General features: G+C 45.7%; 2 protein-coding genes and 1 non-coding gene across 6 annotated transcripts; 1 reads left to right on the top strand and 2 right to left on the bottom strand.

Annotated features, from left to right (window-relative positions):
* Positions 1-16,080: 16,080 nt before the first annotated feature.
* On the bottom strand, positions 16,081-69,119 carry FAM91A1 (family with sequence similarity 91 member A1). 4 transcript variants are annotated; one of them, XM_029064102.1, is made up of 25 exons: positions 49,119-49,207; positions 46,041-46,305; positions 43,808-43,892; positions 42,104-42,255; positions 41,664-41,721; positions 37,457-37,524; positions 35,790-35,903; positions 35,106-35,196; positions 34,452-34,514; positions 33,211-33,317; positions 32,254-32,292; positions 31,984-32,096; positions 31,228-31,343; positions 29,655-29,767; positions 29,368-29,454; positions 28,981-29,113; positions 27,319-27,467; positions 26,070-26,204; positions 25,829-25,942; positions 24,734-24,806; positions 23,143-23,292; positions 21,347-21,454; positions 20,828-20,951; positions 20,219-20,288; positions 16,081-18,965 (listed from the first exon to the last, which is right to left on the bottom strand). In XM_029064102.1, the coding sequence occupies exons 4-25, from the start codon at positions 42,185-42,187 to the stop codon at positions 18,780-18,782; spliced, it is 2,295 nt and encodes a 764-aa protein (XP_028919935.1). In that variant the 5' UTR covers positions 42,188-42,255; positions 43,808-43,892; positions 46,041-46,305; positions 49,119-49,207; the 3' UTR covers positions 16,081-18,779. The 4 variants fall into 4 exon arrangements, with proteins under 4 accessions (XP_028919935.1, XP_028919933.1, XP_007659542.2 ...); XM_029064100.2 differs by lacking the exon at positions 49,119-49,207 and adding an exon at positions 46,900-47,050; XM_007661352.4 differs by lacking the exons at positions 46,041-46,305; positions 49,119-49,207 and adding an exon at positions 69,100-69,119.
* On the top strand, positions 54,939-92,467 carry ANXA13 (annexin A13). Its single transcript, XM_039911885.1, has 12 exons — positions 54,939-55,019; positions 57,235-57,360; positions 69,119-69,194; positions 73,366-73,460; positions 74,418-74,588; positions 76,503-76,536; positions 76,633-76,712; positions 78,938-79,006; positions 80,159-80,260; positions 82,685-82,760; positions 88,571-88,683; positions 92,254-92,467. Exons 1-12 carry the CDS (start codon positions 54,939-54,941, stop codon positions 92,371-92,373), a joined length of 1,143 nt encoding a protein of 380 aa, XP_039767819.1. The 3' UTR covers positions 92,374-92,467.
* On the bottom strand, positions 70,927-71,064 carry LOC114811424. The gene has a single exon (XR_003759128.1). It is a non-coding gene; the product is annotated as a small nucleolar RNA SNORA7 (small nucleolar RNA).
* Positions 92,468-101,155: the final 8,688 nt, after the last annotated feature.

The raw sequence follows: 101,155 nt of genomic DNA, 5'->3' as shown, positions 1-101,155 counted from the left end.
GTTACCCTTATCGAGTCCAGCTGGCAATACATCCCTGATACTTTAGCCAAGGGGTTCTGTCATCGAGTCCTCTAGAGTGTAAGCTCACTGTGGGCAGGGAATATGTCTGTTATGTTATATTGCACTCTCCCAAGTGCTTAGCACAGCGCTCTGCACACAGTAAGCACTCAATAAATATGACCGACTGACAGGAGGAAAATGAAGTTGGGAAAAACTAACCTGCCCAACACTGCTTAATGAGGACAGTGATCAGGTCTCCTAACTCTACCGCACCCTCCCAAGCATTTAGTACAGTGCTCCACAAAGAGTAAGTATTCAAATTCTGTTGATTTATTTTTTGATGGCATTGGTTAAACGCTTACTATGTTCCAAGCGCTGTACTGAGCGTGGGGTAGATACAAGCTAATCAGGTTGGATACCATCCCTGTTCCTCATGGGGCTCACAGTCTTGATCCACATTTTACAGATGCGATATCCGAGGCAAAGAGAAGTTAAGTGGCTTGCACTCAGGGTCACACAGCAGACGAGTGGAGGAGCCAGGATTAGGACCCAGGTCCTTCTAACGACCAGTCCCGTGCTCTAACCACTAGGCCATGTTGATTCAATCAATCGATCTGCTTGATTAATGGGCACCTCCTCAAAAACGACAGTTTTCTCGGCTCTCCTGGCAGATGGCACTTCTTACTGACTCTGAGGAGGCCAGCTCAAGAGTTTCATGGGAGTAGCTCTATTCCATGTGCCTATCATGTTCCCTTATATCATAGGCTCAGAGAGTTGCTGAAAATCTCCTTTTGGGTGAGCTCATCACTCCTGGGACAGAGTTTCTGAAATGACTTTGAGAGTGATAGTCGGAAGAGGGTTAATTAGGAACTTCATCAGAATCTAAATGGGAGCCCACGGCCTCGGAGGTCTCGCAAGCGGCAGTTTGCTCGACCTAGTTATGTGGACCTTCCATTTCTGGAGTGGTCACACATTCACTGGAAATCCCACCGGCAACTTCTCAATTCTCTTCTAAACGGCAGGAGGAAATTTTAATTCCCTTGTTAAGCCAAACATTCTTTTTGAAGTCTCCTGACCTGCTGCAACTCCCATCTCTCTCCTCTTATCTTTTCTGGTATTGAGGAGGAAGTTTGGTAGCAAGCCCAGCCCAGAGAGGGACTGCAATCAACTGTACACAAGTCCCTATAGGAGCAGAAATCAATGATATTTATTGAGCGCTAACCATGGGCAGAGCAGAGTTCTAAGGACACGGGTGAGAACAATACAATACAGTTAGTTGGTAGACATGAACTTAAAATCTAGTGGGGGAGATAGACACGAAAATAAATTGCAGGTCAATAATATTTAATGAGTGCTTATTGTGTGCAGAACATGGTCCTAAGTGCTTGGGAGAGTACAATATAAGAGTGGGTAGTCCCGTTCCCTGCTCACAATCTCGAGCTTGAGAGGGTGAGGCTGACATTGATATAAATTACAGCTATGTACATAAGTGCTGTGGGGCAGATGGAGGGATGAATAAAGGGCGCAAATCCAAATGCATGGGTGGCACAAATGGGAGTGGGAGAAGAGGAAATGAGGGCCTAGTAGTGAGGGAAGGCCTCTTGGAGGAGAACGTGCCTTCAGTAAGGCTTCGAAGGTGGGGAGGATGAGCGTCTGTCGGATATGAACGGGGGTGGCGTTCCAGTTGGGGGTAGAATGGGTTTGCCCAGAGAGATTCTTTTTGACTTCCCCCAGGGTCTTTTTCTGCTAGGAAATCTCTCAAACTCCCTTGACTTATTTTGGACTTGACTTTCTTCGCAGCTACAAAGCATCTCTGCAGGGACCCCGCTTATCTTCCATCTTCACCATAGCCATAAAATGAGTGTGAGCAAATTCACCCTATTGTGTGACTCTGTGGGACATGAATCATGAAATTATAGAGTTAGACTGCGAGAGGTCAACTGGTCAATTTTCCCACCTCTAGAGAGATGAGCATTACTACACCACTGAAAATCACTACTCACTGAGCACTTAAAGAAGTTGAGACACTGTGCTAGGCAAATAGGAAAGTCCAGCCAAAGTAAAGCACACATCCCCTATCCACAAAGAGATGACAGTGGGATGGGGGAGACTGACAAAAACTTATTTTCAAAGAGTGGGAGCAGGAGGGAGAAAAGGATAAAATTGGCAGTGTGAATGATAGGATGATATATCAGAATTATTGAATGCACAAATACACAAAAATGGATCAATACTGAAGTTGGGTATAAATACACAGGTGTTATGGGGTTGAAACAACAGTCACAATGCAAAGCAAAGCGGGCGCCCAGAATAGATTTGCCTAATAGTTCGATAATTCAGTACACCTAGTGTGTAGGCTCCATTCATCGCCAATATTCACTTAACAATAATAATAATAATGTTGGTATTTGTTAAGCGCTTACTATGTGCAGAGCACTGTTCTAAGAGCTGGGGTAGACACAGGGGAATCAGGTTGTCCCACGTGGGGCTCACAGTCTTCATCCCCATTTTACAGATGAGGGAACTGAGGCACAGAGAAGTTAAGTGACTTGCCCACAGTCACACTTAGCTCCTAGTGTGTGCAGAGCCCTGTTATGTACTTGGGAGAGTCCCGTAGATGAGAAAGATAAGGTTCCTGTCCTCCAGAACCCTTGAATGAAGATGAACTGGTTGGCTTCAAGGATCCGGGCAAGGAATGGATTCGACTGAACTCCTACAGACCTGGAGGATGATTATATGTGTTTAGTGAGGGTTACTTGTTCCTTGTTTTTAGGTCAACTGGGTTTGAGTTGAAGTGCCTGTTTAAAGATGCAACAGGAACCGTGATGTGTCATGTTTGGGTAGGGATGCTCCTGGACTCTCTATGAAGAGAGGTGGGGTTGGAGAAGACCGGTACGTGGAGAAGCCAAAGTAAAATAAAGCTAGGAAGGAAAGCTAGAAAGCTAGAAATAAAATAGAGCCAGCTAGCTGGCTCTGGGGCAGCTGAGGTTTCTATCCTTCTAATGGCTTGAGAAAACCAACTGTGTGAGACTCCTCACCTCCTCACTGTGGAGAACCTATTAGAATGTCAAAGGTGTTCCCTGAATCCAAACTGCCCCAGGCTTCCTTCTCTCTTTCCAGACCAATCACTCCAGGCCTTTCAGTTTTCCCCCCAAAGGGATCTAGTTTTCCAGTTTTGTAATCATTCCTGCCCCTCTGAAATTCAGTGCTCTTTCTTATACACTGATGCTTAGGGTAATTTGGGATCAGTTTAGGGAATCTTAGACTGAGACAGAAATCTCAGTAGGACTTCCTGGATAGCTCTTAGTGGCAAGGTCAAACTAATTTTCATTCTTCCAAATTTTGCTTTTCAGTGGAAGGGTAACAACTGCCCACTTCTACCCTGCCAGACCCAAATCAAAGAGCACATCTACAGGATAATGGGCCATCTCGAGGGATTGTGTGGAGCCTTTGACTTCATGGTTAGAAAATTCCTCAAGAACAGTAGCAGACACCACCATCAAAATGTTCGAGTGGCAATCTTAGACCCTGTGTGCCAGTGCTTTTTACTGGCATATGTTCAGCACTTACTATGTTTCAAGCACTGTTCTAAGCGCTGGGATAGATACAAGTTAATCAGGCTGAATACAGTCCCTATCCCACATGGGACTCACAGTCTAAGTAAGAGGGAGAACAGATAGTGAATCCCCATTTTGCAGTTGAGGAAACTGAGGCAGAGAGAAGTGAAGTGAACTCTGTTCCTCTGACTCTCAGGCCCGTGCTGTATCCGGTGGGCCATGATTCTTCTCTAACATACTCAAACTTCAATAAGTGTCCCCTGGAAGAAAACCCTCTCTTGACTATCTCAAAATAATTTAGAACATGGGTAGTCCAACTCGTTCTCTGCCTCTATATAAACTAGACTGGTGAATATGGAATGACAAATATTTGGTAAATACCAGAACACCATTCAACCTCGGGTCACCTTTCAGTAAGGATGCCTCATCTGGGACAAGGACTCTGTCCGATCTACTTACACCGTGTCTACGAGAAGCAGCTTGGCTCAGTGGAAAGAGCATGGGCTTAGGAGTCAAAGGGCATGGGTTCTAATCCCCGCTCCGCTACCCATCAGCTGTGTGACTTTGGGCAAGTCACTTGACTTCTCCGTGCCTCAGTTACCTCATCTGTAAAATGGGGATTAGAGACTGTGAGCCCCAAGTGGGACAATCTGATTATCCTGTATCTACCCCAGCGCTTAGGACAGTTCTCTGCACATAGTAAGTGCTTAACAAATATCAACTTTTTTTTTACCACAGCACTTAGTACAGTGGTTGGCCCGTAGTAAGTGCTTAGATACACGAATATTAAGGATGTAAACCTTTTCATTTCCATTTTGTTCAGCTAAAGGGATCATTGTGTTCAGATGAAAAGCTTGTTGAACATTCCCACAATAGTCCTTTTTCCTCGTAAATATTATAATTAATAATAATAATAATAATAATGTTGGTATTTGTTAAGCGCTTACTATGTGCAGAGCACTGTTCTAAGCGCTGGGGTAAACACAGGGGAATCAGGTTGTCCCACGTGGGGCTCACAGTCTTAATCCCCATTTTACAGATGAGGGAACTGAGGCACAGAGAAGTTAAGTGACTTGCCCACAGTCACACAGCTGACAAGTGGCAGAGCTGGGATTCGAACTCATGAGCCCTGACTCCAAAGCCCGTGCTCTTTCCACTGCGCCACGCTGCTTCTCATGAAAGAGGACAAGGGACTCGAATTTGCCTTTATAAAGGAAGATTTTCAGATGTGTTTTATTTGTTTTCACAGAACTGCTAGCCAATTTGTCTCTAGCAAATAAACACATCTGTCCCTAGCTCTTATCTCCGGTGATGGAATCCGCCATGTTAGGACAACATGTTATTAATAATTACTGCTAGAAATAGATTCTACCCTCAGGTTTTTTCATCTAAAATTCAAGTATCTCTGAGCTTGTTTGTTTTAACTTGAGCAGAACTAAAATATCAGCAGAAACTCTCTGTGGGGCCGCTTAGTACGGGGCCGGGTGATATTAGCTGTCACCCGCCAGCACGGGGAACAAGCTGAATCTAGTTAACGTAGTGGGTTTGGGGGCAGACGGTCACCTTGGCAGCACCGAAAGAGAGATGCGAAGTCTCAACTCTCGCCTACGACTTGTTGACCAGTTTTTCGTTCACGCTAGGCAATCGGGAGACATCGGCCCAAGGCTTTCACGACGTTTATTTACTGCGGCAGGCGGCTGCCGTCTCTTCTTCTGCAGCAGACAGCCATTTCCAGGATTGAACGCCACCACGACCCCCAGATTAAAGAAAATTGGGAATGTTATAGTTGGGTCATTTATTGAAGGCCCGCTGCACGCAGTGCCCTCTGCTAAGGGAAGGAGAAGCAGCATGCCCTAGGGGTTAAAGCCAAAACCTGGGAGCCAGGGGACCTGTGAATCCCAGCTCCACCATTTGTGTGCTTTGTGTGACCTGGAGCAAGTCACTTCACTACTTTGTGCCTCAGTTTCCTCAACTGCAAAATGGGGGTTCAATATCTGTTCTCCCTCTTAGACTGTGAGCCTCATGTGGGACAGGGTGATTCAGCCCAACTTGTATTTAATAATAATAATGTTGGTATTTGTTAAGAACTTACTATGTTCAGAGCACTGTTCTAAGCGCTGGGGCAGATACAGCAGCGTGGCTCAGTGGAAAAAGCACGGGCTTTGGAGTCAGGGCTCATGAGTTCGAATCCCAGCTCTGCCACTTGTCGGCTGTGTGACTGTGGGCAAGTCACTTAACTTCTCTGTGCCTCAGTTCCCTCATCTGTAAAATGGGGATTAAGACTGTGAGCCCCACGTGGGACAACCTGATTCCCCTATGTCTACCCCAGCGCTTAGAACAGTGCTCGGCACATAGTAAGCGCTTAACAAATACCAACATTATTATTATTATTACAGGTAATCAGGTTGTCCCACGTGGGGCTCACAGTTAATCCCCATTTGACAGATGAGGTAACTGAGGCGCCGAGAAGTAAAGTGACTTGCCCACAGTCACCTAGCTGACAAGTGGCAGAGGCGGGATTCAAACCCATGACCTCTGACTCCCAAGCCCGGGCTCTTTCCATTAAGCCATGTTATTCCAGCGCTTAGAACAGTGCTTGTCACAGAGTAAGCGCTGAACAAATGCCATAAAAAAAAAATGCCGGTACGCAGTATGCCCAGTACTCTTTGCATGCTCACCACCGTTCCTTCAAACCAGTTTATCGTACACTGCTCTGCACATAGCGCAAAAGAAGTACCATTATCGTTACTGGGTCCGGTCAGGGTCACGTTATAGGAAGAACAATTCCCAATTCTGTTCAAGGAAAACCAAAAGAAAAAGCTACCTTCTCAGGAAGTCAACACTATGAGGCTCAAGGACCTTAGAATGCTGGAAAGTCTCTGCTGTTCTGTTACTTCAGACTGAGGGCTGGAGCAGCCAGAAACTAGTTGTTGTATTCATCCCAGTGCTTAGTGCAGTGTTAAGCACACACTAAGAGCTCAATAAATATGATCGATTGAGTGATCGATCGATTGAAGACTGGCCCTTCCAAAGACAATTTTTCTACTTATTTCATGCTCTTGGTTTCTGATGGTTGTATTTTTAATTAATCCCATTGCCGGTCATTTATTCTTGTTTTCTAGGCGCCTGTCTTCCCCCCCTCCCCCCCTACATTTAGATCTGAGCTCTGTGGGACAGGGATAGTGTCTGTCAGAACTATTTATTATGTATTCACCTTGGCTCAGCGCTCAGCTCAAACTAAGGGCTTGACAAAAACAGTTAACACTCAGCGACTACCACTGATTGAGTGATTGAGCTCAAATTCCAACCCTATTATACCAAAAAAGGAGCATGGCCTAGTGGAAAGGGCACGGCCCCGGGAGTCAGAGGACCTGGGCTCTAACCCCAGCTCTGCCATGTGCCTGCTTTGTGACCCTGGGCAACTCACAGCTTCTCTGGGCCTTTGCTTCCTCATCTGTAAAATACCTAATCTTGGTGTGTCATGTGTTTGAATCCCAGCTCTGCCACTTGTCAGCTGTGTGACTGTGGGCAAGTCTCTTAACTTCTCTGTGCCTCAGTTACCTCATCTGGAAAATGGGGATTAACTGTGAACCTCACGTGGGCCAACCTGATGACCCTGGATCTCCCCCAGTGCTTAGAACAGTGCTCTGCACATAGTAAGCGCTTAACAAATACCAACATTATTATTATTATTATTAATCTTCAGTACCTAATCTTCGTCCTACTTAGACTGAGAGCCCCACGTAGGACAGGGACTGAGTCGATCAGTCGATCGTATTTATGGAGCACTGGGTGCACAACGTTGTACGAAGCCCGCGGGAGAGGACAACGTGACTTTCCCTGCCCACAGCAAGCTTACGGGCTACGTTTATCGAATGCTGGCTACGTGAAGAGGACCTAAGTGCGTGGGAGAGAACAGTACAAGAGAGTAGACTGATGTGATTCCTGTCCTCAAGCAGCTTAAAATCTGCCAGCACCAACACCCGCTTTCTACTGAGAAAACGAGCTGCCTCGACCTCATTAAATCCCTTGTCCGAACGACTTTCGACAGTCGAGCCCAAGGAGGCGTCCACAGAGCAGCAGCATCCGCATTAACAATAAATCAAGTCCCTGCGGTTCTCTGGAACAAATCCCAGAGCTATTTTTAAACCAAGCAGCTGCAACGGTCTCATCAGACTTACTTCCAAGGCATCTTTCGACATTACAAATAGCATCCTAATGGCTGACGATTCGATTTAAGGATTGAAAGGCAGATCTGAGCCTCTTCTAGATGGTCATCTCATTAAAATTGCTATTTAATGAGGTTTTTTTTAATACCACGGGGCAGTCTACCGGCCGGAGGAGGGACTGGGAGTTAGGAACTGATGGTGGGGATGAGGCTTCGGGCTAATCCTGGAACCTTCCTGAGCCTTGAAGGTGGTGAAGGAGAATTTGTGGTGGTCGACTCAGCTAAGAGATCGAAGCATGGTGTGAGTCCAGATTTGACTCGTAGTCGTACCCGGAGCAAAGGTATTTATTGAGTGCTTTCAGGATGTAATGTACTGGACGTAGCTCGCTCCCGACACGTTCTCCTCATGCTGGGCTGTGAGGGATTCAAAAAGCAGGAATAGTGGGAAGTTTGGTCGTGCCTGGATGTTAGATAGCCCTGTAAGTCCCCTTTCCCACCAAACTGGTTGGACTCAAACTTTGTCTTTTATATTGATTTTAAATTTATTATCTCATCTTTCCTATCGTGTATTCGCCAAACGCTTTCCCATCTGATTTTTCAGATTATGGGTTCCTGGAAGGCCAGGGTGGGTGTCTAGCTCTCACCCACCAGTGCTTAGTACAGTACTCTGCACACAGAAAGTGCTTCATAAATGCTATTTCTACCATGAAGATTTTGGAAAAAAAGAGAAAAGAGGCATTCAACATGTTCCCAGCCCAAGGGGAACTTACCCTCTAATGGATGCATCCAATGTCTCCTTCCCTTATTGAACTTTAAGTCAGTTGTTTATATTAGTCTCTGTCTCCCCCACTAGATTGAAAGCTCTTTGTGGGTAGGGAACATGTCTGCCAACTCTGTTGCATTCTACTCTCCCTGGCACTTGTTGCAGTGTTTTGCGCACAGGAGTCTTGGACACTATATTCGATAATAATAATAGCAGCAATAATTATAATTTTGGAATTTGAGCACTTAGTATATGCAAAGCACGGTACTAAATTCTGGGATAGACACAGGATAACCAGGTTGGACATAGTCCCTGTCCTACACAGAGCTCACAGTCCAGTAGAAAGGAGAAGAGATTGAATGAAAGTGAGGAAATTGAGGCACAGAAAAGTTTAGTGATTGCTCCAGTGTAACACAACAGGCAGTAGCAGAGCTGGGATTAGAACCCAAATTCCCTGACCTTGTGTGCTCTTTCTACTAGACCACATTGCTTCCTTTTTAGGCACGAAGCAAGTTAGCAGCAAGGATTGCAGTCTTCGGGTTAATTTCGTGAGTTAGCAGCTCAGACTTAATACCGGAAAACAGAATTTACACCTGGCAGCATTTGTGGATTTTCATACTCTTTCTCCCATCAACAAGTTTTCAGTTGGAGATTAAAAACCTAAGGGCCATCACCTGCAGGACAAGGACCAGGTGCAGCGGTAGCCCTTGGAAACCACTGTCTATTGACCTTTTCATCAGCTGGGGTGTCCACAGCATCCCGGGGCCTTTAATGACAAGCCATCGGTCAGTGATATTTCTTGAATGCTCACTGTGTTCAGAGCATTAAGCTAAGCAATTGGGAAAGCACAATATAACAGAGTTGCTAGACACTTCATTCAATAGTATTTACTGAGTGCTTATTGTGTGCAGAGCACTGAGCAAGAGCTTGGGAGAGCACAATATGAGAAAAAACACATAGACTATGTTAGATTGTAATAGACACATTAGCCTCCATTAGATTGCAAGCCCAGTGAGGGGAGGAAAGATGCAATTTGGTAGTATTCTAGTTGCTCAATAAATGCCACTGATTGATGAAACGCAGTGGGGAGGGGAAAGGAGTAATGGGAAGAGAGAGATGGGTAGAAGGAGTGAGGAGGAGGCAAAAAAAACCCAGAATAAACTGGACTAGGGGAGTTTTCCCCCCCGATTAGACCGTAAGCCCGTCAAAGGGCAGGGACTGTCTCTGTTGCCGATTTGTACATTCCAAGCGCTTAGTACAGTGCTCTGCACATAGTAAGCGCTCAATACTATTGAACGAAAAACCCTTACCCTGTGCAAGAGTTTCTGATATCAACAATAATGATCTTATCTATTAAGTGCTTACTAGGTGGCAAGCGCCGTGGATCAGATTTACAAAGAACTGATTTAAAGAAAGATGAACGTGAAGCCAGATTTCCCGGGGAAAGGATCCGCAAGCCTTTCATCGTTAGCATCTCTCCCAGCGCCTGATTTACATTTACATTCTTCACCACACCAGCACTAACCAACCAAAGAAATTGGATCAACACAATTGATTCGGAGGCTTGTTTTTCCTTAATGGGACCAGGGAGAGAGCAAGCAAAGCTCCTGAAAGACCAGGAAAAGCCAAACAAGCCTATGGCTTTTGCCCAAGTCAAAACCGCAATCGATTTTTACATCTTTTACAAAACCTGCTCCCTCTCTGATCGGTGTCGCCCACGCTGCCCTGGACATATTCTAGTGTCTCTACCAAACTGACATGACCCAGCTGAACTCAGGTCTCTACTAAGGATCTGCTCCGCACTGGGTGGAGAGGAAGAATGATATGCTGGATCCTGCATATCCCACTCCTTTTTATATATGGCTGTGCCTCCTTGATGTTTAATTTTTTGACCTTTCTGCCCTTCCCTCCTGGCTCATATGTTGCTTCTGCTAACAATAATCATCATAACATCATTTGTTAGGTGCTTACTAGGTACCGAGCCCTGTACTAAGTGCCGGGGCAAATATAAGATATCCAGAATATCTAGATATCCCTTTTCCACCCAGGATATTTAGGAGAGGAAACTAGGCCAGGTATTTAACTCCCCTTTTATAGATGAGGAAACTAAGGCACAGGAAAATTCAGTGTTTTTGCCCCTGGTCACCCAGCAGGCAAGTGATGGGACTGGGATTAGAACCCAGATCCTTTAAATCCCAGGTACGAGCTCTCTTCCTCTCATTTTCTCCTCAGCTGCTTTTGTCCCTCGGTATCCTTATCTTGCATTGCCCTAACTAAATTTCACACTGTTCTGGAAAAGCCATTTCAGACGATGGCTGTGTCGGATCTGATTTTCTTGAACCTGCCCCAGATTTTAAACGGTCTGTATGGCACAAGAGTTAGCACTTAAGTACCATGAGAAGCAGTGTTGCCCAGTGAATAGAGCACAAGACTAGAGTCAGGAGACCTGGGTTCTAAACCCCGTTCTGCCACGTCTGCTGTGTGACTTTGGTCAAGTCATTTTGAGCCTGGACTTGGGAGTCAGGGGTCATGGGTTCGAATCCTGGCTCTGCCACTTGGCAGCTGTGCCACTGTGGGCAAGTCACTTCGCTTCTCTGTGCCTCAGTTCCCTCATCTGTAAAATGGGGATTAACTGTGAGCCTTATGTGGGACAACTTGATTACCCTGTATCTACCCCAGCGCTTAGAACAGTGCTCTGCACATAGTAAGCGCTTAACAAATATCAACATCATTATTATTACTCACTTCCCTGGGTCTCAGTTTCCTCATCTGCAAAAAAGGATTCAATTCCTGTTCTTTCTCCCTCTTTGGCTGTGAGCCCCATGTGAAACAAGGACTATATCCAACCCGATTATTCTGTATCTACCCCAGTGCTTAGCACAGAGAAAGCACTTAACAAATACCACAGTAATTGATATTATCAGCACAATTATTATTTTCACTTTGACCAGAGCAGTTTGAATTCTAACCCTGGCTTTCAAAGTATCAGGATTGCGTTATCAGAATTCTCCCCATCTGCATATAACGAGCACAGTCTCATTTCTTTCACCCAGGCCTGAATAAAGATATTAAGTAGAATCAATTCCAGGACTAATTCCTGGAAAATGCCCCTCAATATATTTCCTCTCTCCTCCCTTCTACCTTACCAAACCCTTCCCCTCCTCCACGTTCTCATCAGCTCACACTATACACCTGTGCATCCACTCAAATTGATGAAGACCAGTTTCTTCTTAGTTCAGCAAACTCCCCCCACCAGCTGACCCTAAATAGGGTGCACTAATTTCAAGTAGCTTGATGAAGACCATACTTTTTGTAGCTTAACAATGAGGTTATCAAACAATGAGGCGTTAGATTTTGGGCTCTTCAATATATCATAAAACTGACCTAACTCTCACAAAGTCACCTGGATTATATTGACAATCAGGGTTAATTCTGGAGGAACCACAGAAACATATGCCATTTTGCAAGTTTTGCTGGAACTCCTGACACAGAAATTTCATTTTAAGACCCAGTGACAAGTTCAATCCAAATTCATATTCACTAGATTCCAAGAGCCACATATTCAATGAAACTGACATATCAGCTTTATTGTGCCCAACCACAGTTTTTTGGCTTTGACTCACATTTATTCGAAGAGTGCTGACTGCAGGCTGGAGCAAGAATGGGAGAGAGAGAGAGAGAGAGCCCACCTCCTCTGAATTTAAAAGCTCTGTTGCATTGCCTGATTGGTTGAACTCCTCCTGGTCCTAATTGGATGGACTCATCTATTCTCAGGAGGTTCTACTCTCCAGGAGGATTTGGGGAAATGCAGTCCATGGAAATCTCAGACCGTTAAAAATATATCATTTCTGGCTCAGACTAAGGTCTATCTGGCCCTGTAGTCTGCATTTTTATGTTTATGGCATCTGAAGTGTTTTGTTTCTTCTCTCCTTTTATATCTGTCGTGAGTCCCCTTTCCCTCTTTTTTTATTTTGAGATGGTGAGCTCCCCCACTCCTCATAATGACAGGAACTAGGTCTAATTCTCACGTGTGTAGTATTTCCCAATGCTTAGTACAGTGATCTGCATGCTGTGGATGTTCGTGACTATTTTCCACATTAGCCATGGGATGCTTTGAAAACCCGTGTATTGGATGCCCTCCTAGAGAAGCAGCGTGGCTCAGTGGAAAGAGCATGGGCTTGGGAGTCAGAGGTCATGCGTTCGATTCCTGACTCTGCCACTTGTCAGCTGTGTGACTATGGGCAAGTCACTTCACTTCTCTGTGCCTCAGTTACCTCAACTGTAAAATGGGGATTAAGACCGTGAGCCTCACATGGGACAACCTGATGACCCTGTATCTCCCCCAGCGCTTAGAACAGTGCTCTGCACATAGTGAGCACTTAACAAATACCAACATTATTATTATTATATTTCTCCCAAAGACTAGAAATGTAGCAGGGGCCCAGGACTTTCACCGATCTGTTGTACTTACGTCTACCTCAGTGTTGAGCAGGTTTGTAGTACGTGCTGAATAAATCCCTCCTACTTAGACTACGAGCCCCATGGAGGTCACAAGCTGTATCCAAACTGATCACCTTTATTTTCTCCACCACTCAGTACAGTTTGGGGGACAAAGTAAGGGCTTAACCAATGCCACAATTACATTATTATTATTAATAATTAATAATAATTATGGTATATAAACACTTAGTATGTGCCAGACACTCTTCCAAGTGCTGGGGTGGATACAACCAAATCAGATGAATACGGTAACAAACATTCCTCACTTTTCTCTAAATATCCCTGTTCCTTTCCACTACTGCATTCTGAACAACTTGCCCATGAATTTCAGATTACAGATATTTTCAGCCTATATATCTATGGAAACAAGTTCTGTATATATATTTAATATATATATATACATATTCCGGCTGTATCAATGAATGACTTGATCAATGGTACTTATTGAACACTTACGATATGCAGAGCACTATACTGTTTGGAGGAGTACACTGCAATAGAGTTGGTAGAACTGATCCTTGCCTACAAGTAGCTAGAAGGGCTTCCTTTGCCTTGCTGAGAAGCAGCATGGCCTACTGGCTAGAGCACAGGCCCGGGAGTTAGTAGGACCTGGGTTCTAATCCCAGCACCACCACTTGTCTGCTGTGTGACCTTCGGCACGTCCCGTCACTTCTCTGTGCCTCAGTTACCTCAGCTGTAAAATGGGGTTTGAGACTGTGAGCCCCACATGGGTCATGGACTCTGTCCAACCCGATTAGTTTGTATCTTCCCCAGTGCTTAGTACAGTGCCTGGCACACAATAAGTGCTTAAATACCATTAAGGAAAAAAAGGTCCATTTTCTTGAAGGGTAGGGACCTCGGATAGAGCCCAAGATGGCTTCAGGAAGTCGGAGTGGCGTTAGTTGGGGTGGGTCACGTGGAAAGCCCCGGTGACACCCCACACGCCCCTTGACAGACGTCAGGCTGTCTTGAGGTCAGATAGCCCCAAAGACACCGAGTCCACATCCTCAGTATAGTACCTGGCCCATAGTAAGCGCTTAATAAATACTGTTTTTTAACCTCAGGTTACGTGAAGTTCCCTGAAAGGGGAAGGTTACAGGGAGAAGCCTTCTACTTCTCAATCATATTTACTGAGTGCTTACCGTGCACAGGACACGGAAATAAATACGTGGGAGAGTGCGACAATATAACAGACGTGTTCCCGACTCACAGTGAGCTTTCTCCTCCTGCCTCCTTTGGAGGATCTCCAGAACCACCTCTGACAATGAACCCAATCAGCGGCTTTTCCAGTCTAAATCCATCTGCGTGAATGGAACTTTCGCCCTTTTTCAGACGTCAGGTGCTTCTCCCAACCTCCGGGAATCCCCAATAAAAGAGCCACCTGCTTAAATGTCATATGATGGGTTAAGTTGCTTAGAAAAACTAAGTCTCTACCTATTCAGAGTACCCATTACCAGTGCGGCAATAACAGGCGCAAGTGTCAAGCCGGCGGGCTATCACTGCACGGTCAAGGTCACTCGTGCTTCTATTTGTGGCCAAGATGGCTCCAGCAGAAGGGCTTGAAGACTAGGCCATAGAGTGCTTTTAAGGTCTCCAGTACACGCTAGATGAACTGAATGTTCGGAAAGACACACTCCACTGCCTTTACCGTGCTAGATTGTAAACTCCTTGGGGGCCAGGATTATGTCTACTAATTCTAGTGCACTCTTCCCCGTGCTTAGTTTAGTCTTGAACACCGTAGGATTTAAAAAAAGCATTTCCTTCTGACTCTGCCCCAGCCCTAAACTTCATTCTCGGGGGCTCAGCTCTTCTGCCTCTGACCTGCTTTTTGACCCCAGGGACCTAACTCTGTGTCATTAGGAAGAGGTTTGCCCTAGTATCTGCAATGAGATGCAAAAAATACTTCCCAATTGTTTAGTACAGTGCATTGCATCCAAAAGGCACCCAGTAAATATTGCTACAAATACCCAGCCATTACTAACACAAATACATGTATTTTGTTCACCTGAGAACTAAATTATCGTATCACACAATTGGCTAACTGAGGTCTCCTAGTCTTCTACGTTTAGCTTGGGGATTAGAAAATTTCCTCTGGATAGCATTTTTTATCATACCTGTTAAACGTTTACTCTGTGCCAGGAACTGAATTAAAGGCTGGGGTAGATCAATCGGGTGAGACGGCCCCTGTCCCACACAGGGCTCACCGTCTTAATCCCCATTTTACAGATGAGGGAACCGACGCACAGAGAAGTGAAGCGACTAGCTCAAGGTCACGCAGCAGACGAGCGGCGGAGCCAGCATTAGAACCCAGGTCCTTCTGACTCCCGGGCTCGTAATCTATCCGCTCTCCCTAATGCTGCAAATTGTATTCTTTTTTAATGGTATCTGTTAAGTACTTACTGCACGTCTTAAAGTGCGGTAGGTAAAATTGAATTAGGTCTGCTGAATTTCTATCCCCTTTCCCAATATTCCTCCCTTCTGTGAAACTTCTTGTAGTAATCGTATCTATCCAGTGTTTGCAGTGGGCAAAGCACTCTACTAAGCACTGGGGAAAAAACAATACAGGTGGGAATCAGACCTGGACCCTGTCCCTCGAGCGAGGGGCAAGGATCCCTTTAGAGTCTTTCAAAGACCGGCACCACTCCGCGTACGGCGGGGTACTCTTTCCCAGAGCTCAGTACAGTACTTGGCACTGAGTAGGCACCTAATAAATACGACTGCTACCTCCTGAAGAACCCACTTCCAGTCGGGGATAGAAATACTATTGCCGGAAACACAGGACTGTCGTCGCTTCTCCACGCTAACTTAAAAGCGATCCTCCGAACCGGGATTTTAAATGACGTAAAGTTTCTTAACGCCTCGGTCACCTGCCTCAAAATCTGGCTGGGCAGGAGCGCCTACTCTAAAAAATGATGAACAAATAAATCATCAAATGGTGCTGTAGGTCAAGTGATCCTAAAGCCAGAACTTCTCTGATGATTCAAAACCACAACGCAGAGATGGAATCCCTTTTCTAGCTCCATGGTTCACCAGACTACTAGTGAGCCGAGCCGAACTGGCAATTCAAAGCAAACATTTAAAAGTGAAACCAATTTCGCACAACGCCTTGATCAGGACTCAGTTTATTTGTAAACATTTATGTTACATGTGCCGATAATCAAAGTGATCACAAGATTTTATACATTTCATTGTTCACTATTAACAATGTCATACCAGAAGACGATCAACTGTTCTGTTACAGTTTTGGTACTTTAAAACCTTTAAATACAAACCATGTTTGAAACACTGAACAGGGGGAAAGAAAAGAGAACAATGACAAAGAGAATAGAAACCGGGAGGTAACAGAAACCAATACAAAAACTTCTTAAACTGGCCCTATATGTCACCAATGATTTCAGCTAAAAAAATACAGAGATCGTTGGCTGTACTAGCCCCCATGAAAAACAAAGAACAAGCGATCTGAAAAATATAACAACAAAGAAATTAAGGAAAGCGTACGATCGAACGTATCCTGTATCAAAACTTGAATTTCACAATCGGGGCTCGTATCATGGGGGAGATTACACTCAATTTTTCACAACAGGTACTTTTATTAGATTCTTTTCCTCTGCTGGCAAAGGAGTCTTGGCCTGCTGAAGCCGGACTTGAGATAGAACAAGGCCAAGTAGACTAGTAAGAGTTAGGTTGGCCCCTCTTTGGTAATCCCGTCAAACAGGTCACAAAGCCTCTATCTTTGCGTTGCTTCGACTGAACGGTGGAACAATTTTAAGTGTTCAGAAGAGAAATATCTGTTACACTTGTAAGAAGAGACACAACAGTCCTGAAATAAAAGCTCAGTTCCTAAAGCACGATCCGAGGACAGCAGTGTTCTGAATTCTCCTGATGCCGGCAGACTTCCTACCCTCTTCCTTTTTGATCTGAAGTAAACGTGACCGCACCGAGCCACGTTTTTTCCTCATTTTTCAAAATCGGGATGGATTGGGTTCAATTCCATCTCTTCCATTCTTTATTAATATGCTCGCATCATAGCGGGAGGTCCACATCTGTACTACGTACAGATAAATTCAACTACTGTAGTTAAACTTAAACTGATGAGAAAAATATCAAAAGGCAGCACTGATCACTGGAAGTCCTTGTGACTTTTAGTTGAGAAACTGTAAAGGTTTTACACATTGAGAACAACAGGAATGTACACCAACGGTTATGAGAAAAATAAACACGTGATTCACAGTTCTACTTTAATTTTTTTTACCACCAGGACGCATTATTATTTCTTTTGAGACAGACATCGTAACAAACACTGGGTTCCCACTTGGTGCAGAACGCAGCGGAAAATGGAACGCCACCACGTTTAGCATAAACACTGCCCAGCACTACCTGTGCCTTAAGGTTCTTGGTCCAAAGTGTTCCAAGTCTGGGGAAATCGCGGTAGGGAAAGCACGGTTACGTTTACAGTTTTCGGAAATGCATAGATTCCCAGATTATACTCACAAATAACAGTTCTATAAAGAACAGAAGAGTGTCAGCAGAAATCTTTAGGCTATTCCATCCCATATTTTTCTAAATTCTTGAAATACAGTCCACGCAGGCTGTTTCTCCAGCGTCTTAGTTTGGTTCAGTCAAGCTGGTTAATGTCTATTTTATAGAATGAGTCAAACTAAACTAAAACACGGCATAAACTCTCCCTAAGGACGGTAACTTGATAGATCTAGAAGCGCTCAATTCAATCACCCCAATTAACCTCGTTTAACATTTCTGTTGTACAAAAAGAACCGAAGCCTCAAGAAAAACACTGAAATCCTTTGGAAATAATTTCACTCCTCAGTGGCCCCTCTCCCCACTTGCCCCTGAATGGAAATAGGGTCCTGATTAGGTAAGACTTTGCCGTTCCGCATGCTTAATTTGAATCTGAAATCCCAAACTTTGGTTTGAGAATTCAGTTCCACACCACTCACTTGGGAAGCTAAACAAAGAATACTACGCTCAGGGGATAAGCACGGGGCAGCAATAGCCTCCAAACATAAGTCTGGGGTGGGGGAAATCTGCTTTTACAGAAGTGACTTAATGGAAATTAAAAAAAAAAACAACAACAAAAAACACAGCTTACAGATTGTTTACAATCAGAATGTGTTTCAAAGTTTCTCATGAGAGATCAGTAAATCGATGCTCACAAGCAAAGTCCTTGTAAATCAAGGTTAAATAATATATAACTATTCTGATATATATACCATCAGTATTGCCCAACTAATATACATCATTTACACACATCTGCAGCGAGTCTTAGAGCCTGCTGCACCTCCACTCATCCTTGGATTTTAATTTCCCTACCTAAGTCCCACAGAGTCTATTCACAAGGATGACTCCTTGATTTACACCTCTCTTCGTTTTCCTGAAAAGTACAGTAAATACAATACAAAATTAAACCAATTTTATGTTCGGATAACTACCATAGAAAATTGCTATCGTAATCACTTCTGGTGAGAGCTTATAAATTTCACAATCGTCGTAGAGCCTAGAAAGGGTGTCTGAAGATTTATAAAAGAAATGCAGATTGTCTCAAGGTAAAAACACAGTGCTGACTTCTAAAAAGCTCTCTGTTGCAGCAGGCTATCCCGTAACGACTAAGCCTCCAGACAGTATGCTTCCTCAGATCTGAAACACCACGCAATTTTAGCACCGCTCGAGCGGGCATTACGCTGCAGCAGTAGTTTACCTCTTAGTGGCTGGCACTACAAATGAACTGTAATAAAGGAAAAAAAAGGCCGTTAAGTGTGAGCAACGAAGAAGCGGATTACTGCAAGTGGGCACTTGCAATCAGCACTGCGGAAGGCGACCGTCCGTTCCACTCGGATAAAATGCCGTTTTTGAATATCAGGTTCTTGGCGGGGAGTGGAACGCCCGTCTCGGTACAAGTAGGCTGGGAGAGCAACGTGGAGAAATTGGCCTCTGTGTGCAGATCGAACGAGGAAGTGTCTTCCTGCAAACGGGAAGCAGAAAAAGGTGTTACTGATGGTTAAGGTCACCCTCGGCTTTTCAGATAAGTCCTCAAAAAGTCCCTGCGGTGCAGGAGGGGTGAATGCAGGATGCTCGCCACTTGTTACTGAGCACGCTTTGCCCATTCCAGGAGGAGAGCCGACCGAGACAAACCCGTTCCTCCCCAGACACCCGCAACTCACAGATCAGCGATAGTCCGATTGACGGTTGCTCGGTTTGAACTTCTGAGGCCTTGGGGTAGGATACTTCCCCTGGGAAGTCGTTGCTGGTCAAATTGTCTTCCCCTCCAGATTAGAACTGATTCGTCTTCCCCTCTGTCTCCTCCTCCCTCTTATAAGAGTCCGTGCTACCTCAAAATTGCTACGAAACTGAGTTCTAAATTCAAAACAGTGCACTAGCCTACTGAAATAATAACCAGCAACGAAACACTGCTAAAATGACCGACAACAGAAGCCAGGACAGAGGAGCCGGAGTATGTCGGAGACGCCACTGGAAAACCCTTCTGGTCCTCGGCACTGGTCAGGTGCTAAGCGTATCCGAGTGACGAAAGGGTTCCGAGAAGAATCTTAGGGCTAACCCCGCCGGCGCGAGGACCCCGACAGCCGACTGAGCCGGGACCCCGGCCTCGTTCGCCTCAGGTTGCAGACAGGACTTGGGAGTCCTCAACTTGGGCCCCCCAAATCCAAAATGGGGTGGACCTTTCCCATGAGCCTTTGGAGGTTTGGTTCCTCTCAGGCCCTACTCTGCAAAGATGTCTGCCTCTTCGTTCCTCAACTTGGAATGGAAAGCACCTACGCTTAAAAGGTAACACTGGAACGATGACAGGTAATGGGAGGGGAGAAAGCTGAAGGGAGAGACCAATAGCCTTCCAGTATGTGACGTGGGCCTCCTTCTGTCTAAACAGAAAATATGTTCCAAGTGGGTATGAGACTGTATCTAGTGATGCCTTCTACGGAGGACCCCACTGATGGTCCAAATCCAAGAGGGACAGAGAGTGTGCCTAGAAAAACTTCACTGGGACCGAAACCCCAGAAAGACTTTCTGGGTTGGAGAATTCATAGAATAGTGTTCTCCTACTTTTCTTTCCGCTACGGTTGAAAAGAGGAAGGAACTTAAACTGCAACATAAAGAAGAGACTGCACTAGACAGAAATTTGATTGCTTCGCGTTTAACTTATGTCCATCAGATTAAACATGCATTTGCACTTTGTTTCTTTCATTTTTTTTTTTTTTTTACCTGGAATGAATGAACGAAGTTCAGGACCTGAAGTGAGAGTTTTCTACTGGAATGTAAGAGTTTCTGAAGACTGAAAAAGAAATAGAGTTTTAGAAAAATGACCGAAGCTTAAACAGAAAGCGCAATTAACATACACCTGATATCGCCTTAGTATAACATACTGTATTGATTTTTACTGGGTTAAAAGACTAAATTCAGCAAACAGCCCCTGCAAACCCTGGTCCAAGAAAACATAACGGGGCTTCTTGTCACACAGGCCTCTTTCCAACTAAATGAAAAAATATGTTCTAAGTGTGTATGGAAATAGGTGCAGCTATCGCTTTCACAAAGGACACCACTTCTGGTCCCAACCCATGTGTGAGAATGTAACTGACCAACAACCCTAGAAGACTCTGGCCTGGGCTGCCAATTTTAACATCGGTATCATCTACTTTTAGCTAAATGGATTCGGGCAGTCTTTTGGAAAAACTCAGCACCCTGTGGGTACGCAATAAAGACGAAGTATCGTTACTGACTGACTCACCGGAAACAGGCAACTTCTGCTCTGACAAGCAAGGCTGAACTCGGGCAGATGAGAAATCGAAGTTGAGGATCACGGTTAGCACTCACCTTTCTTTCCTACAAAGTCCATGCGTAGCAATCTTCCTACAAACTTTCTGATTTAAATCTGAACTAAACAGTGGGATTCCAAAGCACAGCTCCAAAGGAACCCATTCCGATTCTGTTGTAAAACCTACAAAATGAGATTTTTTTTTTTTAAAAAAAAGACTATAAATATGAATCACCGATATGGAATCAACAATATAACCAAACGTTCATCTACGCTTCTTATTCCAGAGGAGTTATAAGATGCATGTACGGTCAAAACACGAAAGGTGTCACTTGGGAAAAGTATTTGTGACTAAGCTTAATTTTGAATATTTTACGGTTCTATCTAATGTAGAATTTTCTCATTTTTCAGGCCAGTAGTCCCTATAATTAACCGTTATTGTCCTTAATCCATTAAACTGCATTTTTAAGATTTAAGAAGATTAACGATTATAGTTAATCGCAAATAATTGACCTAACAGAGAAAATATAGATGGAGTTTTGAAGCCTAACACGAAACATTTAAAAGACTAATTATACCTTCAAAGTTCGGCTTTGCTGCTGAATCAACGGTTGTCTCCTCAATGACCATTTCAAATGATTCTGTGCTCCCGTGTACATCTGATCCTGAAGCCAAATCAGGCTCCCCTAAGGAAAGAAAATTGATCACAGAGAGTGTAATGGAATGGCATTACGACTCCAGAATGGATTTCACCCTAGAGAGCTTTAGTTAACAATAATGTACTATTTGTTAAGTGCTTACGAAGCGTCAAGCACTCTCTTAAGCATTGGGGTAAGTTACAAGATAATCAGGTCCCACACAGGACTCACAGTCTACGTAGGAGGGACGACAGGTATTGAATCCCCATTTTGCAGATGAGGGAACTGAGGCCCCGAGACGTTAAGTGACTGCCCCAAGGTCGCCCATCGGGTGAGTGGCGGAGTTAGGATTAGAACCCGATTCCTCTGACTCCTAAGTCCATGCTCTTTCCACTAGGCCACGCTGCTTCTTAATAGTCATTACTGTCATTCGCTGCCACACACTTAAAAGTATCATTATTCCCAAAAACACTGACGAAGCCCCTACTAGGTGCAGAGCACTGAACTAACTACATGTCGAACCTACAGTCGAAGCATCCGTTGTGGGTCCTGCCCTCAAGGAGTTTAAAATCTAGCGGAGGAGATAAAGGACACAAATTGCCAAATACACAATACATGAAAGAGTCAGGGAATGAATACAAGGAGTAAGATTCGTGCAAATAAAAATCAAACAAGCAGATAATGTAGGCATTCTCCACCTTAACACTCTGAAAAAGCTTTTTCATCACTGGGCTCTTGCATTTTAGTGGCAGGATTTCTTAGAGCCGTCGGAATAGCACTGCCGTTTGTTGCACGTGTGCTCGGAGCTGCTAGTATGTGTTGTGGGTGGCTGATTTAAACTGCTGAGCACCAACACAAGCTAGTGGGGCGAGGGATAATAATAATAATAATAATGGCATTTGTTAAGCACTTATTGTGCCAAACACGGTTCTAAGCGCTGGAGAAAGTATGTCCATGATAATAAAAACCCTTCCTTATTCTTGCTGGATAGTAATTAACTACCCCGACCTCTGATGTGAACAGAGAGTACGGGTGGGTTAATAACACAAAGAAATAAAGATGTGATAGTCTAGAAAGCATAAGAGGGCACTCTGGGGACTGTGTTACTAGATCCCCAGGGACAATCCGATCGCATTTCAGGGAGGAATAAAGAATGTACACCTCTCCTTTTTACCTCACTACATGAAAGGGTTTGGGGGAAATGGTGTTGTCATTTATGATTTGGTGATTATACTAATAATGATGGCATTTGTTAAGCCTTACTATGTGCAAAGCACTGTTCTAAGTGCCGTAAAGGGCTAGGATTTGGTGATCGTGGCTTCTGTCCCCAGATTCACCACTTGGACAAAAATGATACCAAAGGTCACAGTCAACATCTAAAAGACCGTGGCTATTTATCTCCTTTCGGTTTCAGAGGCAGGATCCTAAAATCAGGGAAGATCCTGATAAAATGTTTCACTATCCTCCAGAGGAAGTTTTCAAATATTAAGTATCTAAGCATTCCATAGAAGGTCCTGCCTAGAAATAGTAATATTATTCAGCACTTACAGTGTGCAAAGCACTCGACTAAGCGCTGGGAGAGAATACACAGGTGGGAATTTACACAGGGAACACTTGGTCCCTCTTCCTCAGGGGGCTCACAATCTAAGACATCCTTCTTGGTTTTTTAAAGGTAATACTGAGTACCAACACAAAGCCCAGCATGGAAGCACAAAGGAATTTGACTAGTAGCTAACCTTTTTCATCTGAAGCATCACTGAGCTTTCTGTTTGCATGACGACTTGAAGAATTTAACATAGTGACATAGCCACAGAAATGCTGCAAGTCCACTTTGTCTCTTAAGATTTGCAAGGCCTTATGAACTCCCATGTTCGTGCGAGTGAAGTCTAAGAACAAAAATACGAAAAGATGACAGAACATCAAACAGGTGAATGCCTATATTCAATTCCTTAATATTGTCACCGACTTTCTTTTTAGTTACATAAATAAAGAAATGCTTTGAGAGCCATCCCCATCCATAGTGGAACTCTGATGCCCTCCTGTCAGTTGATTCACCCTCATTTCTGTGGAAAGGTGACAGTCAGACTTACCTAACTACCGGGCTTCACTAGCTAATTATAATAATGATAATAATTGTGGCTTTAAATACTTACCATGTGCCAAACTCTGTACTAAGTGCTGAAATAGACACAAGATAATCAGGTCCCACATGGGGTTCACATTTAAAAGTAGGAGAAGAACAGGTATTGAATTCCCCACTGTGCAGATGAGGGAAGTGAGGCACAGAGAGGTGAGTGAAGGCCCCAGGCTACCCAGCAGGAAAGTGGAGGATTCAGGATTAGAACCCAGGTCCTCTCGACTCCCAGGCCTTTGCTCTTTCCATTAGCCAACACTGCTTGAATACATTACGTTTTAGACGCCACAGGTGAAATGGGATGCCTCAGCGGCAAAATGGCCAATTATTCCTTCAACTTCAGTCCCAACTAATATGGAATATAAAAAGCAAATGGTCCTTCCCACCTCAAAAGTGTGACCAAAAGAATAAAATTAAGGGATGATGAAATTGTTTAAATCTAATAAACATTCCAAAAGGACATTAATAAATTTGGGATGAGAAATAAAAGCTAAATTGAATATCATGTTTGGAGGGGAATTTAAGGCAGGGAGCATTTACTCTAAACCTCTTTATATGTAGGACACTTTTGTTTCTTCAGTCAACTTAATAGAAAGCCTAAATTAGCACATCATGTAAAACTGCACATGACAGAGACAAAATGAAAAGAAAGTGATATTCAGTGGCACAGGACTGAAGCCAAATTGAAATTCTAACCCTCTTTAGCACCTATATCATAGACCTCAGTTCCTTCCTGGACAAAGATTCTCCAGAATCCAAAAACCACCCCATTCAAGCTGAATGACGATGATGATAGTATTTGTTAAGCGCTTACTATGTGTGAAGCACTGTTCTAAGTGGTGGGGGGAGATATAAGGTGATCAGATTGTCCCATGTGGGGCTCACGGCCTTAATCCCCATTTTACAGATGAGGTAACTGAGGCACAGAGAAGTTAAGTAACTTGCCCAAAACCACACAGCTGACAAGTGCCAGAGCCAGGATTAGAACTCAGGTCCTCTGACCCCCAAGCCCGTGCTCTTTCCACTGAGCCACCTGCCCTACCTAAACACTACAATTTTCTATTTTCCAAATAATGGTGCCCGAAGACTTGAAAACAAATATCTTTGGTGGTAGGCTTGCTACAGGATATTCACCTTAGCGTGGGATTAAGAAATCTATTGAAGCATTTTCAAAATAGAAGACATTTAATTACCTCCTTGTAGTTCCATCTCATCAAATGGGAATGGCATATGCAGAGTTTCACCCATCCCATACATACCATGCCCCTGGAAATCAAGAAATAAATATAAAAAGGCATTTAATGGCATAGAAAAGAGTTTGTGCTGGAACTAAGGCTATGCCACCTGCTAGAAGGCGACTACATTAAAGTATCATTAAGGCCTTTAATATAGCTGTACGTATATATAGCTACAGATAAATGCATCTCTATATGTACACACACACACCTTGCTAAAAAAAGTCAAAGACAAACAATCCGGTACAAATGAACTAACCACTCATACCCGAAGTCATCTTACATCAGATATAAATGATCTCAAAGAAATACTAAAAAGAAAACTTTCTATTCCATACAAGTATTTAAATCTGGATTTTTCACATGGTCCATTTAGTAAAGATATAATAATAATAATAATGTTGGTATTTGTTAAGCGCTTACTATGTGCCGAGCACTGTTCTAAGCGCTGGGGTAGACACAGGGGAATCAGGTTGTCCCACATGGGGCTCACAGTCTTAATCCCCATTTTACAGATGAGGGAACTGAGGCACCGAGAAGTTAAGTGACTTGCCCAAAGTCACACAGCTGGCAAGTGGCAGAGCCGGGGTTCGAACCCATGACCTCTGACTCCAAAGCCCGTGCTCTTTTCCAGTGAGCCACGCTGCTTCTCCGTGTCTAACTCTAGTGATTAAGTGGCTTTAGCCACAACCAAATGAAATGAGATGTAAATTTATGGAGCAATTATTTGGGGATGTCATATAATAAACACAGAGACTTTAAAATGTGTACTATATTTCCTGTGGACATTTACTCAAGACAAAGAAACTTCAGTTTAAGAATTTTTTTTTGTGGTAAAAATAACTGCAGTGCACTAATTTAAGCCATAACAAAAGCAGTTCTTCCCTGAAGGAAGTTAGAGTGAGCCCAACAGGTTTAACTCTGAGTTGTATCCCTTCTTGTTTCTTAGTATTTCATTTTCTGTTATTAGAGAATTGAGTACTATACTAAAGTGAGAATTGGGGCAGATACCTTAAAATCTGAAGTAAGTTTATCACATCAAGGCTACTGTACCTGAATTAAAACCGCAGAATGGGTTAAAGCATCGTTTAACATTGTGAGCACATTCGAAGTCGGGACTACTCCAGGATCATGACCCCAAGAGGTTATTAGTAAGCGATCAAATCCCTGGGGAGAGACATTAATGGCAGTGAATAAATGAGTTGTCCTACTAAACACGAAAGGCCAATTTTAAGAGAATGTGATTAAGCTGAGAGTGATATTGAAGAAAAAGCCCCTGGCAACAAAAGTGTACCTGAAATATTTCTGGGAGCTTTCTCAGCCTTGTTCCTTTGGACAGTAAGAGAGACGGTGGTCCTTGGCCAGTAACGTGGTAAACGTACAATTTAAACCACACAGAACTGACTTCTGGAATGGCTGGTCCGATATGCTACGATGAACAACAACGAAGACGAAGCTGGCGTCAATGAAAGGGTCAACTTGAAAGGGGGAAGAAACAGCCCACGGCCTAAGTCCAGCACCTAGCCGGTTTCCAGCAGGGGTGGGTAGAAGAAGGTGGAGCGTTACCCTCCGCGGCTGGTCCACATTTTCATGGAACGCCTGGTTTTGAAGTCATTTACCTCAACCACATCACAAACTAAAACAGCTCAACTCGGCATGGATATTAGCTCCAAGACAGCATTACTATCGACCCGATTTATTTTTCAGAATAGTTCAGTAAACCCTCCTGTGAATCTCCTCCGATGTGACCCTGGTGCCAGAACACTAGCCTGAAAAATCTAAAAAATTTACCTATGTACTTACACAACATGTTTTGATGTTTATTTTAGCTAAAACCAATCAAATGTACCAATGCCTCTGCCATGGTCCCTGGACAAAATTTCCATGTTTTTTTAAACTGGGGATTACAGCTATCAGTCACCTACAATAGAAACTCTTGAAATGGCATTTTCAATCTTTGAGGCTTATGTTGAAAATGTAACTGCTGACATTTCCTTGCAAAGGGTGTAAAATGTGGCTTATCACATCTGACACACCTGGCCATCTCTTCCAAATGTATAGTTTTTATTTTGTAGGACTACCGCGAGGAACATTATCCAGTGTGTAGGGGTCCTGCTAGTATTTTCAAATGATTTATCCACGACTCACTATTCATCTAATGTGCCTTAGTTGGAAAACCCGTTCCCACCGTCGAGATTTAATTTACAAATTGTTCTACAATAAGCTTTTTTTTTACAAGCTCCCACCAGACGCAAAAGGTATGTTTTAACTTGGTAATGGAGCGCCGAGATATTACGCCCCCAACTGCCAAGTGTCACTCCAAGCTAAGTGCGACTCCTTTATTTCCCGTATATTTGTAAACTGTGCATTTGTGGAGCTGTTGTGTAAAAATTGCTCGCTGAGTGCTTTGTTTCTTTCCAGCTATCTTTAGGAATGAATTTAACTGTATTGAAAATAGGAATGGGATGACCAACCTCCCCTGCCTCCTTTAATGTTAAAATTTTGAGCAGTGAAGACCCAGGTGAGAGAGGGGATGGATTTACCTGAGGAGTACAGCTGCTGATGGGCCGGATCTCATTGGTGAGGGGCGCCATGGAAACGAGCAGGGAATAGTTTTTGTTTAGAACTCTGCTGCAGGTAGCAGGATCCAAACCGAGCAGGCTTTCACAACGTAAGAGATCCAGAGGAAAACCTGCATCGTTTTCAAGCACACACAACGCAACAGTAAAGTGAAACGACAAGGTAAAACTGCCGGCCATTCTTCCCGCTAATTTAAAATGGTTCAAATTCCAAGCCACAGGCAAAGTTCATGACGAGGACCAAAGCGGAAGCCCTACCGAGGACACAGGGATACCAAAGTGAAATTTTAACTAGAAGTCTCTACAAATTCGGAATATAAAGGAGAAATTTTAATTTAACACAATTGTACGTGGCCCATCCACATTCTCCTCGTGCTTAAACACGTGACAGTCTTTCACCTGAATCCCTCACCTGTACCTGCCTCTCAATCAATGGCATTTATTGAGCGCTTACTGCGTGCAGAGCACCGTACTGAGCGTTTGGGAGAATACAACAGAGTTGGAAGCCACATTCTCTGGCCGCTCTCAAGTTACCTGAATTTCACTTAAGAGGAAAACAGAGAGGGCTAACCCTCGCTGAGATCTGAGCCAGGCAAGGTCTATTCCAAGTGCTGCCTGTGACTACAACAGCCAGAAGCCTTTGTTTGATCTGGCCAGTTTCCTCCTCCTCTTCACCTCACTCTCATGAGGATGAGGGTGGTTGCACTAAGGCGACAGACCTGACCTACCACTCCCGGAGGCCCCGCAGAAGGCTGTCCCACGGCTGAGTTTGGCACATTTCTCTTAATATACACCCGTATTAGGCTTGCGGTTTTAGAAGCAGCGTGACCTAGCGGAAAGAAGACGGGCTTGGAAGTCAGAGGACGTGGGCTCTAATCCCGGCTCCACTGTGGCTCAGTGGAAAGAGCCTGGGCTTTGGAGTCAGAGGTCATGAGTTCAAATCCCGACTCTGCCACTTGTCAGCTGTGTGACTGTGGGCAAGTCACTTCACTTCTCTGAGCCTCAGTTCCCTCATCTGTAAAATGGGGATTAAGACTGGGACATGGGACAACCTGATTCCCGTCTCTACCCCAGCGCTTAGAACAGTGCTCTGCACGTAGTAAGCGCTTAACAAATACCGACATCATTATTATTATTACCTCTTCTCTGCTGTGTCAATTTGGGCAAGTCACTTCACTTCTCTAGGCCTCAGTTTCCCCACCTGTAAAATGGGAACTAAATAAATACCTGTTCTCCCTCTGATTTCATCTATGAGCCCCATGTGGGACAGGGACTACGACTGATCTAGTGGTACTGGACCTACTCCACCGCTTAGTATGATACTTGGCATCTAGAAAGCCCTTAAATACCAAAATTATAATTATTTCTTTGTCACGAGAATAGGAAAGTTCCTGAGATGAACACATTAAATGTTTTCAATGATCAACAGTAAGGCAAGGGAAAAGAGAGACCAATATCAGAAAGATCGATATTCTAAATGTCAACGGTCCTACGTCAGACGGCACAGCTATAAATTCACACTGCATCTTCGACACAGCCTGAAAAATGTCAAGAGGGCCATGCCATTCCTTACGCCTCCGAAAACAAGCCTCACGGGATTACTTTTAAAAACTGCCATTATCATACCATAACTTGGTTGCTCTGCCTGCGCGGTCTGAGCGACGAGGTCTTTATTGTGTCTTAAAAACAATATCGTGTTTCTCAGAGTAAGTGCATGGTCAAAATATCTTTGTGCTTCTCCTTCGCCGGTGCTCTGAACCTGAAAAAAACAACCAAAAAAAAATTAACCTTCATTCCAGATATGATATAACAGATATGATCATAAACACAATACAGAGAGTTTATGCATTTGCTTTAGATTAGTAAGCAATTGCCATAAGGCTTGGCATGGGAAATGTCACAAACACGACTAATCTGAGAAAAATACTCAAGAAGTCGTACGGACAAAGGCTCTGGAATTGGCCAGGGAATCTAGCTTGCTCCAACGCCCCGTTCCCCTTTTCCCCAACTTACCTTTTCCAGTTCCACAAGGAAGCTGTCCAGAGATTCGTCAGACAGCTTGCCGACTTCAAACATGGTCACTGCGTGACTTTTCAAATTCTGCCAACAAGTAAAATGCCCATTTAGGAGATCCTTCATTTCATTAAGAAAGTCAGATTACAGGGAGTTTGCACTAGTAACAACCCTTTTATATATTGCTTTTTAAATGACTAGGGATGAACCAACTTGGAAAAAACAATTTTTGCTTTTTAAGTTTAAGCTTGAAGGGTAGAAGTTGACAGAAGAACTTGATGACATACCGGTGAGAGATTCCCCATCATTAAAAAAGCAGTGAGAGTTGAATCAAAAAGAAAGGCGATGCGCTTTGTGTATCCAGTGGAAAGACTCAAGCTGCTTACACTGGCTGTGTCAGCTAGGAGAAGCAAAGAACATTTGGCCATCTTATAATCAAGGTCACACTTTCCATGACTTTACAATTGCCAATATGCAAACTACAAAGATACCGAAACACGACTCAAAGACAGTTATTTATTTCTATTTTCAGAAAGAACATTTTTAATTAAGTTAATGTGTTAAATGCATATTGCCCTAACAGAGTCACTTGATCCTCCAAAAAATTACAAAATGGACAAAAGGTACACTTTGAGTTTTTTAAAAGTTACCTCCCCAAGTGTCTGCAAATATGGCAGGTTTGCTGTTAAGAAACAGTCAGTGAAACACTGCCTTTTCTCCTAATAAAAATACCACAGTATTCATTCACTGAGCTCTTACTACGTGCAGAGAACTGTACTAAGCGTTTGGAATGTCCAATTCGGCAACAGATAGAGACAAGCCCCAGGTTCCAAATTTCTAATTTCCTTCCAAGTTTCTAGTTTATTTGATGATCTTTAAATACATTTTGTTCAGCTATAGATATATTTCTTAGAAAAATCTTTTCCCTGGTGATGTGAGAAATGTCTAACATCCATCATCCTCTGGTTTGACACAAAAACAGATTTCAACGAATTGATTTCCACGATAACCAACCAAAGAGAATTCCAGTGTTGTATAAAGTCAGGACAGACGGATATACTATTAAACTTCTGTATAAAAAATAGATCGCACTACATTGATTTAAATTCATCTCTCCCAAATACCTCAACACTACTACATTAATTGTGTATTTATGCGTTTACACCCTCTGTAGCACTTCTTTACAAATCAAATTTCTATACCCTATTTAAGCACTTACTCATCTACAGATCCATTACCCATTTCTCTTCCACCTGTAAATTATTGTGTGTCTGTTTCCCTGGCCAGCTTTACTATAAGCGACTTTTTGTGTTTAAGGTTTTTCTTAAGTGCTGTGTGCCGGGAACTGTACTAAGCGCTGGGGTGGGTAAAAGTGAATCAGGTTGGACACAGGCCCTGTTCCTCTTAGGGCTCCCAGTCTTAATCCCCATTTTACAGATGAGGTAACTGAGGTGCAGGGAAGTGATCTGCCCAAGGTCACAGAGCAGACGAGTGGCAGGGCTGGGACTAGAACCCAAGTCCTTCTGACTTTCAGGCCCACGTCCATGCACTAGGCTGAGCTTCTTGAGAACACGTTTCTTATCTTCTAATTCTATCCTAACTACAGTGCTCTGCTCAGAGTGGAAGCTCAGTAAAAACTATTAAACGATGCGTAAATATGGACATATTGTGAATTCCATCAAGACCAAGCTCCTTGTGGGCAGGGACCACGTCTACCGACTCTACCGTACTGTCCTCTCCCAAGTGCTTAGCACAGTGCCCCGCACCCAGTAAGCACTCAGTAAATACCACTGACTGAAGGACTCACGCTTGGCACATAGTAAGTGCTTAACAAATACCATAATTATTAATTATGCTCACCTGGATCCTCTTGACTATTAGTGTCAGTGTCAGTAGCTGATGAAGCTTCCTGGACAGGACTCCTGCTTTCCCCACCATCCCATGAAAGAAGCATCTTTTGGGGATCTAAAGTGCTCCTATGAACAAATGGACAGATTTCATATATATATAATATGTATATATACACACATACACACATACGCCTACACGCTCACACAAACACAATTTGTATATATACACACACACCCTAATTCATGGCTTCATCACAACTGAAAATTTGGGCACGGATATGGAGGGGTCAGGAAATAGAGTTCATCCAATAAAGGAAGATTTATTTAAAAGACAGGGGTGGAGAGCGGGGCTAAACCACAGCTGTAGCACCAGGCTATGCTCATTTTAGGTGCCCTAAAATAGATGTGTAGAAGCAGCTTGGCCTAGTGGAAAGAACTCACAATTTAGAGTCAGGAGACCCGGGTTCTCCTCTTGCCTCTGCCATTTGCCCGGTGAATGACCCTGGGCAAGTCATTTCATTTTTATGTGCTTCAGTTTCCTCATAGGTAAAAAAGGGATAAAATACCTGATCCTCCTATTTTTTAGACTGTGAATCCCGTGTGGGGCAGGGACTGTCCGATCTCGTTATTTTGTACCTACCGCAAAGGTCTGGTACATAGCGAGCACTTCATAAATATCATCAATATTATGTGCGTTTACAAAACTGCTCTAGAACTGGCACGCCACAGAAATCACCTTATTAAGAATAAAAATTTACATATTTACTTCAATCTGTTCACAGATGGAACATTCCTCCAGGACGAATGAAGTTGATCCAGATTGATTACTTGTCCTTTCTTATGGGCAAAACCTAATCGACAATACATGGAAACTGCATTCTGAAAAGAGAGTACATAAAGTACGGATTATCAGTTTACTCAGAAGAAAAACAAGAGGAAGAACATTAAAATTACTATGAGAAAAACCTAATAGATAAGTAGATTTTTTCATTACATCCAACAAAATAAAGTAAACCTTCCAAGGAAAGACACATACCTTCACCAGTGATAAATCTATCTCTAGTACATTTGCAAGCTGAAAAAAATAAGAAATATCATTAGTCAAAAATAAGACCTTATGTCTAAGGCCTTTCTAAATGTTATTCTGCATATTACTATCAAGAAAAATCGAGAGATTTTAACTAATGAAAGATGGATGGGATGGTATTCGAATAATGAGTCACTTTAAGAAGACTGCAGCGAACACTAACTGCAGCAAACACTAACTATGGAATATAACATTGTCGTTTATGCGCCATCTTTTCCCAACTTGGCTACTTCTTTTGTCACCAGGCAACATTTCCATAAAACAGCAAAGTCTTACGGATATTTTGCGACGGAGAGAAAATGTCTGGAGCCACACATGGCATGGGACAAGCCAAACCTGGCAATTGATGGGTTCCTAATGAATAATCAATAGTATTTACTGAGCGCTTTCTGAAACCCAACTTGACATCCATTTTTCTTGCAGGAGAAGAATGGGGTCCTTTTTCCTTTGGAGGGGGTGGGTGGAGAGGGAGGGGAAGGAAATTACACAGGCACGCACATGCATAAACAACCAACAGGACCACAGTGACTACTTATACACCTGTGAAGCATATTCATCCCAGCCCAAAGAAACCCAACGTCAGCTCGCCGGACTGAAAGTTGGCTCCCAGTCCAATTTCCCCCAGCCTACTTCATGAACCACGCTTGGGGACATGAAGACACTTGAAGGTTTGTGATAAATCCTTTGACGCCGGAAAGACACAGGTGGAGTCACTGGACAGAACTCAGGGCTGTCTTCCTTTCAAAATCCAGTACGTACGACCATGACACAAATATCTGAGGGCGGTCCCTTCGATGGATAGGGCCTAGAACATTACGTCCTCAATACTACTGCATCACTATCATAATATTGACAATTGAACTGCATTACTTATTTTAGGATTTTGTGTCTTCTTGAGAAACTCACCTCTGCGACATTAGTGTGCTCATCTATTGAAACAAATATCTTGTAAAGAAGAGTTTCAAAATAATCACCCTGCACTCGGTTCATTACAAAACCTTCAAGTGGAGGAACTGAAAAAAGAAAACTTTCATCAGTGATTTGATTTTTTTTAAAAGCAGCCTTTGACTATCCCATTTTAAAAATGACCACTAACACAGAATGCAACCCAGCAAAAGCTCACATTGATAAAAGCCATAGTTACTATTTGAAAACTTTCATTTTCCATTGAAAAAAATCTAAATTCGGTTTCACAGTAATGTCACCAGAGGGCTACTGAATGGTTTCGATTGGACACTTCTGGTTGGACTCGAAAATTCCCAGTTTAGGCCTGGTTCCTGCGCCCTTCAGACCGCTACCCAGAAGACTGATGGACTTTAAAAGTTTGATGCCAGTGGAGGCTGAAACGAATGGCTGAAATGAGGCCGGGGGCAGAATGGGGGGGGGGGGGGGGGCGACTTCTGAACATCAATGCCGTTTCCTAAATGAAATTCACGGGGAGGAGGTTTAGTCAGTGCAACCCCGGAGCGCTCAGAGACACCTGGGGGGGAATCTTAGTCTTCAACAGGCACCGTTCAGTTCTTCTGATTGAGCACCGCCCTTGTGAAATTCATTTCACTGTGATACTGTTGTTCCCCAGTGCTTAGAATACTGAGTGCCCTGCACACAGCAAGGACTCAACAAATTCCAGCGATTGACTGGTTCCCAGAGAGCAGAAGTCAGAGCCCATTTCTGAACCTATCCCTCCTTCTATGCTAACCGCGCCTATCTCCAAATTAAGAGCTCTTACTTCGCTTTGCCAAAAACCCAGCCCAAAGCTGGATACGGTCGGTGAAGAGCTACCACCGAATGGTACTCTGAAGATGGAGAAGAAACAAACATCAAAACGCAGTATCCGCGGTGGCTTTCTGATGCTCATAAGCATCTTGAAAGCTTTACGAAATGGATTAGTTCCGCCCCGCATCTCTCACTGCCACCAAAACAGGACAGAATCGACCCCCCTCAAACCTTCCGCTTTTCCTACTGGCGTCGTAACCTCCGAGGAGGAATTCTTGCAAGGCTCATTAAAGAAAAAACCATCACGATCACCTCAAAAAAGAGTTCCAGGAAAGGATGAGAAAGAGCGGCTAGGCTGGTGACAAGCCAGCATCGCTAACCATCGGCCTGACTGAAGAGAAATACTGTCTCGGACACTTTCTCAGCATTACCTGCTATGCAACTGTCATCAGATATGGGTACATCGAGATAGATAAATCCTTTGTTGTATAAACCTAAAGAAAGAGAGTTCGTGATTACGTTTTGAAATATAATTCCCTTTTCAGATGCTTAAATCATTTTGCCCCCAATGGTAGCTCTTAAATGCAAAAAGAAGACAGTCTGTTATACTGTCCTCTCCCGAGCGCTTAGCACAGTGCCCTGTGAACAGTAAGCGCTCCATAAATACGACCGACTCCTCTGACACTGAAATTTTCCCTTGACGAAATCTGCTCCCTAAATCTGCTTCCCATTTATTACGATGCAGTTTGATTCTCCAGTGCAGACGCCGAGCTAACTTTTCACTGATAGTGTGATATCTGATTTAAGGATCCATTTCACTAACCCTCTGTGGCTCCAGCGATCGCTGTCAGGTTTCTAAAGAGAACTCTTTTATTACAAGTTCCATCACCACGTCTCCTTTCCACAGGTTGAGATCTGAGAAAAGGCCCGGCAAAGGGAATCCAGGTACAAAAGGGGGATTCTCATCGACTTCAAAAGCTACAGGTTCGAATCCAAAGCAAGAACCAGCCGTGGGAGGAAGTACAGACGGTCCTTAAGATCAAGTTCCTGACTTCTCTGCGGCCAAAGACTCAGTCAACACTTACTATGAACTACATTGTAGTCTAGTGACCCAGAGAGTTGAGGACCTGAATCGATGATCTTATCAACAGCACATTTCTCAACTGAAGTGCATATCTAAGGAACATAAAAAGACATCATTCATGGTTAAATGCTATCCTGATGGGTTAATCTCTTAAAAATCTGACGACTCATTAAATTAAAATTAAATTCAACAAAGGGGTAAATGTCGAATCAAATACTGAAGACTTAAGTTAACGACACACTCCTTTAGTGCAGTGGGAAGCAGCACGGCCCTGGGAGTCAGGGGACCTGGGTTCTAATTGCGACTCGGCTACTTGTCTGCTATTTGTCACCTTGGGCAAGTGACTTCATTTCTCTGTGCCTCAGTCACCTCATCTGTAAAATGGGGATTGATACTGTGAGCCCCATGTGGGACATGGACCGTGTCCAATCTCACTATTTTCTATTTCCCCCAGTGCTTAGTACGGTGCCTGGCACGTAGTAAGCACTTAACACCATTAAAAAATATTAAAACAACAGTCCTCGGAGCACGACCTGAGACAAATTTGGTGTGTGGCTCAAATAAGACGGTGTAGTCTGAGCTAGAGTGGGTACGGTCCCTAGGAGAAGTGTGACGGAGATGACCTCCTATCTTCTTTCTCATTTACGATTTGTTTTCAGCTTAAAATACCTGGAATCAAAAATACCTTTATGTCATCTTCTGTGATGAAACCAGCCTGAACCACCCACCAGGCCTCCACAGCAATCTCTACTGGCTTCACTGGTAGAAGATCCCGAGCAGTTTTCCTTCTGAAAAATTTCTGGAGTGGCACAGTCCATTCGAGATCAATACTGCTTCATTTTTACAGTTCTACAACACGTTACTACTGTCCTTAGGGTTGGTAAAATTACAGAGCACTTTACACAATCACTTGTCAGCTGTGTGACTGTGGGCAAGTCACTTAACTTCTCTGTGCCTCAGTTACCTCATCTGTAAAATGGGGATGAAGATTGTGAGCCTCACGTGGGACAACCTGGTTACCCTGTATCTACCCAGCGCTTAGAACAGTGCTCTGCACATAGTAAGTGCTTAACAAATAAACATTATTATTATTATTGAAAATGGCACCAGGGAGTCAAAATATAAGAATCTTTAAATCTTCAAAATCCAAATTCATGCGAGTAGGCAATAAATATGTGGGTAATCTTTAAAAGGAGAGTAATATGTAACGAGAAGTAGCGTGGCTCAGTGTAAAGAGCCCGGGCTTAGGAGTCAGAGGTCATGGGTTCTAATTCCGGCTCCGCCACCCATCAGCTGTGTGACTTTGGGCAAGTCGCTTCACTTCTCGGTGCCTCAGTTCCCTCGTCTGTAAAATGGGGATTAAGCCTGAGAGCCTCACACGGGACAACCCGATTACCCCGTATCTACCCCTGCGCTTAGAAAAGTGCTCGGCACAGAGTGAGCGCATAACGAATACCAACATTAATATTGGTTTATTTAAACTACAAACTACTAGAAGCTAGAGCTTATGTTTAATTTACTATGCTTTACAATGCCAAACTTAAGTGGGTAATAAATGCTACCTGGTGATAATGACATACTATCCTGAAATAATATACCCCGGAATATCCAAATAGACGTATCATTCTTCTGATGCCCTCGGTCTGGTACATTTCCTAACCTCCTTAAAGAGCTCCTCAACCAGGCTAGTAATTTAAGATGAGTGATACAACAGGCTGAATTTCATCATCATAGTCCCTGTGAAACATGGGATGGGGTGGGGAGGTTGGGGGTGGAGGAGAACCGGGAGCGGTAAACTCCTTCTCCAGACTGTAAACTCCTTGTTGGCAGGGATTGTGTCTACCTGTTCCTATTGTACTGTACTCTCCCAAGGGCTTAGCACAGAGTAAGCGCTCAATACCACTGATTAAATGAATGACTTTTTTGGTACGATTGCACGATACCTTTTATACCAAAGGTTCAAAAGTCCTTAATCACTCCCTCTCCCTCTGAAAAAAACGACTGTATTGTATGTATACCAAAGAGAATCTGAGAACGTAAGAATGCCCAAGATGCACAGATACTAAAGAGAGAAAAATAGTCAAATTGAAGCTCCACATATTTAAATGATTTCCTTTCATTGTAAATCTGAGGCAGTCAACCCACTGATAACAACATCTTTCAAATAAACTTGAACTTGCACTGCCTTTCTGTTCATTTGATTTGCTGAAAGGAGAGCTCCAAGTCTGCTATCTGCCCAAATGCCAAGGACCCTATCTAGAACATTGAACTTCTCTGTCTGGTGACAAAGGGGAGACTCTGGACTAAAAACAGATTAAAAAGTCAATTAAAAGTTACGTGAAACAAACTTACTTTGGAGGACCTACACTGATTCATAAGATCGATGTACTGGTTTCTTCCTATCCCAAGAAGCCTTAAACCTGAAATTTAAAAGTCATATGAGTTATTTCACCAAAGATATCTTAAATTTTTTCATAAGGGCATTCTCAATTTTAACTATCAAATATATTTTAAAATTGGGACTTTTTTTTCAAATCCATTTGGACTAACTCAGCTTTTTACTCTCTTTTGACTCAAAAAATAGCAGAAGTTTAGTAATTTTTCTAGGTCACTTTCCCTCTTCTCAGCTGACTGGAAAGACACCATTCCAAACGTTCTAGATCCAAAATTTTTATTTAAAAAAAACAACACAGCACCAAATGTCCTCTGCTTAAAATGGAGGCAAAAAAACACTTGTTTAGTTGTTAAAAGGAATGGCTTCCGCATAATTCCTTTTCTAAGAGATTTCTTATTTTATCTGGGTAGGCAACAGAAATCAATCACGTATTTACTGAGCGCTTACTTTGTGCAATGCCCAGTACTAGGGGAAACAGCGTGGCTCAGTGTAAAGAGCCTGGGCTTCGGAGTCAGAGGTCATGGGTTCGATTCCCGGATCTGCCACTTGTCAGCTGTGTGACTGTGGGCAAGTCACTTAACTTCTCTGTGCCTCAGTTACCTCATCTGTAAAATGTGGATTAACTGTGAGCCTCACGTGGGATGACCTGATTACCCTGTATCTACCCCAGCGCTTAGAACAGTGCTCTGCACATAGTAAGCGCTTAACAAATACCAACATTATTGTTATTATTACTAAGTGCTTGGGAGAGTACAATATAATAATATAACGGAGTTGGTAGACACTATAATCATAAAGATAATCAATTGTGGCATCTTTAAACACCTGCTATGTGTCAAGCACTGGGTTACATGTTGTGATAGACAGCGAATAATCAGATCAGACATCATCCCTGTCCCCCAAGGGACTCCCAAGATAAGGGGAGGGAAAACAGGCATTTTATCCCCATTTTACGGATGAGGAAAGGCAGGCACAGAAAAATTAAGTTGTGACTTGCCCAAAGTTACCCGGAGGGCAAGTGTCAGAGCCGGGATTAAAACCCAGCCCTCTTGACATCCATCGCTGGGCTCTTCCCATTAGGCCACACTGCTTCCCCCGAGTAGGTAGATAAGTAGATGGGCCTTGAAGAAAATCAAACCGAGAGAGAAATACTTCAGATTATGGGGCCTAAAGCAAGGAGTCATGGGTTTGGAGTCACAAGACTAGCTCCCTCTAATCTACTGACTTGAACTTTGGGCAGATCACTTAAACTCTTTGACTCAGAAGTTACCGTGTGGAAGCATCTGGGAAAGTCTGCTAAATAAATGCAAAGGAAGACACATTCTTTAAGTGAATGCAAAACACGTATGCGTAAAAATCCCTTTCCTTCCTATCTGAAGATGATTCTCTTGGCAGTTGCTCTGAATATATGGGTACGGCTGAAACAAGTAGCATGGGGAACAGCTAAAGACTACTGAGTGCTGCAGTGCTATTTACAGAGTCTGATAATGTCTACAACTCTGCCTCAAACTGGTGATCTCCTGATGTCTCTGCCCCAAACCACTACTCCCGACCCCCACGGCCTGCTGAATACCAAGTGGTATTTCCGTCACTATGATTTTCCAGACATCCACAGTCACGCCATATCCTCTGATGTGAGCTTCAGTCGGTTCTTAAGTTTATTCACTGGGTGCTCTCTGCTTGTGATTATGCCATTTTGGTTCAACATACGGCAGGGGCTTAGGAATCTTTATTACAAGCTTTCCTGTCTTTCGAAATCTCTGAAGACTTTCTGCCTGATCTCAGAAATCCAGCCCCACTGACAATAACCGCGGCGGTTCACATCGAGAGTTTTACAAGAATGACCCAGACCTCCTGAAAGTTACTTTGCTGCCAAGTAACGAGCTGGCCTTTTCCTGTCGAAACAAGCGGGCCAAAGAAATGCTTCAGCTAGTATGGTAACATCCTACAGCCAATCCAGTCTGAAAAAGAAGAGGAGTCTAGGCCAAAGATGGAAGGGGCCCAGGCACCCGGTTTCAACTGGTCTTGTTGATTTGTAATAAATTCCCTTGGAAATCATTCAAATCATCCACCCCTAAATACAGACCCTCAGAGGCTATCGGTTCTATCCACATCGTGTCTTTGAGATTTGGGGAAAAAAAAGAAAAGATATCTGCCTCGCTGAGACTGCACATTCGCTTTTACTTCCCGAAATGGGCTATTTCTAATTGAAAAGAGATGGATTGTATGCATTTGAAATCATTAGGTAAATCCTTTGCCTTTTATTTCCATCGTCCCCATACTGCTTGTTCAAAGAGGAGCAAAGGAGTTTTATTTTGATAATCCGGGCCACTTTCAAAGTGGGTTAAATTGGAAGCTAATTCTAAAGGTCCACCCCTCTCAAAACAAAAGAATTAGAACGAACATTTTCACTTCTTAGCAAATCCTCCTAAAAGAGTCATGCCATTACTTACGTATACTGGAATTTATAATTAAGCATTTAGTACTCTTATGTTCCCACATTTTATTAGACCCCTAGTGTCTTCTTCCCAGGTCAATTTGTTGCAGTATTCTTCCCTCAAAGCTTCTCGGCCAACTTAATATGTGTACTCTCAGCTTTCCTCGAGTTGAGGGGAAGAGGAGTGGGTTCTCGCAAACTCCACATTGAGGAAGGACGAACATTAACAACCGTCTAGCCATGGCTTTAAGTGAAAATATCCATTCTGACAGAACTGGGCGTTATTATTAGTATAACAATCTCCATGATAAACCTCTTCTCTCAACACTTTTTTTTTTTGTTATGAGGGCATTACCAACTTAGAGATAGCTGCAAAATTTGCCTTAGCTTAAGCGTGTTCCCTCCCCCATCCATTTAAAGTATTTGGACTGACAAGAATTGAGTGATTAGAGCCCATTTCAATTAGGCATAATAACAGATCTGTTATTTTGTATACATGTCTGTAATTCTTTTCTATTAATATCTGTCTCCCACCCGCCACACTCTGATTGTGGGCAGGAAATGGGACCTACCAACACCGTTGTAGTGCACTCTCCCAGGTGTTTAGTTTGGTGCTCTGCATTAACTAAGTGCTCAATAAATACCACGGACCGATTGATATGTTTGGCACAGATAACAACAATTCTATGTTAGTACAGTGAATAGAATGGGAAAGATAGCCCTTTGAAAACTAAGAAATGCACATAAAAAATTGTTTCACTCTTGGCACACATTTACATTGCTACTTGATCACGTAATTGGGTCATTATTTTTTAATATATTTCTACTGTTTCAATCCAATTTTGGGGACTTTGGGAATGCAAATGCACTTTACATTGTTTCCTGTGGGAAACCATTCTTCATTGGGCACTTTTTCACTGAATCCTTTCCAAGGAACCAATTAAGACCGCTAGCTGGGGCACGGCAGTAAAACCTTAGCGCTCTCCTAGCACTGGCTAGGAGGCAGTGTGGCCTGATGTAAAGAGCTTGGGCCTGGGAGTCAGGGTCTAGTCGGAGGTCTGCCACTGGTCTGCTGTGGACAAGTCACTCGACCTCTCTGGGCTTCAGTTCGCCCATCTGAAAAATGGTGAGAGATGACGAGCCCCAGGTGGGGCAGAAACTATGTCTGATCTGATTATCTTGCATTTACCCCGAAGTTTAGCTCAAAGTTTGGCACGCACCACAGTTATTATGGTACTAATATCATAATTATTACAGTAGGGATATCCTGAACAAGTCTTCCTTTCCCCACCTAATATTCACTACAGTTCACTATTTCACTTAAACCACTAAAGACACACTGCCCTAATCATGTCAATTAGCTCTTGGAAAACTTGGGACATTTCAAAAACTTCACAGTGATCTTCTTTAATGCCACAGAGTTTCTTTGCTAGCTTCAATTTGCCAAAATAAAAAAGTGGAGCATTCCTATGATTAATTATGTGATGATTCCAAATAGCTTCTGGCCTAATCTACGGTCCAGTCACTCGAAACCCAGGTCTACCTCTTGTGAATGCAAAAGCTACTGGAAAGACTGTAATTAATCCCACAGTGACTTCCAGGATTAGGTTCTCACTCCTATATCTCAAAGCACTCTATGATTAAGAATTGGTAGATTACACTGAGAATGTTCTACACACTCAGAACTCCCAGCGATAAAAACAAAATTCCAGTGGTTTACTACTTACAGTCTGCAGCAGTAAAGTTGGGCAAAGAATCATAGCTTTTCTCACTGTTCATTATATCCTATTGAAATAAAAAAAGAAAATTTAAAAATTACTGAAAATTACTGAAGCATCTGTGAGAAAGCCATTGCTCTCTACTTCTCTTGTTTAAAAAAAAAAAAAGTCAATGAATAAAGAGTGACCCAGTAAATTGAGTTTCATTACATTTAACATTGGGAAAGCATCAGGAGATTTCCAAATTGAGGAGCTACATTAAGAGGAAGCTAGTAATGGTGAATTTCATAACAGAGGGGCCCCTCCCTCCCCCTTACCATTTATTCTGCTGCAGAAAACCCAAGTAAATTGTGTTTATGCAAATGTTAGCAAATGCCATTCTGCTCTAAGGAGACTCATATAAGAGGAGACAAAAGCTGAGGCAATCTGTAACAACTCTGGAAACCCACCTCCATGATTCCCGTGTAGTAGGAAAATGGTGTAATCCTCAAGCCTTTGACCATGATATCAGATAGATGGTAGGGATACAACATGAGATGATCTCGACTGTATTTCAGCAGTTCCTCATAGTACTTGCGTTCATCTTTCTTCACGTGCTTAACTGGAGGGAAGACAGATCATGAATTCTCCTGCACGACTGGACAGTAAAATAACATAAATAGATGATAACTGAAGGAAGACAAGCAAAGGAAAACTGGTAGAACAGATTCTTAGAGAAAATAATAGAGAAATGACTTTTCCTCACTGAAACCTAAACAAGGCAAAGCGCTTGTTAAAGAAGCAAGGAATAAATAACTCTACAATGTAAAGAACTACAAGATCTATTGGTTTCTCCCTCACCCGTTTTTTATCTGGACACAGAAATTCATAAAAGTATCTGACTTCAAAGAAGGAAGGCTTCAACAAATAAAGGCCTCCTACATTTCGGTGAAATTCATTATATTATTCTCAAGCCAATTTTCTTGGCAACCACTAGCAAAATAGGTATAACACAGGATGTCTGAAAGCCAGTCAAAGTCTTCACAAGTGTACGGCTATGCCAGATAATCGAATGCCACTGGGTTCATTAAGGATGCCGTAAAAAGAAAAAAGAGAGAGGCAGGCACACCGGAAAGTAGAATAGACGGAACTAAGTGTCACAACCTTTCAAAATTAAAGGTAAATACAGAGCGGAAAACTAAATTTCTCCGAGGAAAGTTAAAGAACCGCAAGAATCTGAATTATTAAGATATTTGCAGAGTGAAGTAAGGACAGGAGTGAGGAGAGGCAGGAGGCAAAGAAAGCAGGGAGGAGGCTGATGAAGAAGTCAAGATGGGACATCGTAAGTGCTTGGGATCAGTGTAACAGGAGTCTGGTTGGAGAGGAGAGGGTGGATTTTAATGATGCTGCAAAGGTAAAACCGACAGCACCATATTCAGGCTGAATATGTGGGTTGAATGAGTAGAGGATAATGCCAAGGTTATGGGCATAAGGCAATGCCTGTAGCTTATTTGGAAACAGAACATAATTGAAGCAGTACCTTGGAAGAATTATGATTATAGTGAATTATGAATATTATCTCAAAGCACGGAGGCATCTGAGGCCAAAGATCTAAAGGCGCCTCGCAATGACCGACGAACGAGGTTACGACTCATCAGTCCTGCAGAAGCGTTTCGGTGCCGGGGCCTTTAAACCTTCCGCGGCATTTGAGGGATGTAATTTCTTAATCAAACAATAATTAACGGTCCCGCTCAAGAATAATGATTAAAATACTAATAAATAAGATCATGTACCCTTCTAATTGCCACCCGCCTAGAGAAATGATACTGAAGAAATCAACCTCAACGAGAATAGGTACTTTGACCTTAAAGAGCGCTACGCTTCAAATCCTCTTCACGAGCGCTTAATGATATGCTCTTTTAAGGCTTCGCTTCAGTCGCCCGTTTGGTCTCCGGCGTGGCTAGGCGAATCCTCCACCCGCAGGCCCGAGGGTCAAGAGCAGAAAGGAGGGGTGTGTTTGACCGTGGGACGAGAGGTGGGAGATGGAGAGAGAAGAGACGTACGTCTCCAACGAAACCGGGCAGAGGGAGCTGCCTCTAGGCCTATTCGGGTCTGGCAAGCCCCCAAGATGGGAAGTTAACAGTCACCTCTGACCCCAAACCGTCTCTACTCACCTAAGTTATTCCTGTAGCGTAACTGATTGCGGATGCTGTAGAGCACGACTTGCTTTTCATACTCCCTCTGTGAGTTTCCGAGGCCCTAGAACACAAAGTCCATTCCGATCGTTAGCTTCTTCCGACCAACTGTACGATTACTTAACGGCTTGAATGTTCAATAAGAGCCTGAATTATTAATTTCCTCACACCCTAATCTCAGAAGTCTAAGCGGGGAACTCGAAACATTTTGATTAGGAAAAACTCACAGTAATATTCATTCGATCGTATTTACGGAGTGTTTACTGTGTGCAAAGCACTGTACTGAGTGCTTGGGAGAATACATCAACGCACAGTACCTGCCCATAATGAGCTCACAGTCTAGAGGGGGAGAACACCAGCCTACCTGAGGCATATTAATCACACAGACACACACCCTTGCTCTCCCTCCTTTAAGGAATGGCTATGAAATGTAGGCAGTTGGCTCCAGTCTGCCCATCGCTGTTTCAAGTAAAAATTCTTCAGCCCCGAGGCACTGTGTCGCGCTCTCTCCCCCACAGCCTAACCCTGTTGTTCTCCCACTATAACCCAGCCTACGTCCTCAGTTCCTCTAATTTCCACTTCTTTCCCGATGCTTCGCTCTCGTCTCTCTCGCCTCTGACCCCCTGACAGCAGTCGTTTCTCAAGGGGCACCCGAAAGTCCTCTCCCAAAATGTTTCTCCTTTAAAGATCTCAGAGTCCCAATTCCCAATCATTTTGGGGGGCATTTTAAAAAATGGTATTTGTTAAGCGCTTATTATGTGCCAGGCACTGTACTAAGCACTGAGATGGATAGGAGCTTATCAGGTTGGACCCAGTCTTAATTCCTCCTTTTCGGATGAGGTAACTGAGGCACAGAGAAGTGAAGTAATAATAATAATAGTGTTGGTATTTGTTACGCGCTTACTATGTGCCAAGCGCTGTTCTAAGCGCTGGGGTAGATATAAGGTAACCAGGTTGTCCCATGTAGGCTCACAGTCTTCATCCCCATTTTACAGACGAGGGAACTGAGGCACAGAGACGTTAAGTGACTTGCCCGGGGGAGCCGAGGGAGGGTGGCAGTCAGGAATCAGCCCCAGCCGTCTCCACGGCCTCGGGGTCGCCCGCATTTGCCCAAGTCAAGGAGCCAGGTGCCATGGCCAGATTGGAACCCAGGTCCTTCTGACTCCCAGATTCCTCAGAAGGACTTGGGTGCTTTGGATTTGCCTTCCAAATGGTCCGAAATGGTCTCACGGCGAGCACAACTAAATGCCTCCCAGGCCATGGGTTCGCTTCCCCAGAACGTCTCCCCTTTTCACGTTTGTGATTGACAACGAGCACCGAGCCGGGGAAGAGAGAGGCTTCACGACCCGGGTTTTTCCACAACTTGTAGTTACAGAAAACGAAGCCTCGGAACGTGCTCAAGAGAGCACCTCCCATAAAGAAAAGATCTCCTCTCCCTCGCCGACCCTCTGGAACCCCAGTGAGGGATTAAGTCTCGTGAGCGCAGAACTAGAATTTGGATCTCTTCATGAAGTAACCATTTCTCATCTCTGTGCTTGTTTTCCAGCGAGGCTCAGTGGAAAAAGCCTGGGCTTGGGTGTCAGAGGTCATGGGTTCGAATCCCGCCTCCGCCACTTGTCAGCTGTGAGACTCTGGGCAAGTCGCTTCACTTCTCTGGGCCTCAGTGACCTCATCTGTAAAATGGGGATGAAGACTGTCAGCCTCACTAGGGACAACCTGATTGCCCTGTATCTCCCCCAGCGCTTAGAACAGTGCTGTGCACATAGTAAGCGCTTAACAAATACCAACATCATTATTTCCAAGTGCTCAGTAAGTGCTTTGGCACAAAGTAAGCATCTGAGAAATGCTACTCATTCTCATCCCGATGCCTTAATTAGATTAAGGTTCACAGTGCGATAACTACCGAACGTCTGGGGGTCCGAGAACGACCCCGGGGTGTAGTAGGCCGGGAATGTGTCTACCTATTCCGTTGTCGTGTACTCTCCCAAGGGTTTAGTACAGCGCTCTGCACACGGAAAGCACTCAACAAATACCGTTGTTGACGATGCAGAAAATTTTCTTTTAATTTTGGATGGCAAGAGGGGCAATCACCAACCCGTTCTCCCAAGCAAACTCCCGCCGCCATCAGAGAGAGAACAGGCCCTGGACGGACCCAGGAATGTCATTAAACGCCTACGGAACGAGCTGTGGTCCGTGGCTTTTATTTGATTACCTTTTAGCTTCCGCAGGAGATGGATTCAAATTGCTGGGCTACAATGTTATTTCTACATTAATACATTCAGGGATTCTGGAAAAACCTGAAACCGGTCGGCAACTCCCCAGGTCAGCCACGTGGTTTGGCGAGACTCTTCTCAAAGGATCATCAGCATGGGCCGCGTCTCTCTCACCAGGGGGAATTTACCCAAGTCAAGGAAGTTTATTGCGTACAAGGAAGATGCATTTCACCCCATCTTTAAATCACAAGCCACAGAGGTGTCCTGGGAAAACACAGGGTCAACGGCGTGGAGTTTTACAACCCTATCAAGGAACATCTGTAGCTGCTACTGCCAAATCCAGCCTTGTGCCAGTGGCCAAGCCGAATCTTTTGCCAACCTCGCCCGCTACCTTGAGAGATCGCTTGCTAAAAAAATAACGCACCTTAATTTCTTTACTTCTGACACTTTTATTTCGAAGGCAGAGAGAAGCGCCTCAGTTTTCCGTTCAGGAAAAACGGCACTGCCTCATTGCTCACAGAAGTTGAATTATTCATACTCGGGATCAACTTCATTCAATGTCCATTTCCCCTTATGCTGTTTCCACTTTACCAAGGGCAAAGGGGTGGAAGAGAGAAAGAGAGGTGGTTCCCCCCCCCCCCCCCCCGCAGTTATCTGCCTGGGCTTGGCACAAAACCCAAAAGATCAAAAGTGGGTCAGGTTGTAGAGGAAACGGCCTATCTGGCAGAGTCAGAAGCCCATTAAACCCGACGCTCATCCAAGTTTCACGGGCTTTTCATTTTAATACTCGTGCCGTTCCAACGCCACCCATTTTCTTCCAACCAACATTACAAAACAAATACCAACATCATTAAACACCTTAGCGACGTTTCAGAGACGATCTCTTTTTGGGGTTTTCGATCACTTGACATCTCTTCTGTCGCACTTTAAGTTCTGGAGGAAGGCTAAAAACCTAGGGGAAGCAGCTTGGCTTAGCGGAAAGAGCCTGGGCTTCGGAGTCGGAGGTCACGGGTTCGACTCCCGGCTCGGCCACTTGTCAGCCGTGTGACCGTGGGCAAGTCACTTCACTCAGACTAGACCGTGCGCCCGTCAAACGGCAGGGACCGTCTCTATCTGTTGCCGACTTGTTCATTCCAAGCGCTCAGTACGGTGCTCTGCACATAGTAAGCGCTCAATAAATACTACTGAATGAACTTCACTTCTCTGGGCCTCAGTGACCTCATCTGTAAAATGGGGATTAACTGGGAGCCTCACGTGGGACGACCTGATGACCCTGTATCTCCCCCGGCGCTCGGAACAGTGCTCGGCACGTAGTAAGCGCTTAACAAATACCAACATTACTATTATCATTACAATCACGACCCCCGTCCCCTTGCCAGCCGGTGGCTCTATACCAAAGCATCCCGAGAAGCAGCCTGCCTTGGGGGAGGGCCGAGCAAAGACCTAGGAATTGGGAGAACTGAGTTCTAATCCTGGCTCCACCACCAGCCTATGTGACCTTGGGTAAGTTCCTTCTCTGAGCCTCGGTTTCCTCTTCTGAACGTGGGGATTAAATACATGGGGAATGGAGTCTAATTCCCTTTGCACTGTAAACTCACTGAGGGTAGGGAATGTGTCCGTTTAGTGTTGCAGCCTACTCTCCCAAGCTCTTGGTACAGGGTTCCGCACCCAGTACGCGCTCAGAACACACGACAACGAAGAAACGTGTCCTCTCTCTCCCTCTGACCCGGGACACGGACCGTGTCCCATCTGATGATCCTGGATCAACCCTGACCCTCAGCACAGGGTAAGACACCCAAAGCAACATGGCTGAGTGGCAAGAGCCCGGGCTTGGGAGTCAGAGGACGTGGGTGCTAATCTCACTCCGCCACCTGTCTGCTGTGGGACCTCGAGCAAGCCACTTCACGTCTCTGGGCCTCGGTGCCCTCGTCTGTCAAATGGGGACGGAGACTGTGAGCCCCATTTGGGGCAACCTGATGACTGGTATCTACCCAGCGTGGCTTAGTGGCAAGATCCCGGGCTTGGAGAGGTCGTGGGTTCTAATCACGGCTCCGCCACTTATCAACTGGATCACCTTGGACAAGTCACTTCGCTTCCGGGTGCCTCGGTTCCCTCATCTGTAAAATGGGGATTAAGACTGTGAGCCCCATGTAGAACAACCTGACTACCCTGTATCTCCCCCAGCAACTAGAACAGTGCTTGGCACAGAGTAAGTGTGTAACAGATACCGTCATTATTATTACTCCAGCGCTCAGAAAGGTGCTTGGCACCTAGTAAACGCTTAGCAAACACCATCCCCATTATTATTAGCAGTAATTACTATCGGGAAGTGGGAGGCCGGGGAGGGGGGTGCCGGTGAGAGGGGGATGGGGGGGGTGGGGAAGGAAGGGGGGTGGGGGGATGGAGGATGGGGGAGGAAGGGGGGATGCAGGAGGAAGAGGGATGGAGCAGGAAGGGGGATGGGAGGGATACAGGAGAAAGGGGGATGGGAGAGGAAGGGGGCTTGGGGGAGGGAAAGGATGGGGGGGAAGGAGGGATGGGGGATGGAGGAGGAGGGGGGGGTGTGAGCGGTACAGGAGGAAGGGAGATGGGGGAGGAAGGGGGCATGGGGGATGGGAGGGGTAAAGGGGATGGGAGATGGAGGAGGAAGGGGAGATGGAGGAGGAAGGGGGGATGGAGGAGGAAGGGGGGATGGGAGGGATGGAGGATGGGGGAAGGGGAGGAAGGGGGCATGGGGAAGGAAGGGGGATGAGAGGGATGGAGGATGGGGGGAGGAAGGGGAGATGGAGGGAGGAAGGGGAGGGTGGGGAAGCGGAATGGGAGGAATGGAGGAGGAAGAGGGATGGGGAAGGGGGAGGGGAGGGATGGAGGATGGGGGAAGGGGAGGAAGGGGGCATGGGGAAGGAAGGGGGATGAGAGGGATGGAGGATGGGGGGAGGAAGGGGAGATGGAGGGAGGAAGGGGAGGGTGGGGAAGCGGAATGGGAGGAATGGAGGAGGAAGAGGGATGGGGAAGGGGGAGGGGAGGGATGGAGGAAGGGGGGGGTGGGGGGTCGGGGTCTGTGTCGCGGCGGGTACCTGTCTGACGTTGGCCGGCAGCTTGTTCCAGGGGTAGTTGTGTCGGATGTGGAAGTCCACGTCCACGTTCATGGCGCCCGGGGGGGGAGGGGGGCGGGGGGGGGGCGGGGCGGCGCGGGGACGGAGCCCCACGACGACGACGACGGCGGCAGCGGGCTCCGCGGCGGCCGCTCACTTCCTACTTGCCCCCACCGGAAACCCCGACGTCACTTCCGCCACGCCCCCCGCGCACGCGCCGCCTCCCCTCCCCCGCCGCGCGCGTGCGCGGAGGGGGCGGCGGAGGCGGGAAGCCCCCGCCCACCCCGCCCGCCGCGCATGCGCCCCCGCCTCACCCTCCTCTCCATCATAATGATGGGAGTTGCTTAAGCGTCCGTTATGTTCCCGACCACCGTTCTAAGGGCTAGGGGACACACGGGGTGGGTAGGTGGTCCCAGGCGGGGCTCCCGCTCTGCATCCTCACGTGGGACCACCTGATGACCCTGTATCCCCCCCCAGCGCTTAGCACAGTGCTCTGCACATAGGAAGCGCTTAACAAATACCAACATTATCATCATGACCCTGTATCCCCCCCCAGCGCTTAGCACAGTGCTCTGCACATAGGAAGCGCTTAACAAATACCAACATTATCATCATGACCCTGTATCCCCCCCAGCGCTTAGCACAGTGCTCTGCACATAGGAAGCGCTTAACAAATACCAACATTATCATCATGACCCTGTATCCCCCCCAGCGCTTAGCACAGTGCTCTGCACATAGGAAGCGCTTAACAAATACCAACATTATCATGACCTTGTATCCCCCCCAGCGCTTAGCACAGTGCTCTGCACATAGGAAGCGCTTAACAAACACCAACATTATCATGACCCTGTAACCCCCCCAGCGCTTAGCACAGTGCTCTGCACATAGGAAGCGCTTAACAAACACCAACATTATCGTGACCCTGTATCCACCCCCCCAGCGCTCAGAACAGTGCTCTGCACATACGAAGCGTTTAACAAACACCAACATTATCATGACCCTGTATCCCCCCAGCGCTTAGAACAGTGCTCTGCACATAGGAAGCGCTTAACAAACACCAACATTATCATTATTAATCTTCCCTCCCAACTACATTACCTACTACATCATAGAGAAGCAGCGGGGCTCAGTGGAAAGAGCCCGGGCTTAGGAGCCAGAGGTCATGGGTTCAAATCCCGGCTCCTCCACTTATCAGCTGTGTGCCTGCGGGCGAGTCGCTTCACTTCTCTGGGCCTCAGTGACCTCATCTGTAAAATGGGGATGAAGACTGTGAGCCCCACGTGGGACAACCTGATGACCCTGTATCTCCCCCAGCGCTTAGAACAGTGGCCTGCACATAGTAAGCGCTTAACAAATACAAATACCACCATTACCTCTGCACTCGAGTCTGTGTCTTCTAAACATTTACTTTTCCCACGGCAGTTACATACCTGTCCTACAGGTTGCTTCCCCTGCCTGTAATTTATTTTGATTTCTCTCTCCCCGACTAGATTGTAAGATAGTTGAAGGCAGGGATCCTGTCTCCTTACTCTATGGTTCTCTCCAAGCGATCAGCGCAGTTCTCTTCAGAAGGTGAGCGTTCAGTACAGTGCTCCTCGCAGGGTGAACACTTCATCACTGCCATCGATTTTCTTTCATTCATTCATTCAATAGTATTTATTGAGCGCATACCATGTGCAGAGCACTGTACTAAGCGCTTGGAATGTACAAGTCGGTAACAGACAGTTCCTCACTCCTGCAGAAACGTAGGATAATAATTTTGGACACCACTAGAGGCTGACATTTTCCAAGGGTTGTAAATTCCCTGACTAGGGAATCCTCAGCCAGTTTAAACCTTTCTATTGCAGTTGAATAAAATGATCCCATCAACCCCATTCCAACTCACCAGGGGTCTATGAGGTCTTTTAATAATGTTGGTATTTGTTAAGCGCTTACTATGTGCGGAGCACTGTTCTAAGCGCTGGGGGAGATACAGGGTCATCAGGTTCAGCATCAGGTGAACCTGAGGCTCACAGTTAATCCCCATTTTACAGATGAGGGAACTGAGGCACAGAGAAGTGAAGTGACTTGCCCACAGTCACACGGCTGACAAGTGGCAGAGCGGGGATTCAAACTCATGACCTCTGACTCCCAAGCCCGGGGTCTTTCCACTAAGCCACGCTGCTTCTCTTTCGTGACTTTGATTTACATTTTGAATGGATGCACTATCATTTAGTGAGAGATGATTAAACCAGTAGAGAAAATAGTAGCTCCCTGAATAATGGGGAATTTTAAGCACACCGAGGGCCGGGAACTGCACTGTTCCCTCCCAAGCCCTACATAGTAACTGCTCATTGATTGGCATTCTTATTTACACATTTCCTCATTCCCAATGACTTGCAAATCTTTAGAGAGCCTTGATTTGATGGAAACTATTTACCTGTGACTCTTGGTTTCGAGCTGATCTAAAATGATAGGCTGGCAAAAGAAAGGAAATGCTGCAAGATTGTAAATTCCTGGAGGGCGGGGATGATGTTTACTAACTCTGGACCTTTCTCTTCCTACCCTGGATTTCGCACGTCTCCAGAAGCCTCGGACTGCGGCATTCTGACCCTGTTCCTCTTTGTACCCCAGCGTGTACTGATATTACCGCTGACAAAAATAGTATTTTATTTCCTCCTTCAAAATATGGGTGGGGGGAAGAGGGGAAGGGGGAGAGGAATGGTTATAACGGTTAAAATGGCCATAATAAAGGATCTGTGGAGTGCCCAATATGGCTGCTCATCACGCGACAAGATAGACAAGAGGTTTCTTTTGACCAGAAATCGCTGTGTACGGGCCAGGAGACGGGGGCCGCATCGGACGCATGCCTTCGGCCTTCCTCCCTTGCGGACCGCCCAACGGTACAACATGGAGCCTCTCCCGAGACTTCAGTCTCCACATGCCTTGAGCCAGCGGGCCCGCCAACGACTCCGGCTTTGGGGAGGCTCTGACCGGAATTAGATTCTGGACTTGGGTGAGAGCGCCGCGAGGCCCCGGCCTGACCTTTTTATCACCAGAAATGTTGGACTCCGAGCCTTGTCGTGTACATTTTCTGGTTTTACTGCGCTCTTTCTCCTTACGTGTCCACTGCTCTGCCTCCCTCATTTTTTTGTTAGAGACCAGGAGGCCGAGTTTGTGTGTAATTCGCATCCAAGGAGTCCCCCTCGCCCCACCAAGTGCTTAGCTCAGTGCTTTGCACCCTGTAGGTGCTTAATAAATACCAGCATAACTACTAGAAACGATTTCTCAGGGGCACATAGATGTAGATAGCATTGTTTGGTTTCAGTCTGCCAAGCGCTGGGATTTCTTCAGCCTTGACAGCCCCACCTTTTTTCAGGCAGGCTTCTCAGCTTGTTCTGTACCTTTGATAAACTGAAAGCTCTGAAGGTGGACCAGCGTGGCTCAGGGGAAAGACCCCGGGCTTGGGTGTCAGAGGTCATGGGTTCTAATCCCGACTCCGCCGCTTGCCAGCTGTGTGACTTTGGACAAGTCACTTAACTTCTCTGTGCCTCAGTTACCCCATCTGTACAATGGGGATTAAAACCGTGAGCCCCACGTGGGACAACCTGACTGCCGTGTATCCCCCCCCCAGGGCTTAGAACAGTGCTTAACAAATGCAACAATCAAATATTGCTTGTCTTGCTGCAAGTAGTTCTTTGATGGGAGACTCATACTCATCAAACTGATCCCAGGGTCCTAGTTTTGTGTTATATTCTCTAAAGAGAGAGTAACTTCTATGAAGAATAATAATGATTATGGTGCTTGTTAAGCGCTTACTATGTGCAGAGCACTGTTCTAAGCACTGGGGTAGATACAAGCCAATCAGTTTGGACACAGTCCTTGCCCCACATGGGGCTGACAATCTTAATCCCCATTCTACAGATGAGGTAACAAGCACAGAGAAGTGAAGGAACTTGCCCAAGGTCACATAACAGAAGAGTGGCGCAGGCAGGACTAGAACCCAGGGCCTTTGCCTCCCAGGCCCATGCTCTATCCACTAGCCCATGCTGTTCCTCTAGTTTATAAGTAAACTATGAAGGTCATGATTCCATCGGTGGGTAAGCCAACATTAGTTAGTGCAAGCAATTACCTGGTACCATATGCTTATCTTGGAGCAATTTGATACACCTACTGATAGAATTTCTTCAGAATATACTGTCATTGTTTGCTTTGAAAGAAATTCCAAACCAGTTTGGTTACTTCTTTTATCAAAATCTCATGTGCTATCCAGTTTATAACTTAATTACTCAAAAGCAGAAATTTTGTTAAGACCTACACTGGGATTCTGAATCCTACGCACCTGTTTTGATTAAAAATCTTTACTTTTAAAAACACGTTTCACGCCCAAATTCGTAACTGAGATCATCCTCGAACCTGATAGATCCTGTCCTCAACGCTCAGTTTCCTTGACTAAAGTTTCAAAAAATTCAATAAAAGCGAGGTAAAAATGCCCTGATCTTCTCTTTCTTTTTCCCATCCTGCCAATTTCCTTGCTTCTGATCATCAGAAAAAGGAACCATGATTAAAGGGATAGCAATGCATCTATTTAGTCTAAAAGATATGTACTGATTTAAGTCCTGGTTGTCCCATAATCAAACTTCTTCTACGTTCGTAATTTAGCACACCGAGTCAGGAGCAGAGTGATCCGTAATCTTTACATTTTGTGCTGTGCTTTTAGGGAAGCAACGTGGCTCAGTGGAAAGAGCCCGGGCTTGGGAGTCAGAGGTCATGGGTTCTAATCCCGGCTCCCCCTCCTGTCAGCTGTGTGACTTTGGGCAAGTCACTTAACTTCTCTGGGCCTCAGTTATCTTATCTGTAAAATGGGAATTAAGACTGTGAGCCCCACGTGGGACCACCTGCTCACCTTGTATCCCCTCGGGCGCTTAGAACAGTGCTTGGCACACAGTAAGCGCTTAATAAATGCCATCATTATCATTATTATTTACTGTAGTACTTTGGTTGTCGATAAATGCACTTATCTTTATAGCATTGCTGGGAGGAATGAATGGCAGGACAGGTATAATTATCTGCAGGGGAGAAACCAAGGCACAGAGATCTCAAAGTCACACAGAGATCTGGAGGTAGAGTTAAGGCTGAGGAAGAAAAGTCAAGTTTTAGGATGCTGCCTTCTAGTTAACAGTTCACAAAAGTTCCACTGAGTGTGTGGGACACTTCACCCGGCAGTTCAAAGCCACTGGAATCAGGGTGTGAATTCTATTCTCGATTCACCCTCCGTCTCAGTGTGGGTAGGATATGGAATCTTTCGCTGTGGCAGTTTCTCCATCCATAAAAGAGAAATGGATAATGCCTTTGCCAACTCACCTTCAGGGTGTGTGAAGTTAATGAAAGGGTGCCCGTGACCCCTTTGCCCCTCTTCAGAAGGGAAGTACTTCCTCAGTGCAAAGGCCCTCTCCCCCACCTTCTCCATTACGGTATCGCTTCCTCTTTTCAGGCAGCTACTATGAGGCGATTCTTTGGAGTATGAATGTCTCCTTGCTTTTCTAGGCCGAGTCACCTTTTCAAGCCTGTTAAGGCCGCTGTTTTCTTTATTCTCTCCTTGGGGAGTTTTGAATTCACATCAGTAACAGAAGCCTGCAGTGACAAGGAGACCTCTGCCTCCATACACAATCCCTCTTTCCTCCCCTTCCACCTTTCTCTCTCTTCCGAATGTCAGCCCTTACTTTCCCACTGTCTTTTTATAATATGTCTGTATGTGATGGAAGAGAGAGGTGTCCAGTTTTCTAACTCGACGAGGATGCAAATTACTTTAGAGAGTGCAAAATGTTGAGCAGCAATACAGCCACTCTTTCCACGGGCAACATTGCTTCCATCAGCTCTCAGGTCTACACATACTGCCGGGAGGCACGGTGATCAGAAGGCAAAAAGCGCAGGCAGAAATCAGAGACGGAGGCCTCCACGGAGCAGATGAATAATTCAGGCGGTGAGGTGAGGAGGCAATCGGTCAATCAATGATACTTATTCAGCGCTTACTGTGTGCAGGGCGCTTGGGAGCGCACGACAGCGGAATCGGGAGGAGCTAACCTACCGGCAAAGCGCTTACAATCTAGAGGGAGAGACAGTCGTGAAAATACATTACGGGTTCGTACGTACTTTCCGTGAGGCTGCCGTGGGGTGAATATCAAGTGCTTAAAGGGTCAGATCCAAGTGGTAAAGAGACAGAGAAGGGAGAGGGAGTAGAGGAAATGAGAGATTGGAGACCTCTTGGACAAGATGTGCTTTTAGTAAGGCTTGGAAGGCGGGGAGAGTGGTGATCTGTCGAATATGAAGGGGGAGAGAGTTCCTCGAGGAATGACAGCCTGTTGTTGCTTCAGAAAAACTGAATGGTCCTGGGTGGACCCGCCTCACTCACGCGCTCAGCCGTGTTATCTTCCAAGGAAGACAACCTGTACGTAATAGGGGCTCGATTTCCCAGCAAACACAAAGAATTTCCCCTCAACATCACCCCCACCTTCCTCCTACCCCAAGGCCACCCCCACCCTCCCTCACCCTTCACCAACTATACAGGATCAAAGTTCCAGTCTATTCTTCCTGAGAGTCACCCCTCTGTTGTATCGTACTCTCCCAACCGCTTAGTACTGTGCTTTGCACAGAGTAAACGCTCAATAAATACCGTTGGTGATAAACCTAAATATCTTCTACTCCTAATTCCACATCTAAACCCATCGATCGGTGGTATTTATCAAAGCACTTACTAAAGGAGTCTTCCTTACAAGACAAGGTAGACTTCCCAAGCACACCCGCCTATAAATTATGCAAACAAAATGTCAAAAGTTACTTATTAATCACAAGAAGTCACACTCGCTGGGAAAAGTATTATAAGGCTTTTCCGGCACAACTGATGCGCTAGTGAACCTCGAAGCAACTGGATCATTTGGATCCGTGCAAAACTAAAATGGGCAATAGTCATGTAAGTAACGTTTCACCTGGTAAGCAAAATGTACTTTCATTTTTCCAGGCAGCTGATAAACATTAATTTATGAACCAATGAATGTAAAATTGCAATTTCTAATGGGGCCTTACAACGGAGCAAGATCAATTCCTGCGAAGTCAGTCTGCTTCATAATCTATTTCAAAAGCAGTGAGATTTTAAATTGCATTATGAGCATTTCTTCATCGGAGAGAAGGCAGTTCGGTCTGTCATTGACGCTGGTCCAAAGAACAAAACAGAAGGCTAGAATCTAATTACGGTACCTTAAAGAAATCTTGAAGAAAGTGAGTCCAAAATAGGAGCTGTTCTGGGCAACTTCAGCTCAAGCTAATAATAATAACGACGGCGACGATGATGATGATGATATTCGTCAACCGCTTACTTTGTGCCAAGCACTGTACTAAGTGTTGGGGTGGCTTCATGATAATCAAATCTACAGATCTGTCCTCAAGAATCCCGAGTAATTAGGGCTGCAGAATGGAAGTGTATCTAATGATAATTAACTAGCTAATGGAACATCTCTAATGAACTTCCAAAGAAATTCCATGATTGGATTAACTTCTCATGTGAGCGCAAACAGTTCTGGAATTTGGTGGTAAATACTCCTATCCGAGAGCTTCGTTTAATGATGGTTGGGTTTTAAGAATGCTTCTGCGTAAGGGAATTCAAATAGGTTATGTGAAGCTACACTAGTCTCACGGGAATGATAAATGTTCGTGCATGCGTGTATTTCTGTGTCTTTTTGCCTGTGAATGCATATAGTCTGTATAGACGGAGCGCAGAAAAAGGAATATCTGAATTTTTGTGCTAAAAATGATTCTGCTGATAATCCAGCATTTTTGACGAGAGTTTACAAATGTCCAAGAACCCAATCCTAAAGGATTTCCTTCAGGGAGTTTCAGATTAGTTCCCCGGATGCAGTCAGTTGGAATTTTTTATTTACGAAAGCCTTCATAGCCTGTCTCTGGGCAAAGACTCCCATTTTGGCACCCTAAATTGCCTTTGGGGGTGCTGCCTCAGTGCTCCACCCCATCCCAAGCCACTCGCTAGCTTTGGACTGATTTCTGTACTTCAAAAGCCACAAGGTTGAATTGATCTTTGAATGCCTCTTTCTCTCTACATTCCCAGAGTCAGTCATATCACCTCTCAGAGGGCAAACAGCAGTTACCTAAAAAGACGAACAAGTCCTCCTCAACGGTACAGCCAGTGAGCAAACAGCCGGAGACTCACCAACCAGAGAACTCTCACCAGCCAGTAAGCCTGCTTTGGTTTCTTACAGAACGCATCCGTTTACTGTTGCATTTTCCTCTCCCAAGCGCTTAGTACAGTGCTCTGCACACAGTAAGCCCTCAATAAATACAACTGAATGAATGACTGAATGAATTAAAATAATTATGGTATTTCTTAAGTGTTTACTTCATGCCAGGCACCGTACCGAGCCCTCGGGTGGATCCGCGCATACAGGGGCGGACACAGTTCCTGTCCCATGTGGAGCTCACCGTCTCAATCCCCATTTTACAGATGAGGTAACTGAGGCCCAGAGAAATGAAGTGACTTGGCCAAGGTCACACAGCAGACAAGTGGCAGAGCCGGGATTAGAACCCTTGAGCTTCTGACTCCCGGGCCCGGGCTCTATCCGCTTCATCATGCTGCTTCTGAAATGAAGGCCGTGGAGTCCCTGATGGGCTGAATGCCATCAGGGATCCATCCACCGGATCCCCTGCAACCCGTCTAACATCCCTGTCCCACTCATCACTTGTCCACAAACCTTTTACCGGTTCACTTTCGTTCTATTCTCCCCATCTTCGAGGTCCTAAAATCACACTTCCTCCTGGAAACCCACCCTGACTAATCTCTCATCTTCTCTAGATTGTAAGCTCCTTATGACAGGGAGTATGCCTTCTGACTCTTTGATACTGTATTTTCCCGCGTGCTTATTACAGGGCTCTGCACACAGTAATCATTCACTAAATACCAATGATCGATTGATTGATCTCCTGCACTCTACTTCCTCCCTACTGCATCACCTATATGCAGTGGAGTCTGTGTCCTCTAAGCAATTAGGCATTCATTTCATCCCCACCCCCAACAGCTCTTATTTATTCATGTCTATCTCCCCTTCTAGACCGTACGCTCCTTTTGGGCAGGGAATGGGTCTGTTTAGTGTTTTATCGTACTCTCCCAACCGCTTAGGACAGTGCTCTGCAAACGGAAAGCTCTCAATTAATACAACTGACTGACTGACTTTATTCTTGGCTGCTTCCCCCTACCCATCTTTAATTTACTTTAATATCTGCCTCCCCGACTAAACTGAGGAGAAGGATCCTGTCAACTTATGCTACCGTACTCTTCGAAGTGCTTAGTACAATGTTCTGCACAGAATAGGTCAGTAAATACCACTGATGGACTACTTGTGGAAAGTTAAGAGTATTTTACCCGAAACTATCTGTCGGCAATATTCACGGAGCAACCACTACGTACCGAGTGCTCATACCAAGCACCTGAGAAAGTACAATACCATTAGAAGACACGATGCCTGTCTTCAAGGAGCCTACAGTCCAGCAGGGGAGACGGTGACAAAGCCATCATCATTTTAATATTGTGTTATATGGTCTCTTTCCTCACAGAGTCCAGGGCGAGACCCCCACCACATATCCAACCCCCACCACGTATCCAGTTAATGCCTCCTGCCCCCCAAAACTCAATGTAAGGCTCTGTACAAAACAAGGTCTCAGCAAAGCAACCTGAATATCTCATATCTACCCCAGCGCTTAGTACAGCGCTTGGCACAAAATCAGTGCTTAACAAACCAGAATTATCACTACTGTGCAGTACATCGTAACGATCCCACTAAACTGTAAGCTTCTTGAGGGCAGGGATCATTTCTACTCACTCCAGTGCAATCTCCTAAATCCTTAGTTCAGTAAGTGCTCAATAAATAGTTTGATAATATGAATAGTCTGATAATATGACAGTGGTGGTCGTGATAAGTAATTTCTGCAGATACCTTTGGCTGCGTTGGCTGACACGTACAATGGGAAAGAGCTTAAAGCATGATAGCTGGCGAGAGATGGCAGCGTTCAGAAAGGCAGGTTGGAAGAGAAAGGGAAGGAGAAGTTGCCAGCGTGACCATTATTCTCTTATCCGTTCATTCTTTCGATCGTATTAATTGAGCGCCGACTGTGTGCAGAGCACCGTACTAAGTGCCTGGGAAAGTACGACGCAACAATAGGGAGGAACAGCCGCTCCGTAAAGTTGCTTTCAAACCGAACTCATCTTTTCCCCATTTCCCAAGCTCTTTCCCATCATTAAGGAGTCACTGAGCCACCTGTGTCTGAGCTTCAATGTCCTTGGAGCTCTCCATCTTCCAAAGAATAGGACTGGGTCAGGTCTCTGTATTCTGAGGCCTGAGAAGGTAGTGAGTAGGATGGTTGGTCGTTGCCAATGAGTAGAAGAGAGCTATTTTATTACTAACAGGAGAACCTCCGATAATCAATCAACCGGCGACATTTGTTGAGTCCTGACTGTGTGCAGAGCACCCTACTAAGCTGTTGGGAGAATAAAGTTCGATAGAGTTGGTACACACCCACCTTGCGACACTGCGGCTTGTCAAGGGAGGAAGAGAAGCAGCGTGGCTCAGTGGAAAAAACCCGGGCTTGGGAGTCAGAGGTCATGGGTTTGAATCCCAGCTCTGCCACTTGTCTGCTGTGTGACTGTGGGCAAGTCACTTCACTTCTCTGTGCCTCAGTTCCCTCATCTGTAAAATGGGGATGAAGACTGTGAGCCCCACGTGGGACGACCTGATTCCCCTGTATCTACCCCAGCGCTCAGAACAGTGCTCTGCACATAGTAGGCGCTTCACAAATATCAACATTGATTAACTACTTAATTAAACCATCTGGGTGAATGTCAAGGCTTCCGCATCCTAAAATTAGTCCGAGATGTTTACGAGGTTAAACGTTATGCCTCGTTCCGCTGTATGTGGTAACTAACACCACTTGAGTCACAGGGCTCCTTAACCTACGAGTGAGTGTACAAAGGTTGTTCTATAAACCGTTTTAATTGCTATTAAAAGTGACATTGTTTCCTATTTGTCCATGCTCCTAGAGGGTCGAAGTCACTCCTTGAGAGTCTTTTTGGTAGAAATCTAAATGCCAGAGAGAACCCCTGTTGGAGAAGTGTCAATTAGAGAATCTGGGCTCTCTGTACTTGTAATCAATACCTGGTAATGGAATTGAAAGTGAGTTTTAAAGTGCTCTACCGCCTGGATGGACTGTTACTGTTTTAACAGCCTGGACTCCTCGCTTTGAAGGAGTGTCAGGCCGACATTTCTTTAATGTGATGTGGAACACTTAAGTCTGAGAGGGGAGATAAACACAATCTTAGGCAATTCCCATCCTTGCTAATGAATAACTCTTCAGTTTTATAATCAGCAAAACTAAACAGGTGACTCAAAAGGGCCCATATATGAACTCTTACCCAAGATCTTCTCTTAGCTTCTTTTGGAAACACATTAACATTTTCAAGCTCTTAGGGTACGATTTAGTGAATTATGGTTACGTTTCAATCTACCAATTATTAGCATGTATTGAGGCCTATTAGGCGTAGGTCATTGTACTAAACACTTGGGAGAATACGACATTGATGAAAGAAGCAGCGTCACCTGTTGGATAGAGCACTGGCCAGAGAGTGAGAAAGACCTGGGTTCTAATCCTGGTCCAACACTTATCTTGTGATCTTGGGCAAGCCATTTAACTTATTTGGGCCTCCGTTACCTCACCTGTAAAATGGGGATTAAGACTGTGAGTCCCATGTGGGACGTGGACTGCGTCCAAATTGATTAGCGTGTATCTACCCCAGCGCTTAGAACACTGCGTGGCACAAAGTAAGAGCTTAACAAATACCTTTTTTTTTTTAAAGACAGGATGCCTGCCCTCAAAAGAGTTTACAGCCTAATCGGGGACACAGGAAGGAGCAGGGACATGGATTAGCAGGGATTAGAAAGCAGGACTCCCAGGTCTGTGCTCTTTCCACCGGGCCATGCTGTCCTTGTCTCTCCTCATTCGTGTTACTGGAAAGGGTTATTCCCCTTCAGCTAAGGATTCCACAATCCCAATTGCAAAATGATACCCCAGGGCCTTTTTGAGGAAATTGAGAAATGCTACTATGACAATCAAGACTGTTAACTTTTGCCATGATACCCTGCAGGTGTCTCACCTCTGACAAAGAGACCGGCATGCCAAGCCTTTGCCTTCCCCTGCAAAGAACAGATACAGTCTTTGTTCTACTCCTCTAGACTCTAAGTTCCTGGTGGGCAGGGAATGTGTCTACCAACTCTGGTACACTGAACTCTCCCAAGTTCTTAGCACAGTGCTCGGCACCCAGTAAGTGCTCAATAAGTACTATCGATTGATTCTACCTCCTCTCCCAACCCACCTTTTAACTGAACAACTGCAGCTCCTTAAAACCAATCAGAGAAAGTCCTCCGCGTTCTACTCTTAACAGCCAACTATTGGGTTGAAAATTAATTTTGTAGTAATAGGGTAGTAAAACATCTTAGGTGGGGCATAAGGTGCACTAGAAAGATTACAGGAAATGTTATGACATCAATCTGAGCAACAGGATGGGAAAATTAATTCTAATATTCAAGCAATAAACCCTAGAAAAAATTCCAATGAGGCTTACTCTGAGCACGAGTTGACTCTGAGCCGTTTTTATTAAACAGTTTTGCTTTCTCTTTTATGAAAAGAATGAGGGGTTTGGGATTTAAAATGAATGAAGGCAAAACCCTTATCAGCTCACTCACTGCAAGGTATTAGAGCAGAGAAATCAATGTACTTCACGATCAGAGTTTTGGCACCCACGTAAGAAGGAATGACATTTCTTTTATTCTGTTAAAATTGGACTTTTGGTCTTCGCGGTGAGTGTGGAAATGTCTCCAATATGTTTTCTGGAATCCACATTCTGAAACCTCAAGGGGAGAAGTTATCAGGAATTTACCATCCTTTCACAAAAGTGTCATTTTAAAAGGATTTGGGGGACCTTGTCTAATTCTCAGTTATGTATTCATTTTCGACATTCAGTACAGTGCTCTGACACAGTAAACATCTAATAAACTGGCTGGTGACCCAAGTGTTTTCCACTTTAAAACCGATCCTTGTTGTATCCCTATTTGGCCAAAGAGGAAGCTGAGGTTCAGAGAGAATGGGTCTAGCACAAGGTCGCACAGCATGTTGGAGAGGAGAAGTCACGGATCCCATACTCCTAGCCTGTTGTTCGCTCTCCACGCACCACTGCCAGATGTGATGGCCGAATGGACTAGACCCAATTCTCTGTCTGCACGCAGACTCACTCTGAAGCCCTCCTTCCTCGCATCTAACAGTTACTCTCCTCCCCTTCAAAGCCTTACTGAAGGCACATCTCCTCCAAGAGGCCTTCCCTAAGCCCTCTATTCCTTTCCTTCAACTCTCTTCTGCATCGCCCTGACTTGCTCCCTTTATTCATCCCGCTTCCTGACCCCGTGGCACTTATGTACCTATCTATAATTTATTTATAATGATGTCTGTCTCCCCCTCTGGACTCTAAGCTTGTCGTGGGCAGGGAATGTGCCTATTATATTGTTATATTGTGCTCTCCCAAACGCTTAGTACAGTGCTCTGCACACAGTAAGCGCTCAGTAAATACGAATGACCCGTCAGACTGCCCGACCCCATCATGGTCCTTTTCATAAAAGGAAAAGATGCCCCGGAACCCCACTCTGGAGGATGGTTCATGGTTTCAAAGTAGTGATGACTAACCCAAATTGAGCATTTCTGTTGTCTCTCCCTCCCCACCCTGGGGGTTGTCTTGCTTTGTCTGATAATCCTCCTGTTATTTGCATTAAGCAGGTTAGTATGGGACAGATTAATATTTAACAGAGGAAACTGTAGAGCGTTTACTTACCAAGTAGATAACAGAGAGGAGACAGGGACCTTAGAAGGCATCAGCAAAGCCTTTATGAAATAACCCCCTCATGCCAAGCCTTCAATTCTCATTTTTTGTTTCTCTACCATTCAATTAGCCCACAGCACCTGCTTTCACCCCTCATCCTAGCTCAATCGTAACTCAAACATTCACCTGCTATGATGTCCCAAGGACAGTGGACTATAAACTCCTTCCTTTTTAATGATATTTTTAAGCCCTTACTATGTGCCAAGCACTGTACTGAGCGCTGAGGTAGATACAAGTTAATCAGGTTGGACCCAGTCCCTGTAGCACATGGGACTCACAGTCTTAGTCCCCAGTTTACAGATGAGGTAGCTGAAGTGCAGAGAGGTGAATTGACTTGCCCGAGGTCACACAGCAGACAGGTGGCGGAGCTGGAATTAGAACCCAAGCCTTCTGGCTCCCGGGCTCGAGCTCTATCCACTAATACTAATAACTGCGGTATTTGTTAAGCGCTTACTATGTGCCAGGCACAGTACTAAGCGCTGGAGTGGATAAGAGCTAGTCGGATTGGATACAGTCCCTGTACCACATGGGGCTCACAGTCTTGATCCCCATTCTACAGATGAGGTAGCTGAGTCCCAGAGAAGTGAAGTGACTTGCCCACAGTCACACAGCTGACAAGTGACAGAGCAGGGATTAGAACCCGCACGTTCTGGACTCCCAGGCCCGTGCTCTATCCACTTCTCCACGCTGCTTCTCCAGGCCATGCTGTTTCTCCACTGTTTTATTACTGCCCCAGCCCCTATTTCCATAGGATACCCCCTTGAGGATTCCTGTCTCCCCAGAAAATCTCTCCCACTTCAGCCATGACTTCCAGTGGCCTCTGAGAGTTAACCGGACACCCCACCCTCCTCCTTTCCTTGCATCAGTGGTTTCCCAGTTGGGATCAGGGGTTCAGGGTTGCCAGAGATGGGGTCTGTTGAGAGAGGAGCGGGGCACGGTAGAAAGCAAGTGAATGAGAGAGTTCGGGGACTCAAGCAAGTGAGAGGAAAGGGTCAGCGTTTACACTTTCTCTAGACTGTACACCCGCTGTGGGCAGGAAATATGTCTGTTTATTTTTAAACTGTACTCTTCTGAGTGCTCAGTACAGTGTTCTGCATACAGTAAGCGCTCAATAAATACAACAGTCGGGCGGACATGGGAACGGAGGGGAGTGAGTGGGACATGCCTCTTTTTCTCCAGATGGTCATCTCTCTCCCTGGGAGAAGGAAGGAGAATCAATCAAGCAATCAATCATATTTATTGAGCAATGTACTGAGTCCTTGCGGGAGTACCATATAATAAAGAAGAGTGGGTAGACTTGTTCCCTGCCCAGAACAAGCTTACAGTCTAGAGGGGGAGACAGAAATTAGTATAAATAAATAAATTACAGATATGTATATAAGTGCTGGTGGGGCTTAGACTACTGAGAGAAGAATCAGATGGAAAACTATATTGAGAACACAGTAATAATCATGGCATTTAATAAGCGCTAACAGGGATAGAGAGAGGTAAGAGAATCAGATTGGCCTCCAAAGAAAGGCATGAAGCCTTTTATCTCCATTTTAGAAATGAGGAAACGGAAGCAAGGAGAAGTTGAGCAACCTCTCCAAGGTCACAGAGTAGGGCAGTGGCAGAGCTGGGATTAGAATCCCGGTCTCCTGACTCCTAATCCCATGATCTTGCCACTAGACCACATTGCAGGAAAGTAGGAGTTAGAAGGAAAACAAGGCCAACCCGCATAGCCCTGGGAAAACTCTCTTTCCTCTTCCCCTTGCCACCAATGAGAAGTACTGCCTTAGTTTAGTACCGCCGATGCCTTTCAACATCCCCAAGAGTAAAGTGCTCTGCACACAGTAAGTGCTTAATAAATACCACTGATTGATTGATCTCTGCCTGCGTACGCACTATTGCTCCTGACAACGCGAGGGTCATAATAAAATGACTCAGACGACCCTCCTCTGTTAGCTGGGCTATGCTTCATTCCTTAACGGAAAGAGTACTCCGGGTTGAATTCAGAATTGGTCCCTTTCAATCAATCAATCAATTAATGGTATTTATTGAGTGCTTACTGTATCTAGTATAGCACAGTATTAAGCAGTCGGGAGAACGCAATCCAACAGGCTTGGTAGGCACATTCTGTGTCTACCAGAAGCTTACAGACTAGAGTGGGAAACAGACATTAATAGATATAAATAAATTATAGGTAGGTACACATCCTTTCCTCTTCAGACACGATAGACTTAGCTCATCTCTGCAAGGAGCCTCTCCAGAGCCTAGCTACGTTCCTCCCTTTGGCCTTGAAAATTCTCATCTAAAAATCAGTTTTGCATTCTAATTCCTACTCCCTCACACTCCCCCACTCCTCCAACTGGCCCTTGGGAACCATGAGCTGTCACTGAGATGGAGGAGTTGGGAAGAGACTGTCTTTTTTTTTCACTTCCATTTTTTAGTTTTTCTCATTGTAGGGCCATCTACGTTCCCTCCTGTGGGCCATCACAAAAGCACTTTGAATCAGAGGATGCTCATTAAGTGGCTAGTAAATCAACCCTTTCTTAGGGGAGCAGTGTGGCCTGATGGAAGAAACACGGGCCTGGGAGTCAGAGGACCTGGGTTCTTAATCTCGGCTCTGCCACTTGCCTACTGTGTGACCTGGGGCGAGTCACTTAAATGCTCGTGCTTCAGTTTCCTTATCCGTACAATGGAAATTGAGTCTTATTCCCTCCTACTTAGACCGTGAGTCCCATGTGGGTTGGGGACTGTGTCCCACCTCTAACTCCCATCTCCCCTATAAAAAAAAGAAAGAAAACAGAAACTCTGTCAATTGTGTGGAGGAAGATCAGATAAGGGTCCCCGGACACATCAGTAATCCGGTCAAATGCCTCCATGCAAATAATAATAATGTTGGTATTTGTTAAGCACTTACTATGTGCAGAGCACTGTTCTATGCGCTGGGGTAGATAGAGCGTAATCAGGTTGTCCCTCGTGAGGCTCACAGTCTTAATCCCCATTTTACAGATGAGGTCACTGAGGCACAAAGAAGTCAAGTGACTTGCCCACAGTCACACAGCTGACAGGTGGCAGAGCTGGGATTTGAACCCATGACCTCTGACTATAACACCCCTGTCTTGCTGCCTTGTGTCTGCAGAGATTACACTGGTTGTGTAGCAAGAGCCCTCAGTCTTATTCTTTTGATAACCCTATTATTTAAAGTTATGATTATTATGGTATTTGTCAAGAGCTTACTGTGTGTCAAGCACTGTTCGAAGGACTATTAAAATGATTTAAAATGGATCATTATAAATAGAGACCAGGTCTTCCCGCCTCTTCCCTCCCCGCCATATCCAACCATTCCCTGTTCACATTCCACTCTAAATGAACCAATATTTAAAAAAGAAAAGAAAAGAAAAAAGCACCTCAATACTAGAACTTAGCTCCCCAACACCCCCCGACATAAACCCCACCCAGTGTCCTCTAGATATATCTCCACACAACAATCACAGTAAGATTAAAGCTCGTTGGATCGATCCATATAATTTCAATTCAACTGGATTTTCACCTACCCGATTCTAATATCTCCATCTAGCTCTGCCAGCGTCCCGCTGGGTGATCCTGGGAAAATCACTGAACTTCTCTGGGCCTCAGTTTCCTCATCTGTAAAATGGGGATCAAATGTCTATTCTCACTCCTCATTCTGTGATTGGCTGGGGCTGTTCTGATTGAATTCACCCAAACGCTTAGCGCAACTCCTGGCCCCTAGGAAGCCCGCAATTACCAGTACCGCAATTACGATGAGATAACTGCCTCTTCCTGTATCTTTCTGACCCTCCAGGCCCATCCTGGTTACTTTATCCCCGTCCATTTTGCCCCGCTGTCACAAAGGCTGCACATTGTGAGAGTTAGATCCAAATAGGACAGATTCTAAAATACAAAGCCATTGATCGGAGGAAAGCAACGTCGAGTCCCAGAGCCAGCAGCTGCCCGCTATGCCACATAATGAACAATGGTTGTGGAATGTAGATTCTGTATGAATTCCTGAGAAGTTTGTTATGGAGCTCATCAGAACAAGAAACAGGGCATTCCTTGAACAAACACTGTGTGCCATCAGTGAATATATCCATTGTGAATGCGAGCGCTAGCCGGACAAAGAGGAACATTCTGAACGGCTTTCTTTTTTGGTCAGCTCACTCTATGCCTTCACCTTCTGTCCAATTCAGCAAGCCACGGCCAAACATCCTCTAGGTACAATGAACAATAGATAATTTTTGCAATCCTTCCTTTCGTGGGGGAAGGAAAACCGAGATGGGCCCAGCCCCTCCTTAAGAAGAGGGCTAATGTCTTTCCAAGCCTGCCTGCTGATGTTGGGACATCCCTGGTTCAGTGTCCCAGCAAACACATTTCTTCATACAGGGAGAAAAGAATCTGGCTCACAGCCATCCCTGAAAAGGCATTGCCTTTAAATGTCAGTTCAGCCCCCTGAGCTAGTTGTTGGCTTGAGATAAACATTCCAATTTGAATTCATCCCTTGGAAGAATGAAATGAAATGCAAAATGAAGTGCCGGTTTAAAACTGTATTTTTCTCAGCCTTATTAAATTAAGATCCTTGTAGTTAACAGTCAACCTTCACGGGTCAAGGCTAATAGCCGAATGGGAGAGGAGCCGACACGGAGGGTGGAGGAGAGAGTGCCGGTGAGGGATTTGCCTAGCTTTATTATATTAGAGTTAATAATATTTTTACTAGTCAATCTTGGTTAGCCTTCCCCATTCAGTCCCAAGCCTTTTGAGGGCAGGGCTTGTGCCTTTTATTCCATTATACTCTCCCAAACTGGTTCTGCAGTGCTCTGCACACAATAGGCCATCAATCAATCAATCAATCAATCAATAATTGACTGGTAATTCAGCAGCTGATGATCCAGTGCATGGATTATCTTTCCTCCTTCTGACCAGGTTCTGGACATTTCATTCACCCATGCCTCTGTCAGATGGAAATGAAAACGGATGAAAATGTAGGATTTTGAGATGGGAAATGACATAATTAAAACAAGGACTATATACATATATATAGTACACACATATAGTATAATATTATATTTAATTTAATATATATGTTGAAGTGGGAGAAAAGTGGTCAACAGAGAGAGAGATCATCCAGGAGGTAGTGATTGTTAGTCTGACTCGAGGTCATTAAAACCTTGTAGGAATGGAGAGCTCAGATATCCTGGGGAGAAAGAACCCATCGGTGGCATTTAGTGAGTTCTTACTGTGTGCAGAGCAGTGTACTCAGTGCTTGGAAGAGTGAAATGCAATAGACTTGATAGACATCCTAATACAACAGGATTAGCAGACACGTTCCCTGCTCATAAGGAGCTGACAGCCGAGAGGGGGAGAGAGGCATTAATATGAATAAATAAGTAATTTATAATATATAATTTAAAGATATGTACATAAGTGCTGTAGGGTTCTAATTCCGACTCTGCCAGGTGCCTGCTGTGTGACCTCGGGCAAATCATTTGACTTCTTTGGGCCTCAGTTTCCTCATCTGTTAAATGGGGATCCATTGCCCCTATTCCCCCCTACTGAGACTGTGAGCCCCATGTGGGACAAGGGCTGTGTCCAGTCTGATTAACTTGTACCTTCCCCCAGGCTTCAGAGTAGTGCTTGACACATAGCAAGTGTTTAATGAGTAGAATGAAAATCATGCAGAGGCCAGGGAGAGAGAGCAGGCTAAGGCATTTGTTTGCTGAGCACCAGGACTCCATTTTACTACACCAAATAACAGATGCTGATAGGAGATATGGAGAGGGTGGAGACGTATGGCAATCACTCATCTGGGACTTAACTGCCTTTGAGAACAATGCCAGCTATTCTTCTGCAGGCCCAGACCCAGATCAGGTGACTCCCAAGAGGAGTGAGTCTTCTTAGAGGGGTGACTGTCTTGAAAATTGATTTTCCAGTGGATCAAGGCACAGGGTTTGTGGTCCCCAAGCTTCAAGGAGCAGTTCGACATTCCAAATGATTTCTACTTACCTTTTCCTTCTTTTCCCAGCCCGCTGCTCGCAGCCACCAGGAATTCAATGCAGATCAAGATGCCAAGAAACTTCACAAAGCCTGCAAAGGGATGGGTAGGGATGAGATTTTATATTCTTTAGCATTTGATATGAATTATATATCGTCTGCACCTCTTCTTGCAAATTCAGAGCCTGCCTAGATCTCCCTAAGTCTCCAGTCTCCGTGACAAAAGCACCCTGCTGGAATTTTATCTAAATAGATGGTTTCTGTCTGATATAATGGAAAAACAAGCCTCTAGAAAAACCCATGAACATCTCTAAGAGCGGAAATGGCCCGTAGGAAAGAAAAGAGGAAGACTATCGGCCCTAAAATGATTTCTAAAGTTCTGTAAGGACAAAGACGAAACGCTGAACTTGATCCCTTGGGTCCTCACCTCAGCATTCATTCCAAATCGGACTATAGTGTTCTGGCTAAAGCAGAAGAAATGCCATTAATGGGTCAGATAATAATTAATAATCACAGTGCTTGTTAAGTGCTTACTGTGTGTTCAAATTACCCAGAAGTCGTGGGGACCAAGAAACAGCATGGCCTAGTGGATAGAACATGGGCCTGGGGGTCAGAAGGACTCGGGTTCTAATCCTGACTCCACCGCTTGTCTGCTGTAAGACCCGGGGCATGCAACTGGCCGTAAAATGGGGGATTAAGACTGTGAGTCCCATGTGGGATGTGGACTGTGTTCAACCTGATTATCTCGTATGTACATTCAGAACTTAGAATAGTGCCTGACGCATAGTAAGTGCTTAGTAAATCCCATTAAAACCGTATTCAGTTTTTTTCCCAGTGGTACGAGGGGTAGCCTATATTTGGGCCCAGGAGGGCTAATTCTGCCCTCTAAAGATCCCACATGAATGTCACCGACTCCTGGAGCCCCTTCCCTAAAGCCGAGTGGCTTGGAATCGGGGGACCTTTCTCAGAATGCCGGTCAGAGGAAATCCAACTCCACTGCCACGTGGGTCTGTTCCACCAGTCCCAGAGCAAAGCCAGACTTGACGCCAGACTTGCTACTTTGAATTTGATTCAAATTTCCTTCAGTATAGGTGGCATGAAAAGGCAGGGACCATGAATTCATTCATTCGGTCGTATTTATTGAGCGCTTACTGTGTGCAGAGCACTGTACTGAGCGCTTGGAAAGTACAATTTGGCAACAGATAGAGGCAAGCCCTACCCAACAAGGGGCTCACATGAAAGACCACCGGCGACATCGGTTTATTAGTTAAACCGTACTGTGGCCTCTATATAGTTAATGGACAAAGCTAAACTGCCAAGGCACTCACACCCACACTGACTTCCTCTTCAGTACAGCAGCCCAGGTGTTGAAGTGTCACGTGAGGACCCACCTAGAGACACAAGTCTGGGCTGGAAAGGAATACCTCAACATGAAACTCCAGAGCTGTAAACAACCCTGCCTCTTCCGGGTTCGCACTTAGTGACACAGGTCTTCCCGCTGCTGCTGCCCTTGTCCGAATTAGCCTGACTTCAGGCCAGTCCGCTGCGTAAGTGTGCAGGTCAGCTCTCTCTCTCCCAAGCACTTAGCAGAGTGCTCTGCACGCAGACATCTTCTCTTGTCTTATGCCGTCGAGTCGTCTTTGACCCACGGGGACGCCAAGGACATATCTCTCCCAGAAGGCCCCACCTCCATCTGCAATCGTTCTGGTAGTGGAGCCTTACAGTTTTCTTGGTAAAAACACGGAATTGGTTTACGACTGCCTCCTTCCGTGCAGTAAACTTGAGTCTTTTCCCTTGATTATCTCCCGTGCCGCTGCTGCCCAGCACAGGTGAGTTTTGACTTGGAGCAGATTGCCTTCCACTCACTAGCCCCTGCCCAAGCTAGGAATGGAATGGATATGCCTCTACCTGACTCTCCTTCCTGTAGTCAAGACTGGTAGAATACAGGGAACACTCCAAATGTGACCCTGAGAGGCCCAATAAGCACCATTGATCGATCAATTTAGTGGTGACGTTTTTCCATGTCTTGGCATCACTCCCGACGCACACATTGAAATCTGCCGAGACGATCAGTTTGTCAGATCTGGGAGCCAATAATGTGAATCCATTCAGCTCTATCTAGAATTTTTCTTTCTCTTCAGGGCCGTCTGTCACTGCTGTGGCATATGGTGTAACGACGATAATAATCAATCAGTGGTCTTTATTGATCACTTTTTGAGTGCAGAGCTCTAGGGAGACTAGAATAGTAGAAAAATGCTTACGCTTCAGAGGCGGGCTAGGTTCACTGGACCACTTAAGGGTCTGGGTAGATTTGAGAGGTGATAGACTGAGGACTACATCACAGCAAATCCTTAAGAAGGCAAACCCAGCTCCTCTTTCTGTCAGCTTGTTCTTCACCAGGTAGTCTAGTTTCACGTACCGCCGCGATGTTGCAAGATTAAAGTTCGTCAGCTGCAGTCCATTGGTGAAAGACGTTTGAGTTGGGTGAGGAGGGCAATTTTTTAGAGCATCTTTTCTCGCTCCTTTTCCATTTGGAATGCATTCCCTATCAGACTGAATAGGGTTACTGTTTAGACACCCAGAATGTCACCAACAGCCTCATCCCTGGGGCTACTACTCAACATAAGCCTTTTGCTTAAAGACGGGATTCTCACCCCGTCCGGTTGGATGTATGCTTGAATTGTCTTTCCAAGTAATGTTGGTTTGGGTGGAATCATGTAGTGTTATTTGGTGGTTTTTTTTTTAATGGTATTTGTTAAGTGCTTATTATGTGCACTTAACTTACTATGTGGTAGATACAAGCTAATCAAAATGGACACAGTCCCTGTCCCACTTGGGGCTCACAGTCTTAATCCTCAATTTACAGATGAGGTAACTGAGGCCCAGAGATGTGAAGTGGCTTGTCCAAGGTCACACAGCAGACAAGTCGAGGAGCCGACATTAGAATCCAGGTCCTTCAGACTCCCAGGCCTGTGCTCTACCTACTAGGCCATAGTTTCCAAATCACCAAAATGAGTTAGGAGTGGTCATACAGTAGGCTATCTCTGCAAACTGCAGGGCCTTCATCTACTTAGGGAAGCAGCGTGGCTCAGTGGAAAGAGCCCGGGCTTGGGAGTCAGAGATCATGGGTTCGAATCCCGGCTCTGCTGCTTGTCAGCTGTGTGACTGTGGGCAAGTCACTTAATTTCTCTGTGCCTCAGTGACCTCATCTGTAAAATGGGGATGAAGACTGTGAGCCTCATGTGGGACAACCTGATGGCCCTGTATCTCCCCCAGCGCTTAGAACAGTGCTCTGCACATAGTAAGCGCTTAACAAATACCAACATTATTTATTATTATTATTACTTTCGGTGCTGTTGTTGAGTGTGATACCTGATTCCACTTTGAAAACCATGGGGGTCATTTCCTATTTTCCTATGGGAAGTACTTATAAAGACTTTTGGTTGGGTTTTATCTAAACTTTACACCTAAACTGGCCCGTAGGTGACTGGGAAAACGGTCATCTGAAGAAACTACAAAAATTCGAGAAGAGTGAGGAGAAGAAGGAAGAGAAACAAAAACTGATAGACTGGAAACCCTTATATCCTTTCTTTAAAAAGTGCACTCCCACTCCATCTTCATATAAATTATATACTATAAATTATATATTGATATTAATGTCGGTCCTCCCCGCTAGGCTGTAAGCTCGTTGTGGGCAGGGAATGTGTCTACCAACTCTGTTGTACTCTTCCAAAGACATTTGCTCATTTGCATATATTATTTAATACCCTATTTATTTTGTTAATTAGATGTACATCCCCTCGATTCTATTTATCGTGATAACATACATAATGTTATCGAGGGGATGTAATGTTGTCTTGTTTTTGTTTCGTTCTGTTCTGCTCTGCTCTGTTGACTGTCTCCCCCAATTAGACTGTGAGCCTGTCACTGGGCAGGGATGGTCTCTATCTGTTGCCGAATTGTACATTCCAAACGCTTAGTACAGTGCTCTGCACACAGTAAGCGCTCAATAAATACTATTGAATGAATGAAAGACACAGTACACGGTAAGTGCTCAATCAATTCTGGGAACGTCCAAAAGGAGATTACAGTCTACCAAGGGAGAGGGGACAGCGAGCAGATCCTCTCCTTGGTCCTAACACTAAAGGTTAAAGTAGAAGAAAAGCAGCAGTTAGCGGTTTTCCCCCCCCCCCCCCCCCCAACCCCTTCCTCCATTTCTGCTCAGGAGAAATGAACCATTATGTCAATATAGGTCTTTTTGCTGTTCCCACATTTTAGGAACGGACGAATCAGCCATCATCGAAATCCTAGCGAGTAGATCAGCGGAAGAGCGGCAACAAATCAAGGAGAAGTACAAAACACTGTATGGCAAGGTAGGCCCCAGGCACCTTTCATGTTCTGAATCCTCTGGTTACTTTTGTCCTTGATTTATCCCTCTTCCTGTAACTTTCCACTGTCCATCCAGAGTCCAGGATCACAGTGTAGTTAGGTACTTCACCTGGCTTTCAGCTGCCATCCTGAAATAAGTGAAATTACCAACATATTCTCAAATTCACCCAGTCCTACTGCTACAAATAGACCCAACTCTTCATTTCAGAGATCTACCAAAATCACCTGGGTTCTAAAACATTAATCTACATGAGACATATGTCCTCCTCTATGTGATAAAAATAAGTTAGGAAATAATGTTCTAGGGGTCACATTTTCCAATTTTTACATCTTAGGGATCAGGTCTCTGGGCACGGACTAATTATCATTATTTATGGTATTAGTTAAGCGCTTACTATGTGCCAGGCACCGTTCTAAGCGCAAGGGTAGATACAAGGTAATTGGGTGGGACACAGTTCATGTCCCTCATGGGGCTCCCAGTTTTAATCTTGATTTAGGTGGCCGACAAGCCTCTGAGCTTTAATGATTCCATTTGGAAAATGGATTATGTCCCATCCTCAGTATTAGTGTATGTGTATATTTAACTGTATGTCAATGAACTATTCTGCTATTTCATCAGAACATACTTGGGTTACCACCTGTTAAATCTCTGTTCTTTCTCTTACTTTTACTATTTGCAAATGATTTCTAGATCGTCTCCATTAAGTTGTCTGGTCCTTGAAGGCAGGGAACATTTGTTTGCCTGAGCGTACTCTCCCAAGCACTTAGTACACCTAGGCTCATAGCAAAGACCACCAATTGACCGACTGTGGAAGATGGAGATAACAAACGGGTCTTCCCCTTCTCAGAAATTCTGTGGCAAATGTATAAAATGCTCTTCAGTCAGATCGTACCTTTCTTCCTGGCTCCTCCAAATCAAGGCTTTTTGGATTCATTTATAGGAGCTGGAAGAGGTGCTGAAGAAAGATCTGAGCGGGAACTTTGAAAAGGCGGCACTGGCCCTTTTGGATCGTCCGTGTGAATACAGTGCCCGGGAGTTGCAGAAAGCCATGAAAGGCGTCGGCACCAATGAATCTGTGCTGATTGAGATTCTCTGCACACGAACTAACAAGGTCAGGAGGCTCAGTGCCGGGACCGGGGGTTTTCGCCAAAGTCCTGAACTCAGGTCAGATGGAGAAGGGCCCTAATCAACAATAATAATTATGGTATTTGTTAAGCGCTTCCTCTGTGCCAATCACCATTCTAAGCGCTTGGGTAGGTACAAACCTATCAGTTCAGACTCAGTCACTGTCCTGTTTTTGGCTCACAGGTTAGGTAGGAGAGAGTGTGATTTAATTCTCATTTTACAGATGAGGAAACTGAGACACAGAGAAGTGAAGTGACATGCCCAAGTTCACCCAACAGACAAGTGGCAGAGCCGGGATTAGAACCCAGGTCCTCTGACTCCCAGGCCCTTTCTACTAGGCCGTGCTGCTTCTCCTAGTGAAGAGGCCATGAGCAGTCCAAACTTACTACGCTTAGGGAGAGAATCCCATCATTTTTTTCAGCGGCTTCCTGCACCTCGTCATTTTATGTTCACCTTCTCCTCTCTTTCCGAGTCCTGGCTTAGGGGAAAGAGCAAGGGCCTGGGAGTCGGAGGACCTGGGTTCTAATCCTGGTTGGCTTTGTGACCTTGGGCAAGTCCTTGAACTAGTCTATGCCTCAGTTTCCTCAACCATAAAATGGGGATTCAATACATGTTCTCCATCTTACTTAGTCTACGAGCCCCCTGTGGGACAGTGTCCAACTCAATTAACTTGTACCTACCCCAGTGCTCAGAACAGTGTTTGACATATACAAAGTGTTTAACAAATTCCAAAAAAAAAAAAGGACTGTGCTCCAGTGTGGCTCAGAAAAAACAAATGCTTTGGGGTGAACGATACCCACTGTGCTATCTGCTGTATTGTACGGGACACACAGTAAGCGCTCATAAATACAATTGAACGAAGTGTTTACTATGTAGCAAGCACCAGAATAAGCTCTGAGACAGATCTGATATAAGCAGATCAGTTACAGTCCTTGTCCTACATAGGGCTCACAGCCAAGGGGAGGGAGAGCAGGTATCTAAGCCCCATTGTAACAGATGAGGAAACTGAGGCACAGAGAAGTTAAGTGACTTGGCCACGGTCACCCAGAGCTGGGATTTGAACCCACTGCCCCTAGCACGAGCGCCACAAGCCCCCTGTCCAGGTCATCGTTGCCACCTTTCCTGTGCCTGCCTCTCGCCCAAGTGAGCGGCACAACCGTCATCCCCCCCGGGACAGAGAGGAGGAATGGGAAGAAAAATTGAAGCAGCAGCTGCCCCAGCTCCTCAGGGGTGTCATGTCCATTTCACCATCACTCCACCCGGGAGGGGGAGGGCAGGAGGTATGTCAGGGGCACGTTGGTGAAAGGGGGTTGCTTACCAAGGTAAGGGTAGAAGCAGGATTCTCCGAATGTCCCCCCGTCCCTCTTCCCCGCTCTGGCCCCTTGTCGCTAGGCCCGTGACTATGCAGTTTAAAACACCTAACCAGTGGTTGAGACGACAAGATGAGGAAGCTCTTTATCCAGTTATCTCGAAGGAATTCACCAGACAGATGGGTCACGGCTCAAAAAGTCGATAATCCTTCTTGGAACCAACTTACGGACGTGCAACTGCCGTTACCTCGTCATCACAGGGTGGGACGATCCAGGACGGGAATGGAAGACTAACCTAATAGTTTGGTCTCCCAGAATAAAACCCATTAGAAAGATTGTCCAGAGTAGCAATTCTGAGGAGCTCTGAGGAGCAGGAGGGGGCCTTATGAGACTTTTGAAAAATCGTCCAGTAAAAATCAAAGCAAGAGGGAGCGGGAGAAGAGAAAATGAGGGAAGGCTTAGTCAGGGGAGGCCTCTTGGAGGAGGAAATGTGCCTTCAATAAGGCTTTGAAGTCCGGCGGTGGCGCATCTATCTGTCAGTCGTTTTTGGTTATTGATTGGCTTATTAACTTTTACCTTCTCCCCATCAGGAAATCACAGCAATGAAAGATGCATACCAAAGGCGTAAGTAAGGTTTCATTTCAACCTCAGCTATTTGGGAGAAATTTCACCTGTGTAGATCGAATGACTCCTGCAGCCACCTTTCTTTTTTCCCAACAGTGTTTGGCAAAAATCTAGAATCCGACGTGAAAGGTGACACGAATGGATCCCTCCAGAAGATTCTGGTTTCGGTGCTACAGGTGAGGAAGAGATCTCTCCCATTTTTGGTCTAAGGCCAAGATACAGGAGGGAAAAGCAAGGGGTGGGTAGGCAAAAACATAGATGAATGCCAGTCCTATAGTAATAATAATAATAATAATTACGGTATTTGCTGAGCGCTTACTATGTGCCAGACTCTGTCCTAAGCGCCGGGGCGGATACACGTAAATCGGGTTGGACACAGTTCCCGTCCCGCAGGGGGCTCACAGTCCCAATCCCCATTTTACAGATGAAGTAACTGAAGCACAGAGAAGTGAAGTGACTTGTCCAAAGTCACAGAGCAGAAAAGCACAGATTAGAACCCATGCCCTTCTGACTCCCAGGCCCATGCTGTATCCATTACGCCATGCGATTAAACCATTTCAGTTCCTCTCATAAAGATATTTTTCTTTTCATTTAAAAAAAAACACAATAGCTCTGGAAGGGTCACTAAAGTGTGATTCATCAGCGCAACCATCCCACAAGAGATCAGAATGGAAAAGGAAATCACTGACAGCCAGAGGGCCAACGGGCCAAATTCTCAATGAGAAATTCCCCAGCTGCCATCGTTGAATAATTTCTCAAACTCACTCTGTCAAAAAAAAGACGCGTGAGGTTGCAGTGCCAATAGGCAAAAGTTTCGCTGGTGAGGCTGCGCAAAGTAAGCTTTCACCTGATTACAGAAGAGGAAAAAAGTAAAAGTCGATAAACAGGAGTTGGAGGATGAGGGGAAAGTGGAAAGAGGAGCCGTGAGGTAGATAAAGGCTCTGAAGCGATCTATGATCCTCTGGGATATGGGACACTCCGAACATTCATTCAATCGTATTTATCGAGTGCTTACTGTGTGCAGAACACTGTACTCACGTGATGCAGCTCCCACACCAGAAGAGAGGAGGTTCCTTGTCAATCGATGGTATTTAATCAATCAATGGTATTTTTTGCGGGCTTACTGTCTGCAGAGCACTGCACTGTAGTAAACCCGGGGCCCTGGGCCGCAGCCCCTAAAGCCCCTGCTTTGATCTGACCCTGGGGGCGGAGTAAGGGAGAGGGGAATATTGAGCATCTTTAGGTTCCTCCTCAACCGATCCCAGAGAGAATGACTGTACAGCTACCCTGTCAGCTAAAGTCAGCTGTTGATGCCAATTTCAATGAATTCCTGTCACCATTAGAACACATTGTTCTCAATGAGCAGCCAGGCGGACAAAGGATTGATTCAAGCTTGACACACCATTTTTTTAATGAGCTTTATAAATCCCTTTTGTTTCAAGAAGCCAGTGGAAATGGATGGATAGAAGAGGAATGTGCAGCAGGAAAGTTTCAGCTTAAGCCCCGGGAAGACCTTCCTGGATTTAAGCATTCTGACGATAAGAAGAATTGTCTCTGTCTGTTGCCGAATTGTACTTTCCAAGCACCTAGTACAGTGTTCTGCACACAGTAAGCGCTCAGTAAATACGACCGAATGAATGGACAAAAGAGGATGTATTCAATCAGTTGTATTCATTGAGTGCTTACTGTGTGCAGAGCACTGTACTGAGCACCTGGGAGAGTGCAATATATAATACTGGTGGCGTTTGTTAAGCGCTTACTATGTGCCAAGCACTGTTCTAAGAGCTGGAGAGTTGGTAGCCACGTTCCCTGCCCATAATGAGCTTACAGTCTAGAGGGGGATTCTATTGTCTCTGGAATTTTTTCTGTGTAAACAAACATCTGCCCAGAAAGGTTTGTGGATAATCCTTCAGGGAGGTAGGGGGATTCATTCGTTCATTCAGTCGTACTTATTGAGCGCTCACTGTGCATGTAGAACTCTGTACTAAGTACCTGGGAAGTAGAATTGGTCAATAAAGGGAGACCATCCCTGCCTGCGCAGGGCTTACAGTCTACAAGAGGGGAGACGGACATCAAAAGAAGTAAACAGGCATCAATATAAATAAATAGAATTATAGATATATACACCTCAAAACAAGTAAGCAGACATCAATATAAATGACCTGAGTGGTAAGGCAGCTCTGTTTATGCTTTGAAAAGCCAATGATTTACCCTAAATCGCCTCCTGCAAAATGGAAATCGCCCCATACCCGCTTTTACCACCAGGAATACATTCACATGAGCAATGTCCAGAAGGTGGTAGCAAAAGCTCATCGCTCGAGAAGAAAAAATCTCCCTGCCCGTTGGAGAACAATCCCCATTTACAACCCCCTCCGCCTCAACACTGCCTCTCTTATTCTAGGCTGACCGAGATGAAGGGAATGATGTTGACAATGACCTAGCTGGCCAGGATGCCAAAGATTTGTACGATGTAAGTATCTGAGGCAATTGTGTCTTATTTATTATCTATTATCGGTTGGCGGAAAGCAGGGAGAATCCCACAGTAGTTTCCACAGCGAACTCTCTCCCCTTCACAGTGGCGTCTTGGAAACCCCCTGACATTTCCTCCATGTTCCATTTGTAGAGGAAAGACCTCTGGGCTTGTAGATTTCTGCAGGAATGTGGGAATGCTTGTTATTATTGTTCTGGTATTTGTTAAGAGCTCTTTGTATGTTAAGCACCGTTCTAAGTGCTGGGGTAGATACAACTTAACATGGCTGGTCACGGTCCCTGTCTCACATGAAGTTCACAATCTAAATAGAAGGGAGAAAGGAAATTTAATCCCCATTTTACAGTAGGGGAAAATGTGGCTCGGAGAAGTTAAGTGATTTACCCAAGGTCACAAAGCGAGCAATCGACAGAGTCAAGATTAGAACCCATGTCTCCCCGTGCACCTTCTACTAAGCCTTGCTGCTTCAGTGATGTGACTGCTTTAGACGGTTTTCTTGGACTGTGGAAGTAGCGTCCTGCAAAGTTGGGGCTGAGGTAGGGCCTTCTCAGACTGGTTGGTTTCCTAGGCCTGGAAATGTTGGTCACCTCAGTGATATTTGATAAATTCATAATTCACAGCATGAGTCTTGACCCCTGTGTGAGATACCCTCTTTGTCTGAGTTGAGGGAGACTCCACCAAGCAGTGTCCTAGTATGGGTGATTTTGTCACTCTGCCCATTTTATCGTTGATTGTTGAGGTGGGGGGTAAGATTGGCCTTTGTCTATCAAAAGATATTAGAGAAAATTGTAAATTATTAGAAATGGTCTGGTGTTTAGAAATGAAAAACTGTTCATTTTTTCAATCCACATGCTTTTGTTTCAATAGCCTGATTACCTCCTAAAAATAGTTCTCCATTTCTACAATACTCAGAGGACCTAGGGGTTCGAAGTGCTGAAATAATGGATTCGATGTCTGGTCTTGCCAACCTTTAATCCATCAGTCAAGGCTCTTTACTGAGTACTTGATGGATTGATTTATTAATTTATGAATCAATCGCCTGACCTCTAGGTAAAGGCCAGGTGTACAAAAACCTTCTCGTTCAATATTTCTTGGGTCAGGATATTTTCACAATATCAACTTTGGTTCTTTGAGGCAGGAGAAGGCCGCTGGGGTACGGACGAATTGGCCTTCAATAACGTCCTGGCCAAAAGGAACCTCAGGCAACTCAATGCCACTTTCCAAGCTTATGAAACGGTAAGTTCTTTGGAACTCTCCCAGTTGTCTTAGTGCTAACGGAGACATTTTAATTAACCGCAACAACACGACTCCTGAAAACCAGAAATGAGGAGGAATCTTTGTGAGATGAACAATTTTAATTTCGGATAATCCTGATATTGTATTTTTAAATGTCTCAACCCCGGTCTATCGATGACCCTTTGGATAGAAATGGGCACCCCCCCACTCTGAAACATGCATCCTGTTTCTTGCTTCTTCTAAATTGAGAGAAGGACACCAGCCATAGGATGGTGTACCTTTTGGTTTTACCATTTGCTCCAGGCAATCCCCCTAGTTTTTAATATTGATTTTATTAAATAATAATAACAAAATGGCAGCTGAGAGTAGCTGTTGCTGCTGCTATTTTAATGGGAAGCCAGCCGAGGGGAAAAATCGGTCACTGTCACTTGATGAGATAGTCTTGTGACCTCGTCTTGTTTATAGGGACATAAATTGTCCCCAATTTATTGCCTTGTTGCTGAGCAACTGGGAACCCCTACTGGTTTGGGGGACCCTTCCGATACAGTTCCCAAGTTTGGGAGAGGAGCCGGCTGGGTTGACTCTGTATCAGCCCAGGGTGCCCTAGAAGTCAGGGGCGACCTTCAGTATGGTTCCAGGAGCTCCAGTTGGAAATGACCCTAGGGATTGACTGCAGTCAATCATATTTATTTAGTGCTTAATGTGTGCAGAGCGCTGTGCTAAGCATTTGGGAGAGTACAGTAGAACAGAGTTGGAAAACACATTACACGCTCATGGCGAGCTTCCGGTCCAGAGGGGGAGACAGACGTTAATATAATAATGTTGGTATTTGTTAAGCGCTTACTATGTGCAGAGCACTGTTCTAAGCGCTGGGGTAGACACAGGGGAATCAGGTTGTCCCATGTGGGGCTCACAGTCTTAATCCCCATTTTACAGATGAGGTAACTGAGGCACAGATAAGTTAAGTGACTTGCCCACAGTCACACAGCTGACAAGGGGCAGTGCCGGGATTCGAACCCATGATCTCTGACTCCAAAGCCCATGCTCTTTTCACTGAGCCGCGCTGCTTCTCAATATAAATTACAGACATAATAAGAGCTCTCTCCCTGGTTCTCAACCCCAAATTAGGATTCTGGGACAAGACAGCTGGAGGTTCAAGGCGTGTGGGTGGCGGTAAAGGCCTCGGGTTTGGGTCAACAAGCTTCAACTCCTGAAAAACCTGTAACAGATGTCTCTCCCATCGGGCACGGGTCCGCTACACGGGTCTGGTTGTTCCAAATACACTCTGCAAGTCCATCAGTACTTACTCCAGGATTCTGATGATTTAGAGCAGATACGGAGCTGTCTTTCACCTAATTTATAATTTCAGTACACTTAATAGACGCATTCCAAGAAAGAAGTTCCAGTATTTTTCACGCCAGAGTGAAATTCCCAATGGCCGAAGAAAATTTTCAGTTCCCTTTCATTTGCCTGTTCCCGGCTTGGCAGGTGCAGTATTTGTGTAAAGCAGATTCACAATTTACTGTAGACTGCAGTTTCTGTAAATATTTGCCCAGAAGCCTGGGGAGAGGCACTGACTGCCCGTGAATCAGTCACAGCTCCGAATTTCAACCACGTGAAGGAAGGTGACTTTTCTGAGCGAGCCGCCACGGCCACCGCCTTGCAGCTTCGGCTCCCGTTGTCTTGGAGGGAGAAGGGGAGAGAGTCTGTGCCCTTCACGTGTCGCCGGGGTGACTCGAGGCACTTGGTCCAGTTACTTAAGTACTCACTCACCTAATATCCACTTTCTTCTCCCCCTCTAGAATATAAGCTCCTCGAGGGCAAGGATTATATCTACTAATTCTATTGTTCTGCCCCAGGAATAGCAATTACGATATTTGTTTGCCGTGTATTGACTGAGCGCCTTCTATGTAGCCAGCGCTGCATTTAGCGCGTCAACATCCTCATCGACGAGTGTTTCCTGTGTGCAGAGCACTGTCCTAAGCGCTTGGGAGAGAAACAGCATGGCTCAGGGGATAAAGTCCCGGCCTGGAAGTTAGAAGGACCTGGATTCTACTGCCAGCTCCTCCGCTTGCCTGCTGGGACCACGGGCAAGTCACTTCACTTTGCTGTGCCTCAATTACCTCATCTGTAAAATGGGGATAAAGACCATGAGCTCCATGTGGAACGGGGGCTGTCCCAACCTGTTTACCTCGTATCTACTCCAGTGCTTAGTACAGTGTCTGACACACAGTAAGCACTTAACAAATACAGTGCCTGGCACATATTAGGCGCTCGTCAAATACCATAATAATAACAAATACCGTAAAAAAAGACAAGAGATGAATCCGGAGGTCAAGTGACAGCAGTAGGTCAGTGACGATAAGAGCATTAAGTTCAAATGCGTGAGTCCTACTAACAGCTGTTTGACTGTTGTATCCCCAGCTGGTTGGCAAGGACATCGAAGAGGCCATTAAATCCGAAACATCTGGAGATCTGAAGACTGCCTATTTAACTCTCGGTAAAGTTGGGAACTCTCCCATCTCCTGTAATCGTGACTTGATAGCGATAATCTGGAGCCCTGGGACGTTTTCCGTCCTGTGGATTTCGTCAGGGCAGATGGCACCTTGGAGAGCCCAGACAAGGCACCACCATTTCTGGGGCTGGGAGAGGAATGAACATGTGGGTTGCGGGAGAAATGACAGGTGACGATGACTGTGACAATTTGTTAAGCCCTTACTTCGCGCGAGGTACTGTTCTAAGCGCCGGGGTGGAATCGAGGAAACGAGGTTGGACGCAGTCCCTGTCCAACAGGGACTCACAAACTTAATCCAGCTTTACATAAGAGGGAAGCAGAGAGAAGTGAAGTGACTTACCCAAGGTCACGCAGCTGACAAGTGGCGGAGCAGGGATGAGAACCCAGGTCCTTGTGGCTCCGGCGGGGAGAGGGAACATTGGTCTTTGGATCATAACATCCTCCACTAGACGGTGAGCTGCTTGTGGGCAGGGATCGTGGCTACCAACTGCATTGCACTTTCCCAAGCACCTGGTACGGTGCACTGCACACGGGAGGTGCTCAGTAAATATCATTGATGATCTGGGAATCCTTCCAATTGCTGTGGCCATTCATTCGGTCACTGTGGCCATGGCCAGGAAGGAGGACATCTGAGCGGGTGGATCCAGTGGCCATTCTCAGGAGCAGATCTCTCCGGGGCCACAGCAGCAGGGAAAAGTTATCGGGAGTGGGAAGAGCTGGAGGGGAAAGTCAGGGAAGAAAGAGCGGCATCACGCCTAGTGGAAAGAGCACAAGCTTGCGAGTCAGGTTGTCTGCTGTGTGAACTTGGGCAAGTCACTTAACTTCTCTGCGCCTCAGTTACCTCATCTGTAAAATGAGGGTTAAGGGGCTGTGAGCCCCATGTGGAACATGTACTGTGCTCCACCTGATTAGCCTGTATCGAGCCCACCACTTAGTACAGTGCCCGGAACATAGTAAGTGCTTAACAAAGTCCATAAAAAAGAGTTACGTCATAGATGTTGTCTATGACTAGGTCTGGGATCAAATTTAATATTTCCCCAGACATATTGCACTACAGCAGATCATCACCCATCTGGCCAAATGAAGCTGCTCCTTTTGACTACTGCTGCATTTCAGTCGAATGATTTCAAGGACGGTTGATATTGACTCCATGATTGCATTTCCTCATTATGATAGATAACTCAGAACCTTTCCTCGTATGACTAGAGTTTGGATTATTCTTCCCTGGATGCATTTCCTCACACTTCTTCCACCCTGAAGAACATCTGCTTCTTTTCCAAACATCCACTCAGCTTCATGAGGCAAACCTGCAGCTTATTTCCCAACTAAGTGGCCCATCACCTACCAGAATTTAATCAGGATCAACTGGGAACTTGGAGAATTCACTGTCCATCCCTCTTCCAAATGACTTAAAAAATGTTAAATAACATTGGCCCTAAATCGATGCTTGGGCAACTCATCTACTGACAGAAAAGTGGCCGTTTAACCCCCTCTTATCCTTTATCCAGTTTAAGTATCATGGGAGAATATTGTCTCCAATCCAACGAGCATTCCAGTTTTTAAAAAGTCTTTGGCAATGAACGTGGTCAGAGGATGTTTGAGAGCTGAATATATCACGTCCAATAGTTCTCCTCTTTCTGCTGCTTATTTATCTCTTCCACCGAATGCCAGCAGATTCATGTGGCATGATTTCCTCTTAGAGAATCCAATTTGCCTTTGAATAGTTTATGCTTGCATAGTGATCGATAATTCTACATTTTATCACAGATTCTATCAGTTACCAGATATGGAGGCGTGAGTCTCGCCAAGTCTATAATTCCCAAAGTCACCTCTGGAACTCTTCTTAAACACTGGTGTTAAACTGGCTACCTGTAAGAACTGAGTAGATTGGCCATTCGCAAAGATAGGCAATACATTTTTGCCAGTTCAACTATTTGGCCTTGTAGTGTTTTTAGAACTCTTAAGCAGGTGTCTTCTGATCTTGCAGATTTGATTACATTTTGTCCATCTACCCAGACTCAATTTTCTTATGCATTCACTGCATTTTGATCGCGTACTTCTGATCCGACGATTAAAAAAAACGAACATGTGTATTGAAATATTTTCTTGATAAAGACCAAAGTCAAGAATGAATTGAGCTTCTCAGCTATCACCAAAGGAAAGAATGAACTGAGCTTCTCACTGATCTTATTTTCCATCCTTTTGACATCAATGACTCGATCGGTCAACCAGTGGTATTTATTGAGCGCTTACTGTATGCAGTGCACTCTACTAAATAGTTGGGAAAGTACAGTGCAATGGAGTTAGGAGAAGCAATCTCTATCCACAAGGAGCTTACAGCCCACAGGGGGATTCTCTGGCCAACTTTCTACTTCGGATCAATTTGAGGAATCTTTTACAGTCCTGTAGACTGCAAGCTCATAGTGGGAAGGGCACGGGTCTGCAAACTCTGTGGCACCGTACTTTCCCAAGTGCTTGGTACAGTGCTCTGCACCCAGTCAGCGCTCAATGAACGCCATGAATGATGTTGAATCTTTTGTTCACAGCTCTTGGTATTTTATGCACAGTAAGTCTCATACACTCATCTGACCCACCTAATCTTTTTCCGTCTGCTCTGCCACCTCTGAGAAGTTTCCTTCTTCTCCTCACTAAGATGAGCATTCCTCCTTCGAAAAGGATACTTTGACTTGGATGATCTCTTGGACTTGACCACTTATCCAAGCAAGGTTTCTGTTGGAGTATCTGTCCTCGGTTTGCTGTTCTTGTGCCCACGTTTTCCTAAGGGCTTGGATTACAAAGGTACCTACTTGTGAAATCCAAGTAACAAGTCCTTGCAGATACCTGGTGGATTGAGAGGGTCCTTTTCTGTTTCATTTCCTTTAACATTTCAGAAGAGAAAGTCCCTCTTAGAGAGAACTCTACAGCGAGGAGGGAGTCCAGACCTCAGAATGTGCCAGGAGAATCTCTCAAGGCATCACCAAGGGGCAGGAAAAAACAGAGGAGGGATAGAAGGGTTGAGGCTGGCAGCTGCTTTTTCCCCATTAGTAAGAGCTAAAGTAATTGCGTTACCATTGTCCACCATCCAAAAGTGAGGTGTCCAGGGCAGAAAATCAAATGGCACCTGGAACTGAAAGGAGAATTCTCAGAACCCGTAGAGGAAAAACAACTGGGGAAGTTAAAAAACAGCTCTCAGGCTGCCAGCCTTTCCTCGGTATTTTGGAATGACGACAGCCATTGATTATTTTCGTGCATTCTTTCTTTGCATTTAAACCAGCAGGCCTTGTGCTATCTCTGTAGACATCAGCACCCCTGGTGTTGCACATGACATTTTGGATTCATCATTGAGTCTGAGAGAGAAAGGGTTATTCACAGGGCTGAAAGCTGTGTCTCCAACCCCGACCAAGCTAAGGCGTCTCATTATTTACCCTCCTACACCCCGGCTGACACTTCCCCTAACTTTGCACGTCCTTTCCCCTTCTATAAATTTCTGAAATAAGAGATCTGGAACAGTGACAGTGGGTAAGAAGGGACGGAGAAGAGAGGACGCAAGAGAGGGTCATCGCCAAAATAACCTAAATAAAGTTTAACCTTAATAACATTATGATTGCAGCATTTGTTAAATGCTTTCTGTAGGCCAAGCATTCTACCAAGCAACGGGGTAGATAAAATTCATTCAGATCTGACCCAGTCCCTTTCCCAAATAGAGCTCCCAGTCCATGGGATAGAGAGACGAGGTATCGGATGAAAAAACAGAGAAAAGCCGTACAGACTAGTGGAAAGAGCACAGGTCTAGGAGTCAGAGGACTTGGGTTCAAATCCCGGCTCTACCATTCGTCTGTTGGGCTACCTCAGGCAAGTCATGACTTCTCTGTACCTCGGTTTCCTCTTCTGTAAAATGGGAATTAAATCCTACTCGTTCCCCCTTAGACCGTAAACCCCATGTGGACGGGGATTATATCCAACCCGATGTTCTTGTAACTACCCCAGGGCTCAGTACAGTGCTTGGCACATAGGAAGCACTTAACAAGTCCCATCATTATTATTATTATAAGTGACTTGCCTAAGGTCAGCCAAAGGGCAAGCGGGGAGGTGGGATTAGAACTCCCTGACTCCTAGGCCTAGTCTTCAAACTAGGTAATGCTACTTCTCAAAAATTGCCTGAGAATAGGCTGAGTAGTCCATGTCGCCAGAAGTATTTTAGGGTACAGCCAGTTCTATAATGTGGCGGTTTCGTTCTTGACAAACAGCAGGTGAAGGAACACTTCCGTCATAGTGCCGACAACCTGATCTCCGTCCAAACGCTTAGCTGCAGATCACATCGTGGCCTACCTAGGCAGACAGTGTGGTCAGAGGAGGTGGGAAAGCCTCTTTTACTGTGACTTTTGTGTAGCAAAAGCGTGTTAAAGGAGAACCGAGGGGTGGGGGAGGGGGAGTATGTGCGTATTTTTATATATCTATGTTCGCCACTGACTTAACTTCCTCCCTTAGATATGGTCTCCCATGGCGTAGAATTGAGTTTACATTGCCTAGTATTTTACAAGACCTCAGCTCCAAACCTGTTTATTTTTTTACATTTAGCGCAACAGGGAGAAAAGGTACGAAAGACCCCCATAGGGGTGGCAGGCAAGGAGAGGTAGCGGACTTAGATTTCATCGTTCGATCGTATTTATTGAGCGCTTACTATGTGCAGAGCGCTTTCTTCTTACCCTGAAGCTCTCTTTGTCTGCGTAGGAATCTGTCACCCGACACGTGAGCGAAGAAGGGAAAGAAGATGCTGCCCTGGTGGCCTTTAGCAAGCTGGGAGACACCCTCCCCTCGGCCCCAGTCCGCTCACAAAACAGAACCAGGGTATCCTTGCATCTGTAGTGCTTCCTTCTCTTCCCCTCCTTCCCCTCCTCTGGCAGAGAGTGCTTCCTTGTCTTTCTCTCTCCATAGTCAATACATCTTTTGGAAAAAACACATACACCCTCTTGTTCCAGAACACAAGGGTGTACGTTTGGGCTTTAGAAGGCTGGCAGGGAATTAAGGAATGTCCTTCGGGCGATGGGAGCCCGTTCGGATCCTGCTCTCAGCGTTCTCCCTCCTATTTACACTGTGAGGTCCGCGTGGGACGAGGGACCGCGCCGGACCTGATTAACTTGTATCTCCCTCAGTGCTTAATAAATAAATAATAATAACAATAATGATAATGAAATCACGATGTCAGAAGAAATGAGTGTGTACGTGCAGGGGCATTAGGGAAGTACGTAAGAGCACAGGTTCAGCGGTGATGAGTAACAGCGTGGCCTAGCAGATAGAGCACAAGCCTGGGAGTCAGAAGGACCTGGGTTCTGATCCTGACTCCAGCGCCTGTCTGCTGAGTGACCTTGGGCAAATCACTTAACTTCTCTGTGCCTCAATGACCTCATCTGTAAAATGGGGATTAAGCCTGTGAGGCCCACGTGGGACATACAGTGCACGGCACACAGTAAGAGCTTAACAGATACCGTAAAAAACGGTTAGCTCACTTTATCCCTATTATCGTTAGACCCTTATTTCTCAAATACGTCAGCGGTTTACATATTCTAATAATTACCCAAGAATAAGATGGGGGTGGGGGACGGTTCAGGGCCCCCTGAAAAAGCACTCTAGCTTCGGGGGTTTGTGAACAGACTTACGCCACCACGCTCTGCTTCGAGGCTAGTGAAACTGGGTTACTTTCTGTTACCTTGGGTTGAGCCTCGGGCCCCGGGTAAGGGGCCGAGAGACTGGTGTGGTAGATAATAGCCCACTCACCCGTGTCCACTCTATCCCAGTGAGATGTGCCCGAGACTGCCCCGGCTACTTCGCTGAGCTTCTGCACGAGTCCATGAAGGGAGCTGGGACCGACGAGGAGACGCTGATCCGAATCGTCGTGTCGAGAGCAGAGGTAAGTCTCTTACAGCAGAACTGGAACGTGAATTTTTAGGAGCTAGACTACGCCGTCCCTACCCTGTGTGCTTGATATGAAATCGAGATATTTGGTCTATTTTCATCACACGTGGCTCTAAGGGGCTGAAGATGTTTTCTTTTATAAAGGGGCACTGATTTTTCACTCGGAGCATGGGAGTAAACTTGGAGGTGGAGCTTTGAGGGTCAGGGCTTGGAGTTGAGGTTTTGAGGGTTAGGGCACTGGAGGCGAAGTTCTGAATAATAACCATAATGATAATGATGTTGGTATTTGTTAAGCACTCACTATGTGCAGAGCACTGTTCTAAGAGCTGGGGGGAGATACAGGGTAATCAGGTCGTCCCGCGTGAGGCTCACAGTCTTAATCCCCATTTTACAGATGAGGTAACTGAGGCCCAGAGAAGTGAAGTGACTTGCCCACAGTCACACAGTTAGGTGGCCAAGCTAGGATTCGAACCCATGACCTCTGACCCCCAAGCCCGGGGTTTTTCCACTGAGCCACGCTGCTTCCCCATGGGTGGAGCTTTAAGGGGCAAGGCATTGGAGGCGGAGCTCTGAAGGGGCAGGGTATCGGAGGTGAAGCTCTTAAGGGCGAGGCGCTAGGGAGGAGTGTGGTCAGGCTGAACTCAAGAACAAAAGAGGAAGTGGTGGGGAAAATGGAGGAAAAGGTTAGGGATTGGAGGAAAGAGAAGGAGAAAAGGGAAGCAAAGCATATAAAAGGAAGAACATCTGCTCTTCCTTCACTGCTCCCCCTCTGGTCCTTAGCCATTAGCTTCCTTCCTCCTCCCCCTTTAATAATAATAATAATAATAATAATGATGATGATGTTGGAAAATTTGTTAAGTGCTTACTAAGTGCAGAGCACTGTTCTGAGCACTGGGGTAGATAGCGCTTAACAAATACCAACATTATTATTATTATTATTCATCCCCATTTTACAGATGAGGTCACTGAGGCACAAAGAAGTTAAGTGACTTGCCCACAGTCACACAGCTGACAAGTAGCAGAGCTGGGATTCGAACCCATGACCTCCGACTCCCAAGCCCGGGCTCTTTCCACTGAGCCACGCCGCTTTATTGGTTGAGTGGGCAGCCAGGGTAATTAAGGATGAATTTGCAATGGCAGAAGTCAGCCTCCTGTCTGGATAATAATAATTTGTCAAGCAGTTAGACCGTGCCAAGCTCTGTACTAAGTACCGGGGTAGAAACGAGATCATCGGGTCCCACACGGGGCTCACAGTCCAAGTAGGAGGGAGAATAGGTATTGAATCCCCGTTTGTAGTTGAGGAAACTGAGGCACAGAGAAGTGAAGTGACTAGCCCGAGGTCACACACAGCAGGCAGGTTGCGGAGCCGGGATTAGAACCCAGGTCTTCTGGCTCCCACGCTCGTGCTTCATCCACCGGGCCTCACTGCTCCGCTCATTTCCAACAACAGCTCCCCGCAACCCGAACGCAGGAGTGGAGGAAGAGTACCAGGGATGCGATCCAGGGCCGGGGGTGCGAGATCAACCCAGGGACGGGGCGGAGAGGGAGGGGCAGCTGAGTTTGGCGGCGAGGGCGGGGTTGAGGGTGTGGATTTGTACATCCGGAGAGGGAAGCCTTGCCAGGGACTCCAGGTGGAGCGAGACATCTTGGAGGCGGCAAAAAGGGTCTCGGGGTTGGTGGAGAACAGTTCCGAGGAGTCGGGGAACGCGGGCGAGGTGGCTTTGGAATAGAGACGTTACTGATCCTAGTCTCTTTCGGAGAGGCGAGGAACGGGAAGTTAACTAAGGTTTTTGGAAAAGGCTCTGCGGCCTGCCGCCGATGGGGCTGCATTAAGAGGAAAGGGTCATTTTATTCTGCGGTTGGAAGAGTGGAAATGGGGAGTGAGAGTGGGAGAGGAAGGGGGGGCTTCATGACGCTAAAAAAAGTCTCTATTGATCCAAGTGGGGAAGATCCCAACTCAAACTCTGATCCACTGCCCTTGGTAAAGTAATTCATTACAGCTGGAGCCGTATTTGAATAACTTAGCAACCAGAAAAGCTATTTATTCTTTAATTCTATTCTTGGAATTCTCTTTTCTCCTCTGCTCCCTTTTTTCTTTTCTTTTTGTTTCTCCTCCCTTTTCTTCCTTTGTCTCTCTCTCCCTCCCTTCCTGTTTTTCCGTGCCTCCCTCTCCTCCTCTCTGTAGTCCATCCTGGAATAGAATCCATAACACCATGCCATCTCTCACCCTCACAGGCTGGATCTACTTGGGGCCGATGGCAAGGTCTGACACCCCCCAGTGTGATTCCAGCCAGAACAGGTCAATCAGTTGATCAATCAGTCTTATTTACTGTGAGCGCTTACTCTGCGCAGAGCACTGTACCAAGCGCTTGGGAGAGTAAAACAGAATTAGAAGCAGCATGGTGTAGCGGATAGAATGGGGCCTGAGCAGGTCAGAAAGTCATGGGTTCTAATCCCGGCTCCACCGCTTGTCTGCTGTGTGACCTTGGGCAAGTCGCTTCATTTCTCTGTGCCTTAGTTACCTCATCTGTAAAATGGGGATTGAGACTCTGAGCCCCATGTGGGACAGGGACTGTGTCTAACCTGATTTGCTTGTATCCAGTCCAGCACTTAGTAAGGTGTCTGGCACTTAGTAAGAACTTTAATACCACAACTATTATTAGAATTAGCAGACACGTTCTCAGCCCCTAATGAGCCCAGGAAGTGGAAGCCATTGCCAAGTCATCCCTGGGCCAAAGGACACCAAATTCTAAGCTTCCCCCCCCCACCCCACCCCGAACACTTCGGGGATTCAGGTTCACTTTGCCAGACACCCGTCGCTTTCCTAAGGCTGCCTTAGGGCAGGCTCAAATTCTCCGAGTCAGCCCCGAAGGTAACCTCCCCACCCTAAGGTCACTCTATGGGGTCAGCTCTGGGGTCATTCTAGCTGGAGGTAACCCCCCACCAGGTCTTGCTTAGCTTGGCCCGTGCCCCCAGAGGTGACCAAAACAGACCAGACTTTGGGGGTGGATGGTAGGGTAGCTAGGAACAGTGAGCGCAGACATTTATTTGCCTCTGAGAATACTATAGCACGTCAGCAACCCCTCCTTCCTTCCCTCTCCCACTTCCTGGTTCGTCTCTCTCTTCCTGTCATTTTTACTCTTTCCCTCTCCGTGTTTGGCTCTCAAATCGAGGCCGATGCCAGAGGCCGGATCTTCAGGCCCCACATGGGGCTCACAGTCTAAGTAAGGCGAGAGATGAGGTATCAAATCCCCATTTGCAGTTGAGGAAACTGAGGCACAGAGAAGTGAGGTGACATGCCCGAGGTCACACACAGCAGGCAAGTTGCAGAGCTGGCATTTTTACTCTTTTCTTCTCTGTGGCTTTCAAATGTAGGCAGATGCCAGAGGCCAGCGCCAGCAACCTGAACCCCTGATTCTGGTCTGGGAGGCAGGGTATCAAATTTGAGCCGCGACGTACTCCCGGCACGGAGCCTGTGATCCCTGGAGGAGGGGCTGGGGGTGATGAGGGAAACTAAGGCTTCCGGGGGCAGGGCCGGCCCTCATTCTGCCTCCTTTCCTCACAGGTCGACCTGCAGGCCATAAAGGAGAAGTTCCAGGAGGTTTACCAGAAGTCCCTCTCTGACGCTATACGCTCTGACACGTCCGGTGATTTCAGGAAGCTACTAGTTGCCTTGCTTCACTGAACCGACTCAGCAGCCGAGAGAAGCCAGGAGAAACCGCCTTCCGTTTGTCTTTTCCAAACCAGAAATGAAAATATGAAACCGCCAAGAAAAAACAGCGAGTATTCCGGTCTGTTTTCTTTGCAGTTTGAAAACGTGCTTCCATGAATTACTGGCTATTATCAAGGTCAGGTAGTTTACCTTTAGATGAGATTTCCAAATTTGCTGGTGCAATCAATCAGTGGAATTCATTGAACGCTTACTGTGTGCAGAGCACTACGCTACTCTCCACTTGGGAGAGGACAATACAATAGAGTTGATAGGCGTGATCCCTGCCCACAAGGAACTTACAGTCTAAAAGTTGAGAAAGACATTACGAGCACTTGCAGATAGGGAAGATGGGAAAATGTCGTCCAAGTGCATGGACGACACAGAAGGGAGAGCAAATCGGGGAAACGAAGACCTAGCTGGGGAAGGTCTCTTGCAGGAGATGTGATTTTAGTATGGTTTTGAAGGTGGGAAGAGGGTTGGACTGTTGGATATGAAGGGGAAGGGAGTTCCGGGCCAGAGAGAGGATGGGCAAAGGGTCAGTGGCGAGAGAGAAGAGATCGAGACACAGTGAGTAGGTTGGCATTAGAAGAGTGAAGTGGGCGGGTTGAGTTGTAGTAAAGATCAGAGAGGTAAAGATAGGAGGGGGCAAGCTGGTTGAGTGCCTTAAAGCGGAGAGTAAGGAGTTCAATCAGCACCGAACTCACTCGGCTGGCCTCCGCGCTCTCCTTTTCTTCTTTCTTTAACGTATCGCCGAATGTTCGCAAAGCCCAGACGCTTGATGGAAACTCTGAAGTAGATGGCAGAGGTATGCGTTGATAATAAAAGTGTATATGGTGTACACAGAAGTAGATTCACGCTCAGTTCGGCTAGAACCCAGGGGTTACACAACTGACGGACCGTGGGTGAGGGGACGACACGGGGCACTCTGAAATCAGTCGAGCCGAGCCCAGACTAGACATTTCAGTCCCCGGGGCCAGAGAGAGAGACCGTGCGTCTTCTACCGGAGATGGAGATCTCCTGGGGCTGCCATTTTGAAGCCCCGCTGAAGACATGGCCCGAGATGGCCTGGATCACCTGGGATCAGCCCTGCCACTGCCGCCCCCAAATCCGGCAGGAGCGGTGGGGCTAAATCTGGACAAACTGGCTTGTCTGGAAGAGGACAACGATGAGAAAAGGCCGGTGCCATCCCATTAGGCCTTTCTCCACCTCCCTTCTCTTATATCTCTCCCCCACCTGCATCTGGCACCACCCTATCTGGTCTCCTTAACGTAAGGAAACCAGATTTCTGGTAGCCCACTGGAAAGTTTGAAGGCCAGAACAACTCCCTGCTGCTCCTTGGCCCGCCTTCCCCATACGGAGCCTGGGGCCTTGCCCACTCTGAAACCTGGATTCCCGGGGAGAGCTGGTCCAAGATAGCACTACTGGAGGAGCAGATAGTTCTCCGTGGACATGTATATGCCCGTATGTGTGGGGTGTGCGAGTGTGTGTTTGTGTGTATAATTTTCCCACTTCTTTGACTTTGCACCTCACTGGTCCCCGTGCTCACCCCGCACTAGTTGCACTCCTGGAAGGACCGTGGGAGTCTTGGGGTCCTACATCAATTTGCCCAGTGCCCCTCTGGCCCAGGGAGGTGTCTGGATCCACAGTGCCTTCCCCAAAGGCCTAAGGTCCTGCTTCCAAGTATGTTCAGGTTGACAACATTGCATGGAGCTGCATCTGGAAACAGGAGCTCACCCTGAGATTGGGGAGCTCTCCTGCCAAGCTGGGCACCTTCCAGCCGCTGCCCACCACTGTCCAACTCCAGCCTCTGCCCACCACCGCCCACCTCCGGGCCCTGCCCACCACTCCCTCCCAGATCCTTTGCCACCCAAGGCTCAGGCCAGTGGGGGAACAGCCCAGGGTCCTATTCTGTTGAACCGCAGTTACGGCAAAGCTATTGCAGCCTTTTTCCTGAAGGGACTCAGAGTCATCTCTGCTATGGCGGAGGGATTAAACGGTCTCTGGAGGAGAACGAATATCTGGGTTGGTCTGGCCACAAACTGTTAATCCATCAGTGGTATTTTCTGAGCGCTTACTGTGTACGGAACACTGGACTAAGCCCTAAGTAACTGACAGCAGTCAAACCAGACTGGCTGGCAGACATCTGAAGAAGGATCATTAGTCTCAAGGAAATGCTTCACGAATATTGGGGGGAGTTAAGAAACAGACTCAAAACAGCCACAGAAAATGGATGGGTGAAAACCAGCATGGCCTGGGGGAAGCAGTGGGGTCTACTGGGAAGAGAACAGGCCTAGGAGTCGGAGGACTTGGGTTCTAATCCTGTCTCCACCACGTGCCTGCTACTGTGACCTTGGGCAGGTCATCATGATCGTCATCATCATGTTCATCATCAATGGCATTTACGGAATTCTTACTCTGCGCAGAGCACTGTACTAAGCACTTGGGAGAGTTCAGTACAACACATTTGACAGATATGTTCTCTGCCTACAGTGACCTTCCAGTCACTTCTCTGTGCCTCGGTTACCTCGTCTGTGGGAATTTAGACTGTCCAACCCGATTAGCTTGTATTTACCCCAGTGCTTAGTTCAGTGGCTGGAACAAGCACAATTAACACTTAACAAGTACCAATAAAAGTTAAATACAAATGAAAACCACTTAACAAATACCAGTAAAAAATTTAAAAAGCGAAGGACGGACTTCATATGTACTCACTACAGAATGGTCACTCGTGCGTCTTTTCAATCCCTCGCTCCGGAGCAAGGGAGAATCGGGGTCCCCCTGCAGAAACCCTCAAGATTCAAGGGTAGGAACGGACGGCTATACGACGTCAGTATGTTTCACGGCTCTATGTATAGGCGACACTTGCTCTGACTCACGCAACGGTTGCTTGGTCATCTGAAATATCCCTACCCAGTGATTCAGACGTTGGAGAGGATCAAGGCGACTATCCATCGTGTCAGTTACAGCTTAATGGATAACCCCAAACCTCGTCCCCCTGAAACTCCCCCAAGGCTATACGAAGCAGCTGGTTGCTTCCCAAAAGAGAAGCGAGATTCCTCGATAGCGTCGTTTAAATGTGAGACTTTTAAATGTGGGTAAATATGTATGAAATGCGAGACATTTAAATGTGGGTAAATATGTATGAAGCCAGGTTGCACTTTGGGGTGGGTGGAGAAGGACCAAGAATCCAGTCGGCCTCTAAACCCTCCCCATGGTTTCTTTGTCCTCCCAGAAATGACTGCAGAAAGCCCCTTGTGGAGGGGAGGTGATGGGAAAAGATGATCATTTCATTCATTCAATGGTATTTATTGAGCACTCACTACGTGCAGAGCACTGTACTAAGCGCTTGGAACATACAGTTCGGCCTCAGATAGAGACAATCCCTGCCGTCGTCTCTAGGACGAGCTGCCCGAGGTCTATATCTTCCAGAGGAGGAAGCTACAGTGGTGTTGGAAATGCCAGTCCCATGCACATGCTTACTAGTGCTGTTTCTGTTGGGAGAACGGCGTCGCTATTCAACTCTTAGAAATAAATAAATAGTCCAGAAATACCACAATTTTTTTAAAAAACAACTTATTACAGAGCCAAAGTTTCTTCAACACTTTGTTCCCTAAAACACACTTTGTTGGGTTTTAATGGTCTCTGTTAAGCAGTTACTATGTTAAGGACTGTACTAAGCGCTCGAGTAGATACAAAATCATCAGGTTCAACACAATCTCTGTCCCATGTGGTGCTCACAGTCTAAGTAAGAGGGAGAACAGGTATTGCATTCCTATTCTGCAGAGGAGGGAACTGAGACACGGACTTGCCCCAGGATTAGAACCCAGGTCCTCGGACTCCCGAGTACGTGCTCTTTCCACTAGGCAACACTGCTTCCCTAGGCAAGCTCCTTTGTTAGCTCCTTCGTTTTCCTGCCTCCACACAAGATCAAGCAAATCCTCTGACAGGCCAAAGCTCTCCCCACCTTTCTCAAGTCCTCCTAAAATCCCAACTCCTCCAGCAAGCCCACCCTGATTTGCTGCCAGAACTCTAAGTCATATAAAGCCACCGGCCCTCTTGAGCACTCAGGCATTTATTTATGTCCATCCTTGGCTCTTTTGTAAATCTGGAAACCGATAGTAAGCCCGGCTATTCATCTCGACTGCTCATTGTAAATATTTTTATGTTTGTCTCCCCTGTTGGAGTGTAAGCTCCTCATGGGCAGGGAAAGAGTGCCACTTCCTCCTTTTGCACTCCCTGAGCACTTAATACAGTGTTTTGCTCCAAACAGGCATCTGACAGGCGCTTAGTAAATACGACTGATTGAATGAAAGAATGAATAATACTTCCCCCCATGAAAGAATGAGAAGTCTGCCCGTCGTGGAAGGGCTTCAGAAATCCCTCTGAGAGCTGTTGGTCGTTTCTTATTTTTTATTTATTTATACCACCATCTGTCTTCCTCTCTAGACCGTAAACTTGTTGCGGGGAAGGGAACGGGTCTACCGACTCTGTTATATCGTACTCGCCCAAGTACTTGGTACTGTCCTCTGCACCTGGTAAGCGCTCAATAAATATGACCGTCGCAGCAACTCCCCTCAATGAATATCCCAGCCATATTTCTCCCTGGTGACAGCTGATATGAGCTTCAAATATTGAGGCGGCAGAGAGGGTCATGGAGGGGAAAGGGAAAAATCAACGGCATTTATTGAGCACCTGGTGTGTGCAGAGTGCTCTACTAAACACTTGGGAGAGTACCATAGAGGTAGAAGGCATGACTCCTGCCCACAAGGAGCTTGTAATTTAATGAAGCATTTTTTCCCTTCTTGTAAATTTTAAAAACTACCGCCGGGGCCATAAAAATGGCCTTAATCAGATCACCTATTTCCTCGCCACCAGAGATACCAGCCCAAGCTCTCAAATTGAAAGAGAGGAGTTTATTTCAGGCTACTTTGAAATTGTCAGCCCATCGTTCACCTCTAACGGTGTTAGGAACAACGTGTCATTCCAAATAACCTTTGCTTCACGCTGAACTATCTGTTTTCGAATCGGCTCTGAGGAAAACCCCGGCATTGATCCCGGGGTCCTGTCTGAGCTCCATCCAGGACACCGGGATTGCCACCCCCCACCCCCGGAGGACGGAAGCCAGGGAGGGGACCTGGGAGTGGGCAGGGAGATGGAGGGATTTGCTCTAGGCAAAGGAAGCAGAGAGCCACCGGGACCCAGAACGTACCCGTTTATTGTTATACTCTACCCTCCAAAACACTTTATACAATAAACGCTCAGTAAATACAACTATCTGACTGATTAGACCCAGCCAGGAGGAATCGAAGGCCAAATTAGAAGCTGAACCATGACCCTGTGAGCAACCGGACATTTTAAATGGTATTTGTTGAGCATTTGCTGTGTGCTAGGCAGTATACTAGACTCTGGTTAGATGCAAGCCAATTAGATTGGACATAGTCCATGTCCCACATGGGGCTCACAGTCTTAATGCCCATTTTGCAGATGAGGTAACTGAGGTTCAGAGAAGTCAAGTCTCTTGCCCAAGGTCACCCAGCAGACAAGTGGCAGAGGTGGGGTCGTGTCTAATTCCTGGGATGGGTGGAAGGCCCAGAAGAATAAACATTTGGAAGAACAAATCAGGTGCCAGGGAAGAAAACGTCGGGACAGTTTCACGATTATCTTCCCCCGGTAGGAGCTCCGCTGAATTTCATCCCAAAGGAATTCCTACCTTTTCCTGCCGGGGCCAGTTTCCAAATAAATTCTTGGCCGCGTCACCCGGTGAAGGCGAAAGGATCTATGGATTGCTTAAGAAGAAGAAAGCAGCTTTTTCATCCTGCGGGCCCTGGTGCCAATGCCTCAACCTGTGGAGGAGGAGGTTGGGAGAGCCAAGTTCTTTTCCTGGCTCACCAAAGAGTCTGGATGTGGGCTTAAAACCTCTCTCGGCTCTGTCTCCTGACAAATGACTGCCATCAGAAGACCCACCTAGTTCACTAGATCGGGGTCAGGTTTCCCCCAGAGCGAACTTTCTTAACCCTAAAACATTTATCTCATGCTGATGGAATTGTCGCGCCCATCCTGCCTTACGCCAACCCAGCGGGATGGAGAAAGGCAGCCTCAACTTGGCACCACTTCCACTAAACCTGGGGAAGACAGCGCAGCTGTTGCCGTAGCCATCACCGGGGCTGCCGTTGTGACGGCGGAGCCTGAAATTCTCCTCCTCTAGCCACTGTACCTTACCGATAGATGTTTTAAGTCTTCTTCCCCTCTTCAAAGGCCTACTGAGAGCTCACTTCCTCCAAGAGGCCTTCCCAGACTGAGCTTCCCCTTTTCCCTCTGCTCCCTCTCTGCCCCCACCTTCACCTCCCCTCAGCTAAGCCCCCGTTTCCCCCCCTTTCCCTCTGCTCCTCCCCCTCTCCCTTCCCCTCCCCTCAGCACAGTGCTTGTCCGCTCATCTGTATATATTTTTATTACCCTATTCATTTTTTAATGAGATGTACATCCCCTTGATTCTATTTATTGCTATTGTTTTTGTCCGTCTCACCCGATTAGACGGTAAGCCCACCAATGGGCAGGGATGGTCTCTATCTGTTGCGGAATTATACATTCCAAGAGCTTAGTACAGTGCTCTGCACATAGTAAGCGCTTAATAAATATTATTGAATGAATGAATGACCAAGTCTCTATGTTGTCTAGTAGTTTTGTTTCATCTCTCCATATTTGTCTGCCATCGGGTCCTTCTCCATCTTTTTATTTTCAGATTGAAAGTCCCCTGAGGGACACGGATTGTGTCTAATTCCCACCTGTGTATTCTTTCCCTTCATTTAGTAGAGTACTCTGCAGTAGAGTGCTCAATAAATATTACTGCTAGTACTTACCGATTGTCCGCTTGTGCGATGCCGGGCACCAGGCACTTGGGAAGTGCAGAATAACAAAGCGACTCATTCCCTGCCAACTAGGAACTTAGACTCTAACAGGAGATGACAAACAAACGTATCTCCAACCAGAGTGGTCAAAATAAACAGCCGGATGCACATAGAGACAAGAGTCCTGAGGAGCCTATTAATGCGTTTGCGAGCGCTAGAGTTGGAAGAAAAGATGATGTGGTTCACGGTACCGGGAGATTAACTGGAGAAGGCTTACTGGAGGAGGTGGGATTTAAGGAGAGATCTGTATGTGGGGAGAGCTGTTGAGCATCTTTAAAAACAAAGACACCTACGTGCCTGGGACTTCAAAAACGAGAGCTCAGAGAAGTATGGGGCGGACAGTGAGACACCTGGGATAGGAAGGATGCACCGAAAACTAGATGGAGTGTACTGTGGGATTCTTCAGAGCAAACTTAAGGAAAATTTAGGCCATGGAGAGTTTTGGATTTAATTGTCAGATTTTATGTTCTTTTAATCACGGGCTTAGGCTTCCGCAGAACCGTAAAATTTGTGCCTTTTAAATCCTATTTCTAATCTCGTCTGTCCTCTTGCCTCATTTCCTGTCTAGCCTCACTTCTTGGTAAATTCCTATTATTCTTTTTTAAAAAAGGCAAAAACTAAATCTTGCAAGCAGAATGTGTTTTGTGGGCCATATCTGGGTCTGTTTATTAAATACCTGCTGAAAGTTAAGAAAGGGAAGCTCACGGTGAAAGCTGACAAAAGCCGATTATAGCAATATTCATTCGCTCGACAGTCTTCTCCGGGCAGAAAACTGCACTAAGGGCTTGGGAGAGTACAATAGAACTGAAAGGCCTGGTCCTTACTCTCAAGGAGGTTACAATCTAATGGACGACATCCTGTACTTACCCCAGCGCTTAGTACAGAACTTGGCACAGAGTAAGCGTTTCCCCAAACCGTTATTATTATTAAGCAGTAAGTGTGTAGATTTTAAGGTCATCGGGTCTGCTGACTAAACAATTTGCCAGTCACGCTGCCTCGCCGGGAACTGGCACCCGCTCTCCTCCCTGTCGTCGAGGAGACTCCATCCCGTCCCGCCCTCCACCACTCTGGCAGGAAAGAGAAGAGCCGCCGCAGTACGAGGCCGCCACAGAACCCCAAGGAGACCGGCGGCTGCTGAAGCAGTCGCTGTGGCCACAGGTGTGCCTTGGACTCTGAGCCACGAAGAGCCTGAAATTCTTCTCCTCCAGCCACAGCCCCCCCCCCACCGCTTTTTGTTTTTCTCTTGAGTATCTGTGCTCGTCTTCACGGTGTCTCAGTGTCTTATTGTTTCATCATTCCTTATCCGTCCGTTGCCAGTCCCCTCTCCCCTCATACAGTCTTAGATTGATAGCTCCCCGAGGGTCAGGGGCCGTGTCTAATTGCCACCTTTGTAATCTCTCTCCACGTTCAGTACAGTGCTCTGCACGTAATAAGCACCTCATAAAATAATCAACTCTTTTGAGCACTTTATGCAGAGCACTGTACTAAGCGCCATGAGAGGGTACAATAGAGCAGAGTTAGACACATTCCCTGCCCACGATGAGCTTATCATCACCGCCCAGCGGTGACTCTCGTTAAATTGGGATGTCCCAGCTGGGAATCGCGGCATAAAACTAAGTCCTTGATTCTGGCGAGTCTGAGAAAATTTCACAGATTGAGAGCCCCTTGAGGCCCAAGGACCCAAACTCTTTCCCAGTGCTTAGTACAGTGCCTTGTCCCAGCAAGCTATTGCTAAAATTCCCGGAGAAGGCAAGCTAAAAGTCACACTTGGCTAAACTAATTCTCATTTAGCCTCTCCCTCCCCTCAGGATCACAGCCCTTTAGGGACCTCCACCCACCTCTGGGCCCAA

The sequence above is a fragment of the Ornithorhynchus anatinus genome, chromosome 4 (assembly GCF_004115215.2).
Source record: "Ornithorhynchus anatinus isolate Pmale09 chromosome 4, mOrnAna1.pri.v4, whole genome shotgun sequence".
Classification (NCBI taxonomy): domain Eukaryota; kingdom Metazoa; phylum Chordata; class Mammalia; order Monotremata; family Ornithorhynchidae; genus Ornithorhynchus; species Ornithorhynchus anatinus.
This window is presented reverse-complemented; position numbering and strand designations above follow the sequence as displayed.

Bases quoted from the DNA above. Each gene is read 5' to 3' on its own strand.
- FAM91A1 (XM_029064099.1), bottom strand. From the start codon at position 49,190: ATGAACGTGGACGTGGACTTCCACATCCGACACAACTACCCCTGGAAC. The intron at 32,293-33,210 runs GTGAGTTTCTCA...TATTTTTTTCAG, and splicing joins AGCACACTAATGTCGCAGAG to CTTGCAAATGTACTAGAGAT. The intron at 24,807-25,828 runs GTACAGTAGCCT...CTTGATTTCCAG, and splicing joins ATTCTGCGGTTTTAATTCAG to GGGCATGGTATGTATGGGAT.
- ANXA13 (XM_039911885.1), top strand. From the start codon at position 54,939: ATGTTGAGCAGCAATACAGCCACTCTTTCCACGGGCAACATTGCTTCC. The intron at 73,461-74,417 runs GTAGGCCCCAGG...ATTCATTTATAG, and splicing joins ACAAAACACTGTATGGCAAG to GAGCTGGAAGAGGTGCTGAA. The intron at 88,684-92,253 runs GTAAGTCTCTTA...CTTTCCTCACAG, and splicing joins TCGTCGTGTCGAGAGCAGAG to GTCGACCTGCAGGCCATAAA.